We start from the raw sequence: 117,789 nt of genomic DNA, 5'->3' as shown, positions 1-117,789 counted from the left end.
TTTTTTGAGTGAACACCATAAAAAATAAATAAATAAAATTAAGGCAATTAATGTGCTTGGAGGATCCATTTACCCAGTGGTCACATAGAGGCCATGCTGGTTAGTGCAAACCAACATCTCTTGGAGAGTTTATTTTTTTCCAAGCAATAATAAATAGATTTTGCTGGCCCAAATTTTGCAATATTCAGGTCTGGAGTTAATTCCTCCGTGGGTGCCCGCACAGCAATGCTCAACAGCTTTACACCTGCTGAGCCCGGCGGAAAACACTTACCTGCTCTCCAAACGGATCCCCTGGCTCTGAAAGGAGTTTAATCTCGTGGATAAATACAAATGTTTTTATTCCCTTTGTGGACAGAATAAGATAGAAGGTGAAGGTGTGGCCGGAAAACCTTTCACTCCGTGCGCTGCATCTTGTCATCCAAGGTAAACACGCAGCTTAATGAAATTTCAAGAGGGAAAAGGTGAGATATTTGCCTTTATGTTCATTACCCTTTAGAGCAGGAACAATATTTGATGAGAAACAAAGAATCGGGCAAACTAGATGATAATCGCACGCGGTGAACAAACACAGCCTAGATCCTGGATTAATGAAGTGACTTAAATAAGAACCCCAAACTCTGGGGATTTGGCAGCACAGGGGGCAGCACCGCAGGGCACATAGCCCTCGAGCCCAATAGCAGTGGAATGAGGACATCACCACCATTCAGTATTCCTGTTATTTCTTATTTTTCCCATTTTCTGCTTTTTTGGCATACCTATAGACCCCCGAGGGAGAACATCAGTTAGGGATTTTATGAGACACTGACTGCACAGTATTTATTTATTAAATTGGATTTATTTATTAAATTGGATTTATTTATTAAATTGGATTTATTTATTAAATTAATTTATTATAAGTATTTATTTATTGGTACCCACCCAAGATTCCCATATAACGAAAGGACAGAGCAAAGCAGACACCCGCTGCCCTACACTTCTTTGCTGCAGGAAATCCTGCACGTTTAAAGAGTTTCTACAGTCTACCGGATAAATAAGACACATTTAAGAAATACCCTCGAAAGATATTTACACGATAAGCTGTACTGGTTCCAAAGAAACCATTAGTGTCAATTAGAAAAACAAGTCCTCTCTGGAACGTGCAAGTTTTTAAGGAAAAAAAATGAAAGTTTTGTCTTGCGAATGGCCCATCGGGCCTTTCAGCTGCCTGTTGGAGTGTTTTTCGGCTAAAGACACGTTTGTGGCCCAGCTATAGTTGATGCAGCACATATGGCTTCCCCCGCCTTCATGTCTGGGGGAAAATATTGCGAAATCAGATAACCATGGACATTAAAAATCCATCCCCTGCTCCCCATGGCAGCCCCTTCTTGTGCCTGCCAGAGCAAACTTGGGCTCAGCCCTTTCCCAGCTCCACGGCCTCCCCAAACCTTCCTAAAGAGCGGTATCCTCCTTTTTCTCAACGCCCAGAAACATCCAAAAAATGGATTTAACACAGAAGAGACCCCCGTGCATCTCCTCCCCGCCTTGTCCTGCAGAGAAACCATCCCCACCTCCTCCGAGCAAAAACCCCACCTTTCAGGACTGCAGACACATTTGCTCCGGGGGGATTAAATATTTACCCCGCAACGCAAATAGAAACGTAAACCAGCCCAAAACATTTTGCTGGGCATAAACAGCGCTTTATCTCTCGATCTTGTCTCATAAGCACATCAGCCCGGCCTCCACCCCGGGACACCGATGGCATCTTTTTGGCACTGAAGGTTTAAAAAAAAAAAAAAAGAAAAAAAAAGAAAAGAGGAAGCGCAGAATAGCAGAGAAAAGCAAAGCTTTATGTGGTGGATCTCTGTCCCTCCACTGAGCAGGAACCAGCACGTGCTAACACATCCAGGACCCCCCCTTTTTTCCTCCAGCACCCCGAGGACATCAGACTTACTGTGTTTTTTGGTTTTTTTTTTTTTTTACAGCAGCATGTCAGGGACAAGCAACGTCTTTTGGATAGATGTAGGCACGACAAGAGTTAATCTTTAGGGTTTTCAGGAGCTTCTCCTGATCCCTGCATTGGGAACTCGCTGAAATCACTTCCCGTCATTGCAAGCCGTGTACCTGAAGTGGCCTCGGTTTCAAACCTGGCATTTCTGAAACGAAACTGAAAGGAAACTAGTTTTTGCTCCATTCCCTCATCAAAATTGTGCAAGGCTGCTCCCAAAAATAATTTTTCCAGCTACAGCTCCAGTTTTTAAGGCTGGAGATTTACACCAGGGAGTTTTTCAGCTCTTATTCTGAAATTAGAGATGCGGAAGGCTTGGTAGACTGAAAAACGGCTTTCTGAAATATGGTTTTAAGGCATTTTGCATGCTGGGGCTGTGCAGCAGGGAGCCCAAAGCCCGTGAAGCCCTCTAAATCATGCGTTCACCCCAAAATGGATGCTGCTTTGACCCCGTAGCACACAACCAGCTCCTCCCCATCCATTTTCTTGGAGGTGGGAAGAAAACTCCATCCGAGACACGCCAGGCTGCTTTGCAAGCCAAACTTCGCAGGTTTGCTCTGCAAGCAGGAGGACGTTCCCAAATGCTCTGCAGCAGCTCCTAGAGGAGCACCAGCCCGTGATAATGTCTGTAAAACCCTTCCCAGGAGGGTTTTCTTCCTCGAGCTTTACTCCCCTGGACACCACTAGAAGGCACCAACCCTCCAGGCACCGGCTGCAGGGCTCCTGCTCAGCCCCGTGACCCAGCCCCAGCACCCACAGCCAAAAACAGCCACACGCTTTGAGCCCAAAAGGCCAAAAATCAGAGTTTTGTGGTTTTTTTTTTTTTTATTTCCTTGAGCTCCAGTGATACAACTGTAGCAGCATCTCACAACTGAACTCCTGCATTGTTAAATACGCATTTAAGAGAACACACTGAACTCCAAAGCAGGCAAAAAAAAATAACATAAAGAACTGCGGACAAAAGTTACTCATCCTCCCCCTTAAATACATGTGCGTTCGTTGCAGACAAAGCAGCAGTACATGTTTCACATACCAGGTTAAAATAACTTCAGACTCGCAGAAAAACTTCCAAACTGAACAGAGGAAGAGAGGAGGAGCAACGGCTTTGGTGAAGGGGCTTTGAGCTGGGGACCCAGCATCAAGCACAGCAGGAAACGAACATTTATTGAACAGATTTTTGCAATTTTTAGACCAACTGGGCACACCCCTTCTCATTTCCAGCTGAAGAACGGGAAGCCTGGTTTTATTGAGTACCCAGGGTAATCAATAAAGAGCTCGATAAACATAGAAGTGCTCCTCACCCACTCTCAGCTCAAGGGAGCGCAAGTTCCCAAGAAAATCTGGTTGCTTGTGCTCGATGCCTTGCGTGCTCAGTGCTCCAGAGGGAACCAAACACTCATTTTCCTGAAAAGCAGCCGAAACTGGAAGCAACATCCCCCTCCGAGCAGGATGCTTGGCTGCACAGCCAGGGCTGACCCTGCCCCACCGAGCCCCCAGGGGACACCAGGGCCTCCAGGAACAGCCACCAAAAAAAGAAATTAAGACCATGAAATCCCAGCGAGCAGAGGAAGAGGAGGACGCACGGCCGAGTTTGACTCCTAGGGAAGCTGCACCGAAAAGCTGCCGCCCTCCCCGTTACGCTACACTTTGCCTCTCAGCATTAAAGTGACCCAAAATTTTCTTCTAAGTGTTCACGCCCATCTCCGATGGATTTATTTTTTTTTTTTTTGTGCAGTTCTGGTTCCTCTTAGTGACTCTCTAGCTTCTGAAGTCAAAGGAAAAAAAGATGCCCAAGCCTAGCAGCGAGCTCGAGGATCTCCAACCTCTAGGACCCTGGTGGGCAGCAGGGGCTGAGGGCTTCCTCCGGTGGCCTCGAGGGTAAACGTTTTGCACTTTAAGACAAAGGGTGCGTTGGACACAGTGATTCGTTCGGTTTCAGTGACAGAAAGGCATGGAGAGCCTCATCGTGTCATTGGCACGAGGTTAATTTACACAAGGCACAAGCAGCACCGCCCAGAGGCGCTCTGCGATTCGGCTTCTCCAAATAACGGAGCGAGAGGCTTTTAGCTCTGCTTAGTGTCATCCCATACAGCGCGCCTGGCTTGTGGGACGTCCCCAGTGATGTGTGCTAGCCACATTGCAGCCCTTCCTCAGGCCCTTCCCGTGCCAAAAAAAACGAGCTGAAGCCTCATCTGGGGGCAGAGCAAAAGCTGCCACCAGCACAGCAGTGGGATGGGACCTGCCTGAAATACCTGGGCGCGAGATTTGCCCATCGGTGTCCTCAAACCCCTGAAATCCCTCAATTTTGTCATCGGTTACTGATGCGGACGTAAGTGGTTCAGGCACCCAACACCCACTCCCCAGGACATCACACCAAGTTTGCGGAACTACCTGGTGCCATCTGCGGGGCAAACCCGATCCCCTCAAACCAGGGAAGGGCACTTTGGGGCTCTCCATCCCCAGCACAACGGCTGCGCTCCAAGAAAAATCAGCATTTCTACAAAGGCAAACACGAAGGATGCGTCGGGAAGAGCCGTTCCCAGCAGGAGCAATAAGGCTGACACCCTTCAGAGCAGGCACGACGTTGCCAAACACCACGAATCTCAGCTTTTGCAGCAGCAAAACCAAACCCACGGCACGAGGAACCTCTCCAGGTTGTGGTTTTTACCCCCCCTAGAACAGCGATGAACAACAATTTATTGTCAAACGCAGACCGAGAGGCGGCTCCAGGTCTGCAATTTGGACTTTCCCAAGGTTTTCGGTGCTGGCTGCTGGTTTGGTGCTGCCAGGATGCGACCAGCAGCTCCATGCACCCTGCTCCAAGCCCAGCAGCTCTCAGGATGCGCACGGATGCTCCTGGAAGCAGGATCGGGGCCTTAGTGAAGAAGAAGTACAAATAAATTAAGGGAGGACAAAGCCTGTTCCAGCTATCACACACCATAAAAATGTACCTTTAAAAAAAGTGTTTGAAAAAAATACTATTCTTTTAAAATCGACATTTTTTAAGAGTCTCCTTGTAAAAAAAATATATCCCCTCCTCTGCAAAGTGACCAAGCATTTTGGGGTGCCCCTGCTGGCATCCTACTGTTTCCCAACATGGTGTCCCCATTCCTTCTCCCCAAGGGCCCCAGCAAGTCCCAAGGGGTTACCAAGTCCCTCGACACCCACAGGAGAATCCAGGCCACGGTCTGGGGGCTAAATGCTGTATAATTAAAGCCAATCTGGCTATAAAAATAAATGCTTTTGTGTCTTCCTTGCACACGATGGAAGAATGTAGCCCTTTTTAAACAGCTCAGCATCTAGCTGTAATAATATTTAAAAAAACAAACCAAACGCCTACATAGAAAAATAAAGGATAAACATTATCCATCTATTTTATATTTATATAAAAAGTTCTACCAGAGGATATTTTGCTTCTTCACCGTAAAAAAACAGCCTAGGTTTCATAACCTAGGCTTATGGTGAGGAGTAAACTACATCTTCAAACTTATCCAGAGAAAAAAATACCAGTTAACGATTTTGCTTCTCCAAAATAAAGTTATTAAATATATATATTATTTTAAGTCTTTATAAACTATTTCATCCTTTAAGCGACGAGGGGAACGGGTGGCTGAGGAGCATTTTAAGCCCTCCTTCCCCCCAGGGAGGGGGGGAAAGCAGACGTCAGCTGTGCCCCCACCAGGACCCCGGCCCGTTTTTTTAAGCAGGGACCCGGCGCTGGTGGCTCACACACACACAGAGGGGACACCGAGGCTTGAATTCACTCCGTGTCCTTCCTTCAAAAGGATGTCCTTTTCTCCAGCTTGTGCTTCGTGAGGAAGTACTTGAAGAACTCATACACCGACCAGGCGATGGCCGTCGAAGGGATCTGGTAGATGACGCGCGCCTGCACCCCTCGGAAATACCCCGCGACGCCCCCCAGCTGGTAGACAGTCCTGAAGGCGTTCACCATGCCCGAGAGGTGCCCGCTGATGTTCAGCGAGCTCAGGGCCGTGTTTTCTTGAGTGTTGAGCAAGGTCTTGCAGACGTCCAGAGGGGTGGTGGCGGCGGCGGCCACGGCCCCCGCGACGCCGCCGGCGAAGACGTGGGACAGGGGGTTGTACTCCCTGCGGGGGTTCACCTGCTCCTGCATGAACTCGTAGGTGATGAAGTGAATGGCCTGGAAAGGGACGTTCATGGTGAGCTGCGTGGTGTAGCTGCGGTAGAAGGCGCCCAAGCCCTCGGTGCGCCGCACTGTCCTCACGCACTGCAGGACGGACTTGTAGGGGGAGTTGAACATCTGCATCCGCTGCTTCACCACTGCGCCGGGACGGCCACCACGGGGGGAGGCACGGCAGGCAGCACCAGGCAGGATGGAGGGAAGGAGATAAAGGTTTATTAGCCGAGGAACACGCTGCTTGGATATTGCAACACCCGGCCTGGTCCCTGTTCCGAGCCCCAGCCACGCAGACCCAACCTCCCCTCCCAACCTCTCCTTCCAAGTTTGAAGGGCTGTGGCACAGGACAGGCATTTCTGCAGCAAGGGACTCCCCACCTACACGCTTTTACCCAAAAGAAATCCATAAACCCTCCACTTCCCCCGGTATCCCTACGGAAACCCAACAGGGGAAGCAGTCAGCCCAGCCCTGGATTGACACCTCTCCAATTCCACGGGTCAAGGCACCCCTCGAGCATCATTAAATCAAGCTAGAAAGGGATTAGGACAGATACACGAGGACCCCCAGGCGCAGCTGGGGGGGATGCAGAGCTCGTGCATGGAACCATCATGCACACCAAGCCACCAAGGTGGTTTAATAACTGGATGTCACCCTGGAGTGGCAGGGACCTCACCTACAGCCCAACACGCTCAGGTGGAACAACTTCAGCTGACTGACGCAACAGGTTATTTATCCTGATTGAAGGGATTTTTTAATATTAAAGAGTTTTTTTTTCTATAAAACTTGCCTTTGGTCCAGCTCAGAAGCTGAGTACGTTAACACCAGATAGCAGTCCAGCTCCTCGTCTCCATTTTAGGTGCGTTTTACTGCTAGCCCTCCTGCGCCAGACTTCTCCCACCAGAAAGGCCACGCACTGGCCCTACCGGCTGCTCTACCTGTCTGACAACCTGACCGAGCTCAGCTTTGTTTTGGTAGTCCAGAGCTTCACAGAAACCACAACCACTTCAGCAAAGATTTACTGGCAGAGCCGTGAGGGCATCGTGACTCAAGCTCCTGCTGGCACCGACCGCCTCTGCTCTACAGACCGAGCCGGAGCAGGCACAAGGGTGACACCGTAAGGGTGACACCAGTTTTCTTGCAGGGCCACGAAAAGCCACGCAGACACTGCACAAGCCCCCAGAAAATAAGGGAAAAGAGCCAGGCAGTGCTGGGCAGAATTTCTCCCTTAGTGCTGGCCCTTCTGATCTCAATCAGAAAAGGAGCAGCATCACCAACGCAAAGGGCTCACGGTGCTGAGCTGGCACAGAGCATCCCCAGCGCCTTGCTGGGCTAACAGGGTGCAGCAAGGGCCTTACCTTCAGCTGGATTCATCACTGCATCGTGTAGCAAGGTGGCCACGCTCCCAGCTATACCTGCAAGACACAAAAACATCCTTCAGAGGAGATCTGGAGAGCGGGGGCTCTCCCAGAGCTCAGCAGCAAGCTCGTGGGATCACCCAGTAACATGACTGGTTTCCAGTATGGAAAAAACCCAGCCAGGGCAGCTCGACAGAAGGCAGGATCTGCAAGCCAGCTCTGGCAGCACCCCATTTGCTGCTCGCTCCAACAATTCACACGGCTTTGCCTACGCAAGACGCCACCGGCTTAACTCAGCTTGCGCTAGACCGAGAAGTGAGCAATGCTTAGAACTGGCTCAGTGCATCTATAATTAGGTATTTTTCATCCATTTACGCAGTCTGGGCTTTAAACACTAATTGCACGGATTCTGCAAGCATCCATCCATTCATTAATGACTCTGCAGTTGGCTCGAGGAGGGGCCTGGAGCCACACCTGCCCCTTTGATGTAAGTTTCCATCCCAAATTCTGTTGCCCAAACGACTTTTGGTCATTTCTCACAGTGCTTTCGCTTCCCAGCTGGTCCCGAAAGCCTGTAGCTACTTGAAAGGCAGGCAGAGGAAGCACAATATGAGCAGAAAGCAGCAAGCCAGAAGGGTATCGTGCCCTTAACTGAGTTGGTTGAGTCAAATCGAGTGCGTGCCATGCCCCACAAAGTCCCCTGCACAACCTCCTGCAAGCCCAGCTGCCCCGTTACAGCTCAATGCCTTGACCTGAATTTATTTTTTATTTATGAACCTTCCTGGTAGAAGCAAAGCCCACGGCAAAGCACGTGAGGACAGGGGACGCAGCGTGCTTGGCCACGCTGGAGCTGCAGGGAAGCACCAGAGCTTCAGACCTCCTGAGGTTGGGGTGGCAGCTCCAAAAAAAAAAGCCAGGAACAGCCAGGCACTGCCTGAAAACACCCCTTGTCCAACATACAGAGGCTTGAAAATCTGGGGATTAAAGATTCTGTGTGGAAATCTGGATTAGATAAAGGCTCGGGAAGGGGCACAGCAGTGCCATCAGGCCAGGAACCACTGGCAGGAGCACAAAGCACTCGGCTGGAGGGCCGGCGCCACACTCATGTACCTGCTCTCCTTCCCCCTGCCTTCCCAGGGCTCCAAAACCGTGTGCGAGCCTGGGGTTACATCCTGCACCCTCCTGCTGGGCATCCACGGGGCTGGCACGAGAGCAGGGCGCTCTCAGGAGCAGAGCAGCGAGGGATGGCAGCTCCGTGTGCGAGGCAACGAAGGGAAAAGCTGCTCACTGCAAGCTGCTTTCGTGCAAAAAAAATAAAATAAAAAATAAAGTCAAATACCATTGGCCAAGTGGCTGTTTCCTCCGTGCTGGATGGTGTCGCTGAGACTCTTCTTAATTTTTTCGTAGCAGGCGAAGTACATGGCGTGGGCAGGGCCAGCCCCCAGCATGGTGACGTTGATGCCACGTAAAGGCCTCCAGAAGCCTTCCGTCAGGACGATCTTCTTCAGGGCTTCGTACACGCTCCTGTACTGGGCTTTGGGGTCCGGCTGCAGGCTCTGCATCCTCGTCTGCAACAGAGCACAACCCGGGGAGAGGCCTCAGTTACCTGCCCTCAATGCAGAACCCACAAACCGCGGATTTAAGCTCAAGACTCAAGATCCAGCACCATGAGATGGGTAAATGATTAATAAATTATTGAGCTGGAGCCCAAGCCCCACCAAAGCTGCAGAACCCCCCCAAAAAAAACCACTGAACCCATGCCCAAGCACCATTTATTCACATTTCTCCTGCCAAATCAGCCCCAAGAAGTCCACGATCCCATTGCAACACCAGAAGGAGCCTGCTCGCGGAGGGAAGCGTAACCTCTGCTCCTGTTTATGCGCGGGGAATTAAGGGCAATTGTTCAAAAGCCGAGGTGAAGAAATGCAGTTAGGGCTCTAATTGCCTCCTGCTTGCAACACTCCCGGCTCTGCCCCAGCTTGTTCCTCCTGCAGTCGCTCTGCTTTCGATACCCAGCGAGCAGGGTGAGTCCAGCCGACTGGGGAATGAGTTTCCTAGAAGGGCAAGCTAAAAAAAAATAGGGTGCCGGGAAGACCCTCGGGGATTATTTGTCCCCAGCAGCCTGCCACAGAGAGCCCTGAGACATCCTAGGGCACATCATCCCCACATTTCAGGGTCACCTGTAGCCGCCAGCACCCTGCGCTGGGAGCTTTGGACCATGTTTTGAAGACAGCCAAGCTCGGGGCATCCAAAAATACATTTTAAAACTCATTCCCATCACTTAATTATGCACCATGGAAAAAAAAAATACTTGCTTGAGTTTGCTTCTAGCTTCTGGAGGCTGATGGCATCCCTTGACCAGAAATGCTCACAGCAGTGAGCGCCCATCATGAACGCTCTGGTAGGGGAGAGGCTTTGCAGACACAATCCTAAGGCTGTTCAGGTTTTATAGGATGCCTTCCGAGGTCAGATCTCAGCTTCCTACACACGTGCCACGATGTGCTGCCACCGGGCACCCCGCTAAGGTCAGCCCGGTGCACGAGCACGGCTGATAAGCGGGAGGAGATAAGGGGGCGGCCACGGATCCGTGCCCGCTTCATGCAGCAGGCCAAGGCTCTGCTGTAATTACAGCCCCAGCATCAGCGACTTCTTGATAGGGCACCTTAAATTCGTTCAAATTCCTTTTGACTCCACACGCTTCAGCTCTACACCTGCTCCATAGGAGACAGACCACACCGAAGCCCCTGGTTTGGATGTGCAACACTTTGGGGTGCAAGTTTGAGCCCAGAAATACAAAACTGGCTTGCTTTAACCACGAGGTTAACACGAGAGCAGCCCTTCCCCGATCAATCCTGAAAGCTGCAGCACCGAACGCAATCCTCTCGTCATCCAGAATAAAAAAAACAAAAAACATTTATTTATTTTGCTTCCTTCCAGCAGCAGCGGTGCCCCCAGCCTGGTGCTGCCCTTGCAGGCAAAGCACAACAAGATTTCCCTGCCCGGTCCTTGGCAGCAGCTCAGCGCCAGAAGCAGCAGGGCTCTCCCGTGCCTCCTCCACGCTTCCGCAGCAGGACGTGGCCCCTGGAGCTTATCAAAGCCCTGCAGCAATTAACCAGGGGGCAACACCGCAGCTGGGCTTTCAGAGGAGATTAAACCAATGGAAGTGGGGCAGATTTGGACCTTGGATTCCTCAACGCACGCTGGTGACCAGAAACTTCCACAGGCACTGGTCTGAGACCAAGCAAGAGATGGGGGCTGAATTCCAGACTTTAGCCAGTGCCCTAATTCAAGCTACTAAGAAGTACAGAAATAAGCGATGCTAATCCAAATAAATCACTGCATTTGTAGCAAATATTCTGAAAAACACACAACAATTGCGTTTTCCAAGTGACGTAACCGAGCAGCTGGCTGAATTTCAGACCTGAAGCACTGCTCAGTCATCATTACAAGGCATCGCCCTACAACCAGCTGGAAGAATTTGCATCCCCCTCCGTGTCGCCTTTCCCTCCCCGTGCATTGCCCGGCACCGCTGCAGCCCCACGGCACGGGTCCCAGCGGGGCTGCAGGCGGTGCTGAGCCCCACGCTGCGCACCCCGTGGATGCCCGCAGGAAAAACAAGCTCCGTGTTTGGGGAAAGCTCCAAGGCCGCCTTCCCTCGGCGTGGGGGGGAGCTGGGCTGAGAAACAAAGCAAAGCTTCCTGCTCCACAGCACCGAGTGGCGCTGGAAATAACCCCAAAAGCGGGGAGCAGCCTGCCCTTAAAGGCAGCGACAGCACTGAAATACCCCGAAACGCGCTTAAAAAAAAGTTTTACGTCAGCTCTCAGCCTCCGCTTGGCATGCGCAAGGGTCTGAGACCCCCCCCCCCCCCCCCCTCGGGTTTTGGCACCCTCCCACCCCAGGGGTGCAGAAATTGGGGCGGATTTCGGGCGGATTCGGCCGTGCCCCGCCGTCAGCGTGACTCAGCAGCACCCACCGGCCGCATCCAGCCGGGGGCTGCGCGCTGCCGGTTTCGACTTGAAGGCGTTGCTTCACTCTCGGACTCCGAAAGCGATCCCGATCTCAGCCCGGCTTCTTGCCAGGAAGCCTCCGGAGCCGGGGGAAACTGGAGCACGTGGCAGCATCCCCTCCTCCGTAGGGGTTATAGGGGAAAAGCGCTGCACAGAGCAACAAAGCACCCAGCCGGCACGTGGTCCTGAGCACCCTCCTGCTGGGCATCCAGCTGCTTTCACACAGGAACACAAATATTAATTTTTTTTTCCCCTCCCCCTTCTTGCATTATCCGACCCATTTTGGAGGGGTCCCAATGCTGCACCAGATCCCACAGCACGCAGCAGGGTTTACGCCGCGCCCAACCCACGCCGCTCGTTGCATCACCGGCCCCGCAGCCAGATCCACAGCCCGGCACCTTTTCACGGGACGCAAACGGGTCAAACAGCCCCGGGAGCAACCAAAAAAGCACAATGCACGCAGATCCTGCGGCGCGAGGAGCTGGGAACAGGCTGGGCCCTGCCCCGGCCGGGATAAGCTTATCGCGGCCGGAGCAAACACGGTGCTGGGTGCTGCACCTTCGGAGGCTGCCAGCAGATGATTTTTGCTCGGCGGGCTTTCTGCCACTTATCTGAAGCCTGCAAGCTCCTCCAGGAGCTCCCGCCCCTGTTGTTAGCCAGCCAGAAATGCTCCTCCACCTCCTCGGGTTAAATCCTCGTTGCATAAGGCAGGAGCGCGCCGCCGGCCGCAAGCATCCAGGCGGTCCTGGTTTGAGCCCAGGCAGAAGAAATAAAAGCAAAAAGGGACAGCTTCGGGTTCAGGGAGCATCCCAAGGATGCCATTCTAGGAGGAACGTAGGCTGCAGCTCCCAAAATCCTACAGAAAACCCAGCGGGCATCGCCCTCCATGCTCCCGTCCCCACCAGCATCTCCCATCCCCTGGCTCCCCGGGCAGCTCAACTCCTCACCTGGGGCACGAAGCACAAAATCCCGAAGGAGGAAGCTCGATGCTTGATCCCATTCCCCGTTCCAACCCCAAAAGCACCCAAGGTTTGCCAGCGGAGGCTGCACGGCTGCCTTGGACGTGCCGCCGCTCCCCTCGCACGAAGTTGAGCAATACGCAGGGTCTGCAGACGCCTTCCCAGAAGCTTTTCCAGGCCAGCAGCTGACACGAGCAATGCTCCTGGCCAGTTTTCTATCCAGAAGCGTTTCACTAACACTTCCCCAGCTTCTCGTTTTCCTGCGAAGCGTCGCTCATTTGACAGGCAACTGCACAAATAAGCTCAGGCACTTCGTTTCTTCCCCGGTTGCTCACCCAGCACATCCGCGTGGCACACACACACACCCCAGACTCCCCGCAACACACCAAAACCACCAGATTTTTTTTACCAAAAAACACCAGATTTTTACCAGGAAAAATGCGTCAGTTGCTGCAGTGACTGCACCAGACCCTGACGGCTGCAGGACACAACCGGGGACACCGGAGATGTGGCACCGTGAAGCTCACTGACCAGGAGGAAATTCAATTTCTCCAGAAACAAATGCAATTAAAAGGCATGGGTTTGGGGTGCGCAGGCTTGGAATAACGCCCGCTAACACCTCGCCTCTAGCAGAGGGCTCCGGTGCCGCTGCTGGACGAAGGTGTGCAGGAGGGTGATGCCTCCAGCCTGGTGCACGAAGCCACCAGCCCCAAATTTCCTGGATGGGGTGACCCCAAAGGCTTACAGCCGCAGCTTGCAGCACCCACGCTGTCCCCTAAACAGGCGCAACTGCTCCTGGTGGCCCCATGTCGTGGGTGCGGAGCCTCACCCACCACCAAACCCAAACCGAGGCGAGCGTCCTGACCCCAAAACTCGGGACCACAGCTCTGCCTTGCCCTCAGACTTGTGGGTTTCCAGGACCGGAGTTGCAAGCCCCAAAACAAGCCAGGCAGCCCAGGGCAGATTAGCCCTCGTAGCATCCCTCCCCACAAGCTGTCCGCCCTTCCCCGCAGACAGACAAACGTCCCTGGCTGCCCTATCCCCAGCAGCACGAGACTTCTTGCCCCTACAAAGCCGCCATACAGCCCGTGTCCCCCCGCAGCCCAAGGAAGAGGAGGGTCCCAGGGGGTCTGCAGGAGCTCCACCACCAGCAGCCCTGGGCGCGGGATCCCAAAGCATCCCGCACGCCCACGGGGCTCACTGCAGCATCAGGGCACAAGGAGTGGGGAAAAAAAAATAATACAAGGAAGAGCACAGCTGCTGCTGTCCCTAATAGGAGAGCGGCGTCACGGCCCCGACCTCAAGCTGAGGAATTGTGCAAGCAGCCAAAGCAAGCAATTCCCCAAATTGCAACATTTTCGCTTTCTCTTTGAGAGGAAGTGACTTGCAGGGACCAAAACATTTCCTCCAAGGGGCGAGCGAGCAGCACGGGTGCCCAGGACACCCCCGGGGGGAACCTGCCCCATTGCTCTGCTCCCCGACCCCAGTAACCACCAGGAGCAGGACAGCTTGCTTCTCTTCTGGAGGATGCGAGCAGCACATTTCCCATGCTGGAGTGACCGATGACTGCTGCTTACAGCCTAATTAGCGCCCGGTTCGTTAAGCTCCGCGGGGCAGCTGGCTGTATGGGATGGCTCTGGCTGCGGGGCAGTTCGCCGCAGGTGGCAGCTCCCTGCGGAGCACCTCCAGCTCCCAGAAACCAGGCGCTGCTTTCGTTTTCTCCCCCCCCCACTCCCTTTCCCCGCAGAGGAAATGACCTCCCGAGCACGGCGTGACGCCCGCAGGGCTGGGCAGCCGCTCCCGCGGAGGGCACGGGGACAACGTCGCTGTGAGGAGCCAGCTTTGGGGGGGGAACCCCCCAAAAAAAAAGGGGGTTTTGGTACAAAGTGGGACAGCCACGAGTACCGGCAAGGTGCAGCTCCTGCCACAGGTGCCCCTTTGGGATCTGAAAGGTGCTGGGGGGCAGCGGCAGGGCTGCCCCATCCCAGGGCTCATCCAGGCTGTCCCAGACCCTCGGCCCCATACTCCAGTCCCCCAAACCCCACATGATTCACATCCCCTATTGCAGTAGGACAGGGATGTGTAGCAAGAAGGGGAAATTTGGCTGCTCTGTGCAAGCTCGCTGCCACCCCAACAGCAGCTTCTGCTGCTCCCTGCAGCCCCTTTGCAAGGGGGGTGGGACCCCAAGAAAGCCCCCCAGTTTCTGTAGGACCAACGAGCCCAGCACACCTGGGACCTGCTCAGATGCAGGCACCACTCTGTGCCACCAGCATTCCCCTCCTGGCTGGAATTAACCCCAGTTTGGGAAAGCACGGGAGGAAAAAGCTGGGGAGTAGAGCTCCAGGACCCCCCCGGGGGCAGGCAGGAGGACTTCGCTTGCAGCACCGGGACAGCCGTGGCCGGGCACCGCACACCTTTGCACCGCGCCTCGCGCAAAGCTCGCCGGGCTCCCACGGGACGCGTCGGGGCAGAGCAGGATGACACAGCACCCTGCTGCCCCCGGGGGTGCACCCAGCTGCAGCACCCTGCCCCACGCTCACCCCGAAAGCCTCTTACACAGTTCCCCTCCCCACAGCGTGGCACAACCCTGACACCCCCCCCAAACAAACAAACTTTCCCCTTGCACGCTTTCCCCGTTTGCAACCCGTGCTTCCCTCCTCCTTGCTGCACTCTCTCTTCCCAGCGCCCTTGTACCCCATACCCTGTGCCTGCCACCCTTGCACTCCCTGCTTGCACCCCCAAACCCTGTGCACACACCCCCTCCATGCAACCCCTTGTACCCCCACACCCCCCTTGCACACCTATGCCCCATGCAGCCCCCCTTTACACTCCACCCATGCAACCCCTTGCACCCCCATACAACCCATGCACCCCCCATGCACCCATCTCCTTCTGAACTCCCTCCGAGCAACCCCTTACACCCCATAGCCCACACACACACCTATACAACCCCTTAGACCCCCACAAACCCCCACTTCACACCCCCATACCTCCTACATCCCCTACACAACCCCTCACACTCCCATACATCCCTCTTTCCCCCTACCCCACACACAACCCCTTACAGCCCCATACAACCCCTTAAAAACCCCTACACAACCCCACCTTACATCCCTTACATCTCCCTATATTACCCCTTATGCTACCATACACCCCCCTTCTCCCCCCACACCCCACGACTCCCCCAATAGTTATATAAACACCACCTTACACCCCCATAACCCCACATACACGCCCATGCCCCCCCTTATAACCCCATACATTCCCTTACAACCCCATATCCCCAATACAGCTCCTTACAACCCCATACCCCCCAATACAGCCCCATACACCCCCCGTACACACCCTTACAACCCCACACCCCCTAACACAGCCCCATACCGCCCCCATACGTTCCCTTACAACCCCATACCCCCCAATACTTTCCCTTACAACCCCCATATACCCTCTTACAACCCCATACCCACCAATGCAGCCCCATACCCCCCCCTCAAAGTTCCCTTTCAACCCCATACCCCCTAATACATACCCTTGCAACCCCATACTCCCTAACACAGCCCCATACACCCCCCACACACCCCCCTACAACCCCATACAACCCCTTACAGCCCCATACACCCCCCACACACCCCCTTACAGCCCCATACACCCCCTTGGCACCCCTCCCGGGTCCTCCCCCCCCCTTTACACCCACCTTCACCGAGTCCACCGGGTACATGACGGTGTGCTCCATGATGCCCGCCACCGCCCCGGCCAGCATGTGGGTGCCGAGCGAGGCTCCGCTGGGCAGGCTCTCGTACTCCTCGCCCTCCATCGGGGCCACGGCAGCGGCTACGGGCGGGGGGCCCGGCCCCGGGGGGGCCGCCGCGGAGCCCCCCACGGCGCAGCCCAGCTCCATGCGCCCGGGGCCGGGGGGGGGGGGGGGCGGCGCGCCACGGGCTCGCGCGCTCCCGCGCCCCGCTTTAAAGCCGCGCCCTCGCCCCGCCCCGCCCCTCCCCGAGCCGGCCAATGGGGGGCCGCCTCCCCCGCCAGCCCGCCTCCCATTGGGCGGCACGGAGCGCGGGGCGCGGAGGGCGGCGAATGGGGAGGGGGGGAGAGGGGAGGGAGGGGACTGGCTGAGGGCGGAGCGCGCGCGCGCGCCTTCTGCGGGAGGAGCGCGGCGGCGCGCCCGCGCGCGGCGGCCCCGGGGTCGGAGCCGGGGTTGGGATGGGGAGGAAAAAGGGAGGAAAAGGGGGGGAAAATCGCGGCCGGGGCACCACGGGGTGGGATTTTTTGGGGGGGAGGGGGACATCAGCGAGGCGTTATTTTTGCAGGAGGTGGAAATCAGTCGTTTTTTTTTTTTTTTTCAGGAGGTGGGCATCAGCAGGGAGTTATTTTTCATAGGAAGGAGGTGGAAATTAGCCTTCTGCACATGCACGCTCCATGTCCAATCCCCCTGCGGCCCCAAATGTCCCCTAAAATAAGCAGCTGGATGTGGTGCCCACGCCCCGCCTGGTCCTGAGGCTCCGCACAGGGAGAAAAGTTCATAGGAAGGTGTAGGAGGGCATCGTGGGCTGCCCTGCAAAGGTTTTCGGGAGAGGTGGGGTCTGCAGCGAGCACTGTCCCTCACTGCAACTCCCGCCTTGCACGCCACTGCTGCTTCTTCCACAAAACCGACCCAAACTGATTGTATTTAGAGCCCTGAGATACAGACTTGGAGGCAAAACCTGCACGGTGCTGGGCTGCAGCAACAGCCCGGCCTTTATGGGATTCCTCCTTTCGGGATCCTTTGGAATCTGACCTTGCTGGGAAGGTGGCGTCAGGGCGCATCTCTCAGGCTGAAACCAAGGTTAACCATTTGCATGAAGTGCCGCAACAATGCCAAACAATTTATTGCTGTCTGAACCTTGGGAAGCACAGCAGAAAACCACGGGCACAGAAGAGCATGAAACTCTGGCAGTTGTTGCTGGCAGAAGGTGTGACACGGTGTTCAGCAGCCCGGAGGTGGCATTATGGAGCCGGGAAGCCACGTGCCTGGCTGAAAATGCAGCAGCAGACACTCCCCAAGCATCACCCCCGTCTGCAGGACGAAGCGCAGCCGTAAATCAAAGCACAAGAACTTCCCTTTCGTAACGCAACCTCGTACGAGGAAGCGGCTGAACTAAAACTCGAAAGGGAACACTTTCCAGTATTGCTCCACATAGTTTATCGAGGTTTCCTCTTCTATAAACAGCTAATCTCTTTCCAATGCCTTTGGCAGGGGAGAGAAGGGTGGAGAAATTGCAGTGTCACCCGCCATAATGAGCCCTTTCCCCTACACTCGTAGGTCTTGCTCCCTGATAAGAAATACGATGAATCAGACTGAAATATGGAGCTGTTTCCAGGTGGGAGAGGGTTATATTTTAACCTCAAGTGGTGTGGCCATGAGGAATCTCTGCTCCTGTTCTGCTGCCCGAACAACCCGAAGCGAGCAGACCTGGTGCAGCCGAGACGCCAAGGCAGAGACGCACAGAGCGTTTCCCCTGCTCATGCAGAATGGGTAGAATTACTCATGCTCCGTGATATTTGTTTTCTGCGCTATTTCCAGCCTGACACAACAAATAAGAGTCACCCATCACCAGGCATCAACAGAGTGAACCTGACTCGATTTACAAAACCCTCCCTTTGAAGCAGCTCAGCCTCGTGCAGCGACTCCCTTTTGGACACAGCTTGCTTGATCCCATCCCCAAATTCCATCAGGAGAGGGTGAAGCCTCCTGTGCTGCTAAAAGCCCGGGCTGACCGCAGGCTTGCTCAGGGCACGCTCATCCCTACCCCAACAAGTCGCTGCGAAATGCACCACGAATTAAACGGTGATTCAGACCCGCAGGTCCGAGGTCTCGCCCCTAACCTCTGCGCCCTGGGACAGCTTTTAAACGGCTTTAATAGAATTCTCTGCCAGATGCTTGAAGAAAGGACCCGCCACCGGAGTGAAATGCTCCTTGCTTTCATGCTCCCCAGCCCAGGGCAGCTGTGGACCCTCCCCAGCCCATCAGCAGCGCCCAGTTTTGCTTATCGGGGCAGGAGGCGCAGGACCCGCCAGCTGCACCCATGGAGATAAGGCAGGAGTGTCCTGCTCACGGGCGGGCACCTTCTGGGAACCTGAAATTGGGCGTTATCTGCCAGATCCAGGCAGATTGTTGGTGGGTTTTTGGGGTTTGTTTTGTTTTGTTTTTGCATTTTCCAAATCTTCAGTGTCTGAGCAGCACCTTCGAGGGTTCGGTGCTGCCCAAAATGTGCCCGGGGTGGGCAGGGGAAGCTCCTCGCACGGCGAGCTGCCCTCCAGCAGCACATTACAGGATGCTGCTATTAATTCAGATGTTCAACACAGTAATTGGGCTTGTAATTGTGGAAAGGAAAAGGCACCTTGTAGCGCTGTGGTGCAAAGCGTTCCCTATAGAAAAGGGATGCGACCAAACCTACCTCATTCGGGGTGAATGTTTTCAATCTCATTTGCAAATGTCCGACACCAAGAAATCCCAATGGCTTTTATTTTTTGGCAGCGTGCATGCCACGTGCCTGCCCTGTGAAAAGGCTGGGTTTCGTGCAGGAATTACCAGTTCCCCACCCCACGTGGCGTGGACACGGTGCCACAACAGCGATGCGATCCCTACCCCTGCTCGGCCCTCCTTAGAAAGGTTCAGAGCCGGGAAACAGATTTTAAGCAGCACAAAGCCCTTTGGATTTGCACCCCAGACTTGTCCTTAGGTGGAAAAAAATGGGTCAAAACTGCAGGTTTTGTGCTGCTTCAAACCTAAACCTTCCATATCATTCTTTTCTCTCAGACCTTTGAGCACGATGCGCTCCGGTTACTCTTTATTTCTACATTGGCAAATGCCATAAAAGTAAGCAAATAATATTGCTGTGTCTCCGGAGTGGGCTGACCCACTTATTCGAGCACCAGCACGAGGCATTCCCTGCCGCTGGGTGGGTTAGTAAGGGAAAATCAGCCACTCTGGGGGTTAATCCCTGCGCTGGGCAGCTCAGGGCGTCTCTTCTCACCGGTGCACGTAGGACGGGTTATATGGACCAGCACCGAGGTTGGCGCCAGCAAGGGGCATCAGTGTGAATGCAAAGTCAGGGAGAATTGGGCCGAAAAAGCCGAAATCTGAAACGTCAGCTCTGTGGCCCTGCTGAAGCTGCAGGGGCAGATCCGGCCCCATAACCATTTATGCAACCTCGGAGGTGAAAGAGGTGTGGATGCGAGGAATTTGGCCCGTGGGTTTTGTTTCAGCCCTCGCCTAATCTGACCTAATTTACCATTACCTCGCTGAATGGATTAAGGTAACAGGGAGAGGCAATCCTGAATGTGTATAATTAAGCTTGCTTTTTCGTGCTACTTCCTGGACAGAAGCTTTTCATCGACTTGCCTTTCTGGTTTGGAGCCCTCGGGAGACAATGGGAAAGGCGCAGCCCCGCGCCGGTGCTTTCGGGATTTTCCGGTGGCAGCGGGCACCACGGGAGGCTGCCGGGACCCCACTGGGGTCACTGGTTTTGGGGACAAGCCCCACCGTTTGCTTGGAAAATGAGGTCCCCAAGGGATTGTGGTTCCGGGGATGAGCCCGAAGCGGTGTGGATGCTCCGCCACCAGCTCCTTGCATCGCCTCGGTCGAGTCTTTTTATTTTGGTGTGAAAGGTTTTGCTCCTTAGACAATGGTGAGCCCCAAAAGGATGAAACAGGAGCTCTGCAAATGGGCAAATAAAAACACATCTGGCTGGGGAGGCCAAGCTGAGCTCTGCAATAGGGAGTTTTAACCTAAAAAAAAAAAAAATACACAAAAATGCAAGAAGAGGAGAGGTGACACCTCAGCCCTGCTCCTGCGGGACTGCTCGGGGCTGATCAGTGGGGACAGATGCTGAGATGCTGTCCCCCTATCTGCCGGCCCCGGTGCCGCTGCGGGCTGATATTTGGGAGGGTGCGGGCAGGGCGGGCGCCGTGCTGCTGCCAGATAACGCACACACCTCGCTGGGGTCGCAATTTGAAATTGCAGATGCCGCCGACACAAGCTCTGGGTGTGCATCGCCGCTCTGGGTGTGCACCGCGCTGTTTTCTCCAGGTACAAGCGAGGGGCACGAACTATGTTCATAAGCAGCTAATATTTTCCCCGTCGCTGCAAAGAGCATGCATCTGGAAATAATTAGCATGCACAAAAACAGCTCGCACATTCCTCCCGGGCCTCCATTTTGTGCCGCCTGCAAGCTCTGGCATCTCCGGTTGTATCGGCCGCTCTCGGTATTTTCAATATGTGGGGACATCCCATACGGCCCAGGCCAAACTCTGACCAAAGCCTGCAGCAGAAGGAGAAACCGTGCTCTGCCCTCAGCAAACCAGCACGAAGAGCAGCTTTTTCTTTGCAAGCCTTGATGGCAGCGCTGGCATTTTCTATTTTTATTTTTTTTTATTTTTTTTTTTGCAAAAGCCTTCGCCGCCGCTGACATGCTGCTGCTTGTGCCTTTGTCTCTGCAGATGACGGCAGCATCGGGCAACAGCCGCAACAAAGCCATTCCCAAGAGTTCTGAGTTGCAGCCACCGCTTTTAGGTCAAGCTAAGCTCGAAAAGGGACCGAGGGGCTTCCTGGCTGGCCATGCACACCCTGCAGAGCTAACGAGTGGTGTATATCCACAGAGAAGGGCTGCAATGCTTCCACCCCATTAAAAACGTGCAGTTTTTGGGTGTTTTGGAGAGCCACAAACCCGCGGCATGGCAGCAATGCTCCCGGTGCTGCTTGCACCGAGTGAAAGGTGTTTCCGTAGCTGTGAAGCCACGTGCGTGTCCGTGGGCAGGAGGCAGGGCCGGGCAGGGTTTTGTCTTCAGTGCTCCTGGGGTAAGTTCATTAAAGCCCTTCAGCTAACGGGGAAAAACACACTGGAGGTGAGCGGCTTCGCTCTCAGCGCGTGGCAAAGTGGGAAGCAGAGCCCCAGCCCCATGCTGGTTATCTGGTGGTAGAAGCTGGTGTGCAAACCTGGTGTGCAAAACCTGGTGTGAAATCCTGGTGTGCAAAACCCGGTGTGCAAAACCTGGAGTGCAAACCTGGAGCGCAAAACCCAACATGCAAACCTGGTGTGCAAAACCTGGTGTGTAGACCTGATGTGCAAAACCCAGCATGCAAAACTGGTGTGCAAAACCTGGAGTGCAAAACCCAGTGTGCAGAACCTGGTGTGTAGACCTGATGTGCAAAAGTCAGCTTGCAAAACTGGTGTGCAAAAGTCACCATGCTTAATCTGGTGTGCAAAACCTGGTGTGTAGACCTGATGTGCAACACCCAGCATGCAAAACTGGTGTGCAAAAGTCAGCATGCTTAATCTGGTGTACGAAACCCAGTGTGCAGAACCCGGCGTGCAAAACCCAGTGTGCAAAACCTGGCGTGCAAAACCCGGCAGGCAAAACCGGTGTGTAAAACTCAGCATGCTTAATCTGGTGTACGAAACCCAGTGTACAGAACCCGGCGTGCAAAACCCAGTGAGCAAAATCCAGCGTGCAAAACCCGGCAGGCAAAACCCGCTGTGTAAAACCCGGTGTGCAAAACCTGGCGTGCAAAACCCGGTGTGCAAAACCCGGTGTGCAAAATCCGGTGTGCAAACCCTGGCCTACAGAAGCCACCATGCAAAACCCAGCCCACAAAACCCCGAGGCAGAGCCCAGCACATGGGCTCGCCCTGGGGACAGCTCGGGCACTGTTCCGGGCTCCGCGCGGAAAGGGGAAGCAAAACTCAAAGTGCTTTTGAGAAACCAACAAAGCGGCTCGGGAGGCGAAGATGAAAGGCTTTTGTGTGAGCACAGAAAGAGGAAGAGGACCTCGGGGTTGTCTCCTCGCGGTGTGACCGAGGCTTTTAAAGCCTGGGGCTGCTCTGGGTGCGCGCCGTGGAGGCAAAAAGTCTGGGGTGCGACAAGATGCAACGGGAGAAGGAGTGGAGAAGCCGGAGCTGGGGAATTGCAGGGACAAAATCAAGTTTTTCTGGGGGAAAAATAAAGTAATCTTCCAGAATAAATGTTTTTTTAGAGGGCCGTCAAGCGAAGCTATTCCCGCAGCCAGGCTCGGGGCTCATCCTGCTCCTGCATTCGGAAGGCAAATTATTTTGGACTAACGAGGGCTTCGTGGTCCTCATGGGGCGAAGCTGACCTCCCAAAATCGCCCAGCGCCCCGGAGAAGCGGCGTTTAACCCAGCCCTGCTTTATGCAACCTCCTGCAGGCCTCTGCCTGGGCACGCACTGCTCGCCAGCGGGGATTTGGGAGTTTTGCTCGCTTGGGTTCACCGGGACGAGCCGGGGCCGGGGCAGACGTGTGTCTGAAGGCACTTTCCAGCATCACGCTTTGCCCTGACCCAAAACCCCCGGCCCTCCCCATGGCATTACTGGGGCCACCAGCCCATTTTGGCCACGTGTTTGAACATTCCCAAGGGATCGGGGAGCACAAGCCGTGCCGCCGCTCGGTGGCAGCACCCAGCACGGCTTACATTTGGCCAAAATTCATCTTTTTTTTGGAGGAGCAGAGGAATTGGAGAAGAACTCCATTTCCCATCTCTTTGCCCAGCCTGGGCTCTGGGGGGGGTGACGATGCTCCGCTGCCACCCTGGCTGAAGGGGAGCGCTGCCACCGAGGTGTCGGTGTGGTGACAATTCGGGGAACACCCCCAGGACTTTATGAGGGGCGAATTGAGCGAAATTGGGGCTCGTTTGGGTCAGATTTATTTAATTTTTTGCCTGTAAATCCGCACAGGTTTGGTGCAGGTGGCCCCACAGCACCGCGCCTCACGGCGGCTAAGCAGCTATTCGCGTCCTTTCGCGCGTCCCATTACGGGTATGCCCGTGGCGCCCGCCTGCTCAGCGCGGCGCGGTCATTAAGCCCCGTAATTGCAATTAGCGAGCGGCCCCCGGCTGGGTCCTAACGCCCGCCCGCGCTCCCTCCACGGCCGAGGCCACGCCCCCCAGCGCCGAGGCCACGCCCCCAGCGCCGAGACCACGCCCCCAGCACAGAGGCCACGCCCCCCAGCACCGAGACCACGCCCCCTGACACCGAGGTCACGCCCCCACCCCGCAGCACCCTTCACCCGCCGCCACGCCCCCTCGCTGCAGCCACGCCCACCACTAAGCCACGCCCCCTCCCTTCTTAAGCCACGCCCCAACACCCCCCGCCCCCCTATGAATTCCTCCCCGCCCTACCTCACCCCTCTCTCGGTGCCACGTGTGCGCGTGCTTACGTCACGTCCGGCGGCGCCTCCCGGAAGTGGCGCTGGGGCCCGTTGCTAGGCGGCGAACGCGGAGGTGCGGGGCCGGGGCCGGGTCTGGGCCCGGGGGGGGGCAGCGGCGGCCTCTGGGGGGGGCCCCGGGCGGGGAACGGCGGCTGCTGAGCCCCGGGGGGAGGCCCCGGCCTCTGGGGGTGCCGTTGGGGGCGAGCGGGGAGGGGGCGAGGCCGGGCAGGGGCTCCCTGGGGGGGGCCGGGGGGGGGGTTGTGGGGCCAGGCCTGGGGTGTGAGGGCTGCGGGGGGGGGGGGGGGGGGATGGGGTCGTGTGGAGGCGGTGGGGGGTTAAAAATGGGTGTGAGGGGGTCGGGGGAGGGGAGGCGGTTCTCCTCAGGGAGAGGGGGTGCCCAGGGGGTGCCCAGGGGGTGGTGGGTCAGGTGGTCTTGGGGGGTTTCTCCAACTTTAATGGTTTTAGGATCTGCAGCCAGAGATCCTCAGCTGCCTGAGCTGAGCCGGGGGCGGCCCAGCTGCAGGCAGGGGCGGCTGGCATGGGCTGCATCCCATCAGGCGTTATCTGCAGGGATGGGCAGTGCTCAGCCAGTGTCCGTGTCCAGCTGTCCTCATTATGCGAGGTTTTTCCCTATGTCCAGGTGGAATTTGTTGTGTTTGGGTTTGCGCCTCCAGTCACCGGGTGTCACTGAGGAAAGCACTTTCCTCTTCTTTACATCCTTCAGTGAGATATTTGTAGGTGTGAGCGAGAACTCTTCCCTCCACACAGAACAATCCCAATTCTTTTGGCCTTCCCTCATATGAAAGATGCTTCGGTGCCTGATTTGTCTTTGTGGCCTTGCGCTGGGCTTGCTCCAGTTCATCCAGATGTGTCTCGTCCTGGGGAGCTCAAAACGGGGCTCAGCACTCTTGGTGGGGCTTCACGGAGGGAGGGATCGCCTCCCTCGACCTGCAGTGCTCTTTGTCACCGTGTCCGGACGATCACCTGTCTCTCACTGGTCTTTATTTCAGGCGCAGGAGAGCAATGGCTCTGAGGGTGATTGTGCCGTGTCAGTCGGAGGTGACCGGCTGACGTTGGAACGCCAGCTGCTTGCTGTCCGCCGGTCCTGCTCCTAGCCCGAGATGGGGAGGTAAGGATCCTCAAGGAGCTGTCCAGTTCTGGTGTCGTTTGAGCGAAGGGCGGGGAACCTGATTATGAATTCAAGGCTAACGATGAATTCAGAGGTGGGAGCGTGGAAACAGGGTCTAGACTGAAGTCAGAGCATGAGCAAAACTGAGCTAGAACATAACGAAGGAAAAAGCTCTCTGAAAAACATTTGACCTTTGCTCATTTCAAAATGATCTATGCCTCTTTTCGGTAACAAAGTCCGTCTTTAAACCAGATTATCCTCTCTGAATTTTAGGATCAGCATCTCGTGTTTGCTTCCTGCTTCTTGGCACTTCAGTATCTCCCCCGTGGGGTGTCCGCGCGTGCTCAACACGACGTTGCGGCAGATCGTCGTGATCGGGATACTCGCTGCCGCTGTCTCCTTGCTGTACTACTCGCTGGTTGTCATCCGCAACAAGTACGGGCGTGGGTCCAGGGACAAAAGATTCCACAGGTGAGAGCTGAAAAGACTCTTGGAGAGAGGAATAAAATGTGCTTTTGGCGTGAAAAACAAGGCACCGGCAGGGAGTGTGAATAAAATAAATGAATCGGGAAAATAGGTAAAAATTTGTTTTATTAATGAAATTTTCCTTCTACATTCCTTTCAATTTTTCAGCAATTCAGCTTTCTAATAACTTCTTTTAAAGTTTTGGTAGCAGGGTAGGAAAACTACAGGTGCAAGAATGTTGAGGGAGTTTTTTTTTTTCTGGAAGTTACTTCTGGTATTTATTCTGGGAGTTTGCTTATTATGGGTAGCACGTCACTTTCCTTCAGCACGCTACTGCAAGCTGTGATTCTTGTGATGGAAACTGTTGTCCTGTTTGGAGTCTGATGCTGAGAGAAGCTTCCATATGGAGCTCGGTTGCCAGGTGGTAACGCCAAGTTTTCTTCTAGATATCTTGCCCGGGTAACCGACACCGAAGCTACAGACACAAACAACCCCAATCTGAATTATGGAATCGTTGTGGACTGTGGCAGCAGCGGCTCTAGGATTTTTGTGTATTGCTGGCCGAGACACAACGGTAACCCCCATGACCTGCTGGACATAAAACAGATGAGGGACAAGAACAGAAAACCGGTGGTTATGAAAATTAAACCAGGTACCAGAAAGAAATTATTTTACAGCATGATTTTTCTAGATAGCCGTCTGTCCGACCTTTGTTTTTTCGAGCCCTATATTTAAAATGTCTGGGTAAAGGATACTTGCAAGTTGTCAGCGTGGCGCTCCTTTGGGTTTGCTTTGCAGACAGCTTTGTTCATCTTTAGAGCTTGAAACGTGACACTGACAGGCAGGAGGGAGAGGTTTCTCTGCTTACGGAGACAGTTGTCAGTTAACTCGGGTCTGTTTATTTAGTGAATAAGTAATCTGCTTTCTCTAAAGCTATCCGAACCAATTATTTAATTAGGTGATATAGCCAACACAGGCTTTTGTTTAATGTTTAGAGGGTGATTAAGTGTTAGCTTAATTATTCATTTCTTATGTCTGTAGTTGATTTCCTGGGTTTGGTTTTGGTTTGTTTCTGCTCTGTGGTGGTTAGCAAGGTTTCCTAGACAGGAAATACCCAAAGCTTGAGTTGCTTCACATTCGTATTTATCTGTTTTCGCTAGGTATTTCGGAGTTTGCCAGCTCTCCTGAGAAGGTCAGTGATTACATTTCTCCGCTTCTGAGCTTTGCTGCTGAACACGTGCCCCGTGCAAAACACAAAGAGACTCCTCTTTATATTCTGTGCACTGCAGGAATGAGGATTCTGCCAGAAAGGTTATTGGCTGCCTTATTTTTAGTGTTTAGAATAGCGAGCTCGGTGTCTTTGGCTATTTTTAACTGCTCAAAATGGAATTTTGCAGCCAGCAGAAGGCAATACTTGAAGATCTGCTCACTGATATTCCCGTGCATTTTGATTTTCTGTTTTCGGACTCGCACGCAGAGGTTATTTCAGGGAAGCAGGAAGGTAGGTTAATGTTGGAAAAATAATTCTAATCTTTGAAACATTTATTACTTTCCGGGTACAACTTGAACAATTTTTTATTTATTTATGGCTTTTTAAAATTCTGGTTCAGTTGTGAGACCTTATTCCTCAGTGGCAACAGATGGAGTGTGGAGATAATCATCTGCTGTGATCTAGCTTGTCTAAATGTTTTCTAATTAGCAGTGAAAATAGCTCATCTGTGCTTAGCAAGGATTTTAATCAATTTTCTCACCCTTTAGAGAGGAGGGATCAGGATAAGGCACAACATTCTTGATGAGGAGTGGGAAAAATGGTTTCTAAAGGAGCGGTGTTTGGTTGTGATCGGCTTGCTAGAGGCTTAAAATCATTTTAAAAGCTAAGGTGCTTTTTTATGGAATTTAGACATCAAATTGTGTTTAATATATTGAATTGGGATTTTCGTCCGAATCTTGACTTGGAAAAGAAGGCAGAATAATGTGTCAGGAATGTGTAACGTTTAAATATTTTATTATAGAAAATATGAGCAGAGACATAACTCATATGCAAAAAAAAATCCTCTTTGTTTTTAAGTTATTCCTGAAATGTCCAAATATGTTTTCTTATGCACGTAGGAGTGTATGCGTGGATTGGCATCAACTTCGTTCTTGGAAGATTTGAACATACAGACGATGGTAAGTATCTTAACCGTGAATTTAACTTGGATTTTAGGAAGGATTTAAGTACGTTGCTGTGCTTTCACTGTCGATGGTGTGTTTTTAGATAAAGATTTTAGTGCATAGGACACGTGCAGATGCTGATATTTGTTTAACTTGCAGGTGAAAGTTCAGTGATCTGCATTGCTACAAAACAAAAATCGCTACAAGTAGTGCAGTGCTGCTTTAGGCCCATCCTGGCTGTATTTTTCAATGTTTTTTTCATTCTTTTATCCAGAGGATGAAGCCATCGTGGAGGTGCACGTCCCGGGCAGCGAAAACAAAGAGGCTATCTTCCGTAAGAGGACAGTGGGTATTCTTGACATGGGCGGAGTGTCGACTCAGATAGCATACGAAGTCCCTAAAACTGTAAGCTTTGCCTCTTCACAGCAGGTTATTATCTGTGCAACTTTCTTCTTTTCATTTTGGTTTATTTTAATGCATTTTCGTTCTTCTGTTTTCTTTGTTTTGAGTCCTATTCTTCATTACATCACATCCAAAACAAAGGCAAGAGAAGATGGCAAAAAAGAGCCCTTCATCAGCTAAGCAACTCATTTGTATTTTTGTCACTTTTAAGTTTAATTGCATTCTTTGTGTGTGCATGTGTGTTTATACAATTTTAAATGTGTTATATTTACGGGACTCTGTTCTAGAGACCTAAGGTTTGTTTTTTGTAAGAACTTGTGTGAGATATGTCTTTTTTCCTTCATAAGTTGGGTTGGTAGAAACTGAAGAAGCAGGGCATGAGGATAACAGTGTGCAGTTTGTTGAAATGTTACCTGCATCCTCAGCACAAGTCATCTGTTGTAGGAAGCAAATCCCTTTGTTGAAAGTCCTAAAGGGAATGTCACTTGTTCTAATTGCAGCATACTGAGTTCTAGGGTAGCTTCTGAATTTTTAAAATAAGATAACCACCCATTAACATCACTTAGAAATCATCTTAAAGTCAGAATAGCATAAAAGCCCCGTGGTTTGACTCTCAGTGCACTGTCATGATGAGATATGTGTATATTTTATATTATATATGTGTATTTTAAACCAGATTATGGTTTTTCATTATTACAGGTTTTAGTAACTACACTGCCTTTCAGACAGGTGGTGTAACAAATAGCTTGGACTATTAAAAGAGTGGGCATTCAGATTCAGAGCAGATTGCCCTGGTTGAGTATTAATTGGAAATAAGAGTTGCAGCTGATTGATGATGCCTGTTTTATGTCTTTATCTGAGCGTAAACCAATACAAAGTAGGTATTGTGGCTGGGGAACCTGTTCAGGTTCCTAAGCAAAGAAAGGACGACAACTGGCTGTGGTGCTTACGGTCTCACTGCTGTTTCTCATTTATAACATCTGTTGGAAACCCCGCAATGTTGTTCTACTTATCTAAGCGTGTTCTACACGAAGTGCTTCTGCTACACATCCCTTAAATATTTGAGAAGTTACTGCAAGTGACTGATGTATGGTATGTGGAGAGAGCTGAGTGACTGACAGTTTCCTGGAAAGCTTGAAAACTTCCAAACTGGAAAATGAAGAACAGCTCTGCTGGGCAGACCAGAAATCTAGGCAGCCTAGCAATTAATAGCATGGGGACTCGGTCAGAAGTAGTATCGTTGAGCTTCCTAGCCGTAGCACGTCCTTTTCCATGGGAAAAGGTACTTCAGTGTCCATAGTAGCAGTTCTTTAAGTATTGATAGCATCCAGTGTGGTTGTCTGCAAGTAACATGCTTACCTATCAAATCGAAGGTAACGTGGACCTATAAAAAGCAAAACAGACGTGTAAGGATTGATGTTTACAGATATCAAGTGCGTCTTGTTTTTCAGAGAGCTAGTATTCAGGTTCTGGTTTGTGTTGTTTACACCTAATCGTGGTGCTTGTGCTCCTACAGGAGGAAGTTGCCAAAAACTTGCTTGCAGAATTCAACTTGGGCTGCGATGCTCATCAAACGGAGCATGTGTATAGAGTCTATGTCGCAACATTCCTTGGCTTTGGAGGGAATGCAGCACGCCAGAGATACGAAGACAGCCTATTTACCAGCACGGTACTTAAGAACAGGTAACTAGCTTCAATTCCTTGGCTATATGGCTTCTGTAACCCCGAACTTAAATATATTTAGTAAAGTATCTTGATATAAAATGTAATTTCTAGTGTGCTATGTGGAACGCTGAAGTTTCTTTAAGTGAGGATGCTGTTTTGTTTTGATGCTGTTGTAACTTGGAGCTTGGTGTTTCTGAGCTGCGGTTGTTACTGTGTTTGTGTTGTTTTTTTTAACCAGACTGCTGGGCAAGGAGACTGGCATGACTTCTGATGCACCGTACCTAGACCCTTGCCTGCCCCTGGATGCTCAGGATGAGATTCATCAAAACGGACAGATAATGTATTTGCGGGGAACAGGAGACTTCAATCTGTGTCGTGAAATTATTCAGCCGTTCATGAACAAGACTAACGAAACCCAGACATCTCTTAATGGTGTCTATCAGCCTGCTGTGCACTTTCAGAACAGTGAATTCTATGGCTTCTCAGAGTTCTATTACTGCACTGAGGACGTGTTGCGCATGGGAGGAGATTACAATGCTGCTAAGTTTACTAAAGCTGCAAAGGTAAAGTATTCTTCAGAGAAACTCTAGTTTGAAACAGGTAGCCTGTAAAAGCACTGGGATGCAGGGTGGTCCAGTTCCAGAAGAACTGTTGATACTGGAGGAGTCCATGCTGCTTCCACCTCCTGCTTCTATTTAGGAATGCCTTAGAATTCCTTTCTCTTTTGTTTTATGTATTCTGCACCAGTTTCCCAGATGTTAATCCTAACAGGGATCAGCCTGTTGGGGACAGTAATGCCACGGTGTAAACTAGAGGAACGTGACCCGCTCTGTCAGAGCCGTAAGAACAGGCTTCACCTCCAAGTGTATGACTAAACAATCTAAGTCCTACTGCGTATTAATTTTACCACAAACGCTGAGTACGGGTCAAAATGGTTTTGTACAAAATACTGTGAAATTTGTGGTCAGGCTTAATAGCAATGCAAAGGAAACTGTTATTTTTGAGTGTTCTAGCCTTTGGTATTTACAGAGCACCTTATCTAGTGGCATTTTTATCTTTTCAAGGCAGAAGCAATGTTTATATATTTTTTTTTTCCCTTTCTTTAAGGATTATTGTGCCACTAAGTGGTCTGTCCTGCGGGAACGTTTTGACCGTGGTCTTTATGCATCGCATGCTGATCTCCACAGATTGAAGTAAGTATTTGTGTTTGTACAGCAAATTCATTCAGGCAGAGTTGCCAGGGAGCGGTCATGTCCAAATGGTCCGTTTAATGAAATCATTGAAAGTGTGAATATAACCTTAAATATTGCATCAGCCGTAAAAGTTACTGATAGTCCCATGTCCAAGTGTGCTCCCTAGTCCTTTGGGACTCTGTAACTGCCAAAAAAAATAAATGCCTGACTAGATGACCCTCTTTTTTATAGGTACCAGTGTTTTAAGTCTGCTTGGATGTATGAAGTATTTCACCGTGGCTTCTCTTTTCCTGTGAGCTACAACAGTTTGAAGACAGCCCTGCAGGTGTACGATAAGGAGGTGCAGTGGACGTTGGGAGCCATTCTTTACCGAACGCGGTTTTTGCCTCTAAGGTACCCCTTGTTTTCTCAGATATCTGGAAACAGTTTTTTGGATGGAAGGGAAGAGTTTGCATGAGGGAAGGTACAGTGATAGCAACGCAGCTGACAGATAGGGGGAGACAAGATGCCGCTTTTAGTGCATCATACAGAACCTGAGTGTGTTTCAGGTAGCTCAAGTACTGCCTGATAAAGCCTGTTTTACTAAAAAGGGTTCTGTTTTCTTTGGTAACATGATTTGGAGGCAAGGCTTGGTTTACAATTTATGTCTGTTCTCTCTCCGATTCTTTTCAGAGACATCCAGCAAGAAAACTTTCGTGGAAGTCACTCCCACTGGAGGAGCTTCTCCTTTGTTTACAATCACTATTTGTTTTTTGTCTGTTTTCTGATCGTGCTGCTCTCCATCCTGCTTTACCTGCTAAGGCTCAGACGGATCCACAGGCGAATGCTGCGCAATAGCTCATCTACTTCCCTATGGATCGAGGAAGGCCTCCCACCACAGAAGATCTCAGGAGCCTTATGAGATGCTGTGATGGAGAGTTTTTATTGGACTTCCTGCACAAAAAGCCATTTTTGCCTCAGGGTTTCTCCTTTTTGTCCCTTTAAATCATTGAAGAAGAAGATTGGCTGGAGCGTGGAGTTCAGCTAGGCTTCGGAAATACGGGGAAATGGGGGTCAATTTGGCTTAGTCTCATTAGACAGTATCTGCCAAAAATTACTTATTTTTTTTAATATTGCACTTTTGTGTGTAATGGGGCGAGTAAAGACTCGATGCCAGTAAGTGAGAGGCAGCAACTTAAGCTGTGTGGTAAGAGAAGAGAGTGAGTGTGAGTTCTCGTCCTGTGGGTGAGACTGTGAAATGCTGTTAGCTAGGATGAATGAGCTTTATTTTTATTTTATTTTCCAGATTCCGGGATCGATATTGCTAGACTTCTCAGTTCTGGATCTCCTCAGTCAAAGAAAAGGAAGTGCAGGGTTTTCAAAAGCCAGTTAGAAAACTTCTTAGATCAGCTTTTCTCATTTTATATTGTGGAATAAGTACTGTGATGGAGAAGAAAAATCTATTGCACCCAATGCTGTACTTCCAAAGAACTACTTAAATCAGTTTTATTTGTGACAGTTATCTGATATCACAAATATCTGTCCCTTTTATCTAGGAAGCTGTATCTCCATAGTTGCAAACCTCACTACTTTTTAATCTTTTATTTCTGTTTCATTCAGAGATTGCCCTGAAACTCCAGCAAAGTGAAGAGAACTGGAATATGCCTCGGCTTGTTTCCACTAGAGTAGACATGCACAGTGTCTTTTTTGTTTTCAAATACTCTGAACTGTTAATTTATATTTTATTTAAAGCTGTTAATTTTACTTGAAAGTAAATTTGTCCATGATTAAAAGTGGGATTTATATGAACGTCTGGTGTATGGATTTTTTATTGCACAGTATAAATCACTTCTGTTCTCACGAACAGAAAAATCTGAGTTTTGTTTTATATTCTGCTGGGTTTTTTTTGAGCTGTTTTTTTTTTTTTTTCCCTGAGTGAATGCACAGGCTGCAGGCCTCTCACTTCTGGTGTCTGAAACTGTAGCACAAACTTGTTGCACTCCTAGGCTGATAATGGTTATCAGACAACTGACAGTGTTGATTGTTACAGAGCCTGTACTTCCTCTTTCTGAGATGCTTAAAACTGAGTACAGAGCCTCTAATTGTGTGCTTAGATAAAGCAGTTCCCCTTTGGACAAGGATTGACGTTAGTGGTAAAGTGGAGAGGAAGTGTCAGGGTGTGACTTGGCGCTATCCAGGCAGATGCCAAGTGTCTTTTAGCAGAAGAGATGGAGTGTTTCAAATACAGAATGCAGAATAAAAAAATACTTTGAAAAAAACATAAAACACTTGAGGAAAACATTTTGGATCCAAACAAGATTTCCTCTTAGATGGAATGATACCCATGCCTGTGATGGGTCAGTTTGTGATAATGCCAATCACTGACCATCACTTTCACAGCTTGTTTTTTTTTCCTTCCGCTAAATTTTCCCTCCCCTTGCTTTTTGGATTTGTATTTTCATGCGTGCGGGTTTTCTGCCGCACAACATCTCTATGGCTGTAATGTTAACTAAAAGATTGGTGGGGAATTGGCTGAGATTCTTTAAACCCTGACTCCCAGCGGTTACAACCCTGACCATCCAGAGTTTCATGGACTGACAGGAGTGTAGCAAGCATCAGGTGTAGCACGGGGGCTCTATTTACTCCCTGCAAGGCTGGAGTTAATCCATTGATCTCCCACAGGTGCAGGGGGCATAGTGAGAGGCAGCTGAGTTAATGAGTTAATCAATTTTCCAAAGGGCACCCAGGGGAAAGCCGTTTCACTCATCAGAAGCAGGGCATATAAGGACTGGGAGAACATAGGGCTAAGGAAAAACAGACTTTGCTGTGCTTTGGTGCTCTTCAGCGCTGCTACTGCTTATCTGAGGCATTCTAGCCTCAAAATGAAAGGTTTTAGCGCTGCTGGAGAAGGACTGTTCTCTACCCCGAGAAGGTGCAGTAGAAACGTGGTAGGATGGTGGGGAGGGGAGCAAAGCGGGAAGGATGGTTTGCAGAGAAACTGCCTGGTCCCTTCGGATTGATTTAGCAGTGGTCCTCTGGTAGATTGCTGTCGCTGGGAGAGGGGTGAGTGCATTGAGAGGATTTTCAGCATTCTTAGGATGCAAAGCTGTAAACGTATCGATTGTCCTTGGCCTGTATCTCCAGGAGTGGAGCACCAATGACTTTGAACCTCTGGCATTTGCTTCTTGCAGGAGCTGTTTTTAATGCCGTAACTGGGATGTGCTTGGATTTGGGGAATGGAAATAAGTAGGGCTTGTCCTGTGGATGTGTGTTTTAGAAGACAGACTATTAAATACTGCTTGGAGTACCAGCCTGGCCATCGGGGCATGCGTAGGGGACCAAACGGTGCTGAGTACTGGACAGATTCTATATGTACAAGCTTCTGGTGTGGTCAGGGAGTGTGTCAGTGCGAGGAGGTGATGAGAGCGCCCTGCAGGTCACCCTGCTCCTGTAGCCTCGCTGCTTCTGTGTCCGCGAGGCGATGGGACGGGCTGCGGGGTAGGACTGGCGAGCGGTCTGCTCCTCGGGGGCATTGCCTTTGAGGTGCTCCTTGCTGATTAACGGCTAACGAGGCTTTGGCAGCCCAGTGCACGGCATGAAGGGACAGGGCGCCTAGATCTGCTGTGTCCGTGCTCGTGCATCATCCTCCTGCAGGAAACAGAGCAAGGTTTCAGCACACGGACAGCGTGAGGCCCTTCCCACCGGGGTTCTGCGTGAGTTCGCTGCGTGTTAGCGTTTGCAATATCGAGGCTGACAGATGTGCGGGTGCCTTTAATTGCTTTAAGAGCTTAAAGCCCAACAGGCACGGGGAGGAGGCGCAGATTTTCAAAAGCAATCAGCGAAGCGCCAAACCTAAACGCCTGGATCTACCAGGCTGCTGTGCTTTTTGGCGCTTGAATTATCCTGGGACAAGTAGCTGCAAATTCAGTTCTTACCTTCTTTGGAAATGTGGCTGTCTAGTCCCAGTACTTAGAATTAGTGTGTGTTATGTGGATTTTATGCTGTTTTTTGTTGTTGTTGTTATTGTGTTTTTTCATATTTTTTTTCTGATCATCTGTAGGGATTTGATGAGGCAGGGACTCTGGAAGAGGATGAAGGTTGCTGTGTATTTGGGACATCTGAGAAGGAGACTAAACCCACCTTATTCTTGCATCTCTTTTTGCAGCTCCAGATTATTTAGGAAAAAAAAAAAAGTGAGCCTTTCCATCCCACCCTACCCCCTGGACAAGCCTTCTCCCAAGGGACTACACTAAACAACAGCACGAGGGGAAACGTGATTCCTTTGAGAGACTTAGGTACTGAGTGAAAACAGGTATTGCTGTCCCTGGGCTCGGATTCCTAAGTCCCAATGGCAGTGTTTATCTGTTTGTGTCCGTTTCTGCATTAACATGCTTTGTTTTCTTTCTCCTGCTGCTTCTGTTCGCCTTGTCCTTTCTCCAGGTCCATTAAGGACAGGTAAGGCATGCAGAAAAGCACAAAGGAGAGGCAAGGGCACTGCTCTCTGACCTTCCCCGGTGACCTGGAATGGACGGGAGAGTGACACCGAAGCTTTTGGCTTCACGGCCTCTTAAACGTATCATTCATCTTTTTGTTGCTTTGTTTTTGCGTATGGGGAATGTCCAAACACAGGGCCAAGCGTGGCCCCTAATGGAAGAAATGGTTGGGAGACATTGGTAATGGGTGGAGATGGAGAGCCTGGGGAAGGGGAGAGGCACGCAGCTCCTCCAGGAACGCCAGCCCTACCGAGGTAACCCTACAACGTGTGAAAACAAAAGGGTTTTCTGCCTCTCCGCAGCACTCTGCGAAGGGGACGGTCAGCAGCAGTGACTTGATGGCGTGCCTGATCGGGGGCACCTTGTTCTTTCTTGTCCCATTGTTTCTGCCATTGTTGCTACTAAATAACGCATGAAGCTCTTTGTAAGCCGAAACGAGCCTCGTGAGGGCTTGCTGTGTCCCTCTCCCCGGGTGCTAGCTTCTGTGGGCGTAGTTTTCGGGGACCTGGTCTTGGTGGTTGTTTTTCAGGTCACCCTCTTTCTCTTTAAAGACTGGGAGGATGACAATGACTTTCTCACCTGCTCGTTTTTGGATATCTTTGGATGGGTGGGAAGTGGTGCTAGGAAATTGCTTGGGACTGGGTTAGCAGTGTCTTCGCAGGTGACGAGCAATTTGTGGTGCTGGAGATGTTTTTAGGGCACCGACCTTTGAGAGGGAGCACTCAGCACACTTGTTCCAGGCAACTTACAAATGCACGAAGTCACAAAGGTGATGTCCTGGTTTTCCTAAAATCTAAATGTTTTCCAGGGACCTGTAAGCTACCAGCTCTGCATTCTCTGCTACAAATAATGTGCAGAGCAGGATTTGAACCTCCAGATCAAAGATGTTTTCTATTCCTAGGTCTCACGTTTATGGCATTTTACCAGCATCTGCTGATGATCCCATTGGTGCCTTGCAAACAAGATTACAACAGTACCATTTTTTCCCTCATTAAGTGGGCTCTCGAGGGTGTCATGGCCCAAATTGGCAGGCAGCAATACATGGAGCAAGGCAGTAGTCTCAGGCAACTCCTAGTGCATCACCTGCTGTGAAAGCTGGGAGGGCTCAGCTCCTTGCTGATCCACGCAGATGTGAAGGATGTTAAGGAAACGGTGAGATCAGACTCAGGGGTGTGCAATGCACCTCCTGCCTAGATGTTCCCATCTGCAGCCCCTGTCCTGCCCCTGCAGCGAGCCCTCTTGCAAATTCAGCAGCTGGAGTCTCTGAACCGATTGTTCAGGTTTTCTACATAAGAGCAGAACCACTGGTAGAGGCTGACCTTGTTAAGGCATGTTCTTTGGCTCGTCACAGTGAATCAGCACAAAAGACGTTAAAACAGATGTTTCCATAATGTCTTTTAAGGATGTGGAGGGATTTGCTGCGTTTGCCCGGGTGTAATGGAGAGCAGTACATTGTGTTCTTGATTATCCTCCCCCTCTGATGCTCAACCACCCTTATTCTGCTTCCTTCAGTTCCTCTTCTCTTCTCCTTTTCTCCTGGACGCAGCTTTCTCAATCACAACAAAATAAATCTTGCGACAGGCTGGACTGGAGGTCAGCTCTGACTGCTCAGGGCTCTTCAGGGCCAGAAGTCACTCCTCCGGCTCTTGACCCCTGGACACACAAGTCTGTGCTTGCAGATGCTCTGCTGTTTGAGGGGGACTCTTGCCATCTAGTGGGAGGGGATGGTAAGCCTCTAGGACCTCTGCCATCCCCCAGGATAGGGTGACAAAACGCGGTCATCCTTCCTGGGCTTTTACTGTGCGAGTCGTTTCACTGCACGCGTGGGATTAGCTCACAGCGCTTTCCCCCAGCATTGTCAGTGAAGCTGGATTTCTCATAAACTGCTTTCCTTTCTAGAAATCACTCTATTCTTACATTTTTTAGGGGCAAAGCTCTGCTTATACTCTCCTATGCTCATCTCCTCCTGTACGGCTGAGTTGCACAGAGGGGATCTGACAAGAACCTGTATCAAGGGGAAGGATGTTGGGGTGTGCTGCTCAGACGCTGCATGCTGCCTGTGTTTTGTTGGGGGATTGCTTGTGGGAAGCTGGCTTTCGGCAGCTGACTCCTTAAGTCATTGCTCAAAGACAGCCAAGATCTCCAAGTAAGAGCTCATACAGATAGAGAATGAAAAGTGCTTGCAAAGTGCCTTGTGCTTGGGTCTTCCTTGGCCTAGGAAAACCAGAAGCTCACGTTCCAGTTAGGAAATTTCAGTACTAACCGGCCTCCCTCCCACACCTTTCCTGACAGGGTTAAGGTTAGAAATGCAAGAAAGATGTACATGCTTTCTCCATGACGTGCTGCTCTTTTTCGAGCTGCCTGGGACCAAGAAGGAACAGCTGCTGCCTCCTAAGCATCGCAATACAAGAACAGACTTCATCTCACAAGTACAGCTCTTCTGAGTATTTCATGGGGCTTCAGGTTTTCACCTTCCTTGGCGTAGGAGCCTTTCCTTTGCATGGAGAAGGGGGTAGCGAGTGGATGTAGAAGGTGTGTTAATCTCTGGATTGTGCATCGTAGAGGTGGAAGATGTGTCGACCATAGATCTTATATGAGGCTGACCCATGCTTCTGTTCAGACGTGCTATTTGTTACAAGCCTGGAATTCAGCAGAGCTCTCATTTTGGAGTGTTTTTGTAGAGCACTGAGGTCAGCAGTGTCTTTAGTGAGCTAATCTGAATAGCAGCACCGAGGAGTTGTGAGGGGGTGACTCTGCAAAGCACGGAAAATCACGTGGATGAGGGAGAGTAAGTGTGATGTGCTCATTGCCTGCCTTGCATTGACACGTGAACTAGAACACATGCAGAGCAGAAAGAGGTCTCAAAGGATTAAAGTTGCTTCTTAACAGAAACGAATCTCATTTTTTCCAGCCTTGGTGGCTGCAGAAGAGCTATGTTATGCAAGGGCCCCTCCCGGAATGGAAGCAGCTCTGGCTTGTGGTGCTTTGGGTTCCAGTTGCCACATGGACGTGGGACTGTGCAAACCTTGCCATGGTTAGGGTGGAGCAGCAACCAAATAAAAAGGGTGAGAGGATCAGGTCTGGGAGGTCAGTCCAGTCATCGCCAAGCTCCTAATGTGTAAGTCATAGAAATTCCAGTAGGGACTAAGCAATTTACATAAAATACATTGGTTTGTCCCTCTGTTGAGGGATGCATAAACCTACTTCTCTAGAATCATTGGTGTTTTTGGCCGTCCTGTGAGCTCAAAAGCAGCAATCTAACCCCAATTGCACGTTGCAGGGATATTGCACTGGGGCCAATTGGTGTGAAAATTGCCACGTGTCGCTAACACCTCGCAGAACAGTCAGGTCCTTCGGTTCTTCAGATATCGCCTGGATCATCTCTGTGCAAAGCAACCTTTACAGAGCTCGGCGTATCCGCTGTGTATATTTGAGAGGTCAAGTCGACCCGGGTAAGATTTGGACCGGTGGCTCCAGAGAGTCTACAGCGTGAAAACATAAGGCTCAGGGAGGCAAATTAGCCTTCCCTTTTAAAAAGAACTGAAGATTAGAGGAGATTATAGAACCTAATAGCGCGTACCTAATTTTTGGGAGCACAGACCATGACTGTGGCTGCTTGGTCAAATCCAGTCTTGACTTGTCCATATGGCAAGGTGTGTGCTTCGGGCAGAGACAGAAGGAAACACCTAGGCTGCTGGCGTGGGGGTCTTCACCAGGAGGGTGGTCAGGCACTGGGACAGGCTCCCCAGGGACGTGGTCACAGCACTGAGCCTGACGGAGTTCAAGAGGCATTTGCAGACGTTTTCAGATGTATGGTTTGATTTTGGGGTGGTCCTGTGTGGAGTCACACTTGATGATCCTTGTGGGCCCCTTCCAAATCAGGATGTCCTAAGTGGTTTCCCTGGACTCCCGTTTACATGATCAAATGATGCAAACCCAGTCGAAGCAGCATTTTTTTCCTGTAGACGGTGTGGTTTTGAGGGGCTTTCTATTTATTTATTTGTCAATTTATTTTGCTGGGTGCTTGTCTTTTAGTCTTAACCAGCTGCAATACGAAGAGGGCAGCAAATTGCCCTGAACCCAGCGTGTTACCCTGAAGAACTTTCCTGAATTCTCGCCGAACGTTTCTCTTTATGCAACCAGCAAACCCTTCCATCAGCTGGAAGCCTGCATGGCATTTGCTGCTCGTATCCTTACCCGACCCAGGCACTCGGCAAACATTCCTCCAGCAGGCTGTCATGTTTCTCTGTGCCCCGATCAAGCAGACGCTCACACATTCCTTCCTCCGGCCAAGCTTCCTGCCGCTCTGAAATAGTTCTCTGCTCCGTGGAGCTTCTGCTCTGATTCATTTTTCCCCTGATGTCCCTGAGGCTGAGCAAGGCGAGTCCAGCCCGCCTGATGACCCACCAGGTGGTGCTCTGCTGATAGCCGTGCTGCTCATCGCAGTTTGCAGCATTTCGATAATTTTATCGGTGTTTGATGCAGGAGAATTAGGGCACTGTGGGTACTGCCGTTGACCACTTCTGCTGACTTCTTGGGAGAAAGAGCAAAGCTTTATTTCAATGACTTTGTGGGCTTGATGTTCGGGGACTGTTCTGTAGAAGGCTTTGCCAACCCATGGGAACGTGGTCATCATCTCCCTGCCAATATTTTCCCCTGGCAGAGTCTCCTCGGAGTGGTAACATCTCGTAAGCCAGCAAGTAATGGCACCTTTCTCCTGCTGGGCCGAACCCTTGCTTCTGGGAAGTGATGGGAAACCTCTGAAAAGGGAGAAGTCTGGTGGCAGATGTGTTCTTGTAGTTATGGAAATGTATCCAGGGATATAGGTAAAGCACCTTAATTTTTCAAGATAATTTGGTAATTTGTATGCAAGCAGGCAGGACTGACGTGGACAAGTGTGCTACAGGAAGCAGTCTTGTGCTAGGGAAAGTTTGCTAGAAAGTCCTTTATAAATTCAACATTTCATTTATGAATATACTGAAGTAAATGGGGATGTTCCTTCTAAAATCCGCCTTTGTGAATACCTGCTCTTCTTTGTGTGCCTATCGGTTTTCTGCCAACATGTTTGAAAATCCCATTAAACATAGATTTAAGTACCTGTGGACAAAGCTGGTGAGAAAGTAAATTTCCATTCTTTGAGAAATGCTGACACTTCAGGATGTGTTGCTGTCCAAAATTGGGTCAGAAAACAAAAATTCAAGGTGCTCTCTGGAACAGAGACTTGAAAACCATTTTGTTGTTGTTGTTGTTTTCACAGTTGGAAAAAAATAGAAGTAAACAGTTTGATTATGATGCATTAAAAGCCAAAATGGAAAAAAATAAAAAAGTTTTAAAACCAAAACCCACTCCAACTGAAAAGATTGCAGAAGTTTACAGTCCTCAGAATAACGTCTAACTGATTTAGCTGCTTTTTCTTGATGGAAGAGTTCTTTCAACCATCTCAGTCCAGTGTTTCTTTTTGACTGCTAGCTGTTCCCAACACAGATGCTCTGAATTTTCTGGCACAGCTGAGGTCAGGATTTTTGGTCTGCTATTGTTTTAATGAAGAATTGTTTTTAGCATCTAGTTATTCCTCCGGACTGAGGACTATGGAGTAACTCTTGCTGCAGATCTGGATGGTTTTTAAGTCTGTGCAGCTTGAGCTGCTGTATTTATGAGCTTTAAGAATATCGAGCAGCCGGAAAATATTGAGTTGCTGGATGCAGAAGGGTTAAGGGTGGTGATACCCAAATAGCTGCGGAGATGGCATGCTGCAAAGTCTGTGAGCTGCAGAAAGGGATCTAAGTCTGAAGATGCTGAGCTGTAAGACCATGCACCCTTTTGTATGGGAGAGGCTCTGAACCAACTCGGGGTGCTTAAAAAGTGCTGAGATCGATAACTTAGCTTTATTTAACATTGATATTGATGTGACTCTAAGTATTTGTTCCCTAGGAACTTCCTGAGAAAGCATTCACATTCCCAACCCACCTCCTTCCTTGCAATCCTGGCTAGGTTTTCCCCCCCGGTTTCTTTTCTGTTTGCAGTGCTTCTGCTCAGATTACAGGACAAGCCCATGATATCACCCGCTATGAGCTGAGGCTAAAGGGGCTGGGTCTTGGGAGGGGTTTGCTTGGCTAACTCTAGTGAAATTTGCCAGGAAGCAGCAGCTTCTTGCAGCATATTTCTCTGGCTGCAGGATATTTTCCAGCGCAGAGGGGACCACTCAGGCGGCGCGCGTAGCCCAAAAGAAAGAGCTTCATGAAGCACGCCGGGACAGGGGTCTCCTCCAGCACAGCCTACCACTAACCCCCAGGTAAATGCAAACCCCAGAGACTACGAGCCAGGACGGTGGCATTATTTCTAGAGAATGCAGGGGCTGATGGATTGGTTTAAACATTTCTAACCCTCTCTTGCTTCAGGGCTGGAAGTTTGATCTCGCTTCTTCTCTTTTTTTTTTTCCTCTTTGAACTTGTTTTCTTTCTCTCCCGTCAGTTATTAAGCTTGATGTTTAGACATAACAGGCTGGGGATGAGGTGATTCTTCCAATTCCTATCTCCTGAGACTTGCTTTGGCAAGGGTGGGATGGCACAGACACTCAGTGTCACTTCGCAAAGATGTTGTGACCCAAGTTAAAGATTTTCTCCCCTTGCTTGCTCACAGGCACGCACTAATGAAGTAAAAAAAAGACATGTTGCAGGCTGCCTACAAGTCGAGGCAATGTGTATTCAGTAGGATTATTAAAATATGTTTGATTTAGACCAGAAAGCTACGTTACGTGCCGTCAACATTGTGTAAATGTCACCCGCTAAACTTCAGAAGCAGTTTAAATTCTCCTCTCTGAACAACTGTGCTCTTTCAGAGGGAAAGGCTTCAGTGCAGATGGGCAGAAGGTGTGAAGCAGATCTGTCCCTCGTTAAGAAACTTTTCTGCTGGCATGCTTGGGATTCACACCCTTTGCAAAGGAGCCTGCAGCCTACTGGCAACTTGTATTAATTAGGCTGGTTTATCATGAAGCAATCGCAGCAGTTTTCAGGATGTGCCTGCAGGATACGCAGTGGTATTCACCTGAGAAGTTGCAGCACGGAAGCGTGGGACTGTTCCTGTCTGCAATGAACACGGCTGGGGTTGGCTGAGTTCTGATTCTTCAGCATGCACACAGATAACTCTGCCTTCTTTTCAATTAATTTTTCGTTGTCTAATTAAAAAAAAGTGTTACTGTGTGTGGGTAAAAAAAAGATCTAAGGTCCTATACAGTCTAGAAGACTATACACAAAGATCCTGGTTAAGCTATCTGGGAGCAATAGCAGGAATACCGGTTAGCAGGTCTATAATCGGCTCATAATGACAGCATTGCTTTCAGATTTGTACTGAATAACGGCTGAAATTAATTGGCTTTAGGGTTCCTACCTGCCAGTTTCATTTCATCTGTATTGAGCCACCCACAGTGGTGGAATTTCCTTGGTTGGAAGGTAAAGAGCAGTTAGAAAACATGAAATATTAGCATGAGCTAATATTTGATGGACCCCAAAATTCACGCTTAGTAATGTTCTGTCGTTATTTTTTCTCTCCTATTTTTATATATATTTATATATTTTCTCTCCTGTTTTTTCAATAGGTTGACTCCCAAGATTATTGTCTTCACCTTACTGTACCACTAACTTTCCTTCTGTTTTTTTTTTTCTGTTTCTTGCTTTTTTTTGTGTTCTTTGTAACCTTTTATCTTTTCTCCTCCTGGATTGTTTCATAACATAGACTCACAGAATGGTTTGGGTTGGAAGGGACCTTAAAGATCATCTAATTCCCACGGGCAGGGACAGCTTCCACTCGACCAGGTTGCTCAAAGCCCCATCCAACCTGGCCTTAACATCTTTGGTGCTGTTTAAAAACACAGTGATGTCCTTTCTTAGAGATGGCAACTTCAGTGGAAGGAAGAGTTCAGCACATCACCGGTCAGTTGGGCTTGCAAAGCCCTCTCTGGGGAATGCTCTTGGAGCGTGTGTGCAGGTACTTGTTTACTATGAATGTCTGCAAATACAGTGAGAAAGATCCCACTCCTAATCTGTAGTAATGTTGATGGAAATTTGTTATTCAAGGCATAAGAAAGTTGGAATGCAGACAGATAACACGATGGTCTAAACTCAACCTGTTCTGTGTCTGCAGTGGTGACGGGTTAGGCTCTATTAATTAAGACAGCATTACACAGGGGTGTGAGGGGAACCTCATTTTCAGAGGATTTGCTAATGCTCTTCAGCCTTAGGGACTGCACATGTGTGTTCTGGCTCTGTGAATGTGTGTCAGCTGTGTATTTTAATGCAGTACCTTTTTGTAAAGTTTTTATTCATGTACTAATCACGTACTCTTAACGAAAAGAGTTGAATCCTGTAGCTATTTTTGCCGCTGCTGCTTTTGCTGAGTGAGATCAGATCACTTGTTCGTGATAACAGCATCCACTAGCTGTGAATTAAAGAACTTATGCTGTTTGTTTTTTAAAAAAAATCGCTTTATTTAACTGTCTTGGAAGTGTCTTTGGGAATAAGTTCTGTTTCCTATTAAGAGTAGAGCACAAGGTCTGTGGAACAGCCAGCTGGTGCTGGCCAGGAGCCTGAGGGTTGTCATGATTCACATCTCTGTTCATCTTCATTCTTCGACACCAGGCAAAGGGAAGAGATAAGGAAAATAAAGACTTTTTCCCAAAATGAAGTGTGTTTGAATTGCAGCTGTGGCATGGAGAGAAGATGCTGCATGTGTCCATCAGATCCCTGGGCAAGGTTTTTTGTTTGTTTGTTTGTTTTTTTCCTTCTGAGGTAAATGAATGTGTCAAGGGGCTAAAACAAAGCAAATGTGGATTGCTTCAGTTGAAGGAACAGATCTGAGAAGAGCTTGCAGCCTGGATTTGAAAGCTGTGGGATGCATTCAGCTGAGCCCTTGTGTGAAACATGCTGAGCATGGAATCGGGTGTTTGGCCCTGCAATTGTTGTGTCCACGCAACTCTGGAGATCAGCATATTTCTAAAGGTTTGGATCTCATGGATCCAACCAAATGATGATGCAGGGGGCTAGGCAAACACTAATTTTTTATTATTTTTTAAGTTAGACCTGTAGCAGTCTTTCAAATGAAAACAGAAGCAAAATGCCTTTTCTGTCCTATTCTCGTAACTTGTGTTTGTATTTCAGGACTTCTTTTTTGTGTCTAGCCTCAAAAGCAAGTGATGGCAAGCAAGTCTATGGGTTTGAATCGTGTCAGCTTTACCTCTGCTCCCACAGGGCATACTGGGACTTTCTCTCTTTCCCAGCAGCATCCCACCAGGCTGGAAGAAGCAGGTTGCATTTGTTAGCTTCCCTGGTGTAAGTGACTGTTGGATTTGCTCCTGGTTGCACTTGGCCAGTGTGCGTTAATGTGAAATTTGCTGTCTTAAGGTAACTTAACGGAGCATTGCTGGATCTACGGTTGTGAACCAACCACTTGAGACTTTCCTTTTGTTGTCTGGAGAAGGAGGGGAGCAGGAAAGCTGGTGTTTCTGGCTCTGTCCAAGCTGATCTATTGTTTTGATGATTTGGTGAAATTAAAAAGGGATTCGTGCTGCTTGGACAGGCTTTTGATTTGGGGAGATGAATAGCCTATTAGTTTCACCTGGTGGATTCTCTGAAGACGTAAAAGCTCAACATTTTGAAATGAAATTGCTGCACGCTTCCCTGTGTGTCAATCTGTTCCTTTTAAGACTGGAGCCCTGAAAAGGGTTGAGTCAGCAGCTTGCAGGAGCATGCCTTAAAGCCTTAAATTGCAAGTTAACACAGTGATGGAGAATCATCTTATGGCCTGAAGTACAGGATGGGGAGCCAGGAGACCTGGAGTATTTTCCTGGCTTTTCCACTGACTTTATTCGAAAAAGTTTTTAATGCTCCGTCTTGGATTCTTTTGAATGGGGAGACCAAAATATATGCTTTTAGGATTACATCATTACTAAGTCTGGAGGCTATTAAAGAGAGGATTTGAGGGGAGGAAAGAGCCCTAAAGTAGAGGGAATAGCCAGCACAGAGCAAACATCTTGCAGATCTAAGCCTTGGTTAGTTCTTGGGTAGTTCTGCATGTGCGGCTCCCTTCGAGACTTGCTGAGAAAATGTGTCCAGATCTTGGTCGTAGCAGATGAGCATGTTTATCTAAATACTTATTAAATTTTGTTGTTCTGGCTTATGATGCTATGATAAATGTGTGCAGTTGGCTCCTATTTAATGCTGTCCATGTTTGTATCCTCAAATGCTCTTACTTGAGTCTGTCACTGTGTCATCAATGTTCTCGTTGAAGAGTGGTGAAAGAAGCGTTGTAAAATCCTCTGTGCTGCCAAATATTGCTTTATCAATTCTCTAGAACAGTTGTTACTGCTTGTCTTGTCTCCTGATGAAAGCTGCACGGACATCTCGCCCTGATGGATGGGATGAGCGGATGCCTCCGCCAGAAGATGCCCAAACATCTCCTCTCCATAATCCTTGTTGTTGTCTCGGTGGGAAGCAGAAAGGTTTCTTGTGGAAATACTGAAATATTCCTGTGCTCAACCTCCACGGGACTCAGCTTTTCCTGACATCGTGACTTAGTCTGAATAGTTTCTCTTAAGCACCTCAATAAACAAGACCGCTGGGTATGCACGGTTTTATTTCTGGGGTGATGCAAACACTGTGAAAGCTTTGTCTTTTAGTGTTTGAATGTGTGACTGTTTTGAAGCGGACGGTAATATGACCTGAAGGAAAAGCAGGCTGTGGTTGCTCGTACACACTGCAGGGTTGTCTCCCGAAGCGTGTGGAGTTGCTGCTGTGCTGGGCTTAATGGAGAATCCCTCCGAGATTCACCTCCACAGATTTAATGGGACTAAAAGGGAGATTTCTGATTTTTTTTTTTTTTTCCCAATACCTCCTCCTGGGCCCTCTAGGAGCCTCAACTGCTCCTCGAAGTATCCTGATGATGATGGGACACAAAGCTGTACGACCTGAGCACAAAACGTGTGTGCCCTGAGTCGTTTTTCTTGGCGAAGGTTCAGGATTGCATTCACACGGGCTCGTTAAAATACATTTTGGTAGTCAGACTCCCCTCTGTGGAGCGGGGGGCTCTCAGGCAACCTTATCCTTCCTCCCCAGGCTTTCTCAAGTTCGATGGTTAATGGTTTCTTCATAGTCTTGCATGACTCTGAAAGCCTCTAAGCTTCGGGGGGACAAAAGCAAATTAGCCTGTGTTTTGGCATCTTAGTGCTCCTGGGGTGCTGATCCACCAAGACTTGAAAATTACACCTGCAGGGTTTGCTATGATTCGAGTTGGTACCTCCCTGGGTGATCTTGGTACCCGTTAAAATAATCTGGAAGTCTCTTGTGCCATCCCAGCCCCGCCAAGCTGCTCGGGGGCTGCGAGGTCTCCCAGCGCTGTGACGTTTTTAAAAGGCTCTGGCATCGCGCAGCGGTCTGTCTGCTTTATTAATTAACGCTTCGGGGAGCGCCGCTCTCAGCTGGTAGCTATTACATCCTGCCTCTTGAATGGTTTCCCCAAATTGTTGTGTCTTTTGGCTGAAGTCCTTCAGCAAAACGACCCGGGAGCTTTGGTTTGAATGGGAAGCAGTCCTGGAAACTGGAGTTGCAGAGCTTTTGGCTATTCCCTGGCCTCTGATCACGAAAGACCCCTATTAGCCGGAGCACGGAGCTGACCGCTGGTCAGTGTTTGCCTTGGCACGAAGAGGGACAAAGCGAAACAAGCTGACCTGCTGGCTACACATCGTTTGTTGGTCCTTTTCTCCTGCAAAATGTTCCTATTTGGGTTATTATTGAGCTTTCTGGAGCACCATAAACCGTAAGCTAGAGGGGAATTTGGCGTCTTCTGTTAAGGCACGTCATCGTCATTATCTCTTGAGAGCTTCCTTCAGGACGTGACTGTAAGGCTACACACCACCACTTATTTGCCTTTGCCTTCTTAAATATCCTTCGTGTGGCTGCCTGCTGCGCAAAGACCGTGCAGATGCTTCACGAGGTCCCAGCAATATGCAGAGACACTTCAGACCGACTTAGTTTTTGATCAGTATTTGCTGAGGCTTCTTAAATCCAATTTATGCAGTAGCAAGAAACAACAGCTATGTAAAATGAAGTATGTCAAAACAGATGTTTAAAGAAGATTAGGAGCAAAAATCAGATTTTCTGAAGACCATCAGGCTTGCAGCTCTGCTGGGCTCAATGCTATCCCCATCTTAAGTATTTCTACTTATAACTAACATGTTATTCTTCTGCGTTATGATCTAAGGGGGTTTCTTGATTATTATTTTTATACTGTTCCCAACAATTGCTGTGCCCATGTGTTTATCCTCTGGGCTGAAAACCATCTTGTATCCTTGGAAAATGTTGTAAGAGGTTTCTTTTGAAATCCATACTAGAAGGTATTGAAGTCAGGCGTGTCTGACAAGTACTAATGTGCCTGGACTTGGGAGCCTTTTATTTTTACAGAATATATCTCCTGCCCTGTGACTGCATTTGCTTTGGGAAATCCCCTTTGTTTGCAGCTGGAGGGGAGCAGCCTTGTGAAAGCGGTTGTGTTTTCTTCCTCTCTGCCCCTTTAGCTCCGATGTGGGGCAGGAATTCATTTTATTCCTCTCTCAGCCTTACCCTCCCGACCTGCAAAAATTGGAAAAATACCTTGTCTCCATGCCAGTATTTCTTGGAATGCCTGGTGAAAATGTACAGGTCTCAGTCTGGTCTCAGAGCACATCAGGAGGAAGCTGACTATTGCCAGCCCTGTGTAAGACCAGGGGAAACTGAGGCACAGCTCTGGAAGTGCCCTGCCTGAGGTCTCACAGCAGGCTCGTGCTGGAGCTGAGATTTGAACCGAGGTGTCCTGAGTTTCAGGCTGGTTCTCTGCTGTTGCTGATACTCCTCTCTAGCTTGAAAGGCTGCTTAGTGAGTTTTGTTGTGTCTTCATGCACGTGTGATTTTCTGAACGCTTTTCTGGGATAGTTGAGACCCGGCAAAAACACTGAAGGATTTTTGCTTCTTGACATCTGGTTTTGGAGCCCAGTCTTTTCCCCCTCTCCCTCCCCTTTGGTGTCTGCCAGGAAATAATGGAGCTTTAAAGGGCTGGGGAGCTTTTTCCCACTGCTCTCTGGCATTGCTTCATTTGGAAACTATTCAACCATCAACCTCCATGTGCGCTACTCGACCGCGCCGTGTGCTGGGTGGGGAGTACATGAGTGGGAAGCGGGCAGAAAAATCACCAGCCTTTAAACTTTGCATAGTATCCGGATGAAATTCTTCCAATGAGTCAAAAAAAAAATAAAATTGCTAGTTCATACCGTGGCTAGCTTATGTAAGGATTTAGCGGTTGTGGGACCCAATCCAGGCTTAGCAACCAAAAACTGGAGATCATTAACACCAGGCTGTCAGTCGAGGCTAGGTGAGATTGCTTTTGCAAAGTGTCTGCCTACAGTGCTGATCCTCTGCAGAGGGAACTGGAGGTATGGCAGCAGAAATAAATCTTCTGTCATTGTATTAGGAAAACAGATTTCAGTATAAATACCTCACTTCTGACCACGTTATATTACATTTCATTACCCTTCTAGTTTTCCATTGTTTAAGTGATGGTTTGAGTTTCTTTTATTTAAAGGTGGTATGGGGGAAAAAATGGTTCAGTTCCGTCCTGGTCTGATTTGCACCAAGTTGGCCATAACTTGCTAGAAGTACTGAACTACTGGATTTGCAGAGGAATAGGAAAATCCTATTTCTAGCATTTGTGACCTGTAGAATTTTGCTTTGGAAAAAATATTTTCCAGCCAAAATGATTTGGCGATTTAACCTGAATTTGCAAATGCTTTTCGTGGGTTACTTTTAATTTTCTTCTCCCACCCCACGAGAAATAATTTACCTGACTTTGTTTTTTACAGGCAGCACTGGACGTGGTCTCTCCCATAGGTTTATCCCCTGCTGAAGCAGGAGGTATAAAGCCCAGCATCATTCCCGAGCCTTACTCAAACTTTCCTTTCTTTTTAGGACAGCCACACAGCACCTACCTGCACTGATCGGCAGCTGCTAGCAGAGGATTTGGCTCTGAGAACTGTGAGCACTGAAAATGGAAAGATTCCTGGGTTTTAACCGTAACCACTGTTTCTTCATGCTGTTCTTCATCTCCCTGAGCCCGCTGGGCCTTGCCCAGTACGAATACTGGCCCTACCTCCCCGGTTACCCCGAGCCACCCCCCCAAGTCTACCAGCCCCCCCAAAGGCCAGCAAACGTCCCCAAAATCCAGCTGCGGCTGGCGGGGCAGAAGAGGAAACACAACGAAGGCCGAGTGGAGGTGTTTTACAGCGGCGAGTGGGGCACGGTGTGCGACGATGACTTCTCCATCCATGCTGCGCATGTGATCTGCAGGGAGCTGGGCTACGTGGAGGCTGTGTCTTGGCTACCGAGCTCAAAATACGGGAAAGGAGAAGGTAAGGTAACTCTGGAGCAATAGTGGTGTCTCTCCAACCCCAAAAACTCTTTGACCTGATGACCGAATTCAAGATGTAGTGATGTTCCCTACAAACGTAACGAGAATCGCTTCCTGGTGAAGCAACGCCTCTGCAAATCGGTGCCTCATTAGATTAAACAGTTTAAATAATAGGTGTTTGCTTATTTTGATTGAAACAAGCTAAGGAAAGGGGGTAGGAGGCTCTCCAGCAGCCAGTATGGCGAGTCAAAAGGGAAAGTGCGCCCACAAATGTAATTTACAGATGGTCCACTTCCCCGTTCACACTTCCATTGCTTTGCAGTGAGTCAAACAGGGCCTCTAAGCACTCCTTCCTCCTGTTCTTTTTTTTTTCTTTCTTTCTTTTGAACTGTTTGGGTTCTAAATAGATTGCCTATGCAATGCTATCCATTTTTTTTTCTCCCTTTATCCCCTGTAGAGGCATGCACCATATTCGGCGATGCAGACCGGCTTATAAAACCCCAAAGTAGTGTGCACGCTTCATGTCCTATATAGGACTGCATTTGTAACAGCCCGTTGGGATGCTCAGGTTGGTCCTGGAGGGTCAGAGCTATTCACCCCCAACCCAAACTGCACATCCTTCCTTTCTTGCTCTTTAAAGCTATATGCGATGGTCGCGAGGACAATTGCACATTACACCTTACTGCATCTCATTCCCAAATATGTGCTGAACAAAGACTCAAAAAATTGAATGCTTCCATGTTATAAACAGGAAAAAAAAATTTAATAATAATGCTTGAAGTAGAAAAGCCCTGTGACACTACACAACTCCACAGACTTGTTTAATTGTCTTTTACTGTGCTGTTAGTTAAATGTTGGCCTATGGCGATTTTTTTTCTCAAAATATGAAAGCTTGGCACACTGTTAATGTAACCCACAGACAGATTATTTCCACTGCAGCAGGGATAAACGTGCTGTATGTCTGTTACTTAGCACCACTCGTTAGTGCTCACACCTATAAAATTGCCCATTAAAGAGCCAGCAGGCTTCAACGTTGACTTGACTGAAACGCGAAACCTTGAATGTTGTCCCAGGCTGTGGATTTTGGCTCTTGGGGTAGAGTAGGAGATTTTCGAGAGAGAAAGAGGCCATGACATTTGAAAACAAACCAGAAATTTGTCGCCACGTGACTTGATGGGAGTGAGCATCCTCTGCGTGCGGGTTCAATCCTGATGCAGGGAGCCCGTGCAGGGGGGATCGTGGCAGATCCACCATCTGCTTGGTGATTAACCGCCTGAATGTCTTAGGGCTGCTGGAAAGCAGCTGGGACAGCCAAGGGAAACGGCTCTGACTGCTCCTACAGAATCTCCTCCTGGCTCTGGAGGTCAGGCAGTCCTTTCTACTCAAAGGATGCATTTGAGACAGACAGACAAAGCCTTGGGGACCATAAAATAGGGGAGTTTCTTGTTGGCTGTTGCTCCTTGCAATTTAGGGGACAAATAGCAGGGGAGCAGCATGTACCAGCACATTTCCAAAGGAAAAGCAAGCACATCGTAAAGGTGAATCCCAGAGATGCTCTTGGTTCTCTGCTCACAGCTGCTCCTTAGAAAATATGACCTAAAGTTCTTGGAGTGACACCTATTGGTTTTTTGTCTGCTTGTCAGTCAGCTCTAAAGGATCTAATTTGTTTTAATATAATATACATACGTGCACACTTTTTTTTGTAGGAGAAGTGGTAATGATAGTCTGGAAACTGGATCAGGCATTGAGTTTTCAAAGAGCACCCAAATAACAGGAGGTTCCAATCAGCAGTGGCTTGTTAAGTCACTTGCAAAAAAAAAAAGGTCTTTAAAAAGTAGGGGCATTTAATCAAAACTTGGAGCTCTCTCATAGAAGACATTTAATGACGATTTAACAAACAAGAAATGATGTACAGAGAAGCCTTAAATACAAAAGGATGATTTAGTGAGTGTGATTAGAGGGCAGGATCTAATCAGGCAGACCGAGGGGACCCGATGACACCGCGTGCTCCAAAGTGGCTGTCATCAGAAGAGGTCAGTTTTCACCACGAAGAAGTTTGCAGCAGTGACGTCCTTCAGGCTGGTGATCCTTCACATGCTAACACAACAGCAAGCAGTGGTGGCACGAGGAGCTTCTGGATGGGACGTCCCTGGCTAGCAATCCTTTGGCCACACTGGTTGCTGGTGGACTGTGGAGGTCCAGAGCCTCCATGGTCAAGGCTCCACTTGCATCTTTCAAGCATATAGCCTTAAATATAGGGTTATATTTATTTATCATATTATATTGAGGGATTATTTTTCTTTTTTAATACAATGTAGATAAGGGAAAGCAATGGGTAGGAAATGTTTCCATTTTTGATGTTCCTTAGCGTTTTTATTCAAGGTTATTTTTAGCAGTAATCTCTTCCCCTGATATATTAAGAGCAATTTACCCTCTTTCTGAGTCTCAGTTCTGTTTTTTTTTTCCCTTCAGGGAAAATTTGGATGGACAACGTCCACTGTAGCGGCAAGGAGACCACCCTGGCAGCGTGCACGTCAAATGGCTGGGGAGTAACCGACTGCAAACACACCGAGGACGTGGGAGTGGTGTGCAGCGAAAAGAGAATCCCTGGCTTCAAGTTTGACAACTCGCTGCTTAACCAAATAGAGGTAAATGTACTTCAAAATTCCTAGCTGCTGATCGGGGGGCTTCTGTGGACAGGGACCTATACGTTGTAGGTTATCCCAGCCGTGTCCCATGGTTAAAGCACGCTTTTCGTAGTACTTCTAGGTGCTGGCTTCAGATGCAACTTTTAAATCTGAATTTCAGCTGTTCAAAGTGTTAGATGTTTAAGAAGAATTTAAAAGGATTTTTTAATAGCATATTAAGTAAGAAGAAACTATATTATTCCTCCTATTTTGCAGTCGTTTAATGGAATGGATGGATTTACAAGGAAAGATATGAAAAGATTTTTGGAGTGTTTAGCTAAGCAACGATGACACGAGCGTGATAATTCTATGGAAACATTTGTGGGAATGGGGAGTCAGCACTAGAAGTGATGAAATGAAAGTGAGCAGAGGAAAACGTGGGCTGGTCACTAGGGGAAAGGTTCTGGGTTGTGACTGGATTAGTCTGCTGAGCCGAGATTGAGACTCCTGGGGAAATGGCAGAAGCAAATTTGCTGAAACGCAGTTGAACCAGGATTGTTAGATTTCTACAGAATAAAGATCTAGGGGGGAGTAATCCAGGAGGGAATGCTGGTCCGAGAAGAAGCTGGGCTGAGCTCTTCAAAGGAAAAAAAATGCATGCTGCTTCAGAATTTCAGGTTGGAAAATATTTGTGGCCACTCAGCTAACATCTCCCTTGTTTCGGATGCTACGGTGCTTCATCATGCAGATTCCCTGGTTGCCCTTGGTTAAAATACATCGAAATAAACTCTTCAGTAACCACAGTCGAACCTTATTTTAAGCAGACAGGGAACCCAGGGTGTATCACATACCACAGCGTGGTTTCCATGGCTGAATCTTGGCTCTGTTCGTGATCTGAAACAAAGGGTACAGCATTCTTTATCGCTTTAAAACAAAATTGTTCTAGCAGTTCCTTCACAGCCCCTGAGTGAGAGAGCGGGCAGCATTCAGCACTGATGCGAGGCTCCCACGCGGGGGGCAGATGCAGGATATGAGAAGGGGAATTCTCTTTGTGCCTTGACCTGGCTTTTCTTGGCTAAGGAGGGAGAGGAGGCCTTCCAAAGGGATCCCAAATTGCCTCAGCCGATGGCACAGCTGTTGCTCAGGGAACGGGGCGAGATCATGGAACATCAGCGATGGCTTTGGCAGACGCCCGCTTCCCCAAAGCCACAGCAAATCCTCAAAAACGGAGGCCTGGAAGAAAAGATGCTTTAGTCTAGACGGAGGTCGCATCACTCCGAGATGCTTCAGGTATTAATCATGAAAGCTTTGGAGGGCTCTGCTTTTCCATTAGCTAAGCGCTGCCGTTTGGCTAACGAGTAGAGCACGCTGGGGTAATGGAGGGCGAGCTTGAGCTGATGCTGCGTGGGTGTTTGGGCTTCACGTATGATAAGTAGAATGAATCATGAGAGTGAAGCAGTTCTTGCGGTGGAAGATGGGGTCACCAGCAGGATTGCTGAGGAAAAATAGATGTGGGATAAGTCATATTCCCCATGTCCTGGCAGCTCTTGGGGTCTAGGTATGGATGAAGGCATTCACCATGATGACAAATAGCAGCACTGGTGACTACAGGCGCTGAACTGGTGTGAGTGGAAAAAAATAAAGGAAAAGCTTTGGTTTTAAGCTCCTGTATGAAGCTGAGAGCTGTCAGCCTGGCTGTCCCTGCGACCTTGTACCGGTGGCAGGGAATAGTGGTGTATTTTCTCACCCCTAGCTCTGCGTGCTGGGTTCCTAATGCTGCTGTTAACCTGCTGCTGCAGCTTGTGTTTGACGTCTCCTGGCAATCCGCAGCCTCTGAGATGAGCCTGATCGTCCCTCATCTGGCCTTCCAGAGGCCCGAGGGGCAGTAACTTCTGTGTGCTGTGAATTTAGAGGAGTCTGTAACCAACCGCATTTATTTTCTGTAGCCTGATGTCTGTCGAAAGGATAAATTCAAGAATCCAGAACAATTTGTGTGCCCACTTCTCCCTTGCACATCGCTGCTCGAGTCTTCTGAACAACTCGGGACCACGCTGTTATTTCTACTTTGTAAAACCAGGCTGGTTTTTCTTATATCCCTTACAAGTCCCTGTGAACTGAAGGGTTCTTTTTCTGCTTTAATGCAGCAGGAGCAAGGCTAAAGGTGATGTGCTGTAAATTTTTTAAATGCCACTGTGGAAGTACGCTTCAGTCGCGGCTAGCTGTCAAATGTTTCAACTCCTCTCCCCCTGCTCTTTCAGCTCTCCTTCTCTTCTTAATCTTTGCTTTATCTCATTGGCAGCTGGCGTGCCATAGTTTGAGTCAGAGCTGATGAGAAGGGTTACTCATAGGGTCATAAACTCCAAAACGGGGAGGTCAAAAGCCTTGTGTGAATGCACATCCAACGTCTCTGCCCTGTCTAACGTGCATGGGAATTCTGCACGTCATACCTTGCATTCACCAGAGGAAACATCATCGTTTTGTTAGCTGCTGAGTTTTCAGGCTGTCCCACTGATGTCTCCCCGTTGGAATGAGGTTGAGGGCATTGAGGAATTTTTTACAGAGCAGGGACGCTGTGCTCAGGTCTCCCCAACAGTCCCACTATGCTGCACTGATGGAGCTGTTGCTTTACACATGTGCTCCGTGCATCACCTCGGATTGCACCTCTCCGTCCCCTTTTCCCACAGCAGTTAAGAACGACTGTAACAATTCCCAAATGGATCTGTATGTTTGTAAGCGGGTGTTTTTACAGCCAGCAGATTAACAGGAACAGGCATTGACTGCGGTGTGCACTCGTGTTGGGGTGTGAACTGCAGGGAGCAGTGATTTTGTTCTGCCTTCCTGGGGAAATTCGTGCTCTGGGAGCCCATCCCAAAATGTTTGCCATTACATTCACATTTCTCTCCCCTGCAATAGGGAGCCCTGTGTGTTCCTGCGGACAGACTGTCTTAAATTCATCATTTAGAAAGCGTCTTAAAGACCTTCAGTGCTGAGTTCTCCGGGGCTGCCAAGCGCCGCTAAGATTTAACGCGGAAAGCCAGCAGGTATCAGACAACATCTGACTTCATCTTGACGGGGCTCCAGCTCCGAGGGGCTCTGCAAATTGACATTTGCTCAAATCTGGCCTCGCTTCCTAAAATCTGACAGGCAGAGAGTTCACACTCTTTTAAAAGCAACACGATAGCCCTTGAGCTGAGTTTATTTTTATTGGGCAATGTACATACCTCCGTTTCCCAGTTTGGAAATGCTGCAGATAAATAGCATAGGATGAAATTTTCCATCACCATAAACCACTTGGCTTATATATATACGCTCAGCCAGATCTTTTCCCATCTCAGCTCATATTTTGAGGCTTACATCACATCTCTTCCTGTCCCTGAGCCTTTCCATGCCTGCCCTGTGGGGTAGGGGCAGCGCCTGACCCTTGCTTCTGTGAGACAAGTTGTCGGTCGCAGGCTGAAGTCAAATGTTTCAGTGCAGGGTGAGGGATGGAAGATCTGAGATAAGCAGACAGGAGACAGGAAGGAAGAGTTTTAACTCTTCTACCAGGACTGAGGTTAGGGCAAATCTGAAATCCACCAGCCTCCTGTTAAAGGGCAAAGATTTAAGTCCCATTGTTTTTGCCTGATATTTTCCACAGCCGTGTGCATGGAAGTGCCAAGCGTGTGGCTGAGCATCTTTACTGAGCAATTGCACACAGATGGAAAGGCTGCCCACAGCCATGAGGATGGCCAGGAACATGGGGAGGAGGACGCTGACCCTGCTTGCTTTGGTCCTCCATGGACACATCCAACATCGTTGTTAAAAATCACCGGTGTTTGACTCTGGGTTTCTCTTAGCTTGCATTTCTTCTTTCTTTTTCGCCAAAGCAGAGCTTGGAGTAAAAGTTCCCAGTTTTGTGTTCCCATATTCACGTTAGTGGCTTTGTGTGGGACTTGGGTCGAGCCCCGAGGGCAGAGCACAGCCCCTGCGTTATTCCTAATACTTTGAGTGCTCAAAGCGTATCTGGGACCAGGGAAACTGCTTGCTGCCTCTCCTGTGGAGTTTGAGAGGGACAGACGAGTTCCATAAATATGTATGCTGACTGGCAATAATTCAATAATTTGTGCAGCAAGCGGGATCTGCTGCATGACCCAGAGATTTCTGAGCCCACGGGGTCTTGTGCCGTGTCCTTGCCCCAGACCAACTCCACATCCCCCATGCAGAAGGGGCAGGGGAAGTTTTGGGAGCTGCAGACCTCGACGAAAGGTGGAGGGCAGGATAAAACCAGTGCAGAAGTGCAGCGCTTGGTTGGTTGGCTGGTGCTTGCGGTTCGCCAGTGTCTGAAAGTGGTCCTGGGACCTGCTGTAGGGTTCCTTTATAGGGTGCCAGTGCCTGCAGTTTAAAGGTGTGCACGGTCTCAAAATGTTTTTCTAAGTCTGTGCAGGATGCCAGAAGCCCTGAAATCAAAATGATTGAATTTATGTCGGCAGCGCTGTGAGCAGGGAACGCAGGCCATGCTCTTGTAAAGGGTTCGTGGAGTAATGTGGCCATTGCACTGCCCAAACACAGCACGAGCCCACCTGTGACTGCCTGACTTGGGCGGAACAGCAATTTTAAGGCCACAGGAATTGCCTCCTACCCTCAATATATTCCTTTAATAAATGCACGGTAGGAATTTAATTTTTTTTTTTTAACCTATCCCCCAAAACATCCTTAACAAAATATTTGTTGTCCACCTCCTTCCTCTCCGTGCACACACACGGGCTTCAAATAGGACATGTGCTCTAAATATATCAAATTGCTGCAGCCGTTCGGGTTCGCAAATAGCTCTGGTACCTGAGAGCAGCCCGTAGCCTTGGCCAGACGGTGGGCAGACAAAGTCTAGTTAAACATACCAGGCCGTGCTGCTATTTCTGTCCTCCTTTTCCTATCTGGGCATGTGTGAGGCAGAAAAAAATCTCGCTTCAAAGCCTGCTGGCTCAAAGGGTCTGGTTACGCCCGGTTAAAAGTGGGTTGAATTATATTGTCCGGGTTCCTTAACCAGAGGGAAGGGGCATCGCTGCGTCCTGTTGGGGAGCTTTTGGTTAAATTGGGCTCTGGGGATGAGGCTGTACAAAATGCTCCTGTGTGCTGAGCTGCTCCTAACTGGAAGGAGCGAGGAGGGAAGGAGGACAGGAGCAGTGTCTGGGTCTGGCATAAATATAAATCTGCCTGGTATCTACCTTCGAGCCATGCAAATCACTGGAGGATCTCTCCATACCATGGGGAGCTGCAACGTAGATCACCACCGTCTGAGACCAGCCCTGTCGTGACCGTCCTGTTCTCAGAAATGACAATAAAAAGGTTATTTGCCTGTTTGTGACAACAGGGTTTTGATGCCTTTCCCCTCAGCGCAAATATTTACTTTCCTAAACATAAGCCAACGTGAAATGAGTGCTGATGTTTTGTGAGCCTGGAGGGGGTTCAGCATCTCTTCTGGAGCTACCTTCAGGCAAATAATTAATTAAGCTGCTGTTGTGGCAAGCCACCGTGTCTCTTTATTCCTATAATTTTAAAGCTTTTGGGGGGTTTCTTACTGCCACAGCTGGCACGGGCTTGCTGCTGCTCCCTGGGGGACAGAGTTAACCCGTCTGCATCCTCGTGCAGACTGTTTTCGGGGTCTGAGTAGCTGTCAGGCAGCGTTTTGGACGCAGCTAACCATTCCTGCATTACGCAAGACAATAAACTGTCTATCTAAGCCTGAGAACAGAGTAGGATCTTGTTCTGTCCTGCGGGGCGAAGGTCAGGTAATAAATTTGACTGGCTTACAGAGCCTGATCCAGATCGTCTTTAAAATAGCTCAGCAGAAAGGAAGCGGAGAATGTAAGAGCTTTGCCCATTGTGGAAACCTCAGACGTGATGCTTACAGACCAGAGCATCATCTGTCCTGAGCTGAGCCTCTTACCTATGACAAAATACCTCCAGGGTACAGTGCTCCTGCCTTCTCTTGCCCTTGTCACCAACTCCTTTCTCTGGTGCTTTTCATTAGCCTGCTTTGCATCGGTAATCATGAGGCTGCTGCTGAAGCATTTCATGGTTTAGCTGAGATCTCGGCTTTTATAATGCCATTTATAATCTGCACTGTAATTGCTCCTGGACCTTAATCCCAAATTGCACTCTCGTCCCTTACCCTTTTGTACTGCGCAAACCCAGAACAAAAAGCGTTTGCAGTCCAATGCAGCGTCACGTTCCCAGGGGACCGCCGTCCCCCATAGGCAGCCCGTCTCTGTCTTGCAGCATCCCTTTGCCGTGTTTATTTAACAGCTGGGACCTCGTTGGTGACTCAGAGGCACAGCTCCAGATGTTTAAGTCAAAACAGATTCCAGCCGTTCCCATGCATGCGAAGAGACCTTTCCAAAAAGTCATCTCTGGGGGAACAGACTTGGTAGCTGGGAATTCAGTGGAAGTAGGGGAAGGGCTCAAACAGAGGAGAGGAGACGTTTTTGGGGTGAGCAGGGTCTATATGGAGAGATTTTGTCATGCTGTGAACTGAAAGGAACCGATTTATTTCTTGTGTGAGTTGGAGACTTAATGTCCCGGTGTTTAGGATGCTAAGATATCCTGGGGCTCTGGTGTAAATGGAAAGTGATACGGGTGGGTTTCTGCATTTAAGGGGCAGTGGGGTGGGTCAGGCATCGGGAAGGAAAAGCTGGTTCTAGGGGATATGGGGGGCAGAGGCAGCACACAGACCCCTTCCGTTTGTTAAATCCAGAATTGGGGTAAGGACTCAGTCTTTGCCTAAATTGTGCGATCCCCTGGGGATCTGTCAGAAAAGGTCCTGAACACGGCTGCCCTCTCGCTCTCCAATTCTTAGCATCGCTCGTGGTGATGCTTAGAAAAGAAAAATTAAAATACACAGATGCAAAACTTCATCCCAGTTCCCTTCCATGCAGCTCGCTCGCTGGTTTCTTAGTGGTGTCACCGAGCGCGTGGGTGTGTGCTTGAAGTGAGCGTTGAGATGCTCTCCTCCAAATCCCCTCCGAAATCCCAGCTGCTGTGGCTTGCTTTCAGCCGGGAGCCAGCAATATGAGAAGGAGCAGTCGGGTTTCTAGGAATGGGAGCTCCCCCCTTGCCCGATTGCTGTGCATCCCGATAAGAGAGGGGTTATCGCCGAGCTCGGGCAGTGCAGGAGCATGCATAACATTGTTCTGTCAATGCAAAAGAGACGACAAAATGTGGAAGAAAATGTTATGAAAGCTGCGTCTGTTTTTGCAATCGGATCCGAAGCCGTTTGCATTTGGTGCAGAGGGTGAGAACAAAAGCAGTCGAGCCTCTTGTGAAAACTTTCCGAGCCAGGAATCCTTTTGTGAAAGCTCAAAACCAACCGCCTTTTCTTTTCCCTTTCTCCGGGCAGGCCCCGGAGGCTGAGATTCACTGGTTTTGTAACAGAGCACAGCTGGCTTGCGGTGGGCTTTTGTGCTGGGACTGGAGCGGAGCAGCAGCGCGGGTCTTGGGCATGGATCTGGGCGAGGAAAGGAGCAGGAGGCAGGAGAAAGATGGCCCAGCCCAGAATAGTTTGACCCCTTTATTTTATTTTATTTTGTACTAACTTCTATTGTAGTAATGCTGCAAGTCCCAGCCCAAATCACATTGTGCTTTGGGCAAAAAGAGCTGTGAACGAAGCCCTTGCTGCAGAGGGAGGCGAGGTGGGCTCAGCGTTGCCTTCCTTTTACTGAAGGGGGGAAGAAACGTGGCTCCGGTGAAAATCAGGTTGATGTGCAAGCCACGGCGCTGGATCTAGGAATAGATGTGCTACGTGTCTTCCCCTGGCCCTCTGCACCCAGCTTTATCTTGCCTTCTGCTTCTTCACGCCTTTCAAAGCTAAGGAGGCTTAACTCAAGCAGGAGAAAAATGTCTTAGGATTTCCTGCTGCACGTGTGCTTGATCTTTAATGGGGCTCAGCTGTGCCCGAATGGATGCCTTTGCTGCAAGCAAAGGAACGAGGAACGAGGCTGGTAGTGCTGGAGCAGACCTCCTTGCCCCCTTAACCTTCACGGGGTCAGCAACGTGAGGTGCCGTCCTCTGAACGAGCAGCCTTCTGCAGAGCAGAAAGCAGAGGAGGAAAGGGAAAAAGGAAAGAAAAGGAAAAGCAAAGGGAAAGCAAAATTCACCCGTACGTAGGTGGGTGGGATTTTCACAAGCAAAGGAGAGGTTGGAGATCCAGGTCTGTATCGAGCTAGTAGCTGAATTCCAAGTCAGGGAGGTTGTGGTTTTGTTTTTTTTTGTGTGGTTTTTGTTATTTTGTTTGATAAAAGGAATAAGGGCTGGCACCTACATCTCCATAACTGTTCGCCTAAACAGGTGGAAGCTGGGCAAGGCTCGCTGGAGGACTGTCGTGCATGAGCCGTGGGGGTTACCTCTTTTGGGGTTTGGTCTCGTGGTTTGTGGGTAGAGATCCTCAGCAGCACTCTTCCCATGGCACAGAGCCGTGTAGGGAGCTGAGCTGGGGGTCTCTGCCTGGTGTCCTCACTCCCTGCACTCTGTCCTTCAGCCTCGGACTGAACAAACTCTGCCCCATTGCCCTTGGGGCTCAGGCCTCAATTTCCCAACCTATTATGCGGGGTGCGATCAACCCAGTTTTATTTCCTGCAGGTAGCATTGCTCTTTGCTGAGTGACTGGCTCCTGAAATGTTGTTGAAGGCTCTGCTTTATCCTTGGTAGCTGAGGGATTTTGACTTCTGATTTGGCTTCAGATACCTGCTTGGCGATCTTTAGATATCCTTCAGAGCATTTTCTAGATCTACCTCGTCTTCAGTGTATGGCTGTAATATCAGAAATAAAGCTTTCAGAGAGAGTTTTCCTTGTTGACATGACAGCTTGTTGCAGGCATTTGTCTCCACGTGTACAGAAAGTATGGAGAGAGCTATTTAAAAACATCTGCTCCGGCTATTAAACACTGTTTGCTTCTGATTTCGATGCGGAGTCTGTTTTCACCATTACCCCAGCTGCTCTGTGCATTGGTGTTGGGAGATAAAATATAAGTCTGCCTGTACTGGCATTACTGAATACTCCCAGTGTAACAAAAACTGTGCAGAGAAAGGAAACCATTCAATATATTTAGTGCATATTATATAAATATATTCAGTATATTTAATTTGCTTCATTGTTCTTTAATCTTGCAGCATAAAGCTGAGGTCAGCAGCACGTGGAACTCTTCCCGTGGATATTTTGCTGTTTGTTCAGACTCGGTGCAACCCCCTGAGTTGTTATATCAGTAGTTCTCTGCTCTAAACCTATTTTCCATGGGCAGAGAGGGGAGTGGATGTAGATTGGCTTTGCTCTCAGACAGATCATGAAAATGTCACTGCGTGCCGGTCTGCTGTAGCTATCTGAAGATCGAAATACCTTGGAGGGAATGAAATGATGGCTTACTTCTTGCTAGTTTGCTCGCTTTTGTGTTTTTTATTTTCTTCCTTGGCAAATACAGGCAAAAAGGCACGACAAAAAGATTTGGATTCACTAAAAGAGAGTGCCAAGTGGTTTTTTTTTGTGTCTATGTCAGCATCTCCTGGGTAAGAGAGACGTGTCTTGGGACCTTTGTAGCGGAGCCTGTTGTGCCTGAGGTATCAAGCTGGCTCTGACAGCGTTTTTTCAAGCCCACGAGCAAGCCTTTTGAGCTTTGCCCCTTATTTTTCTACTGTAAAATGACCGGCAAGGACAACCTGGTCCAGTTTTTATTTTTTAAACTTTGTGGTTTCCCTCTCCTTCTCTGACAGAGGGGGCCGGTTTCTTTCTTTGCCCGTTGCTTTGATAGCCTAAATCTCAGCGCATCGCAGTGAGGGATGCTCAAATTCATTTTGGGCCTTTGAACATTTAAAATACACCTTCTGTACACAGATCCTTGGGAGCTGCAGGGAATACAATTGGGAAATATTGCTGAATGTCGCCCTGCTTGGATGCTCTTTCCCCAGCATCTGTTACTGGCAGTTGTCAGAGGCAGGCTGGATGTCTTTGCTTTTGTGCTCCACAGCTCCACTTAGGGTGGTGGAGTGGGAAGGATTTAAAAAGGTAAAATAAAACACAGACATGAGTGCTAGAGGTTTTGCTGATGTTCCCTGGTGCAGGAGGGATCTTTGCGTGGAGGTTGGGGTCGGGACCTCAGGATACTCGGATGCAATTCCTGCCCATAGGGTCTTTGGAGAAGCAGTTTGATCTCCCTGGGTTTTATTTCTCAATCTGCAAAAGGAGGCTGAGAGTATTTTCTCTCTCCCACCCTCTGAGCACTCTGCGTATCTTGGAGGCCTTTCAGATGTGTCACCACCCGGTCCAAGGGAGCTTCCAGCACATTGAGGACCTCTGTTGCTGCGGCAGTGAAGATGGCCATGTATTGACGATGAGTAACAGTGCAATGCGAGAATAATGCTGCTGTTTAGTGGTGGAAACATCGGGCAGATGTTGCACATCTGGAATTGGTCTCTGCATGACCCAAATGGGGCTCACAACCCCATCCTGCATCTTCCTGGGAACCGCAGGCATCCTCGAGCATCATTCCTGAACGAGGAATTACACTTTGGTCTGAATGCCTCTCCTCTCCGTCGTGCTGGGGACAGGCTTCTGCCTCTGGCCTGCTTAAATCCAGGCAAAATGGAAGTGCCAGCCAACTGAAAGCCCCAAGCGGACGGTAGCATCTTGCTTTGTCAGGTCTAGGCAAGGAAAATGTCCCCTTTCGGTTACTTTATTATGCAGTGAGGCTGATACTGACGTAGCTACGTGCAGCAAACATACTTAGGGTTTTATATAGGGTGGATATATCCTGCAGTCACAGACAGAAAAAAAATCACCTAGGCTGTCTCACCCACTTTCTCAGCTGTCAATGCAAATTTCCTCCGTCGTTACTATCTTTTTCGTGTGCTCGTTGAGTGCAATTTTAAGCTTTGGCATTCTGTCTTCTGGGTTAATCCTCTCCATAGGCTTTTTATTACAAGCATTTTTAGACCTTCAGCTGTCAGAGCTATTTCCAAGTGGATTTAAGGCTTTTCTTGCTGCTTGTTTCCTGGTGAAGAGAGCAGGGCGTGATGGAGGGAGCAGGGAAACAAGGTGCTCTCTCAGGCAGCGCTGGCCTCCAGCTGCAGGTAAACACGCTTTCCCCATCCACCGAAGGGCTGGAAACATTTTATAATCTGCACCAGGGGAAAAGTGAGTTGCAGGTTTGGAAACCAGCCTGGGGAGGCCTTCAATGCACAGAGGCTCTGCTACTTCCCTGACAGCACGTAGTCAGAAGCTGTGCAGTGTTACAGGAGAAAAACTCTTTGTATTGCAAATGGAAATGGACTTTCCAGATTGCACAGGAGAAGTGTGAGTTTGCTCTTGCGTCAGGCCCTTTGTCTGAACGCCTTAAAGTCTCAGATGTAACAAACTTGGATATTATTGTGGGTTTTTTTTGTTGGTTTGTTGTGGTTTTGTGTTTTTTTTTCTGGTTTTATTTTTTTTTCCCTAAGGGCTACAGGTGCTTTTAAGATGCAAGCCCAAGCTGTCAACCCCACTGCGTTGATTTTCCTGGGTAAAACTCAAGGTCCTGCTGGCCAGGGTCACTGGGGTTGTCTCGTGGATGCTCCAGCTGAAGGTGAACAGAGGAATCAGTCAGCCAGTTTGCCGTAAAATCAGGTGTTAAATGTAGATTATGATAATAATAATTAAAAAATAAAAGCCTGAAGTGACCTGCCCGGGGTTGCGCAGGCAGAGCAGCGGCAGGGCTGTGAACGAGGAGCAGATTTTCCCTGCCCTTGGTTTCCGTGTGCCCTGGGATTTCCATCAGTGCTGGGGCAGTATCTGGAGGGGGATGTGCCACGTGTAACTCGCAGGACTCTGCACGTCCTGCCGTGATATCCCTGACTCGAATACCTCTGTGTGTGCCACTGGTCGGTGTCCCGGAGAAGCCGGCATCTCTTTAAAGCTCTGGGCACTTTTCTTTTCCAAGCGATTGAATTTGAACGAAGGGAGGGAAGGATTCCTAGGCTCTGATGTAACCGCTAGCACAACCACGTGGTTTCGTACATTTTTGAGAAGAAGAAGAAAAAAAAAAAAACCTCTCCTGGAAGCAAGTTATAAAATTTTCAGTAGCTCTTTTGTAATTGCTTGCCGCAGCAGATATTTTCCAGTCGGCCTTTGCTTTTGGTCCCTGCGAGGTTTGTTTGCGCAGCCTTCTCACGTAGGCTCCAAATGTGAAATCCGTGCAACCTCCGAGCCATCTGCTTCAGCTGGGGGACGAATCCAGCCCATGGACACTGGGGGTGCCCATGCCAGCAGCTCGGGGTCCTGGCTCCCACAGTGCCGGGCCAGGTGGGGAAGGGGTGCCCAGAGAGAGCCCCCCCCCCATTTTGGTTCCTCGCCAGGGCTCCCTGCTGGTAAGTTGGCCCTACCAAAGCTGTGCTCAGTTCATTCCCATAGTAGCTGAGACCTAATTAAGGTCACCATGCTTCTGAAATGAGCGCTTTCAATTAATTCAAGTAACAAAGGAGTTTGTTTTTTTTTTTAACATAATCATTCTTTTTTTTTTTTTATTTAACATGAGAAAAAGCATCCTCTTTCACAGGGCAGAGGAAGGACTTGCGCAAGGTTTGTTGCATCCCTGGTGTGACTTTTCCTAACATCTCTTCTTTTCTGCCTCCCTCTGTCCAGCTGTGATTCCCCTGAGCAGAATCGATTTCTGTTCCCCACCTGGAAGCCACACAACAGGTTTCCTTGCATCATTCATGTGTTGTTTTTTTTTTATGTTCACAGAACATGAACATCCAGGTGGAAGACATAAGGATCCGCGCCATCCTCGCCACCTACCGCAAGCGGGTGCCCGTCACGGAGGGTTACGTGGAGGTGAAGGACGAGGGGACCTGGAAGCAGATCTGTGACAAGCACTGGACCATGAAAAACTCCCGAGTCGTCTGCGGCATGTTTGGATTTCCGAGCGAGAGGAAATACAACGCCAAGGTCTACAAGTAAGAGCAGAACGTTGTGTGAGTCGCGTGTTTCTGTGAACACTTGGGGCCTTGTTCAAAAATGCAAATTGTCCAGTGACGCTGGAGACCTCGAGGGAGGAAAAACCTCCAACTGCTTCATTCCTTCAGATCAGGTTTTCCGTCTGTGCAAATATTTGAAATGTCAAGCATTTCCTTGTGCGGCCAGGGGAATGGTTGGTCCTCACCGTGCTGGCTGGAGATCGAGAGCTGTATCAGCTCTAGTGTTTGATAGGTCCTGTAGTAGGAGACGTGGACAGTCAGCCCAAGAAATCTTTTTTTGTTGTTTCTGGCTATGGGATGTTCGTTTCCTTCACTAGCGATGGGTTTAGGTCCTGTGTTGTGTGCAGGATGGGTAGACATGAGCAAACTGATGATGCTCTCCCAGTAAAGCTGCAAGCACACCTAAGCACTTAGCCACCCCAAAATAAAACGGGACCTTGTTGTGCTTTATTGCCCACGTTCCTCCTTCCTGCTCCTGCATGCAAGTCCCGGTCTCACACCTCCGATGTGTCAACCCGTGTCAACCAGCTGCTTTCACGTTCGGCTCTCTCAGAGGCTCGCCATCCATGGCTCACGGGTGTCCGGCTGCCAAATCCCCCGCAGAGAAGCCGCCTGCCCTGGGGAACATTTCCCGGTAAATCTCTCGCTGCTGTTAGCCCCGGTTCAGCTCTTTTTGGCACCGGCAGTGGCTCGGGGTTGGAAGAGCTGCCAGCCGCTTCCAGCTGCGCGCCTTGCTCTGTGCATCACAGCCTGCAAAGATGGGTCGCGCATCCTGCTGCTGCTCCCTGCCTCGCTTCTTTCTGCCTCTGCAGCTGCGGCGGTGCTGGTAGGAGGATGCAGTTGTGATGGCAGAGCTGCTTTTAGTTCCTCTGTTTGTAGATGGCTTTAAAAAGAGGGAAGAAAGCGGTGATCCCTAGGGAGAACATCGTGTCTTTGAGGGGCTGATCGGTTCAGGATGCATTCCTCTTTTCTTGAAAGCTGGGAGCTCTGGTCTTTTTTTTGTTGTCGTTGCTTTTTGTCACCAGCGTTCATCCCAGACATGGTTCTTCCTACGCCATTCCCTTGAAATAACGCCCTGAGGCAGATGTAAAACAGTTTAAGCTAAATCCTGTCTCGCTTCTTTCCTATAGTATGTGACCTGTGGAGTGGGAAAGCCTCGGTCGGTGGGGGGAAGAACTGATTTCTCCAGCAGGAGCTGTGGTTTTCCTGCCTGCTCCTTTCGGCCTGTGCAGTTGCTGTTTGTGAAGGCTCCCTCTGGGGCCGACTGGCCACGTTTCATTTCTCTCATTAGTAAGATCGTGATCAATCGAAGAGGTCCTTGGGCTGGAAGAGCGTAAAGCTGTGCAGCAGCACGAAGAATTTAAAATAAATAACCCAAGTGGAACTCTTCTCGGGCTTCCCAGGGAGACGAGCAGTGATTTAATAATTGCTACCAGGCAGTTTCGTGTTTTGCTCCCGTTAAAGGGACTTTTCCTCCCATCAGTGCAACGTCTCTCCCCCAAACTCAGCCCTTAGATTCCCACCCCCTGCATCAGAGCAGGAGGGCAGAACACTTCTAGTAAGACAAAGCAGATTTTTCCTTGCTCCTCGCTTGTGGCATTTCCAAGAAAAGCATCAACCTTAGCAGCTGGAACCATCTGCCTTAAATAAAAGGGCGCTTGGTAATTGTTCTGCCTCTTGCAACAGCGCGTGTAAAGATGGAAAAATTGGGGCATGGTTGTTCAGCAATGTTGAAAATCCCATTCACTGGAGTTATGAATATGCAGTGCTTACAAACACCAGACATGTGTACCTCTGCTACCGAACCAGACAATTTTTTTTAAGTAGTGCCCTAGTTCCTCCCTCACCTCTGCTCATTCTCAGCACGCAGCAATGGCTTGCTTGCTCCTGCACCCACGGAAAGATGTTTTGGAAAATATGATGAATATTGTGCCGGGTTAGAAGAAGATGGCATGTCGTTTCATTAGAGGAAGACTTGTAAAACTTTGTCAGAAAGGCAGTTTTGTTTGGTTAGCATAGTTTAAAAGCTGTTTTCTTTCCTGGGGCGTTTGCCTTTTGTGCTTTGTGTTACCAGAGACCTGAACCACATGGTAGCAGGGCAGCACGCATCTGCTGGCTCTCTGAGCAGACAGATGCATCAGTACAGCCAGCATCCCTGGTAAGGGAAACCTCCCAGGTCTGGGCTGAGGATTTCAATTAAGAGGCCCTTGCCTCTTAATTGAGATACCGGAGTGAAAACCGTTGAGATCTGCTCTGTGCGCTGCCCCCCACGCTTTCTGGTCACATCCTGTTTTTTGGGGGAGAGAGGAGTTCATCTCCTGGTCGCTCCAACTAAACCCTCTCTCCACGCGAGTGCAAAGCCTCAGAAATGTTTTTCCTCATTTCTCGGGCTCTGCTCTCCCTCGTCTGTAAATACCCTTCTCCCAGGATCCTTTCCCGCTGGGGTTGGGGGCAGCGTCCGCGCCGGTCCCGCTGCCCACAAAGTGCAGCTTTGCAGGCTGAGCTAACGGGCCCTGGGCTCTTCTGCACAGTGGTGGGAGGTGAAATGATTTGCAGATGGATCTTGCTTGAAAGAAAACAACTTAGTTCATTGCTGTCCCCGTGCCAGGGTTTTATTCCTGAATGTAACTTAGGCTCTGCAGCTGACAGCGCGATTTATGGTAGGAAATGAAACAAATCTCAGCGTTGTTTCCATGTTCTTGTTCGTGCTTCAAAGTGGTTTTATGTAAGTGCTGTTTAACTCCTCCTCCAAGCCTTGCTGGGGCTGAGGGAGGAGGATTAAATGCGTTTTGTTGATGGGGACAGCAAGAGCTATTGACCCAAGATGCAGAGAGATGGACCTGATGCCTTCTTACAGCTCTGTGACTTGCCAAGGAGCGGACGGAGGAGCTCAGCACCTCCAGGACGGTTTGCTTTGCATTCAGTGCACCAGGGGTGAATTTTCCCAGCACGTGTGTGAATTTTCCCAGCACTTTCTGCTCTCCTTGAGGCCTCTCAAACACGCTCTTAGAAAGCAGGTTTGCTTTAGCTACACCCCGAGACGCTTCCTGCAGCCCTTGGGCTTAACCTATGCCTTTTTTTAAAGCTTAATGTGATGAAGACCAACCTCTCCTGACCGGTAGAAATCCTTTGGGTTCCAGCTTGACCCGGAGTTGGCTGAACTCACGGCATGACTGTTCACTCACCCTGATCCAAGCTGCATTGCCCTTGGCTTACAGCAAGGCCAGGGAGAGGTGGGCTGCACCCTCTGTGTGCTAAATAAAAGGAATGCCCTGAGTTTCTGTCTGTAGACATCATCTCTATTCCACTTTTTAATATATATACATATATTTGGTCTGGGGAAATGAGGTGGGGCTTTCTCTGACTGTTTCTCCCCAGCTTACCAAGGGCTTGTTAATATCAACCAGATGTTAATGCCTCATCGAGTTTCCAGGCTGAGGTCATTGTTTGCTATTATAAGGCATCCCCGTAATTACTTCCCTAAGACAGGCTGGGTTTCTGCTGCGTCTGCTCTGGAGCTCGTGGAGCCCTCTGCACATGTGTGTGTCGGGCTTTCGGTGTAAACACTCCTTCAGGTTCTCACTTCCCGAACGGGAGCACAGAATGGAAGGGTGATGAATGAAGCAGAGCTGGCTCGTGCTAGGGGGGTATGGAGCAAAGTCACTCGACAAGGATTTCAGATGCTTCCCAGGGTGTAACACGTAATTAAGCTGTAACGCGGCTTAATTAAAAGTAAGAAAAGTCTTCAAGGCCTGGTCCAAAATTGACTGAGATATTCTAGCTGTGAAGTGTCCGGCACTTTCTTTTTGCCCACATCCCCTTTCTTCTTATGTTTTTTGTTTTTTAATTTTTTCCTCTTCCCATCCCCATTCATTTCCTGTTGATTCAGGGCCCCTCACAACCCTGGTTTGATGGTGTTTTTCCCCCAAGACAGGCAGGTTGCCTGTGCTGCTCCATCCTCAGCCCTTTCCAGCAGAGCGTTTACTCCCCATCGTGCGATGCGTTTGCATCTCCATCTCAGCTGGATTTGGCCCTAGCATCAACCTGGACAAATCTGGTTCCAGAAAGGATTAGCTGGTGGCTGTGAGCCATATGAGCCTGGACGAGCTTGTCAGCAAAGCTTAGCGAGCGGAAGGGGAGAAGATCCTCTCCAGCATCCAGGATGGAATAAACCAGCCCACACTGGACCACCGAAGGGTAGCACCTGGGAAAAACCTTGCAGTCGCGACCTGCCCAGTTTAATTTCAAACCAACACCCTATAAAGGCTCCTTTGTTCCTCCACCAGGTCCTGTTCAGGTGCTGTGGTTGATCAGAATTGGTGCTGCCCAATTGCTGTCGCAATGCAGCCAGGAGGAAGCTGGATCACTTTCTTTCCCCGTTTATCACACGTGCCCCTTCCCCCTTAGGAGCCCCTGGAGCAGCTCCAAGCGAGCACTACGGTTTGGGAGCAAGAAGCAGAAGCTGCTGCCAATCTCCTCTGCCGTGAACATGTCATCGAGGGAATTGCTTCTGCTCTCGGAAATTGCTTTCAGGCTTGCAGTTGTTAACACTGCAGCTGGGAGAGAAGCTGGAGGGCCGTAGCTCTCTGCCGTCTCCTCGCAGCTGATAGGTGATGGCAAGCAAAGAGGGCAGCTTGGTTACAGGAGAGGCCTTTTTGGGGACTGTTTGGCCTTTTTAGTTAACTGCCTTGGCTCTGCTCTCTGACCTCTGCAGTGTGGGATCTCTATTAAGTGTCTCTTCGTAAGTGCGCAGTTTTTGCTCCAGCCACACTGTTGATTCACGCTCCGCTCTTTAGCTTAAATAGACACTTAAATTAATTTAATACTAATTTAAGCTATTAATTTAATAGCTTAAATTTGTTCCTAAGCACCTGAACAGAGAGGCATTGTGAGTGTGAATGGGTCAGCCTTCAAATAACGCCGCTCCGTCTTCATTTAATCCCAAGGCGTTCTTTCCCCAAACGCAGCGACATCGGTGCAGCTCTTATGGGTTCCTAACTCTCATTTTCCTCTTTATTCCTGCAAGGATGTTTGCCAGCAGAAGGAAGCAGCATTACTGGGCTTACTCGATGGACTGCAGCGGGAACGAGGCTCACATCTCCAGCTGCAAGCTGGGCAACCACCTCAACGTGGACGCGGAGAAGAACGCGACGTGCGAGAACGGGATGCCGGCGGTGGTCAGCTGCGTCCCGGGACGTGCCTTTGCCCCCAGCAGCCACAGTGGCTTCCGAAAAGCCTTCAGGCAGGAGGTGAGCAGGGGGCGAGGTGCAAGCTGGTGAGTGGAAGAAGCCAGCAGAGCTTAATTAGTCGCGCTGATGAGGACGCGGTGCCAGGCTTGGAAGGGTGGGAGCCTTGCTCACCGCTGCGGCTGGCAAGGCTGCGAGCAAGTAGTAAGAAAATACAGCCCTCACGTTCCTGTTCGAGCTGTTCCATGCAAGCCAGCTGAATCCGTGCCCGGTTGCTGCTGGGCTTTGCTGTTTCGCAGTCACTTAAATCCTGCCGGGTTCTCTCTCCCGTAGAGATGCGATGGAAATAAGCTGGTATTTCCGCCGCCCCTGGGTCCTCTGCAAAGAAATGCCCTGAGAGGCAGGGAAAACACGGCCCGCAGGAAAGGTTGGGAGGGCTGTGTTTGTTTAGTCTAGCAAAGAGCGGGCTGAGCGTAGCACAAAGGTCCTCAGATACGCAAAAGGCTGCTACGAAACGTGCCTGGAGTCGGCTGCTCTCAGCATCAGCGGGGCGGCCAAATGTGAAAGGATGGACTTAACGTGCAGCAAACGTGTTTTAGGCTGATGCTACGGGAATGTAATTTACTTTTCCACCTTTAAGGTATGTGCAGCCTTAGGATATGGGGGTGATTGCAGGGGCTGGAGGCTTTTAACACTGGGTTTGAGTTCTCTTGCAGGGTGCATTAGGTGTTGTGGATTTTTCCCCTAGCCGTTGACTGTACCCTGCTCTCCCCAGCCCTATATCTCTGTGACTACAGCAGTGGGCTTTTTCTTGGCACCTCAGCAGACCCCAAATGATCCCACCCCATATTGCTGTAGCAGAAGCTCTAAGCAATGGGAGTAGTGCTGTCGTGTCCATGGTTGGCTCACCTGGAGTCCAGGCGGGTCTGTGCACAAGACCTTGCAGGATTTAGGCCTCAGAGGTGAAAGGATTTGTAAATCATCATCAATCTTCTGAGCCACATGCGCTGCCCAGTTAATTCCCATTTGTAGGCTTTGGATACCCTTCGCGTGACTTGGAGAGTCTCTGAGCCTGGTGATGTGTATGCTTCCAGCTCTAAAAGTCACAATTCTCTTGCTCCCGGGCTCTGCACACTTCACCTGGTGGTCCCATACCTAGGGCACAGCTCCCACCCCAACAATGCACCTTTTGGGTGCTGGTGGGCTGCTCTGTGCGATGCTGGGAGAACTGTGAGCCATGCATAATTGGGCATTGGTAGAAGAACAGGAATTAATGGAGCTGAACCTGCCTCTCAGCTGCGTGTGTCGGACTGCCATCCATCAGATCGCTTATTCCACCCACTGGAGCTGCAGCCGGCAGGTTTTAGTGGCTGGGGCTCCTTGTTGGAGCTCCTCGGTTAACCCAGGAGCCTCGTCCGGAGACCTGCCCAGCAGCCGAACCCATCCAGCGGCTGAGCACAGGCAGCAAGTGGGCGCAGCACCACGTGGAGCACCTCTGCGCTGCGTGTCTTTGGAGGGGTTTCGGAGTCTGGTGCAAATCGCCTGTTGGCCCCAACGAGTTTCTTAAGGTTTAAAGTGTAGTGTAGGGCTAAAACACCTAGCCAGCTTGGATTAGTGTTCAGGTATGGCTTGATTCAAGGGGAGTCATAAAAGGGGATGTGTTTATTCTGTTCCTAATAGTTCCCTGATCTGTAATATTTTGATAGGGAAGACTTCCATAGCTGTCAGGGATGGCAAGCATGGTGTACTCTTAGACAACATTGTGTATGCTCTAAAATACTTATTGATCTTAGAAAAACTGATGTTCATACTGGGATTTGGGCTGCTGCACACCCAGCTGTGACATCCCTAGAAGAGTTAGGCAGAGAACTAAGATGTCTTTATATGTTTCACATATAGGGGTGTAAAAAACATGTCTCTGCTTACCCTAAGTCTTACTAAACGAAGATCTCCTTTCATCCAGCACTTCTAGCCTTTTATACTATGTGATGGGGGTTTTTAGGTGCCTCAGGGCGGTACGTTTTGAGCGCACACCCTACAGTAAATCGGAGCCATAAAGGAAGGATGCTCTGCTCGCGGGCAGTAGTGACCCTGCTTCTGTCTGTGTCTTGCAGCAGCCGCTGGTGAGGCTGAAAGGGGGAGCCAACACCGGCGAAGGACGAGTGGAAGTGCTGAAAAACGGGGAGTGGGGGACGGTTTGCGACGACAACTGGAACCTGGTGTCGGCCAGCGTGGTGTGCCGCGAGCTGGGCTTCGGGAGCGCCAAGGAAGCGATAACGGGCGCGAGGCTGGGGCAAGGTAAGGGCAAAGGGAGCTCCGGTGACCATTCCTCTTATCCACCTCTGAGATCCCTTTCACAGCGTGTGTTTTTACTGGGATGTTTGCTTTGGGGACCAAGAATTTCTTCGCTGCTCTTAGTAAGTCCCTTGAGGCTGTGCCTTAGAGGGATATTTAGGATTCCTGGAAAGACATCTAGTGATGATGAGTTTAACCTTTCCCTCCAGCAGCTGCTCCAGTAATTACTTCTTTGTTATCACACCCGTTGCTTTCCAATTCTCTTTGCAAGTTCTCTAGATGCACGTGGTGTAAGGCATTACTAGAAGGTTCCTGGCAAAAATGGGCCCTGGGTCTAGACTTCAAAAGCTCTCCAATTTAAGCCCAGAATATTAATTTAGCCTGTTATAAATAGAAGGGCTATTTGTACAGTTCAGAGCCAGCTTTGGGTTTGGATTTCCTGTATTTGGTAGCTGGTTTAAATTCCAAAGCCTGGTAAATGGCAACTCAGAGCCTAACATTTGCCCTCGCAAACCACTTTCTGATTCACTTCCCCGTAGTGTCAACCCTGAAGAAAATGACACCAAACCAAACCCTGTATCGTGAGACTAAATGAACGGGTGGCATTTCTGCAGTCTGGGAGCTCCTAGCAATGCCTGTGATTTCCACACATTTTCCTTTTTTTTTTTTTTAATGTTAAACACTGGCAATCAATGAGTGCACACTCCCGGAGCTGTCCTCTGGGACGCCGAGCACTCGGTTCAACAACTCGGTTGTTGAACTCTTTGTTCATTTGTGTGTTTAGGCTTTGTTTTGTTACATGTCTGTCTTGGTGAATTTGTGTTTTCAAATACAAATTGGAATGGCCATTCTTGTCATCGCTGTGTTGGAGATGTAGTTTCACAAGGTAAAACACTGCTCACTTCCTAGAGGCACAGGTGATGTGCAGTTAAGTGTCTAGAAATCCCAGTTAAGACAAAGGGACCTGTGGGAGACAAGTGTCTCCCACTAAGACTTCAGGATATGGAGAGAATGATTAATTTCCCCCTTTTATAGGTAAATGAGACCCAGAATAAAAAACTTACCCCTATTCAATCTCAAGTCTGTTGAAAGGAAGAAACTGAGTCTGAATCTCCTGAACATGTTGTGTCCCCTACAGTGCCCTTGGAGGGAGAATATAAGATAAACCCCCAAGCAGCAGGTGAATGTGTATGTTGGACATACAGCCCTAATCCTGTTCTTCTGCTAAAGGGAATGGCACGGGAGGAAATACAAATTTTATCACCCATACAGCAATGAAATTTGGCTGCGTTTCAGTGCCCAGGGCTGCAGGGTCACGTCTCCATTTCCAGAGGCAGCCGCAAAGAGAATCTGAGTCACAGGTGTGCTGGCTGTCACAGGGAGTTAGAAAGCCTCCAGCTGGCAGCAGAAAAAGGGTTTTGAGCAAAAAGACCCCCTACCATTAACAAACCCATCACCTTTTCCTGCCTTCCAGAGTCAGCCCTTTGCTTTGAGGTATAAAGGATCAGGCTTGAAGTTGGGTGACATTTTCCTTTCCAGAGAGGTGAGCAAAAAATGGCTCAAAATTCAGAATATTTTTTTTTTTCTCAGCCTCCATCTCCAAAATCTTCCTGCAAACTTCTGGAGACCAGAGGATCTCCATCTGCTGCTTGCAGGGATCTCCTGACCGAGCTGTCTGGTGTGAGCCCAGCAGCACTGATGGATGGGTTACGTGGGCTCCAAGAGAGCCTCTGGTTGTTCTTCAGTGACAAAGAAATTCTGCTGAAATCTCGGATTCTTTCCCCAAAATCTTCTTTCTAAACAGTTTTGAGCTCAGTTTGGAAACAGGACGTGGGAGCTTTACGGGATTATTGCCTTCTCTTATGTAGGTCTCTCCTCTTGCTGGGTCTCTGGTGGAAATGGCAGTTGTGTGTTGTCCAGGGAAGGAACCAAATTTCTCAATTCTTCTCCTGGTTCCTTGGGACCATTCTGTGCGGTGACAAAAGATGTTTGCTCTCTTGCTGCCTTGTTTTTATCAGAGGTGTTGGAGTCTGTAACACGCACCTGCCCCAAAACATTTCACTGATTTCTTGCACATCCCTGTGTTGTTCCGTTCTGCTGTCCCAGTGAACGTGTAGCTGTTTGCATTTAAATGTCAGGCCTTGACCGAGACCAGATTCCTGTCATATGGATTCAGCCAAAAGGTCAAAATTTGTGAATTCCTCCAGCTGAAGTTTGTAAATTATGTAACAGCGGAAACTTGGCCTTTGCCGCAGCGCTCGACTCCCAGAGACTGCTGGAAAGAATTTAATGGTAAAATTATTAATAATAATAATCTTGCAGCTTTTTGCTTTATTTTTTTTATAAGAAATAGCTGGAGTTATTTCAGGATTGTGTTTTGAGTGCTAGAGTCCAACGCGACGTCTGCAAAGTATTAATAAAGTGTTATTGGATATTTCTTCGCAGTAGCACGGGCAGAAGATAAGACTTTTTCTTTCTCTCCCCTCCCAAAGGCATGGGTCCAATTCATCTAAATGAAATCGACTGCACGGGCTTCGAGAAATCCATCACGGACTGCAAGTTCAACATGGAGTCGCAGGGCTGCAACCACGAAGAGGATGCTGCTGTGAGGTGCAACGTTCCTGCGATGGGTTTCCAGAATCAGGTGAGAAGCCAAATACAAGTGACGTGTCAAGGTGTTTTCATCCCAGAGCATCGTCTGCCCTCTTTGCAACACATTTTGGGGCGTCCCGGTAGGAATCGTTTCACCAAGTCCCGCCTAAAAATTCAGATTTCTAATATCTGCCTTGCATTAGGTGGGAGAGCATGTAAGGACGGCGCTTCCTTTTGTCCTGAACTTTGAGCTCCTCGAGGCTCAGCGAGGTTATAGAGGGCTGAAGCGCCACTTTGGCTGTGATCTGAACAGTTTTGGTGGCCCTGCAGAGCTGCTGCGCATCCCTGCTGTGATAGGACCCCGCTCGGTTCTCCCCACGGTGGTACCCAGGTCTGGGCGCTGCTGTCCCGTTTGCCACGTGGAGCTCAAAATCTCCAACTGGATGAACCAGACAGGGGTTTCTATGAGCAAATGCTCTTGCCAAAGGCCGTAAACAGCCTCTAATGTAGAGCGTGGAGGAGGGAGGCTTTCGGGAGGAGCGTGTTGCTCTCTTGCAGCTGGCACAGGCTGCTTTCAGATGCTGGGCTTGGCTGCCCACGGTGGGAGACGAAGAACCAAACTGCACCAACTGCTCTGCAGGGAGCAGAACTGAAATTTCTAGCCTCTAAATCGCCCTGAACATTGCTTGGCCGGCTGCTGCCTCTTCCCCCTTCGCTCTGACGTTTCCTGACGCGTGATTTTTGTGCCCTGCAGCTGCGCCTGAGCGGCGGCCGCAACCCTTACGAGGGCCGGGTGGAGGTGCTGGCGGAGCGCAACGGCACGCTGCGGTGGGGCACCGTCTGCAGCGAGAGCTGGGGCACCGTGGAGGCCATGGTGGTGTGCCGGCAGCTGGGCTTGGGCTTCGCCAGCCATGCCTTCCAGGTGGGTCCCCTGCGCCCACGTCAGCCGCGGGGGTGTCCTCGAGGTGGGTAGGGGCTGGTGGAGGATGGGGGGGGGGTTATAAAAAAGCAGATTTTGGCATCAGGGTGTTGTCTGGAGAGACCCCGAAGGTTAAATGTCAATGCACAGCAGACATTTAGGGGATACTCAGAGCAGAAAGTGCTGCTCTGGGCAAACCTCATGTTTTCGTGCTGCTCAGGGCTCAGATTTCCCCGTCTGGCCCCGTTAGCACTGGTTGGGCTGGTGGTTTTGTGCGGTTTCTTGTCCCTCCCTCGGTAAGACTGGGGACTTGAACTCCTCTGGCTGGGTGAAACTTGAAGCCAAGTTTAACGTGGTGTCAGATCGCTTGAAAATAATTTCATTTTGCTCCTGGAGTTACTTTGTGCAGCGTGTCCGCTCTGGAGCTGCATGCTGGCTCTGAGCTGTTCCTGTCTTTTAATGACAAACGCCCTAAACCCTCCCTGCTTGCACACAACCAAGAATGGCACTTAATAAAGGGATAAAAGCTACCAACTAACGAGCTTAACCACGAAGGAATAAAGTGTTCATCCCTCCAGGATCACAGGGTGGAAGAGGGACAGGCAGATCTGGGCATAACAGCAGCTTTTGTAGGGAAATATTTAACTTCTGGGCCTTTATTGCAGTTCCTGGGTACAAAATGGGTCTTGGGGCTCCCCCAAAAAAAAACCAGCTCCCCGTGCAAGCTGGTTCCTCCAGCTGACTGCTTGCACAGCTGCCAAGCAGAGCACCAGGGCTGAGGACAGCCACGTCCCTTGAATGCTGCTGGCCTTTCCAGCTGCCTGGCTCTGTTGACATAGCTCCGAGAGTCGAGCGAGAAACAAGACATTTTTTCCTTTAGCTGAGACTGCTGGTATTTAGAACAGAAAAGGCCCTTATGCACATCCCGGCTGCACCAGCACGGCGAGGATAAAGCCACACTGTGTGGAACAGGGCAGCCCTGTGTGCAAAGAGCATTGCTAGCAGGGTTAACAAACAGCCTGCTGCAATGGGAGCCATGCTGCAGATGGGTTCTCTTCTCCTGGAAACGTGCTCCTGGTTTTGACGCTCACACACGGAGATCAGAATTTTTGGTCTTCTTCCTTCCCCTCCCTCTCCCCTCCCAGCAACTTCTGCACCCGCTGGCCGACTTTGGCAGAATAATTGTCTCTTGCTCCTACAAATTCTGTAAGCCTGGGTGATGAAGATGGGGAGCAGGCAGGGTTTGAATGTCTGCGAATCCCCCTCTGAGCCAGGAGATGCAGACCCCTGGGTTAGCAGACCCCGTTAGTCCCAGTGGCCCTCAAAGGCTGTATGTCCCCTGGCATCTCCTGCCGTTAATCCTGCCTCCCCTCCTTGTGCCACCACGCACCCTGGCTTTTCTTGTTGCTCTCCTCCTTGGGCATCACAAGGCAGGTGTGGTTTATTTGCTGGGCATCCCTCCCAGAGGCACAGCCTATATGAGCTAAAACGGTCCAGGGATGAATTCATCAGCTGGGTGGGCACAGCGGGGTGGAAAACTGAGTTTACAGCTGGACTGAAAACAAGGAGAGATTTAAAACAGCTCAGAAACAAGGGCAGAGATGTGCTTACACAGGTCAGATCTACACGGAACCTGGCTGAGCTGGGTTTTAATCCCAGTCCAAGCCTTCTGCTTCGGCTGGGGCTCATTCCCCACATTACTCTTCTCTGCTCCCAGTCCGTTCTATCCCTGCAGAATTTAGCAGGCAATTTTCCTTGTCTCTTCCCCAGTATTTAGAGTGAGAAGGGAGTGGAGTGGGCCAGGGGTTAAGGAGGGTGGGTGGCACGTTTGTCCACGCAGACCTCTGCAAGACAGTTTCACACTGTTGTGTTTCAGCGTCTCATCTTTTAATTTTAATCTTTATTTTTTAATCAAGGGCTAGGCATGTTTCAGGTAGAGAGAGCTTTAAAAGAAGACCAAATGGTCCTTATCAGAGTCTAATGCAGCACTGCGGCCTCCCTCCCTCCTACGTAACACAAGTTAGGTAGGGACGAATATTCCCCCAGCAGTCCCCAAAAAGACCGAACGGTGTGCGAAATGCCTCTTTGTGTCTTTCTGCCAAGGAAACCTGGTACTGGCACGGAGACGTCAGCGCTGACAGCGTGGTCATGAGCGGGGTCAAGTGCTCGGGGACGGAGATGTCCCTGGCCCACTGCCGTCACGACGGAGCCGACGTCTCCTGTCCCAGAGGAGGTGGTCGCTTTGGTGCTGGCGTGTCCTGCTCAGAGAGTGAGTAACTCAAGGCTTTATTTCATTTTAGCACGTTTGCCTTGGGGTATACAGGAGGAATGGGTGGCCTATGCCGTGCCTTGGGTGTGCCAAAAGTGTCAGACGGATGCCGGTGGTGCTGAGCACGGCGCGAGGAGCTGGGCCTGTCTCTACCAGACCCCTGCGGGTGTTTTTAGTTAGCCCATGAGTTCAAATCTTCCTTCCCCTCCTTCCAGCCGCCCCTGACCTGGTGCTCAACGCCGAGCTGGTGGAGCAGACGGCCTACCTGGAGGACCGCCCGATGTTCATGCTGCAGTGCGCGCTGGAGGAGAACTGCCTGGCCAGCTCGGCCGCCAACACCTCGGTCACCTCCGGCTACCGGCGCCTGCTGCGCTTCTCCTCGCAGATCCACAACAACGGGCAGTCCGACTTCAGGCCCAAGAACGGCCGCCACGCCTGGGTCTGGCACGACTGCCACCGGTGAGTGCCGCGGGGACGGGGCCACCTCCGTGCCCCGCTCCCGCTGCCCCCGCAGAAAGGAGGCAGAGCGCGGCCGGGGACTGGGCTGGACTGGTTTTGCTGGGGGAGGCTGAGATGCTTGGGGCCGGAGAACCCTGATAGGTGTTAGGGAAGCCGTGATAATCTCACAGCAGCGAAGCCAGTTTGTTACAGCATGAGTTACAGGTGTAAATGGTATATGAACACGACGGATGCGGAACTCTCATCGGGAGAGATGCGTGTGCAAGGGCAGCGTGTACACGGGGCCGTGTGTTGTGCAAAGAAAGCGTGTGCTGATGTACCCGCTCTATGCAGAAAGATGCAGCCATCTGATCTCCTTGGGAAGGGACTCAAAACCGCACTAACTCTGCATTTTCTCTTTATTTTATTTGTGCGTCTCGACTCCGCTTAGATTGCGCACAGCTGGGAGATTGTTTGGTTTTGGCACTTTTTGGTAAACAGCAAACTTACCCCCAAAGTGCATTGTTTTTCAGGGGGACGCTGACAGTTTCAGCCAGAGAAAACGAGGGAGAGGAAAGGGAGCTGGAACCGAGCCGTGCAGATGCTTTGGTTCTGGAATGACGGCTTGTTACAAGGCTGATTTTTTGCTAATTTGGGATAAAAGAGAGCTAAGAAACTCGGTGCACTGCTTTTATCCTGCCACTGCGGTAAGGCTTGCGCCTTCTGAAAACACGTAGAGCAATAAATTCCCAATTCTTACAGTCCTTAATAGCCTTTGCTAATAGTGTGAGCGAGGTGAGGCTGTGGTATGGGGCAGGTGCTGGCTGCTTTTACCTTGCAGACAGGTTGGTTTTGTGAGAGCTGCATTCAGAGGCACGAGCAGAGCTAAAACCTCAGCGGCACAGAACCGGAGGTAAATAGGAAATGGGAGGTGCAGGGGAGGAGGAAGCCTGGACCAGAACAGCGTCTGCCTGCTCTTCTGGATGGGAAGGGGCTGGAGGAATTCGTGGGTGCCACAGGGATTCGAGCACGTCGCAGGCTGGGTAAAAAGGAGGCACTTGGAGCTCTTGGGGAGAGGCTGCCCAAGTGAGGTGAGACTGGGAAAGGATCGGGAAGAGGCCAAGAGCCATCTGTGCACTCAAAACTGGATTGTGTTTATACGGAGGAGGGATGAACTCAATCCCTCTTCAATCTTTCCAGCCTGTAAACACCAGAATGTAAACACCTCTCTGAATGATTCAGACATATTTCAGAAACTGAGTCAGACTCGAGACCTCAAACTTATCCAGGAGGCAGCCAAATTAGACAGCTTCAAAGTCAACAGCTCAGCCGCTGCAGAACGTCCCTTCTTTCCTTGTTGCCTCACTCCATCACTGGGAGCTTCTGTTCAGTAGGCTTTCGATGTGGAAGCAGAACAAAAAATGGGAAAGATCCTAGCAGGGGCTCAAAAGTGATTAATTTCTGGCATGTCGTGATTTGTTTGTTTAGTTTTGGTTAGAGGGGAGGTGGTAGAAGGTGAAAAACCCAATCTCTAGAGGAAGGATTTCTTCCCTTCCATCTTTGACCCCTTTTTTTCTGTAAAAACGTGTGCAGAGTGGGGCTGCAATACTTGCGGCTGTAAGTTTTTATGCTCTGATTATTTTTACAGCTGGAAAGGAGACGAGCCGTGCCTTGTGCTTTTTATTTATTATTTATTTAACTCATAAGCATCAGGTTTTGAACTGGGGGCCGTGCAGTTGCCTCACCCCCAGGTCAGGCTGTGCAGACGGGCTCTGGTGCCTCAGGATTTGGGGACCAGCTCTGCTCCCAGCACCCGTGGCTGCACTCCTGTTCCCAACAATGTGCTTGCGTGTGGGTTTTTTTCCCCGATTCCAAGGCTGGGATCAAATTCAGCATGTTACATCAGCGTGACCACGTTTGTGCTCCCAGCCCTGGCCACGTGGAGCTCTGCTTGGGCACTTCCCACCTCCTTCCTGGCCCAAGGAATTGACTGCACTTAGGCACAGGTTGAATTTTTTTCTGAAGCAGCAGTTTGGCATAGGAGAGGACAAAGTTCCTGAGGTCAGCACCTCCCAGACCCTGCAGTGGTCTCGCTTTGCTGGTTGCAGGTTTACAGCACAGCTTCCGTGCTCTCTCCGAAGCGTTGCTGCGTTCGACAGCGACTTCGGATAGCGGCGCAGCCCCGGCTGAGTTGACACCAACGCTTCCCCGTTTAAAATGATGAAATGCATCGTGTGCGAAGCCAGCTGTCACCTTGTTTAGATCAGAGCGAAGCGAGTGCTGGGAGGGAGAAGCTGGTTCCATCTGTTGTTCGTTTTCTGCCAATAAATCTACATTCCGATTCCTTTTTAAAAATAAAAAAGGAAAAAAAAAAAAAAAGGAAAAAAAAGAAATAGCCAGGTTGCTAGCTTGGGTACATCCTGCTCTGTTTGCAGCCTGTTAGGGACAGGTGAAATAGTTCTTTTTTGGGTAAACAGGGCACTAGAAATGATAACCTGGTGCTGCCGGCTTTGATTTTTCCCACCTTATAAACCACTGCGATCCCACGAAGGCTGGGGCAAGGCTCTCCCCTGGCACAGCTTTAGCACTTGATGTATAAACAAATACCCGGGCTGGGAGCCAGGACGGAGGCTGCCCGAGCGCCGGTGCCACGTAGGAGCGTGCCGAGGGGAACGTCTCCTGCCCGGGGTTTCTCTCTCCCTCTCCTCCTGCAGCACCTTTCGGTTCCCAGCGCTTTGTGCATCGTCATTTATTTCCTCCCACGCTGCTGTGGGAGGAGAAATTCCTGCCCGAGGGATGAAGCAGCACAAAGTCCGGGCTATTCCCATCCACGTTGTCCTGCCCCCGGGACCATCGCTGCTGGGGGCACCGCAGAGCCCTTCAGAGGTGGTAATTAAAGGGGCGTCTGCTCGCCCTAACGATGGCTCTCCCTGTCTGTGTCTCGCAGGCACTACCACAGCATGGAGGTTTTTACCCACTACGATCTCCTGAACCTCAACGGGACCAAGGTAGCTGAAGGACACAAGGCCAGTTTCTGTCTGGAAGACACGGAGTGTGAAGCAGGTGTGTTTGCCATTGCCCCTCGTGCTTTCTGCTGTCCCCATACAGATGACGGGACTCAAAGATGCTAGGAAATTCCCTAGAAATTAGAATAGATAGAATAGATCCTAGGAAATAGATAGAATAGATCCTAGGAAATTCGAGCGTGGCTTGACAGGACCTGGAAACCAGTCCTGAGGATGTGTTAGTATGGAATAATGGTCTCTACAGGTTTAAGAGAATCCCAGCAGACCCCGTGTATGTCGAGGTTTCCAGACCTCAGCTTCTTATGTCTTTATTCTGAGCTGCTCTGGAAACCTCAGTGTGCGTGGTCTGACTCCCATAAAGCATGAAACTCCGAGACTTGCCCCTGGGTGATAACACAGGAAAGGTGGCAGCTCCTCCCAGGCATTTAACTAGTCCATGTATTTCAGTACAGGACTCTAAGCGAGGTAACGTTGCGTTGTCTCATCCAAAATCTCACGCCCGTAGCTTATCGCTGTCTATGGGAGCTGGAGAACAACCAGCCCTTCCTCTGACACGGTCTGTGAATCCAACGCTGCGTGGTTTTAACTCCTCTCCTCCTTTAGACGTGCAAAAACAGTACGAATGTGCCAATTTCGGTGAACAAGGGATCACAGTCGGGTGCTGGGACGTGTACCGACATGACATCGACTGCCAGTGGATCGATATTACTGATGTCCCGCCGGGCGACTACCTCTTCCAGGTACGGGGGGAAAAAGGGTTTGAGACACTGCCAGTGCCTTTATCTTATCCATTGGGGATGCCAGGAATGTAACTAACTGGTTAGTTTATACATCTACAATACTATGAACTACTGCTTATAGTGATTGTGTTCCCAGAATACCTAAAGAATTAGCTAACAGAACAGCAAAGTCTTACCAGATCCCATATTAAACCCAATTAAAAAGTCAGGGATGATAACCACAGCTTCGAGATAAGCCCTAATGAATCCAGGTGCAGCTAATATTCGATATCCTACGCAACCCACGTGCTACCACCACGTTGCATCCCACTGTTGTCTCGTACCAAGCCTCCGAGCTGTTTGTAAGCAACGCTCGCTTCGCTTGGGGAATTAAATCACGGTGTTTGCATGAGAAGTTGCGGCTGCCTACAGTCTGTTTTGTGCAAGTGGGGGGAATTCTTCGGCTCTAAAAACAGCCACTTAAACTGCAGAGGAGCGAAGGGAATTATTTTTGTCTCCCCTGCTATCGTGTGAAATGTAGAGAAGGTGTTTGAGGGTATATTTTGGTGCACGGGGGAAGGTGTGAGCTTGATCTGGGTTAAATCAAGCACTTTGTCTGCTTTGAAAAAGTGAGTTACTTTTTTTTCTAAAACAAATGAACAAAAAAATTATTCTGTAATGAAAAGTTGATTCTACCTTGAGTCCAGTCCCTCTTCAGGTAGCTTTATGCGGTGTTTCTCCATCGCTCCCAAGGTTGTCATCAACCCAAACTACGAAGTCGCCGAATCGGACTACTCGAACAACGTGATGAAATGCCGGAGCCGCTACGATGGGCAGCGCATCTGGATGTACAACTGCCACATAGGTGAGAGGAGCTGACTCCTCAGTGAGCCCTTTGTGTTCCCCCTGCCGTGTGCTTGCTTACATGCTCGGTAAGATGAGCTGTTGAGTCCAGGCTGGAGCCTGATACCACTGCCACGGTCTGCTGAGCTGAGCAGGGGAAGGGTTTGTTTCTTAGTGCTGTCTGTACTTATTACTGGGGCAGCAAGCACAACACGGGTCAAAGAGCTTTCTGACCAAGATCCAAGCGAAATCCCTCTTGCTCGGGCTCGGTGGAACAGCGATAGCAGATGTTACAGCTGCGCCTGTTCTGCAGGGGAAGGAGCATTTCTTGCTCCCCCCTAGAGGTTGTCAGGCAGAGGGAGTGCAATCCAAGAAGTTGTTCAGAGCGCTCGAGTAGGCCCCGGCAAATACCTACAAATTCTTTCCCGAGCTGAATTATTACCAGCCTGGGACTGACCTCTTAGGACCCCAAAGCTTCTCTTTTCTTGAAAAGGAAGGACGGTGATGTGTGAAACAGGGCAGTGAGAGCCATGCACTCGAGCCAGAAATGAAAATGCTCTGCTGTCACTTTGGTATGAGGGAGAACAGCTGCTTTTTTTTTTTTTTTTGAATGCGCATAAAACATCATTTAGGATTTTTAAGCCTTGGAAATATCAAAGCCAAACGAGCTTAAATTGGTTTTTGCTTCAACAGTCAATTGTCAGGTCCGTTTAAAAAGGGAATCAAGTTGCAGGGTAAGACAAACCCTTTTTAACACAGAAAGCAAATTAATAGCAACTGCCTGTCAACTGCCAAGTAAAGCCCACGGTGAAGACAATTTCCAGAGCTGGCTCAAGTTCTTGAAGGAATATTTTTCCTGATTTTTTTTTCCCTCATTAGTTTGTTGCTTTTCTGAAGAAAATACTCATCTTATGTGTCATACTACAGCCTGTGACCTAGTTCAGAAAAGCCAAACCCACTTCAGTTGGATGAACAGGCACTTAAGTGTCAGATGAGCTCTCCAGCTGAGCTTGAAAATATTTCTGCTTAAAAATAAATGCGTTTAGGCTTTTATTGTCTCTCAGCTAGCAAAAGTAAGGGCACGGCCCTGTTTAAGAACAGAGTAAACAGAACCCACTCACCATCAGCCTCGAGGAAAAGACCATTCTACAGGTCCTGCTAGTCATCATGTAAGTAACGTTGTTAAACAACCAAGGTTAGCAGTAAAATTGAGGATGGTTTGTAGTCTAGTCTCCCAACTATGTTAAAGATCAGACCCAGTACTCCTGGGGACTCCTGGTTGTTCCAATTAGGGCAATATTTAATTAATGCTTAAATTAATTAGCCCATGAAAACCCTCCTCTTCCAGTACCTGCTTTGAGCCCTTCAATTTTATAGCATCTTACATGGATTACGCAAAAAACCCGATGTGTTCTCTGCCTTGTGCTGGTTGCAAGCTTCCTTTGTTACCTCCTGCTTCACCCCGTGTTCTTTCTGTGAACCCCCCAGGTGGCTCCTTCAGTGACGAAACGGAACAGAAGTTTGATCACTTCAGCGGACTCACAAATAACAAGGTGTCCACCCGATAAAACAGCATTGCCTCCCACCCCACTATTTAAAGAAGCGAGGCTTCCTGCTTCGGTGATTTCCCTAACCACTGCACACACAACAAGAAAATCAAGCAAACAATCAAACTCTAAATTAGCAAGGTAAATTATTTCCTAAAGATGCCTTCCTTCCCAATTTAGGTGCTTGGACCACCATGTGTCTCTTGTAATTCCAATCCCTACGACTTGAGGTAGTTAGGAGCAGGCTTTTGAACTCTACTGGGCTCCCTATCTTCACCATCCCAACCTACTCCATCAAGACTTCTCCCTCCACTTTGCAGCGCCACCTTTATTCATAGACGTAGGTCCAGGCTGCAGCGAGCACAGTTTGCCTTTGTTTGGGTTCCAACAACCTAAATCTGTCTTTACCATTCGTTTTCTTGGTATTTTTAAGCTCTTTGACTCAAGCTTGAACGCACCGTTGATGCAAACGCCTCCGTTTGTGATGCTGCCTCTTGAACGCAGCTAATCCTCAGTACTCCCGTATGTTTACTCCATTTTAGCAAGGAAATGCGGGAAAGAAAGAAAAAAATGAAGCAGCTTTTTTCTGAGCAGAACAGTCTAAAGCATAATTTAATACTGCAGTGAAACTCTTGTGTTCAACAATCAACTCCCAGCACAATCTCTTAAAAGGAGCAGCTAATGCAGAACTGTTTTCTACAAGTGCATCAGAGCTCCACGAAGCTACACCGCCACTGAAACACCTCGAAGACTTGGCAGATCTCCTGATGATGAGTCCACTGGATTGTGAATTTCCATTACACAGTAAGCTATTCACCCCATCGATTCTACGTACACCTAAATAGTACCTTTTAAGCTGGATATTCACTCCATCTCTTCTTCAAAAGATGAATTTAGTTAAGGCATTTTTATCATCGCTGTACGTTACAGAGGTAATTTCATGGCTTTTCATCATCGGGGATCTGGACCTATGCTGTCACAGACCGCCTGTGTAAGTTGTCTTTAAAAGGATTTTTACACTTGGTAAATTCATAATGGTGCTAAGAGTGTTCCTCTGTTTGTTTGAGGACACGTTGCTACAGCTTTTCAGACACAGCTACTTGAATAAAAATGTTTTACCCAGAAAAAATGTTTTTTTTTTCCCTAAATCCTATTTGTGTATTTCTACTCCAGGAAAGTTTAGGGCCTTGTTCACAATTCCTAGTACTGCAGGTTTTTTTTATTCCTCTGTGTTTGTACAGAAGACTTCTACAAGCAGCTAAAATTAACTGAATAATCGTAACTGACCATTTTGGTCCACGGGGGGGTTGAAAACATCTGTATCTGTCTTGTGCTCTCCACAGCCTACCTCACAGGGATGTTGTGAGGCTTAAAGTATGCAGAAGTCTTTTGCTAATGCCTGTCAGAATATTTCTGTCATTTATCCAGTGACCCAGATGGTGACATCTAGCAAAGGTTTTTAGCCTACTGTAAGTTGGAAAGCTCCACTTTGTTCTCAAGATCCAGGACTGTGTAGCTAAAGCAGAGTCTGAGCTGTGTTGGATGCTCTATTGCTGCTGCTGCTGCCACAACAAGGTGTCTCACAGTATCCCCCAACACCAGGCTCTGTGCAAATCAAGCAACTGTCAAGTTCTGGTTTTCTTTTCCTAATCAGCAGATAACAACTTTGCTTGCTAACAGTGCAACAAAGCAAGTTAGGCTCTTCTAAACAATGTAAGTAAGAAAAAAAAACACCCGAAACTCACTTGCATTCAATGCTTGTCAGTATTGTGGGATATTTTAACAATAACATTACAACAAAGTAAACATTGAACAGATTTTTTTTGACTCCTGCAGATGCTCTGCTCTGTTACAGCTGAATTTTGGCCAACAAGATACAATTCGCTCACTCTGGTGCACTAAAAATTAATAAGGTAGGCTTTTCTGTTAGCAGCCTTACTTTTTCTGCAAGTGCCCCCAGTGAGTGACAGATGCTTTGAAACAGAGCAGGGCAGGATGTGAAGAGCTAACTGCAAACCCCATTGGGCCTGGCTCTTGAGCTCAACATCTCATTAAGAGTAAACTTTTTCCCTTCCCAACTTCATAAAGAAAAAACCGGTGCTAAATCCATAAGAGAACATCCCTGTGGTAACTCACTGTTCTGCATGCAGTTTAATATCACAGCTGTGCTCATCTACACATCTTTTTTTTTAGCTGAGATGGTTTATTCCTCCTGGTCCAAGCTTTCCGGCAGGAGCCCTTCGGTGCCTGAGACGCACTGCTGCTGCTTGTGCTTCAGTCCCAAAGCCCGGGTCACCAGCCTCCTCGCCACAGCCGTGTCAGTTTGGGGTCTCTCTTTTGCAGCCTGAAGGAGTTCTAGGTAAAAAGGGGTGAAAAGGATTCAGTTGGAGCTTGTTCAGTCTCGTGGCTACACTGTAGGACTGTGAGACAGAAGGGCTGATTTCTATTTTCTTAGATCCTTTACAGAATTAGCCCAGGAGTATGAGCAAATCATCGTACCCCTGCAGAGTATTTTGCCTTTTCTTTTAGAAAGATGTGCCGCCAGATTTTGTACTTAAGATTTTTCAGGTAAGATGCAATAACGCCAATTCAAAAGATATTTAGATATGATGAAACTCCAGGCCACTTCTGCAGTGGTAGAGAGATTTGTTCCCCATTAGCTTTCGGGAACAGCTTCATAACTCCTGGCAAAATTCAGCCAGTCCCATCTCTGAGAACAAAATGAAGGCACACGGTCTGACCAACTTATCCACAGAGAGAAAAGTCTGATCGCAATTGCAACTAATCAAAGACAACAACCTAAATCCTCAGAAAGCAGCAATGGAAAAATATCTGCATTTTTTTTTTAAATAGCTAAATGTATCAGATGCTTTTGGAAAGCCCTTTGGCCAGGAGTGACCAAGAACCTCCAGTTTCTGGTAAACATCTGGCTTGCTACAGTTTCATCTTACAAGAAAGCAATATACCAAAACTTTACCAAGTCCAAAATAGTCTGCATTTGGCAATTATCTAATCATTTATCAGCAAGTGTTTGCAAATTTATTATCCAGTTAGCAATGTGGGCTTTGCTTGCTTTTTCAGAGTTTTTATTAATAAAGGCAGCCCATCAGCAGCTTGAAGAAAAAGGGTCAGGCTCAGAGCATCCACAGCTTGGAAAATAAAACTGCCGATCTTTTCTCAAAAAAAGCTCTTTAAAAAAAAAAAAGAGACACTGTCAGCTAATTAAGAAAATTTGGAAGAAATTGCTATTGAAACTGAATACAAAGTTCCCCAGAAGGAGTTTATAACCTGATTCAGAAGCGTGCCAATAGGCTACAGCAAAGAGAATCAGGCAGCGAGTGTGAATGAAAACAGATGAAGTGGAGAGTGTGAAAGCAAATCCAATTCTTTGACATTTCATTCAAATCTAGCAGTCTTAAAAACTACAAAATCTAGCAGTCTTAAAAACTCAGGAACTACTAACTGTGACAGTGTCCCTTTAAATCATTCATACTGAAATCTGTTTCAACTGCAATGTACTGGAGCACTAACAGTATAGTTGTATGTTCAGCAAAGTCTCTACTGCTACAAGATTCATGGCATTTCTTTACTGTGGCAAGTATAACTGATTACAATATGATTTTAAAAGGCAATAAAACAAATAAAACAATGTTAATGGCTAAGCTTAACAATTTTTTCTTCACCTGATACCGAATAAAATTATGCCAACCACAAAAACGTTAATTGCTATCAGTTTTGTCTATTTATTGTCTTTAACTGTGCAGAGTAAGAGGGCAGAAAAACTTACTGGGCAAGCCTATGGCATTTGACATGTTCACTTTCACCTGTGCCTCCATTCATGCCTGCTGCAGTTATTTTGGCTGTCAGAGCAAAAACCAGCATTACTGACGCAGTAAGTTTTAACACACCAGTGATAACAGGTTGGATGAAAATAGTGCAAGAATGCAGCAGCGGGCTGTTACTGAAAACTCTACGCAACAGCTCGCTGTCCTGCCATTGCCAATAAAGCTATTAAAAAAAATTAAAAAGGAATACTGGTACTTAATAGGTATTTCCCCATTTAACTTGTCATCATGACACCACCCAGGATACAGAAGACAGGCAAAGCATGAAGCAGAAGTTAAAAATAGATCGTCTTACTTGGTCGCTGAAGTGCCTTAATTTTAGACTGCCTTGTTGCGTGGATCAGTGGTCGGATCTTTAAAGAAGGATAACGCCGCCCCAGGGCTTGAGATGCTTAAAAGAACAAAGATTAAAAGAACAAAGATTGCTCAACTTAGCAGGCTGAATTCCGGTGGCTTTAATCATAAAGTAAAAATCAATACATGTTGTAACAACACTGAGTAAGTTGGGCTTCACCAGCTAGTGAGTTATCTCAAGATAACTCACTAAAACAGCTGAATTGAGTCTGGTCACCTCAGGCTTACATCGCACGTTCCTTGCACAGGAAGAGTTCCAAGAAAATAAAAGCAAATTTTAAAGACACCTCTGATTACTAGACTAAATCCCAAGACGAGAGCACGAATGTTCAGACTACATATGCTGCTGGATGGAAACGTCTCTTGGGATGGGCGTGACCTGAGCTTGGAGCTTTTGCACCCCAAAAGAGTCACTTTGCCAGGAGGCTTGGTAGCTGACCTCATGTCATTGTACTCACAGGGTCCCCAAGAGGACACGAGCACACATGCAAGAATTTCGTCTAGCTTTGGCAGAAAAACTGAGGTGGCAAAACAGTAATTTCTAGCAATGCCCCATACAAAAGGTGCCCTGCTTATTACCCAAGCCAATTAAAAACCTGCTGATCTTGCCAAGCAGAGTTTCCACACAGCACACAGTGATGCCAAGGATCGCAAGGATTAAAAGCGTTTCAAGTTTGAGGTGTGCAGGAAGAAAGACATGACGAACCATCACTACTTCTAGCCCTAGCTTAGCCCAAGCATGTGAAGCAACGCTGCAAACTGCTGTGTCAGGGCAGGACCTGGTGCAAGAGCAGTGAAAGCCCAGCGGCTCTGCAGGATCCTCAGCTGCAGCCAGGAGTGAGGGCTCCCTTACCTGCAGACAGGCTGGAGAAGATTCCCAGGGCGTGCGTATCGTCGACCCACTGAATTTTGAAACCACTCTCGCTAAAATGAAAAGACAATAGAAGAATATTCACTAATAGGAAAAAAAAAAAAAAGCCATGGTAAAACTCATCAGCCTCCTCGAATTACAAAGAGTACTTAAGTATTTTCATCCATAGCCAGCTGGTGCTTGTCAAAGCAGTATCTTCATTTTACAAGAGGGGAAAGGAAGGAACAGAAGAAAATTAAACGTGTCCCTGTCAAGGCCAGAGTCAGCTGCCCCCAAAAATGCTCTTCTTCCACCTAAAGAAGCTCTTGGCCAAAAATCAACCTCCATTTCAGGGAGTGTCTTGCAACACATAAATATTGCCATTTGCACAATGCTTTGCAAACACTACCTGATTGCTCAGTCACTTACAAGGAACAGCGAGTGATTTATAAAAGTGGTTTACAAAGCTCAGGATCAAGAGACCAAAGCAAAAAAAAAATCTAATAACGTGTCAGCGGAAAATGTGAGTTGAGGAGCAGGGACTTCAAAGACGTTTCCCGCAGCACGGGAAATACAAATACAATTGACTGCTCAAATTAGATCTGTCAATTTTCAGCTCAGTTTCACTGTCAGAGCAAGTGGAAAAAAAAATATTAGAGAAGACACGCACAATAGACAGCAGCTTATTTAGAACGTAAATAACGCTTTTCAATTTAGAGGGATGCGTGGAGGTGAAGCACTCGCAGCTAACCCATCAGGTGTATCAGGAGGGAAGGTGGCAGCAGGAGGCAGACAGGGAGATGTTCCTGCACACACCACGCCTGAGCTCCCTGGCAGAAGCAACACCAATTCCGAGCTGCACCGAGCACCATTTGCCACTAACACAGGGCTGTACTTTGCCCCAATCCTGCTGCTAATCCAGTGTCACCCTCTCAGGCACAATGCTGTTTGTTCCCTATATTGACATAATAAATCTTATCTCCAGCAGCAGGATTGGGCCCTTTTTTTTTTTTTTTTTTCCAAACACTTACGTAAGCATGCAACTTCAACTCAGGCACTGGGATGCAACAGCAAAGAGGCTCCTACAAAGCACGTGAAGACTCCTTGCTGAAGCTGGAGCAGAAGGAATAAGCCTGCACGTAGGCAACAATGTGCCTGACAGGGCCCCGAAGAACCAGCCGTGTTTTAAATCATGCATAAACCACAGAAAAATGTCCTTTAAAGCACAGAGAGCGTAAGACGTGGCAGCACGAAGGCAAAACTAAAATTCAGCGTAGCATCATCAGACTCTGTTGTGCATTCAAGTCTGAGTAGTGCTCACCTTACACCCCTCAGATGGGTACTTACTGGAAATCTGCAAACACTTCTAGGAGGTGCTCCGTTTTCAGCGATGGGGAGAAGTCGTAGATTTCAGTTACGTGTCCAAAATCCCCCTCGTTGAGCTGTGCATCTCCATAGCTGGAATAATCAAACCTGATCTTCTCGATGCTTATGTCCTTCACGGTTAAATGGCCCACAATCTGGGAATAAAAATACATAAATAAAGAGAAATAAAGTAGTTTTTAAAAGCTGCTTTTCTAAAAAAAACTCCCTAAGTGTAGGAACAGGCACAGATAACTGATCCTGTGAAAGCACATTATGGAAAACAAAGATCAGACCAGCATGGGACAAAGCTGCTCCTGCTACTACCACTCCTGCACCGCCTCAAGAAAGCAATTTGGTTCCCAATTTGGGCTAACCACTTCCCTGTGTTATGGGGAGAAGGTGGGAAATTATCACAACAAAGACATGAAAGACCGAGAGGCTTGTGGTGAAAGCAGGGAGGACTGCACAACCACCAGGGCAGCTGTGGCCGCTCCACCACCTTTTGCACATCGCCTTCGGTGCTTCTCAGCTCTGCCCTGGCTTAGTCTTGGTCGCCCAGCCAGAAACACCCAAATGGTTCAAATGTGGGTGATACGCTGCAAAAAAACTGGACTGAGAGCTCATTTCCAAGAGCAGTAGGGTATCCACCAGACAAGATTTCATTTCAAAGAGCGACCCTGCAGGGTCCTGCCTCGGTCCCTCCAAAAATCACAGAATGGTTGGGGTTGGAAGGGACCTTAAAGATCACCTAATTCCACCCCAAAGGCCACGCTCCTGCTGACAGCTTCCACAAACACCTGCGAAGCCCCAGCACAAGCACCGGCCTCCCGCGTGCCGACGTCCTCCCGGAGGGACAACTCCTGAGCCGCCCTCCTTTCCTCAAAATAATTCCCCGGGGCAAACGCTACCTCCTGCAGGAGCTCCGCGGTACAGTCGTCCTCGAGGCTGCTCTCCTGCCCCGGGGTGGCCGTGCTTTCCTCTTTATCACCTGCAGGCAGCCGCAGCTCACGCCACAGCGCATCGGCCAAGCCCGAACGCTCCTTGTCGTGCTCTGGCACCTCCACCCAGCGCTTCTGGCCCTCGTGGCCCGATGGCTCGGCACCACCGATGGCCTCAGGTGCGGCCAGGGGCTCATCCTGGGCTCCAAGGGGGGGCTGGTGCTGGCCGTGCTCCCCCTGAGCACCACCGGGGCACTCCTGAGGCTCAGAGGAACTTTTGCCCAGCTCCGACACGCCGGCACTCGCAAAGTCCCTGCCCTGTTCTTCCAGTGGTGGCACGTTTCCACCGCTCTCCAGGCTCTTGGCATCAGCGCAGCTCTTATCTTGGTTGTTCAGCACCAGCGACGTCGCACCAGGCCCTGCTGCAGGCAGGTCTGTGCAGCACTCAGCGCCGCGGCTCTCCGACAGGGAGGAGTTTGTGCTGCACTCCACTACTCCGGCACCCTGGCTCTTTTGGTCTGGAGCGTGGCACACGGTCTTGCTACCTTCTGGTACGACAGCGCTGTCACGGCTCTGCTCTTGCTCCTCTGCTTCAGCTAGGTTTTCGGTGTGTATGGAAGGAAGGGAATCGGAACAGTCTTTATCCTGACTTTCCTGCCCAGAGAAATTACTATTTTCTAACACGGGGACATCCGTACAGCACGGAGGATGGTCATCGTTTGCATCGTCGTTACTTTTTCCTGTAACACACTCTTCTTGTTGCTTGTCAAGGGCCAAAGAGACACCACTGGTTGCTGCGCTGGACTCGGGGCCACCTTCAGACTTACCCAGCTCATCCTGGGCGTCCCTGACTGCAGCTTCAGGGCAGATCTCCCCTTCTCGTGCCGCATCCGCGCCCGACTCGGCGCCAGCCACCACCGGGCTCTCGTGCTCCCCCCATTCTGCCTTCTTGCGCATCGCCTTGGGGACGTACAGGGCTTTATCCGGCTTCTTTCGGGGCGGCCTTTTAATCCTGCCAGACCCCACGCAGGCTCGAGACGTGTCACCGTGCCCGTCCCCACCGTGCCGCAGCCTGGCACCCCCCCGGCCGCCGCGGCCCCAGGGCTGGGGGGGTCGGTGAGGTCTCGGTGCGTTGGCGCTGGGGTTTTGGTCGCCAGTTTCACCGGGCAGCCTAGGAGCAAGAGAAGGGCGAGGCGTGAGCAGGGAGCAGAGGAGCCCGAGTAAAAAGAGAGAAAGGAGGGAAATGATCGGATCTGCACATAAGTCGGCAGACAGGGAAAAAAGAGCTTCCACTTCCCTAGTGACCAGAAGATGCTATTAATAACAGACACCCTCCTCTTTGCTGAGAAGCACCACGCAAGCTTCAGGCTTCTAAGCTGAAATAAAAACCTCACGGCCAGAGAAAGCTGTCACATCCACCGCCCAGTACCTTATGGCTGAGTGGCAGATGACCGTCCTCCTCCTCCATCCTTCTCCAACCGAAAAGCTGCTCAACAAATCCACGTTTTCCACGGTCCTGTGGATCAGGTACCGGAGGCGACTGGACAGAGGGGGGAACAGGAGCACCCTGGAAAGAGAGAGGGGTCGGGGGCGTCAGCAACTTGCAGGAAGGACAAGGACAGGGATGCAGCAAGAATTTATTGACTTTATTGTAATTTATTTTACAATTGCACTCTCTGACAAACATTTAAAAGTTATAAAACAAATATTTAAGGTCATTACAAGCCGGTGGGAGAGCTGAACTAAGAATTCCCTCCCCTGCTCCTGCCTGAAACCCTTTTTTTTGGGACATCTCAAGGGTTTCACAGGTCACCGGCTCAGGAACGAGACCCAGTTTAAAGCCAGCCTGGCCGAAGAAAAATGACGCAGCAAGCACAAGGCGACAAGGTTGCTGCCGGGGGGAGGATCCGCTGCACAGGAAACCCTCAGCAGAGCGGGGAACTGAAATATTTGATTACAAAGCTATTAATTATAACTCCGCCAGGCTGACTACGGTGAGCCCAGCCAGACCGTGGCTGGTCTAAAAGCCACCAGTGTCCAAAATCATTCTGCTCGAAGGTGCCTTAAGGGCAAAGCAGGCACAGCAGAAACCTCGAGCTGGCCCTCGTCCCGTGGGGAAGCCCCGAGCTCTGCGTCCAGGCAGATCTTGCAGCTCCCAAAGGCTGCCACGCAAACCCAGCTGCTGCTTTCACACCCCGGAGGACTGATTCAAAACAGAAAGGTCTCGCAGCAAGCGATTGCTTCCGGAGCAGAGCGTGCCACCACCTGAGGACGCGCACGGCAGTGGGTCGCCCCCCGCAAGCGCCCCTACCTGTGGTGCTGCCCCTGGAGCATGAATTGCTCCAGCTCCTCCGCGATCCTGCCCACGAAGTCATCCTCGTTGGGCGAGAGGAAAACGCCATCCATGCAGCGCAGCGCCAGGGTGGCAGCGGATGGGAGGTCTGGGGAAGGAGGGGGACACATGGGGACGGCCGGAGGCGTCCAGCACCCCCTGCACGCCTGACCTGCCTGCAGCTCCGTGCACCCCGACCCTTCTGTCCGCACCCCCAACAGCACGTGCAGCTGTGCACCCTGCTGCACCCACTGCCATTTCTGCGCACCCCCATACTGTGTGCACCCCACCACACCCCAAACCTTCCCTTTGCACCCCCAGCACCCCACTGCACCCCAGACTGCCCCTCCGCACCCCCAGCACCCCAAACCTTCCCTCCGCACCCCCAGCACCCCAAACCTTCCCTCCGCATCCCCAGCACCCCAAACCTTCCCTGTGCACCCCCAGCACCCCACTCCACCCAACCCCTTCCCTCCACACCCCCGGCACCCCACTGCACCCCAAACATTCCCTCCACACCCCCAGCACCCAGCTACACCCCAAACTTTCCCTCCACACCCCCAGCACCCAGCTACACCCCAAACCTTCCCTCCACACCCCCTGCACCCCATCCCTTCCCTCCACACCCCCAGCACCCCACTACACCCCAAACCTTCCCTCCACACCCCCAGCACCCCACTACACCCCAAACCTTCCCTCCACACCCCCAGCACCCCACTACACCCCAAACCTTCCCTCCACACCCCCAGCACCCCACTACACCCCAAACTGCCCCTCCACACCCCCGGCACCCCGCTGCTCCCCAAACCTTCCCTGCACACCCCCAGCACCCAGCTACACCCCATCCCTTCTCTCCACACCCCCAGGACCCCACTGCACCCCAAACTGCCCCTCCACACCCCCTGCACCCCATCCCTTCCCTCCACACCCCCAGCACCCCACTACACCCCAAACCTTCCCTCCAGACCCCCAGCACCCAGTTACTCCCCAAACTTTCCCTCCACACCCCCAGCACCCCACTACACCCCAAACCTTCCCTCCACACCCCCAGCACCCCACTACACTCCAAACTGCCCCTCCACACCCCCGGCACCCCACTACTCCCCAAACCTTCCCTCCACACCCCCAGCACCCAGTTACTCCCCAAACCTTCCCTCCACACCCCCAGCACCCCACCGAACCCCATCCCTTCCCTCCACACCCCCAGCACCCCAAACCTTCCCTGCACACCCCCAGCACCCCGCTACTCCCCCAACCCTTCCCTCTGCACTCCCAGCACCCCAAACCTTCCCCGCACACCCCCGGCCCCCCCCAGCACCCCCTTCCCTTCACCCCCCAGCACCCCCATTCCCTCCCCACGCCCCTTTATCCCCTCACACAGCCCACGGGGCCTCCCCGGGCCCCCCGGCCGGGCCGCCCCGCGCCTCCCCTACCGCCAGGCCCGGCCGAGCGCCGCTTCCCGGTGCGGCGCCTGCGCCCGGCCCCGGCCCCGGCTCCTCCCGCCGGGCAGCGCCGCCCCCGGCCCCCGGCAGGCGGCGGGAGCGGGGCGGGGGCTCCGTGAGGGGAAGGGGAGCACACGGAACCCCTTTAGGGCCCTCAGGGGGTCCAGGGGTGGAGGGTCCCGCACCTGGGAGGGGAAACCGTGGAATATCATGGAATTGTGGAATATCCCCAGGTGGGAGGGAGCCACAAGGGTCACTGAGTCCAACGCCTGGTTCCACACAGTTTTACCCCAAAATTCAGACCATATGGCTAAGAGCACAGACCAAACGCTTCTTAAACTCCCACAGGCTTGGTGCCTTGACTACATCCCTGGGGAGCCAGTTCCAGCGCACGACAACCCTCTCAGTGAGGAACCTCTTCTTGATATCCAGCCTGAACGTCCCCTGTCACAGCTCCATGCCTTTCCCTCGGGTCCTGTCACTGTCCCCCGGGTCCTGTCACTGTCCCCAGAGAGAAAAGATCAGCGCCTACCCCTCATGAGGAAGCTGCAGGCCGCCATGAGGCCTCCCCTCAGCCTCCTGTTTTCTAGGCTGAACAAACCAAGCCACCTCAGCTGCTCCTTGCACGTCTTCCCCTCTAGGCCCTTCACCATCTTTGTAGCCCTAAGCCCAAACCCTGGCTCTGCGTATGGACTAGGGGATGAGAGGCCGGAGAGCAACCCCACAGAGAGGGACCTGGGGCTTCTGGCTGATAGCAAGCTGAATATGAGCCAGCAGTGTGCCCTGGCAGCCAGGAGGGCCAACCGTATCCTGGTCGTTAGTGATATGCTCAAAGAAACTGATGACCCTCATTTCTTTTGGGGGGAGCAGTAAAGAGCCACACCAGGGCTCCTTTACATACTCCACACCCCGTAACAGGCTTGAGCATGAGCCCAAGGCAGCACAGCTCGCAGAGAGAAGGGGAGAGAAGTCCAGCCTCGCCGTCACAAAACCCTCCTCTCAGGGTTAATGTCTCCTCCTCTCCCCCTCAGCTGATTGCCCAGAATTACCATATAGATTGGCAATGCCGGGCCTGTGATTGCACAAGAGCTTCTGCCAGGCTCCTTCAAACATCCTGAGCCCCTCATCCTGCCTCTCACCTGCAGCCTGCTCTGGCCTCTGCCTGATGAGAGGAGCAGCTGACGTTTGGAAGCAAAGCCAGGCAAGGCAGCAACATACACCAGCATCTTCCCGTTCCTCATCCCTGCACTATCATCCCCTTCTCTGCTAAGTCCATTCCCCCTAAACCTGAAAAAAATCATTCTGAGGGCAGCAGCCCCCCTGCCCCACGCTATCCACCCAGACAGGCTCCTGCAGCCCCCCTAGGAAAGGAGCAGCAGGCACCGCCACTGCATGGCTCCTGCAGCAACCGCAGCCACCACCTGCACGCTTAATTCCTGCCTGCCCCAGGCCTGCGTAATAAAATGTGCTTGATTTTGTGACTGCACAGAGCAGGACAGTGCCCTTTTCCCAGCCTCAGAGCATCCTTTCTAGTCCAGGCAGATGCAAGCAGGGCGGCACGATTCCCAGCCTGGGTTTGAGAGGTGAAAGCCAGCCTGGGATGCCGAGCCCTGGACGCAGGGTGAGGTTTCCCCTTGCACCCCTCTGGCATTTACCCCCGAGCAGAGATGGACCACAGACCTTTCTCCCCAAGCACACGCTGACCCATCTGCCCTGCACTTGCCTGAGTTCTCGGAGAAGGCTGCCAGCTGCTGTGCCTTCTCTCTCAGGTGCAGCCTCCAATTTCCATTTAAATTGAGGTTTTTACATTCCTTCCCCCTTAGTCCCAATGTGCCAAGGTTTACTGAGTGGCTTTGGACACTTGAATTGCACCTGATGGGACCTGGACACCTCTCCCTGGTTAATGATGTCTTCTTTCACATAACTGGGCACCGAACAAGATAATGTTGGGGTCCTGGTACCTCCACAGCAGCTGCTGCCGCAGCAAATTGGGGCATTCAGAGTACTGAAGTCATCAGTTTGTTACTTTATTCCACAATCCAGCTTGCATTAGACTAGAGCACCTATCTATTCATTTTACTCCTACCTAGACTGTTCAGCAATGACAGCCAAGCTCATCCTGGCAGCCCCAAAAGCACCCATTTCACAACCTGTCTGCAGGGCGAGCCAGCTCTGCGGCTCTCATCTCACCCATGGCAAAACCGGAGCTCCAAAAACCCAAATGACTTACCTGGGATTACAGGGCAGGACGGGAGCAGTGCTTACAACAGCACGCAGATGTCCTGACCCGCAGTTCCTGCTCCAGGACCAGCCCCAGGTCGGAATTCATTTCACTCACCTCTGAAATACAGCCAGGGATGTAGCAGCAGGCTGCACGACCTCAGGATGGAAGGAGGAGGATGCTTCCCAGCAGAACTGTGAGGCAAAATTCAGAGAAGCAGAAAGCAATCAGCGGAAAACCAAACAGGTCTGGGCCTTCCAAGGACTGTCGGAGACGCTAAATATGAAGCACTTCCCACCTCACCTGAAAGGGCTGTGTTCCAGGCCAGCAGATGACGTGAGAGCAAGCAAGGTGATGACACACTGGGAATAATTCAGGCTAGCGGTCTGGCTTCCTTCTCTGAGAATGAGCCTTAGCTCACGTTGCCTTCATCCCCTTCTGCCTTGGTGCCTCCCTTCCCCGTGTCACTGGACCGCGGTGCTTTTCCCCTCTTTTTCCCCTCGATCTGCAGCATCTCCTCTTTCCTCACTCCTGTCCCCCACAGCACTGCACTTCGCTCCTGGTGCTAGCAAACCTCGGGAGCTGGGAAACGGCACCGCAAGGCACAGCCCTGGCGGTGCGCAGCAATGAAAGGCTGAGCGATTGCAGAGGAAGAAGAGTTTCTGGAACAGGAGATGCCCGTTTGCCCTCACCCAGACTACACATTTTGTCAGGTGCGAGGCAGCACCGAAACCTGTGTTATCCCAGCTGACCTGAGACCCTGCACGAGCCGGGTTTCCTAAGGCTGTGGTGGAGGTGTCAGAGGATGAGAAGCGTCTGCTCTCTGCCACACCTCCATAGCAGCAAAATAAAGAAACCCCTTCCGAAGCAAAGTTAAACAAGGCACGTTTTGGCCAGACAAACAAAGCCCGAGTCACACACCTTTTTGGAGCTGTTACCCATTTCCCCGACGTGCAGAGGCCTGTTCCGCAGCCTGTAAGCTTTTGGTTTAGCTCAGTGTCACCACCTTGGATCTTCTGGTGCAGACGCCAGGAAGGAAACAGCCCTGGCACGTAGCAGGTCCAGCCAGAGGGAGCTGGGGCACTGCACCCTTGGTAGGAGAGAGCCCCAGCCGGCTGGAGCCGGGGATTGAGAGGTGGAGAGGAACAAAGGATCTCCTGCAGCCCTCCCCAGCTCCACACAAGTTAAAAGCAGGCAGTAACCTTACAAAAAACAAGACCCACCTCTATCAGAGGTGCACGTCACCATCTCCGTTGTGTTTCTTCTGCAGGTTTACCCTGCAGCTCATCGTAGATACCAGTGGTATATTGAAACACTAGGTTTTCTCCAATCTCTTTATATAGAGTCATGGATTAAGGCCCAGCACCTTGCTACAAGATGAGTATTACTAAATTGTTCCAAAGCAGGGAGACCACGACGGTACCTTCACTGCCTGGGTATTATATATAGTCCCAAGTAAAGCACAGCACACATGCTACAACTCAGCTTTTAGTGGAAAAATCACTGTATGTACTGCAGTAATGTCCACATGAAATCATTCACGCTGGGCCTCCTATAAAATGCTAGGCAGCAATCCTCGCCTGAGAACAATTCCTTCTGTAAGTTAGGCTGTCCTGTCCTCTCAGAGCTGAAAAGCCCCGAGACTGTCTCAGGTTTAACAACTACCTCTGCTGCTGTGCGGGGAGCCGTCTATAAATGAAGTTGAGGCTTATCAGCGCTTCCACAGAAAAATCCAAGCATCGACCTTGGAAGTACGGCAAGCTCTGCTCCCCTCCCACGCCGACTATGCTGAAACTTGACTATAATTGGGCTCTATTTAATAATTACCGTTACTCTATAATTATCACTTGCTGATTTTTCTCTTTGTTAATGTTTGCTGGGAGGGGGGTGTGGGGGGAGGCTCTTCTGCTGTGCCAGGGAGCTAAAGATGTCTCGGATTCGAGGCGACACGGATGTGCTGCTCGCTGCCGCAGTGTTTAAGCAAGCACCGATCAAAACACGTTTCCGAAGTCACTCGTGTCACAGTCGACAGTGAAATGCTGGGGCTGTTCGCTTGCCATTTCTACCCCGAGCAAGCCAGACACAAGCTCCGATGTGCACAGGAGAGGCTAATTAAAGAGTACAGGTGAGCAAGGAGTGCTTCTGAAGAAGCCATTATTATTGAAATGAGACAGCAAGGGAGGCAGCGCAGGAAGGATCCTTAATGAAATGGGGGAGGAAGGGAATTAAGAGGGAGAACAAAGTAAAAGGGGGAAGAAGCAGACTGTGAAAAGGAGGGGGGCATGGCCGATGGAAGGTGTGGTACAGGCGCTGAAACCAAAACTGCAGCGTTCTTGCTCCAGATTTATCCTCTTGAGGCTGAAGGGCTCAGACACCCTAAGTTACCAAAGGCACTCAGCAAATGACCCAGTGTCCCGGGGCTAAAACCTGCTCCTTGTTCATCCCAGACTGCCCTCAGCTGTGCACATCCTAGCTGAGAGAGGCTGGCCCTGCTTCAGGGGCCAGAGCAGACCTTCAGCAGGCAGAATCCTTTGCTAATGAGCAAATGCCCTGCAGTATGCTCCAAACAAGCTGCTGCCAAGCACAGCCCCAGGGCTCCAGGAAAGGTGGCTGCTCGCTTGTCTGGCCTGCGGGATAACCTGCCTGAACAACAGAGAGGCAGTCAGAGGGGAGCCTAATCATCTCCCAGACAAACTTATCCCCACAAGGCCACTACCACCTTCCTGTGCAGCCCCCCCGAAAAGTGTTTTCCCCCGCCCATGCGGCTCAGCGCTGTTCCACCAAGCACAAGGCAGCACTATGGAGCACTGAATTTAGCCTGTGCCCATGGAGCAGCCTTGGGCTGATGGCTTTTTGGACACAGGCAGTGGCAAAACCAACCCCTCTCCCAAGCACAGCTGGGATTTTAATTCGTGGACTGAGGAGGAGAGGCTCAGCAGACCACATCAGCCTCTGCTTCGTCAGCTGAAGTCACAACACAAGTGGAATTCAAGCCCTTGCATTTTTGTCTTTTGCAGAAAGCATTTTCCCGTGGGTCAGTTGGAAAGCGCAGCCACCCAGATTTCTCCTGGCCACCCGGGCTGAATCTGAAACTGCGAGTTACAAAAATAAATAAATAAATAAATAAATAAATAAATATATGAACCCCTTAAGCCATCTGGAAAATCACTCTGGCTATTCCCCACTTTTTAATGCAAACTCCTGCCCAGTATCCATGTTATCCTCAAATTCCTCATAAAATAGGCAATAGCTGTTCCATCTGAGACCATGCTTCACCTGAGACCCTGTTCCACCTGAGACCATTGCACCACCCTGCTCCCAACCCTGTCTCAGTCCATTGCATTGCCGGTGAAAGGTGTAATCTTCTCCAGCGAGACGCCCGTTTCATACTCCACGTGTACCACTGCAGGTAAGGCATCCACAGGGCTGTGAGAGGAGACCTGAGCGACCTTGTCGCAGGACACCTCGTTGTTTTCCACCTGCGGGGCAGCATGGGGGAGAAGCTGTGGGTAGCTAAGGGTCACCGCTTCCCTCTGGTAGGTGGTGTCGTGGTGGTAGGAGACCAGCTCGTTGCTGAAGTTCACTGTCTCCACCGTGTTGCTGGGGCAAAGGTAGCCACAGCCCAAGATGGTTGCAAAGGCTCTCCGAAAGTCCGCGTTGAAGGCATAGATGATGGGATTGAGGGAAGAGTTGGCCCAGCCGAACCAGACAAAGATGCTGAAGACGGTCTCACTGACGCAAGGCAGCTCTCCTGGCTCGTGGAGGTCGAGATCACAAAAGGGCACCATGCAGTTGAGCACAAAAAAAGGCAGCCAGCAGAAGACAAAGACACCCACGATGACGGAGAGGGTCTTGAGGACCTTGGTCTCCTTCTTGAAGGAGTTCTTCAGGGAGGCTTCGTGAGGGCAGTCGCTGCTGCGGCAGCTTTGGGCATGTTCCACCGCTCTCTCCAGGGAGGAGATCCTGCGGATCTGCCGCCGGGCAATGCGGAAGATGCGGGTGTACGTCACAATCATGATGGCAACGGGGATGTAGAAGCTAACGAGAGAAGATGAGACGGCGTAAATCCTGCTGAGGCTGGAATCACAGTTCTCCTCCACGGTGATGTTTAAATCTTGCTCCTGCTGCCTGAGGAGCTCACGGTCCTTGTGCCACTTCAGCTGCACCGGGATGAAGGAAATCAAGAGGGAGAGCAGCCAAGCCACCGCGATCATGACGAAAGCCACGCGCTGCGTCATTCTCCTCTCGTAACGGAAGGGGCTGGAGATGGCCCAGTAGCGGTCCACGCTGATGATGCACAAATGGAGGATGGAGGCTGTGGAACACATGATATCGAAGGCCACCCAAACATCACAGAAAGCCCCGAAGGGCCAGAACCCCGCCACCTCGGTGGCGGCCTTCCAAGGCATCACCAGGACAGCCACGAAGAGGTCAGACACAGCCAAGGAGATAACAAAGAAGTTGGTGACCTTCGAGCGCAAGTGTCTGAATCTGATGACAGCCACGCACACCAGGGTGTTACCCAGGAGCGTGGAGAGGATGAGAAGGAAAAGCAAGGCAGCTGTCACCCCGCGGAACGACAATGTGGAGTTGCCTTCCCCTGCCCAGCTCTTCCTACTCCTGGTGTCGTTGATCACAGCCTGCCTTTCCGTGGAGGAATAAAAACCATCCATGGGTCTCCTGTTGTTCCTGTCCTTTGAGGGATTTCACAGCTGTTCAAGTCCCCATCAGCATCCCAAATGCTGTTTCTCCTGCTCCGCTGACGGCTCAGAAGCACCAAGTGCAATCCTCCCAGCTCTCACACCCGGCCAGGCGACCCAGCACAAGGAAAAGCACTTGAAGCTCTCACTCTTTTCCAAGTCTCCTGCTGACAGCACGGCATTTAGCTTTTAATCTTGCCTCCCACCCCACTTTCCTTCCTTTGCAGCCCGCCGTTCACAAAGAGCTGGCACTCACCTCTGGCGTTTGAGCAAGCTGGGAGGGCTTTGCTGCAAAGCCCTTCTCCCTCTCCTCTCTCAGAAGCTCTCCATCTGGTGATGATCTGTTGCCTGCTGCAGAATCCCAGTCAATCCCTTCTGTACTGGCCAGGCTGGGACTCGCTGCCAGACACAAGAGGGAGTTGGGCTCTCGCTGCTCTTGCGGACGGATGTTCTCTGCTATAAAACAGGCTGCTCTGCTCTCTGCTCTTCCCTCTCCTTCTGATTGCCTCTGGATTCCACACAGGTGAGATCTGGCTCTGCCCACACAGCGGGTCCCCTGCTCACCAGGTCAGCCCTCTGCAAGCTAAGAACACGGCGTTGGGATCCCTCAGCAGGCAGGGTAAGCTGTTCTTTTACCCCTAATTCCCAAGCAAACATTCAAGTGGGATTTGAGGGTCTTCACTGCAAATCAGGATGGAAATTTACGTGCAAGAATCTCTTGGCATGATCTCTGAATAAAAGACACCTAAATTCGCTGCAGAGACACGGTCACAGCTCAGGTGTATGACCCTAAATCAGTTACTCCCCCCTGCCCCGAGCTGCCCAGCTGCAAGTGATGCAAAACTGGCATCTACTTTCCACTGAAAAATTCCTTCAAGTCCTCAGGAGAAAAAGAAAACAACAAATAAAACAGAACAAAACAAAATGCCTGTATAAACCTATTTTTTTTCCCTCTGAAAGTATCAGACAAAGCAGTTTTCAGACAGTCTTCTGGTAGAGGTTCCTTATAGGATCAAAGAGGGTACTGAACATCACTTTTTTTTACATCCTGAATAAATTAGAAGTTTTACGTCCTGACTAAATGAGAATACTTTCAGAAAAAATGATACAAGGTAGCTTCTCCTTCAAGTTCAGCATTCTTTCTTTAAATTTAATTCCTAAATAGTCCCCCGTTAGCTATCACTTCAACAATCAACTGTCAGCTGAAAACATTAACCTGAAAATCACGATGCCTTTCCAGCGCAGCAGCTAACCCTGTCAGCAAATAGTGGTCATCCCCAAGAGGTCTGCTCGCCAGCGTTGAGGGGAGAAATGTCGTGGTATTCCGACCTACTCATAAATAATTTAGTCTTGGAAGCAAGCAGACCCCATCCCTCACTTTATAACTAAAACCGCTCTAACCTACAGGGCTCCCCTGATAAAGAAACCTCAGAAAACTCCTTCAGGAGGCAAGTTTCCTCGAGAGCCAGCTCTGGAACAGCTGCTTAAATGGGGCCTGCTTTTGAGAAACGCTTTGCTAGTAAGCTGGCCGAGACACAAAAGGGCAGCAAAAGCTCTCCAAATCAAACTGAAATAAAACAACCGAGGCAGCTCAGCGTTCGTTCATTCATTGCATCGATAGTTGTGTGTATCACAAGGACCTCTGCCATCGCCCGTCAGATACGCCACTTGAGAAGAAAGCAGCAGCCAATCTACCCAGCTTCAGCTCAGCCGCACCGAGATTTAATTAACTCGACCCCGTAACCCAGGCTTTGCATAATCCCTGGCAGAGCAGGAACTGCCCAAGAACAACTTTGAAACAAGAGCGCAATTCTTCTCTGGAAGATGCCGCGCCGAGAAGCTTGCTCCTAAAGTAAACAGCACGCTTGCTCTGTGACAGGTTAAAGAAACTCGCTGCCTACATGTCACAGCATTTACTTCTGAAAGCTTTGTTTAATTAAGCCCCATTAGTTCCACCGTCTTCCAGCAGGCTCCTGCCAAGTGCCTATGCCAAGAAGAGCGGCTAGATGGCACCAAGAGCCGGCTCGCGGCTCAGCCTCCCTCGGGTCTTTTGCGTCAGGCCAGCTCCCTGCCTCCTGTCCAGAATTCCATCGGAGGAAAAGGAGAGCCATCTGATTGCCCAGACACCGCAGGGCTCTGGCTTGGTCCCTGTCAGACTTAACCCACGCATGCAGATGCACCGCCACCTGCGCCCCAAAGGGCATTTATTTTTCTCGCGTTCCCTACACAGGACACGAAGGTTTTGGATATCCAGGCTCCGAGACGCAGACAGCGGGATGCTTTCACTGCTCCCGAAGGCAGCGATGGCAGGGGATCCGTCGTACAGCGTTCGGTCACAGCAGAGGTTGGACTGGGAGCTCACGGCTCACTTGGGTCACACACGCTAAGCCAGACGGCATTCCAGGAAACTATTCCTTGAGATACAAGGAAGGCTTCCTCCTCCTCCTCCTCAGGAGCTGGAAACCATTTAAAGAAAGTGCAAGTTGTGTGCAAGGGTGAGATTCTGAAACAGGCATTCAAAGCTGAGCTGGCAAGGGGAAGAAGGGATGGGAAGGGATCCAAAGCATTACCCAATTTCCGCGCATCTCAGAATATACCTACGGGGGAAAGGACTGTTAACTCTTCTGTCAGAGGCAAACAAAACACAGGCAGTTAGTCTTGTTCACAGATCACCTCCTCCCGCCTGCTAGATGCAATCTTCTCTACAAGGAAAACTGTTCTGCTGCTCTATGTTCTTAAACAGCGGCTACATTTCCTCGCATAAGCAGCTGCTTTTTTTTTTTTCTGAGAATCAAGTTAAGCACTATTTTATACAGCACTCCAGGATGATAAGATTCCAGCTCAGTGGCAATTCAGCTTTAGGATTTTATATTTAATTTCCTCACCCAGCAAGAAGTTGCCCTCTATTTCCCTCCCCTGCCGTCTCACCAAAATCTATTTCAAATTCTCTATTCAGCCATCTTGATTACATCCCCCACTTTGCATCAAAGGGAGAAAATTACAAGCCACTTCAAATAAAGCAGCAGCTGCTCGGGTGTTAACTCTTCAACGCCTCTTCTCAGAATTACAGGAGGCTGCTTATGCCTCCAGGAGTCTCCGCACTTTCCTTCCCAAGGTACAAGTTTTGATAAGAGAGATCCGAGCCTTCCCAGAGCTGCGCTGTAGGCAGCATACGATAAGCACAGGAGCGAGAAACTTCCTTCCTGCCTCCCCCTGCAAGAAATACGTGCGGCCCTCCAGGGTCGAGCATGCCAGCTCGGGGCAGACCTCTTGCCAGAGTAAACAGGCTCGACTGCCTGCGAATTCAAAGTTTATTTCACGTCTTAGTATCAGAGGGAAGTAGGAAAAATTTGTTCTGAGTAGTGCCTGCGTGCCAGGTGACTCCATTTAGCTTCACTGTCTTTAGACAAAAGGAAAAAAATAGCGTCGACGTGCTCAACTGTGCTGCTTAATTATGATCTGAACAAGGAGTTGGACAAACAACATCCCCTTCACACAAAAACAAGGGGGCAACCAGAACTGACTCAGCAGTTTCTTACGTGGCCACAGCAAGGCAGCTTATGCAAAGGGATGTGCTCTGCGCATCCTGAAACCGGTCTCCTTGGTGAGATGCACCATAATGAAGAAGTGGAATGATGAAACAAGCTGAAGCAAAGAAGCAAACCTTCCCAAAATTACTCTCCTAAGATCGAGGCCGTGTAACCCAAAGCCTGGCATAGGCTATTTGGTAAGAACAAACTCCTTTGTTGGACATTTAACTGTTTTAAAGCATATACGGGGGGTTCAGGGAAGTCAACGTCTTGTACAGGAATTATTCAGTTTGGGTTTTGACACAGAAACCCAGGAGCCCGTCCTTTTTCTTTCAGCAGACAACCTTTATGGACACAGAAGGACAGCGATCTGTGGCACTGGGAAACAGAAGGAGGCACCACAAGAGACTCTGGTTCCTCCTCTCCCCTTTATTACATTTAGGCAGAAAACACAGTGGTTTTTCTCCTGTTTACAAAGGAAAGGAATACAGAGCTTCAAGTCATTTCACATAATTCCATGTGCAGCCGGGGTAAACTGCTAGCTGGCCACAGCACACGATCGCTGGCAGCAGTCTGTGCTCCTGAACAGAAGTGACAAAGCACCCTAGTTGACACCAGTAACTTCTTCTGCAGCGCCCTGGGGCTCAAGCTGGTTTGTCAGTAACGAACAGGGCATGGAAACTCCAGCCCCAGTTTTCTGTTCACCCAAGCTGCCGCGCACGTGGCTCTATCAGTGGAGTTTGGCACAGGATGAAGCCAAGAGCTGAATGGTGACAGGAATACGTTCCGAGGCAAGGAGAGGTGCAGAGAAGACTGGTTACAGATCAACACGTTGCTAGTCGCTCCCATGCCATGCACAGACTCTGCGTGCAGAAAGCCTGTGCCCATTTCCCTTCCTTAAGGAATTCGTTTATTCGTGTTAGGTACCAGGCTTTCTGCTTTTTTTTTTTTTTTTTTTTTTAAGTGCATACACATAATAAAAAAGTGACCTGCAAAAGATGACGGTTTCACTTCCACTGGGTAAAGACAACCTCTAAAAACGTCTTCAGTTGCTGTCCTTGGTGGCTTTTTGTTTTGTTTTTTGCATTAGAAACACGTACAGGGTTGTGTTTTGGAGCTTTCTGGTAACCCACAATCTTGTGGAATTGCAACATCAAGACTGAAGGCGAAGATGAGACTGTTACATGAAACCGTCCACTCAGAAAAGGGAAAAAAAAAAAATATGCATCCCTTCCCCACCCACCCCAGATCACTCAACGTGAGAGCTCAAAGCAGATCACCCTGATGCTGTTTCGCGAACAGGGAAGATACAAAAATAGCAAACAGCTCAAACTCCAAGTAAGAGCAAGCAGAACATTTTTGATCGTAGTGACTGCAAACCTTTGTCACCAATGGCAGCATAAGGAACTCCTTCATTGAAAATCTTTTGCAGGTCTCCCTTTTAAGGCCTTAGTGTCATTACAGAAAGAGGAATTATTTTTGTCTTGTGCTTGCAATTGCTGCCCCCTAGTGCAGCAACAAAACCTCCTACAATTTAAGTTACAGTGTCTAGTCGTCCACAACCGTGCAAAATACAGACAGGGAGGGATAGAACTACCAACAGGTGCTTAAGCTCGTTGCAGATAAGTACTGTCCTTGACGTAAGTTATGTGCCAAGTGTTTTAAACAACCACACAAACAGCCAAATGTTGAGCAACTGCAATACCGCTGCAACTCAGATTCTCAACATCAGCCACAGCAAAGAAAAAAAAAAAAGAGCACTGTTATGGACATCGAAGAGTTTATCTTCACTGCGTTCCCAGAAGGGAAGACTTGATGCCACGGGTGACTTGGGATAACAAGTCAAATTGAGACCAGTGCAGATGTTGGCACAGAGATGACAAACACCAGCTGGGGCCAGTTCCAGAGTGGATTGTCATGGCAGGAGATCCTGTTGCTTAGCAAAGTGATATTCACGAAGAAGAGGGGACTACCGCCCTTCTGTCCCAAAGTTTTAGTCTTAAGGTTCCTTAACTAATGACAACTTCTCAAACTGCAGCAACAGGATGCTGTTGGGTCTTTAGAGATTCAGTCCCAGAGCTGTTTTGGGTTCAGAGGAAGCAGAGGGAGTCTTTTGTGCCAAATCTATAAAGAAAATCGCAAGAGAAAGACGTCAGTTTTCATCAGTAAGAAGGACTGGATCAGTCAAGTCCACAACTAACAAACCATTTCAGAGGTTCTCAGTACTTCCAGCATTTGACTGCATTCCCTTGGAAACCCAGGATTATATTTCGCAGAGGATGCTGAGCTGCCTTCTGCTCTGAAATCTGAGAGTATCAGCTGCCCAAAGAGGAAGAAAACTGTATGCACAGTCCTGTGTAATTGCTGACTAACAGATTGCTGAAAGGAAAATGAAAGTTTGGTTACCCCCACCCTTCCCTGCCCCGTTAAAGACAGGAGTAGGGAAAACTCCATATATGCCTTAAGTCCATGGATTCTGGTCACTCACTTAGTGAATAAAGACTAGTTTAGAGCTTAGTGTAAGCAAACATCATACCTACAACACAAGACGCAGTAAGCATTCCAGATACAGAAGAGCAGCAATGAGAAGAAAACCCCTAACACTGCACAAGCTTAGCTAAACAAAGTCCAAGGACTAGATTCCTGATAGGGCCTTCAACTTTCCCTGTGACTCACGGCAGAATGTCCAGGTGCAATTTCTAGCAACAACGGCAGCTCTTTCAAGACTGAACCTGGAAGTCAAAGGCAATGTCACTGAGCTCCTGGCAGGGAAACCAGGAGAGCTTGCTTCCAATTGCATAACTGAAAGTGGGAAAGATTCTGGCTCAGACTTCAGTTCTGCTTTCATTTTGCAAGGCTGTCATCGATCCTACTAACAGCTAGCTAACATAGCCTGCTGACATCCATACCTCCGTCAGAGAGAGAGAGCTTTTCCAATTCAGCTTCGAGCTCAGCATCCGAAATGGCCGGATTCAGCACCTTCTGTGGAACAGGAGGCAGGTCTACAGGCTCCCTAGTCGAGTCCTGGAGGAGACTGTCCAGCTCCTTCTCAAGTTCCTCGGTATCCATCTCTGCCGAGTAAAGAAAATGGTCAGTTGCTAGCAAAAGTACGTACCATCTTCACAGACAGACTGAAATCCAAGTTTAACAGAGTTGTTACTGCCCACCCCCCCTTCATTACTCATAGTAATAATAAGGAACTCCCCGGACTTCTTCCGAAGGTAAAAATTCAGTCTTTATCTCAGAGAAAAGCTATTCCTCTAGAAGCCTTTGTGCTGAGGCCTCTAAGGGTAAGAAAACATTTCAGCAGAGACAAACAAGCTGCAGCACCACACAGGCCAGAAGAAAAAGAACACCACTCAGAAAAAAAAAAAAAGAAAAAACAAAGCAGCAGCCACTCTAAAAATAATTTTATATCAACACTACACAGATCTGAACTGAAATCCTCCCAGTACTTAAAGGCTGCAGGGATTTGGAGGTGCACAAATGCTGATTCTCCCACAACCCACTGTCAGGGACTGTAACTCCTTATCAGTCATCATTCCTTTTGAAGACACTGGTAGCAACATTCTTGGTATTTTAGTAACAGCCTGTCCTTCCAGGAAGGAGGACTAGTCCTACCCAGGGAGGGAGCAGAGAAGGGACGGCAGCATATAGTAAGTAGCAAGACCACGAGCAGAGAATGAAAGCCCTCAAACATACCTAGACCATTGATTCCTGCCCCAGCCAGAGTCTGGGCTACTTCATCTTGAGTATCACAAAGCTGAGGGGAAGAAACAACACAGTTTGATATAGAATACAAGCTCATCTTCTGTCTTACCGTAGCCAAAAGCAGCAATAGCAACCAACAAATAAATCAGAAGTTAAAGGCAGCAGGCACTACATGACCAGTTGTAAAAGCAGTAACATGGAAGATGATTTAGTAAGTGCTACAAGACCAAGTGACATGCCTGAGGAAACAAACCTGAAACAGAAAAAAAGTCCTCCTAATTCTAGCTTGTTCACATAAGCAACATGCTTACACTGAGGCTTATGCTAGCAAAGGAAGGAAGCTATAGATCAACGTCTCAGCTATGGAATGTTTAAGTACACGGAAATGAAGCTGCTAAAGAAGTAACCCTTTTCTGTCTTCTACATCAGCTTACGCAGATAGATTCCTTTCTTCATTTCCATTAATTCAGAAAATTTCCATTTTCCTTACTGAATTGCAGAAGATTACAGGTTAGGCAGTTTAAGACCCTGTTTTATGCACGTAGGTGCATTCCAGCTTCCAAAAGCTGGACTTGTATTTCTTCTTAATACATCTCACTAAACATCTTCTAGGAAAGCTGCGTGCTTGCACAACGTTGGTTACCAAAGAGCACATAAAGTGCGCAAGTTTAACGTAAGTCGTGACTATCAGCCAGCAGTAAATGCAATTATGTAAAACCAGACACAGCTGGTTATTTGAATACTTCTGCTCGCTGAACTAAAAAAGATTGACTCTGTCTGCTCTGATGACATACAAAACAGAAAACAAGCAGCACCAGATGCCTCAGCATTAATATCTGGACAAATCTGCTGCGTACATCTATGCACTGCTTGCTTATTTCTGTGTGCTCTTATCTCAGTACCTCTTGTATTTGATCCACCAGGTTCTCCGCCTTCTCCACAGTAACATCCTTCATAGACAGTTTCAGAGCTCCCACACCAGCCTGATAGGCATTAAATACCTTGAAGGGAGAAAAAGTAGCATACATTAACTAAAATTAACAGGCAGCGTAAACTCCTCGCAAGACCCACTATCCAAGCAGGACTCTCAGAGAAACCACCAGCACACGCAGAAAGCAGAGCCACAGGCAGGTTTATTCCAAGCAACACCCAAATATCAGACTTGCTGTTTCCTGGAGCAGAGAACACAACCTCATCAGCCCTCAGACACGAGCTCTGAAGAGCAGGTGAAGAACAAATGAGAAGCACGAGGCTAAGGTGAGAGGCACAAGACAATATTAACACTACCATCTGGTCAGTCTGGGAAGCGTATATGCGATCCAAGATGCCTTGCACTGCATCCAGCTTGGAATGAAGCTCTTCAATGCGCCTCTCTGTCCTCCGTTTTGACTTCAGACATCTCAGCGCCTGGAGACATTAGATACACAGACCTGGGTCACAAGCCAGGCAGCAGTCAAAGGCAGCATACAAGAACAATCCCCACACAACAAGGCACATGCACAACAGCTGGTTTTAAGAGCTAGATGTTCCCACTTCTCTTCACCACACCGCTCTGGTCAAACATATCCGTACCTTCACCTTAAGGACACCCTTGCCCTCAGAAAATAAACACACCTAAGATTAACTAGACAATACCAGACCTGGTCATTACCTGTAGTTACGGACCAGCTCTAAGACACTTAACTTGTAGTTCCTCCTGAGTAGAACAGTACTTACCAATTGCTTTTTGCCAGCTCTACAAGCACTCCGGGCATCTTCTTTACACCTGTACAGATGCAACAAGGAAAGGAAGATTATTCCTTTTGCAAGCAGTAGTGTTTTTTACAAACCGGCAGCCACCCTCACTACCTTGCTCTGATGACCGAGTACCACTGCCTTTCACATACGGCCACCCTCAAACCACTTTTGCTTTTCTCAAGTAGCCCTTGAAGGCACGCCAGATCTTTGCAAAGCTTGCAACACCCACTCACTACATGTTGTTTTCCTGGCGTCAGGGAACAAAGACTAGGAAACCTGCCCTAGGGCATTACTGAAAATACCGCGTTTACTAAGTGGGAAAGAATGACTTGCACTTGGAGGCGGCAGCTTCATCCTTAACTACGTCACAGGAGCACAAAGTTTTGTATCATACGGAAGTTCTCCCCGCCACCCGTCCCCAAATTACTTTTCTGCTTCCTGGGAAAGGGACTCCACCTTCTGTGACAGCAGCTGTTCGCTCTGCATCAACTGATACACTCCAATGTCCACGTCATTCATCGGGGACACTTTGGCATGAAGACCTCGGGCAAACTTCACGATCTAAAGAAAAAAACAAAACACGCTCAAGTTGCTTTGTCTCCAGAATTCGTGCCTGCACTAGAAATATTTTCATCCTGATAGAAAGAAAAGATGCTTTTACATCTGGTTTTGTTCAAGCCTTGCAACAGAGTTAAGGAGACACGCCAGTTATCATTTAATTCAATATTAAACCAGGCAGGATCAAGCGATGTCAGCATGGAAACAGAAGGCCTCAGTGGAACACCCTGAGGATTTAAAGCTGTCCTAGTGCTTTGAACAGCGTACGGCAACATCACACTTGTAAATACTTCAGTACTAAACCATGCGGCGCAGAACGCTACAGGCAAACATGCCACCTTAGAGACAAGAAAGCCTGTGTCTGTGTAGTTACTGACAGACGGGAAAACCCTTGCACAAAGGGAACCCTTGCACCACCGATTCCAGTGCTGTGGAACAATTTCAGTTGGGTAGCTGGGAAAAGTCAACCCGAGAGTAGAAAACTACAATATCTGCCAAGTTGTTAGCTCTCAGATTACACGGACAATATTACAAACGTTTGACGGCGGAAAGCAAGAACCCATCGCACATTTATGATGTTGGAGCACATAGAATTGACTTCCCCAAACAAAGAATGCCCACGTTTAGCCAATGAAGTATTCCTTCCAGCCGGATGAAATGCAAGACAGGGATTATACCACCCAAAAGCAGTCACCTTTACCCTGTACCTTCTCTCCATTCTGTTCCAGGATTGTGACCCTCTTTTCCTTTTGCAGCTGGAGCAGCAACAAGTAGAACGTCCTTTCATCCGGACAAACGCTGGCACAGAGGGAACGCAGCTCTGAGAGGGCAACAACAGGGTGAGAAGAAAGCGCAGAGTTCTGGTACAGGCGATAGACTTCCTCTGCCTTCTCCTGAAAGGAAACAACAGGACTATCTGTGAGCCTACGCAGGACTTTTCCTTTTCTCATGGTGACTGCCAAGTCCACACCTGCTTCCGCCCACACACTGAAGCTGAAAAGTTAGACGCATCGCATTTGGGGCCAGACGGACTTTCAGGAGGAGTTGTAAGGAATATTCAAAAGCACTTACAATACTCTAAAAACATCACACTTAGTGGAACACAAAGTAAGAGTTTTCCACCACAACCAAAGCTACATCGTACAAGTCGTCTGGGCGAGCACTACAGAACAACCTAACAACCAGGCAGGAAGCAAGTCTGCCTCCTCACTTCTTGAAACTCCCCTCCCACCCAGTTTAAACCCCAAACTAACTTCTTTAATCCACACTGCAACCGTACTCAGCGCCATTTTGCATCATTTGCGGAGGAAAGAGGAAAGCTTTCCCCGTTCCAAGCGTGAGTTACAGTTCACAGAGGACTACAGAAATGACTCTTCCCACCAATTCCCAAACTCCACGTCGAGGCCTGTGATTTTCCAGACACCTTTTTAAGTTCTTCTCCCCTCCCATGCGCGCACCCTCTGAAAAGACCGTGGAGTCCCCACTGCAGAGGGCAGGCGCTGTATGCTGCCAGAGTAACTACAAATAAAGGAACACATCTAAGGAGTTCTCACATTTCTTCCAGTCTCTAAAGAGGCCACTTGCATGCAACAGCAGCAAGTCCCGGTGCTAATTTTAACAGGCACCAAGAAGCGCCGAGAAAGGGTCCCAAGGTCTCGACCTGTCAGCACAGCACCGCCCCATTTAGACAGCAACAATGAGCTGCGTGACCTCACAGCGCAACCCACGGGTCTGCCGCCGACAACGTGCTGAAGAAAAGGGCGTTCGAGGGAATGTAACAGAAGCTCTAATCACGTCTGAAAAGGGGAATGGAAAGGAAACGCTCCGAAGCAAAAGCAGCCTTTAACACCGCGCACGTGGGTTCAGCAGAGACGCGACACATCAGACTGACAGCCAGTGCCTTCCATGTCACCCTTCTCTCCCTGCAACAGAGGGCACTCGGCCTGCGAGTTTCTCTCACGCACTACACTTGCGCTAACTCCAACCTGAGACGTGCAGCGGTCTCACAGCGCGCTGCTTGGCTTCCTAGACTGCGCAGCAAGCCTGCACTCTCATCGCTTGGAAGCCAGCAAGAAGCCTCCACATTCATTTCAACAAACTTCTGTAGATAGGAACTATTTCTTATCCACACGTTATCACAGCTGTCTCTCTACGTTTGTACTCCTCAGGTGTATAAAGCCTGACGGTAGCCTTCTATTCAATCCTGATCCTTCTTTGCTAGCACATAAAGTTCCTCATGGATTTGTCTAGAGATGCATAACCTCGAGGAAACTCTCAGCAACGCTCACCTGAAGTAGCTCCACGTAAATCAGAACCTCCTCTTCCTCGGGTACCTTACTGTCGCCCAGCACACTCGAGAGAGTCCACTTCAGGGGCTTCAGGATGAAGACTCCCACGCCCCAGGAGATCCAGCTGCTGTCCACGCTGGCCATGAAGTCTGACTCCCTCTGCATCTTGCCGCGCCTAGAGAAAAGACAGAGGCAGAACTGAGTACGGTCAGCCTTAATCCCTTCTGCTGGCAGCAAGGAAAAGTGTCAGCATGGAGAACTACTAATCAAAACATCGCTCTACGTGCTGTGCTTCCACAGTTCTAGCAGAGTTTTCTAACAGCTTCTAGCTAAAATGTGACACATTGCTGATGCGTACAAAACGCACAAAGGTTCCCTCTCCTCCCAGGCTTTCTCTGGGCACAAGAAAATTTCTTCCAGTTTCACAAGCTTCTCTGTTTTCTTACTTGCAACTGATGAAGCGTGGAAGGCCACTTGCAAGTTTCAAGACTACTTCATCTGTGCACTAAATCGCAAACAAAGAAGTGAAACCTCTAGACGTGACAGCAGTTACGGCACACACGTGCAGATTCAGCTAACCCCCGCTGGTTTGGAACATTTTCAGGCCATCAGTCCCAGGCTACGGTTTCACAAGACAAAACACCTCACTGCAAGCACCAGCCTACAACCATTCCTGCACGCCTGTAGGACAGCACATGCCGTTTACTGCCGGCTCTCCACAAGCACCGTTTCAGGGAACGTAACCCAACTTAACGCAGAGCTCCTTCCTGCACCTGCGTCTTCCCAGCACAGCATCTCCCTCGGAGCTCCTGCTCTCCCCTACCTCCTGCGAGCCCCAAGGCGTGTCCCTCGTGGGGCACAGCCTCGAGCTTGTGACCCCTGACCCTGCTTTACGTCGCTCAGAGCTCCCTCGCCCCCCCTTACACAACACAACCCCCCGCTCCCTCGCAGCCTCTCTGCGCTCCCCTCTGCTTTGCAAAGCCGTGGCATGGCACAAAGCTTCCTCGTGCTCACCCCCAGTGCTCAGCACTTGCGGGCATGAGCAGCACCAAGCCTCGCTTCACAACTCCCTGTGCCCCGGCATTTACCTGGCATCTTGCTGCACTCTCCCTGCCGTGGGTACAGCGGGCAGCTTTCAAGCTCCTCTCCTTCCAACACCAACCTCCTGAAGCAGCCCCGGCCCCCCCATACATCCCCAATACCCCTTTTTCTACGCACCCCACTACAGGCTCCCCACCACAGTGCTAAGCACTCCTCCAGGTGTGAGACCCCCTTTCTGTGCACCCCCATCACGCAGGGCTCCCCTCAAAACTATGCACAGAGACCCCCCCAGACTGCCCTTTAGCCCCTCACTATTCCCTTGAACCCCATAACAGGGACAGGCAGGCTGCCCTACAGCCCCCCGCTGCTCCCTTGTGCCCCATAACAGTGGGACAGGCTGTCCTACAGCCCCCCAATATTCCCTTAAGCCCCATAATGGGGGGAGCAGGCTGTCCTACAGCCCCACCACTATTCCCTTAAGCCCCATAACAGGGGGGGCAGGTTGCCCTGCAGCCCCTCACTTTTCCTTTGAGCCCTAAAATCGGGGGGCAGGCTGCCCTACAGCCCCACACTGTTCCCTTCAGCCCTGTAATGGGGGGCAGGCTGCCCTACAGCCCCCCACTTGTCCCCTAAGCCCCATAACAGCTGCGTGCATATCCCAGATCCCCCCCATCCCCTCACAACCCACCTACGCCCCCTCCCCACGCCCCCTCCCCCCCCAACCCCTTCACCCCCACCCCCATCTCCCCCCGCCCCGGACCCCTCTGACCCCACACCACCCCCCCCGGTACCTGAGCAGCTCCCTCAGCACCGTGCCGAGGCCCAGCGGGACGCTGCCTCGCCTCTCGAAGCCGTGCTGCAGCTCCCTCAGGCAGGTGCGCACCGCACCGCGGCGGCGGCCGCGGGCCAGCACCAGCCCGACCCAGAAGGCCATCTTGCTGTCCCACTCGGTGCTGTTCACCTCGCGGCTCTGCTTGAAGGCCGAGAAGAGGAAAGCCATGCGCTCGTCGTCCGTCTCCCACTCCGGGGGCAGGTCCCCGGCCGGGGCCGGCCCAGGGGGCGCCCTCCCCGGGCTGCACATCTACGCGAGCCCCCGGCTCCGCCGCGGCCTCCGCCCGGCCGGGACCCGCCTGGTTGCTAAGGAAACGCCGGGCGCATGCGCGCTGCCGCTCCGCCCCCCTCCCCTCGCCGCACGACTACAGTCGTACGGGCGTGCGCGTGCGCGGTGCCGCCTGGTGCCCCCTCCCTCTCACAGGGGCATGGCGGCCATGTTGGGGGGGGGGGGGATAGAAGGGGGGTGTGAGGGAGCGTAGAATCTTAGAATCGGGATCGTGGAATTGTTAAGGTTGGAAAGCGCCAAGATTATCTGGTCCAACCGTCACCCTGCTACCACTATCACACACTAAACCATGTTCCTAAAGCACCACATATGTTTCTGTGAACGCCGCCAGGGATGGTGACCACCGCCTCCCAGGGCCTCCTGTTCCAATGTCTGACTGCTTTTCGGGGGATTCGCCTCAGCTCCTCCAAATGGCACCTTTTGGGGGGCTATTACCCACTAAACCATGTCCCTAAGCACCACATCCAGCCTTTCCTCGAACACCCCCAGGGACGGTGATGCCACCACTTCACTGTGCATCCCGTTCAATGTCTGACCACTTTTTGGGGGATTCATCTCAGCTCCTCCAAATGGCACCTTTGGGAGACTATCACCCATTAAACCATGTCCCTAAGCACCACGTCCAACCTTTCCTTGAACATCCCCAGAGACAGTGACACCACCACCTCCCTGCACAACCCATTCCAATGCCTAACTGCTTTTGGGGGGATTCACCTCAGCTCCTCCAAATGGCACCTTTGGGGGGCTATCACC

General features: G+C 49.9%; 6 protein-coding genes and 1 long non-coding RNA gene across 15 annotated transcripts; 3 read left to right on the top strand and 4 right to left on the bottom strand.

The window, feature by feature from the left end:
• Positions 1–813: 813 nt before the first annotated feature.
• Positions 814–16,398, bottom strand: SLC25A37 (solute carrier family 25 member 37). Its single transcript, XM_083811738.1, has 4 exons — positions 16,158–16,398; positions 8,836–9,064; positions 7,497–7,553; positions 814–6,283 (listed from the first exon to the last, which is right to left on the bottom strand). The coding sequence occupies exons 1-4, from the start codon at positions 16,359–16,361 to the stop codon at positions 5,763–5,765; spliced, it is 1,011 nt and encodes a 336-aa protein (XP_083667864.1). The 5' UTR covers positions 16,362–16,398; the 3' UTR covers positions 814–5,762.
• LOC310886743 lies at positions 16,387–17,650 on the top strand. Its single transcript, XR_014575464.1, has 2 exons — positions 16,387–16,651; positions 16,813–17,650. It is a non-coding gene; the product is annotated as an uncharacterized lncRNA (long non-coding RNA).
• A 5,956-nt stretch (positions 17,651–23,606) lies between these two features.
• Positions 23,607–32,464, top strand: ENTPD4 (ectonucleoside triphosphate diphosphohydrolase 4). Of its 3 annotated transcripts, none has more exons than XM_083811665.1 (13): positions 23,607–23,741; positions 24,679–24,797; positions 25,071–25,268; positions 25,709–25,914; positions 26,423–26,573; positions 26,660–26,763; positions 27,372–27,431; positions 27,691–27,821; positions 29,335–29,501; positions 29,722–30,046; positions 30,591–30,676; positions 30,908–31,069; positions 31,349–32,464. In XM_083811665.1, the coding sequence occupies exons 2-13, from the start codon at positions 24,790–24,792 to the stop codon at positions 31,575–31,577; spliced, it is 1,827 nt and encodes a 608-aa protein (XP_083667791.1). In that variant the 5' UTR covers positions 23,607–23,741; positions 24,679–24,789; the 3' UTR covers positions 31,578–32,464. The 3 variants fall into 3 exon arrangements, with proteins under 3 accessions (XP_083667791.1, XP_083667789.1, XP_083667790.1); XM_083811663.1 differs by having other exon boundaries at positions 27,691–27,845; XM_083811664.1 differs by lacking the exon at positions 23,607–23,741 and adding an exon at positions 24,380–24,402 and having other exon boundaries at positions 27,691–27,845.
• Positions 32,465–35,127: 2,663 nt separating this feature from the next.
• LOXL2 (lysyl oxidase like 2) lies at positions 35,128–88,727 on the top strand. Of its 3 annotated transcripts, none has more exons than XM_083811633.1 (15): positions 35,128–35,228; positions 41,324–41,440; positions 49,134–49,573; positions 52,045–52,220; positions 64,938–65,149; positions 70,197–70,419; positions 72,471–72,654; positions 75,144–75,295; positions 75,998–76,165; positions 78,266–78,431; positions 78,647–78,890; positions 81,817–81,932; positions 82,499–82,635; positions 83,368–83,479; positions 84,946–88,727. In XM_083811633.1, exons 3-15 carry the CDS (start codon positions 49,213–49,215, stop codon positions 85,023–85,025), a joined length of 2,331 nt encoding a protein of 776 aa, XP_083667759.1. In that variant the 5' UTR covers positions 35,128–35,228; positions 41,324–41,440; positions 49,134–49,212; the 3' UTR covers positions 85,026–88,727. The 3 variants fall into 3 exon arrangements, with proteins under 3 accessions (XP_083667759.1, XP_083667758.1, XP_083667760.1); XM_083811632.1 differs by lacking the exon at positions 35,128–35,228 and adding an exon at positions 36,051–36,212; XM_083811634.1 differs by lacking the exons at positions 35,128–35,228; positions 41,324–41,440; positions 49,134–49,573; positions 52,045–52,220 and adding exons at positions 64,166–64,561; positions 64,729–64,772.
• R3HCC1 (R3H domain and coiled-coil containing 1) lies at positions 86,750–98,536 on the bottom strand. Of its 5 annotated transcripts, none has more exons than XM_083811660.1 (9): positions 96,122–96,256; positions 94,668–94,797; positions 93,786–93,923; positions 92,327–93,527; positions 91,401–91,573; positions 90,057–90,127; positions 89,145–89,240; positions 88,792–88,864; positions 86,750–87,359 (listed from the first exon to the last, which is right to left on the bottom strand). In XM_083811660.1, the coding sequence occupies exons 2-9, from the start codon at positions 94,760–94,762 to the stop codon at positions 87,323–87,325; spliced, it is 1,884 nt and encodes a 627-aa protein (XP_083667786.1). In that variant the 5' UTR covers positions 94,763–94,797; positions 96,122–96,256; the 3' UTR covers positions 86,750–87,322. The 5 variants fall into 5 exon arrangements, with proteins under 5 accessions (XP_083667786.1, XP_083667787.1, XP_083667785.1 ...); XM_083811661.1 differs by having other exon boundaries at positions 96,066–96,164; XM_083811659.1 differs by lacking the exons at positions 88,792–88,864; positions 96,122–96,256 and adding an exon at positions 98,469–98,536.
• A 1,163-nt stretch (positions 98,537–99,699) lies between these two features.
• On the bottom strand, positions 99,700–106,846 carry LOC310886715 (D(1) dopamine receptor-like). Its single transcript, XM_083811681.1, has 2 exons — positions 103,308–106,846; positions 99,700–103,215 (listed from the first exon to the last, which is right to left on the bottom strand). Exon 2 carries the CDS (start codon positions 103,022–103,024, stop codon positions 101,681–101,683), a length of 1,344 nt encoding a protein of 447 aa, XP_083667807.1. The 5' UTR covers positions 103,025–103,215; positions 103,308–106,846; the 3' UTR covers positions 99,700–101,680.
• Positions 106,847–106,990: 144 nt separating this feature from the next.
• CHMP7 (charged multivesicular body protein 7) lies at positions 106,991–117,112 on the bottom strand. The gene is made up of 10 exons (XM_083811682.1): positions 116,708–117,112; positions 114,876–115,050; positions 113,295–113,480; positions 112,457–112,590; positions 112,009–112,057; positions 111,580–111,699; positions 111,195–111,293; positions 110,284–110,344; positions 109,491–109,652; positions 106,991–108,705 (listed from the first exon to the last, which is right to left on the bottom strand). Exons 1-10 carry the CDS (start codon positions 116,995–116,997, stop codon positions 108,641–108,643), a joined length of 1,341 nt encoding a protein of 446 aa, XP_083667808.1. The 5' UTR covers positions 116,998–117,112; the 3' UTR covers positions 106,991–108,640.
• Between the last annotated feature and the right edge of the window lie 677 nt (positions 117,113–117,789).

The sequence above is a fragment of the Anser anser genome, assembly GCF_964211835.1.
Source record: "Anser anser genome assembly, chromosome: 26".
Classification (NCBI taxonomy): domain Eukaryota; kingdom Metazoa; phylum Chordata; class Aves; order Anseriformes; family Anatidae; genus Anser; species Anser anser.
The sequence above is the reverse complement of the archived record's forward strand: the minus strand, read 5'-3'. Positions and strand labels throughout refer to the sequence as shown.

What these genes read in the sequence shown, in the direction of transcription:
- LOC310886715 (XM_083811681.1), bottom strand. Translation starts at nt 103,024, where the DNA reads ATGGATGGTTTTTATTCCTCCACGGAAAGGCAGGCTGTGATCAACGAC.
- SLC25A37 (XM_083811738.1), bottom strand. Translation starts at nt 16,361, where the DNA reads ATGGAGCTGGGCTGCGCCGTGGGGGGCTCCGCGGCGGCCCCCCCGGGG. An exon ending in ACCCGGTGGACTCGGTGAAG is followed by an intron (nt 9,065 to 16,157) that starts GTGGGTGTAAAG and finishes GCTCTGTTGCAG; the next exon opens with ACGAGGATGCAGAGCCTGCA. An exon ending in AGTGATGAATCCAGCTGAAG is followed by an intron (nt 6,284 to 7,496) that starts GTAAGGCCCTTG and finishes GTCCCGGCGCAG; the next exon opens with TGGTGAAGCAGCGGATGCAG.
- ENTPD4 (XM_083811663.1), top strand. An exon ending in GGTTATGAAAATTAAACCAG is followed by an intron (nt 25,915 to 26,422) that starts GTACCAGAAAGA and finishes TGTTTTCGCTAG; the next exon opens with GTATTTCGGAGTTTGCCAGC. An exon ending in AGTTTACTAAAGCTGCAAAG is followed by an intron (nt 30,047 to 30,590) that starts GTAAAGTATTCT and finishes CCTTTCTTTAAG; the next exon opens with GATTATTGTGCCACTAAGTG.
- CHMP7 (XM_083811682.1), bottom strand. Translation starts at nt 116,997, where the DNA reads ATGTGCAGCCCGGGGAGGGCGCCCCCTGGGCCGGCCCCGGCCGGGGAC. An exon ending in TTTACGTGGAGCTACTTCAG is followed by an intron (nt 113,481 to 114,875) that starts GTGAGCGTTGCT and finishes GTTTCCTTTCAG; the next exon opens with GAGAAGGCAGAGGAAGTCTA. An exon ending in GCTCTCTCTCTCTGACGGAG is followed by an intron (nt 108,706 to 109,490) that starts GTATGGATGTCA and finishes TTTTCTTTATAG; the next exon opens with ATTTGGCACAAAAGACTCCC.
- R3HCC1 (XM_083811659.1), bottom strand. Translation starts at nt 94,762, where the DNA reads ATGGATGGCGTTTTCCTCTCGCCCAACGAGGATGACTTCGTGGGCAGG. An exon ending in CTCCAGGGGCAGCACCACAG is followed by an intron (nt 93,924 to 94,667) that starts GTAGGGGCGCTT and finishes CTCTCTTTCCAG; the next exon opens with GGTGCTCCTGTTCCCCCCTC. An exon ending in ATCTGCCACTCAGCCATAAG is followed by an intron (nt 93,528 to 93,785) that starts GTACTGGGCGGT and finishes TCTTGCTCCTAG; the next exon opens with GCTGCCCGGTGAAACTGGCG.
- LOXL2 (XM_083811633.1), top strand. Translation starts at nt 49,213, where the DNA reads ATGGAAAGATTCCTGGGTTTTAACCGTAACCACTGTTTCTTCATGCTG. An exon ending in AAAATACGGGAAAGGAGAAG is followed by an intron (nt 49,574 to 52,044) that starts GTAAGGTAACTC and finishes TTTTCCCTTCAG; the next exon opens with GGAAAATTTGGATGGACAAC. An exon ending in TCGCCAGCCATGCCTTCCAG is followed by an intron (nt 76,166 to 78,265) that starts GTGGGTCCCCTG and finishes CTTTCTGCCAAG; the next exon opens with GAAACCTGGTACTGGCACGG.